The sequence below is a fragment of the Globicephala melas genome, chromosome 1 (assembly GCF_963455315.2).
Source record: "Globicephala melas chromosome 1, mGloMel1.2, whole genome shotgun sequence".
Lineage (NCBI taxonomy): Eukaryota > Metazoa > Chordata > Mammalia > Artiodactyla > Delphinidae > Globicephala > Globicephala melas.
Genome location: NC_083314.1, coordinates 183,170,851 through 183,295,503, shown reverse-complemented (window position 1 = coordinate 183,295,503; position 124,653 = coordinate 183,170,851). Strand labels below are relative to the sequence as shown.

At 48.8% G+C, this 124,653-nt stretch overlaps 4 protein-coding genes and 1 pseudogene across 7 annotated transcripts; 3 read left to right on the top strand and 2 right to left on the bottom strand.

Annotated features, from left to right (window-relative positions):
- Positions 1 to 1,084: 1,084 nt before the first annotated feature.
- KLHL21 (kelch like family member 21) lies at positions 1,085 to 13,819 on the bottom strand. The gene is made up of 4 exons (XM_030879964.2): positions 12,695 to 13,819; positions 9,763 to 10,168; positions 6,360 to 6,432; positions 1,085 to 4,376 (listed from the first exon to the last, which is right to left on the bottom strand). The coding sequence occupies exons 1-4, from the start codon at positions 13,713 to 13,715 to the stop codon at positions 4,083 to 4,085; spliced, it is 1,794 nt and encodes a 597-aa protein (XP_030735824.1). The 5' UTR covers positions 13,716 to 13,819; the 3' UTR covers positions 1,085 to 4,082.
- A 6,565-nt stretch (positions 13,820 to 20,384) lies between these two features.
- On the top strand, positions 20,385 to 27,417 carry PHF13 (PHD finger protein 13). The gene is made up of 4 exons (XM_030879974.3): positions 20,385 to 20,537; positions 22,926 to 23,027; positions 24,442 to 24,976; positions 25,402 to 27,417. Exons 1-4 carry the CDS (start codon positions 20,499 to 20,501, stop codon positions 25,626 to 25,628), a joined length of 903 nt encoding a protein of 300 aa, XP_030735834.1. The 5' UTR covers positions 20,385 to 20,498; the 3' UTR covers positions 25,629 to 27,417.
- A 1,573-nt stretch (positions 27,418 to 28,990) lies between these two features.
- Positions 28,991 to 36,596, top strand: THAP3 (THAP domain containing 3). 4 transcript variants are annotated; one of them, XM_060283677.1, is made up of 6 exons: positions 28,991 to 29,117; positions 29,527 to 29,592; positions 31,671 to 31,863; positions 33,979 to 34,041; positions 34,388 to 34,492; positions 34,727 to 36,596. In XM_060283677.1, the coding sequence occupies exons 2-6, from the start codon at positions 29,576 to 29,578 to the stop codon at positions 34,985 to 34,987; spliced, it is 639 nt and encodes a 212-aa protein (XP_060139660.1). In that variant the 5' UTR covers positions 28,991 to 29,117; positions 29,527 to 29,575; the 3' UTR covers positions 34,988 to 36,596. The 4 variants fall into 4 exon arrangements, with proteins under 4 accessions (XP_060139660.1, XP_030735751.1, XP_030735722.1 ...); XM_030879891.2 differs by lacking the exon at positions 29,527 to 29,592; XM_060283686.2 differs by lacking the exon at positions 28,991 to 29,117 and having other exon boundaries at positions 29,319 to 29,592.
- On the bottom strand, positions 35,785 to 106,931 carry DNAJC11 (DnaJ heat shock protein family (Hsp40) member C11). The gene is made up of 16 exons (XM_030879849.2): positions 106,802 to 106,931; positions 82,134 to 82,263; positions 79,805 to 79,878; positions 71,497 to 71,598; positions 51,791 to 51,919; positions 50,750 to 50,872; positions 49,811 to 49,884; positions 46,731 to 46,920; positions 46,122 to 46,207; positions 45,700 to 45,816; positions 40,593 to 40,748; positions 39,444 to 39,513; positions 38,630 to 38,687; positions 38,357 to 38,499; positions 37,526 to 37,655; positions 35,785 to 37,112 (listed from the first exon to the last, which is right to left on the bottom strand). The coding sequence occupies exons 1-16, from the start codon at positions 106,871 to 106,873 to the stop codon at positions 37,087 to 37,089; spliced, it is 1,680 nt and encodes a 559-aa protein (XP_030735709.1). The 5' UTR covers positions 106,874 to 106,931; the 3' UTR covers positions 35,785 to 37,086.
- Positions 76,120 to 76,639, top strand: LOC115865282 (protein tyrosine phosphatase type IVA 1 pseudogene; annotated as a pseudogene).
- Positions 106,932 to 124,653: the final 17,722 nt, after the last annotated feature.

Genomic DNA, 124,653 nt, shown 5'->3' with positions numbered 1-124,653 from the left:
TGGCTGGGTGCCGGGAGGAACGTCGCAGCAGGCCGAAGCTGCAAGGCCTTTCTGTGACCTGGCCCTGGAGGTCAACAGTGCCACCCCTGCCGCGTTGTATTGGTCCAGGCAGTCACCAAAACGTCATTCCTTAGGTTCAAGGGGAGGAGTGTCAAAGAATCCGCACACGTTTATGGCTGCCCCCCGCCCCAGACAGTAAGTGCTTATGCTTCTGCTCAGCGCTTGGCACGGGGTGAGCACAGAATCAGGGATGGTGACAGTTGTGACCCCAAGAGCTCACGTCAGCCATCACTTAACGCCTCATCACTGGAGGATTCCAGAGGCACCGGCCCCACGCTATGCTAAATACTTCCCAGGGTTTGAGGAGGAAAACTCCACTTTAGACCCAGAAGCCCTCCAACCATCTTTCCTTTTACTCCTTGCCCGCTAGGGAGCTCAGACGTAAAGACAGTTAAGTATCCTAGTGTGGTAACTGCCAGCCAGGTCATGAGCCACCTCAGATCTGGTAAGGCGACCAAGGTAAACCATGGCCTCCCGATGCCCCCTTCCCGGCATTGGCCGCTTCCTCGGGTTCTGTGGGCTCGCAGATGTGAGGAATGTTCTGCACTTCACGACCTCTTCCGGGAGGGACGCTGCTCTATTTTAAGGGTTCAGCCCCTCCTGCCAGGTCCAAGAGACGGGGATCTCATCACCTTTTAGCACCACACCTTCAGGAGGTGGGGGGGGGGAGCAAGGTATTGGGCACAGTGCCCAGGGGTGGAGTCTCAGGAGGTTGAAGCAGCTTTTGGGCAGGTGAGCCATGGCCTCAGCCACCCACGTTTCTCCCACCTCCCACCTCCGGCCTCCTCTTTCCACTACCTCATGCCTTGTAATGACTGAGACAAGAAAGGGCCTCAAAGGGTTTGCCCCCAAAGCCATTTAGCGTGAGCCCTGGACGCTCTGAACCCCGCCCCTTTCCCCATTAGTTAAGCGACATCAAGTACGCTCCTCAATACTACTTTGCCTCCCTTGGCCCACGCGCTTGGCCTCAGCCCAAAGGTTCCAAGACCCGGCAGCAGCAGGACAGAGGCAATGACACCAAATATATAGGAAATATTTTTATTTCAAAAAGTGTACTGAAGGCATCCTAAAACCTTAAAGAGGATCCTGGACACGTAAGCCTACCGAACGGACAAATAAATACACAAATCTGCCCCACGCTCTGGGGCTGGCACTGGATGTCGGACGCTGGAGGGAGACTGTCCTAGTCCAGAAGAGTCTCTGAGGTCATATAAATATAGAATACTTTATAGCAGTAGGTCAGCATTAAATACAAGTCACTGAACTTTCATAACTCGTCTCATAGGCTGAAAAAGTTGTGTACATCTGACGTGTAGAGACAGTCCCTCCCAGGCTGGCCCAGGCCGTCAGTGCACAGACCTGTGTGCGTGATGGGAACCCGTGCCTACAGGAGCGGGCAGGGCAGGGAAGGGAGGAGACGTTTCTCAAGGGTCATCCCCAATCCCGGACCCCCAGCAGGAGCCTGCTGTTGCCTAGGCTGCTGCGTCCCCTTCCCGTCTTTGGTCTTTTAACCCAAAGACCGGGTCTGGGGGGTGGGGACCTGGGTAGTTCTAGAGTGAACATCACTGGCCCCCTGCCCCCCCAAACCATCATCTGAGCAGCCGCCAGAGAGTGGGGTGGTCGGTCACACAGTGAAGTACCAAAAATGCAGGAAAGACCAGACAAAGGCCCGGGCCCAGGCACCGGCCCTCACTGCTGACCAGAAGTGCTGCGGCGGGTGACAAAGGCTGGTTTCTATGAGAACATGAGCGTCTGCAGCCCCGCGGTCCCAGCAAAAGCCTGCCCCCCACTGCCTGCCCTGCCTTCTGGGGCTGCCAGGGCCCTTTACAGAGCCAGCCCCAGGAAAGGCACCAGGAGGGAGTCTCCCGTGAGATCGAGCTCCCCCCACCCCTGCCCATGACCTGCCACAGAAGTTGTCACCACATCTCTCTGCGTGGCCTGTCACACCCACTGGGCAGGGCACAGTCTGACACCGAGCTTGGTGACTGGCATATAATCGGGGCTCCATCAGTCCTGTGCAGCCCTGCCTTGTCGTCCCCCTACCACGGACAGGAGACAAGCCGTCACGCCTGGGCAGCACCTGGCTGCAGGGAACCCGAGTCGGCCACCCCATGGAGCCTGGCGCCTCTGCGTGGGCTCAGCTCGCCAGGCAGGCACCTGGGCTAGAAAAAAGGTCTCAGTAACCCCTGGGAAGTGAAGTGAGGGCTGTGGAGAGGGAGCAACTAGGGCTGCGACCACCCTGGGGGGAGGGGCAGGCGAGCCCCAACTCACCAAGGGAGGACACTCAGACCAGGATGGGTGACCTGGGGGAGGGTCCCCAAGGGAGCAGAGGGCCAAGCATCCACCCTGGCTAAGGCCTGAGGCAGGAAGTACCAACCAAGCCCACATCCCCTGCCTTCCCACCGTGCCTGCCACACCGGGGGCTTGGAGCGGCCAGCTGAGCCACAGCGCAAGGCGAATGGAAGGGCTGGCTGGGAGCCGTGGCCACTCCAGCAGGGGTTCCAGAGCAAGACGGCTGACCTGACAGCGGTGGCCCCCCACCAGGGCTCCTCGAGGGACGAGGGACGCAGGAGGGAAGGCAGGGTCCCGCCCGACAGCCCCAAAGCTTCTGGCCAACAAAAGGGCTTTAAGTGTCACTTGTGAAGCGATGGTGAGAAAACTTTTTTTTCTTGTTAAGAACACACTGTTGAACATTTACCTAACGAGGAAAACGTAACCGCCCTCCCCTCTGGAAGAGAAGGAGGACAGATTCAAGCAAAGGCTACTTCGGAAACCATGAGAGTACAAGACCACCAATCCACCGTTCGCACTCCTCAGAAAACCAGGGACGTGACACCAGCTACGGGGGTTCCCAGGAGCTGCTTCTGCCACCCTCCTGGAGAAGCCTGGGCTTCTGAGGGGCTTAAGGCACCCTCCCACCCTGCAGAAAGCTTCGGCAATGGGAAGGGGAGAGGTTAAAGATCAAACCAACCGGACCCCGTTTCTAGCTGCCTGCCCCCCTTCTAAGGAAGGGCCAACTGTGTTTGAAAGCTTGTGACCACCTGCTGAGGCTGCCCCACCCCGGGCTTCCTTGAGAAGCAACAGGATCCTCCGCTCACAGGCCGCAAGGGCAAGGGCGCCTGCAGCTGTCTGCCTGGCTGGGCTTCAGCGACAAAGTCCCAGGGCCTCCCAGTGAGGAGCTATGACCTTGCACTTTCGTCCTCTGCCGAACTGGCCTGGGACGAAGGGCCCGGAGGCCCCCAAGCCAGGTGGGGCTACACCAACTGGTGGGTGTGTGGACAGGGACCCCCAGCACCTGCGTCGGCCCAGGTCCACTGGAGACAGAAACTCAGCAGGTCTCTCTGGGCCCCCTTCAAGGCCACACGCCAGTCCATTCCCACTGCCCTGTGCCCCTAGGTCTGAGCTCACCTCCAGGAGGCGCACCCACGAGGGATGTTTTGGTGCAAGACCCCAGCAGGGCCGAGGAGCTGGTCAGGCAGACCCCCTGCATCTGGGGAGCTGGCTCGCTGGGTGTCCAGCACTGGCCATGGAGGGTGGGACCCCACTGCAGCCATCGTCTGCCTGATTCTCGATGCTCTGGGACAGCAGGGCCTGCAGGGAGGCCACTCTCACACTCTCCTGGAAGGACCCCTGCCCCTCCACTCATACCCAGAAGTGGCCCTCCTCTCCCAAGGGGGGAGCAAGTAGGCACAGGTGGTGGCTGCAGGAGGTGCACGTGCCTTCATTGGTGAGGTGGGCCTGCAGCGGGGGTGACTTACTGGAACCAGAGATGTGGTGGCGGAGGCAGCTCTTCCTGGACCAAGGGAGCGGCATTCACAACGGGCCTTGGCCCCAGCAGCTGTGACTCGCACGCACGGAGACTCTCCAGCTGTCAGATCCTGAGGCTTGCTCGCTCGCTCGCTCGCTCGGCAGCCCCTGAGCCCACGCTCCAGCCAACCTGTCCCGGTGCACGAAGGATGGGGGTGCTACCCCCTGAGGTGCTGGGTTACCTGCACCAAGGCCCTCCCCGGGCCGGGCCGGGGCTAGTGCAGCTCGGCAGGGTTCTGTGGCGGCCGGGGCCGGCCCACACCCATGTCACTGCTGCCACTGTCCAGCTCAAAGCCACGGCCCCCCAAGGGCGTCTGGGGCATGAACTGTCGGAAAATGCTGACGCTGCCGTGCCAGAAAGTGGGCTCTGGGAGCCGTCCCACCACGCTCCATGCCCGGGTCTCTGGGTCGTAGGCCTCCACCACGTCGGAGAGTTCAAAGGTATTGTCGTAGCCCCCAGAGACGTAGAGCTTCCCTCCAAGGACGGCCAGGCTGCCCCCTACATGCACCTGTGGGCCAAGGGGGGCGGTGAGTGGAGGCTGGCAGTCAGGGCAGGGGCGAGCCCCAGAGCGCCTCTCCATGGGGAAGGTGCCTGGGGCCCTTGGGAGGGGCAGCCTTGGCACTTCCTACACCCCAGCTAGGCCACAGGGGCTCCATGCCACAGCGGGTCCCTATGGTGGTCAAGGGGCCATGGAGGCACTGTCCCCGTGAGCAGCATCAGCCCTGCAAAGCAGGCGTGACTGTTCTCCCCACCTCCCCCCACCACAATTATTGATCTGTTTATTTATGGCTGCGCTGGGTCTTTGTTGCTGCACATGGGCTTTCTTTAGTTGCGGCGAGCGGGGGCTACTCTTCCTTGCGGTGCGCCGGCTTCTCATTGCGGTGGCTTCTCTCATTGCGGAGCACGGGCTCTAGGCCTGCGGGCTTCAGTAGTTGTGGCTTGCGGGCTCTAGAGCGCAGGCTCAGTAGTTGTGGCGCACGGGCTTAGTTGTTCCACGGCATGTGAGATCTTCCCGGACCAGGGATCGAACCCGTTTCCCCTGCCAATGCAGGCGGATTCTTAACCACTGCACCAGCAGGGAAGCCCTGTTCTCCCCCATCTTACAGATGGGAAAACTGAGCCTCATACAGCCGACAGCAGCAGAGCTGGGACTTGATCCAAAGTCTGAGCTTTGAACCACGAGGCTGGACTATCCCATCTTGCCCAAGACCTGCTATAATGAGTACGTGTAGCTCACTATGGGGAAAACCAAAGTTATATTTCCTAACTGTAAAGATGTTATTTATTTATTTATTTAAAAAAAAATATATATATATATTTTTGGTGGCTGTGCTGCATGGCTTGTGGGATCTTAGTCCCCTGACTAGGAATTGAACCTGGGCCCTCGGCAGTGAAAGTGAGGAGTCCTAACCACTGGACTGCCAGGGAATTCCCCTAAAGATGTTAAATAAGCTGTAGAGGTATCAGGAGAGCAAGTCTGGAAATTTTTTTTTTTTTTTTGGTCACGCTGCACAGCTTGCTTGCAGGATCTTAGTTCCCCGACCAGAGGTCAAACCCATGCCCCCTGCGGTGGACGTGCTAACCACTGGACCGCCAGAGAACTCCCAGGTTTGGAAATTTTAAGGAAGACAGAAAATAAAGATATAGGTGGGGGCTTCCCTGGTGGCGCAGTGGTTGAGGGTCTGCCTGCCGATGCAGGGGACACGGGTTCGTGCCCCGGTCCGGGAAGATCCCACATGCCGCGGAGCGGCTGGGCCCGTGAGCCATGGCCACTGAGCCTGCGTGTCCAGAGCCTGTGCTCCGCAACGGGAGAGGCCACAACAGTGAGAGGCCCGCGTACTGCAAAAAAAAAAGTAAAAGATATAGGTGGGTGTAGATGTGTATCTGAGACTAAGGAGATTGCTCGTGTAGCCAAAAGCCACCCAGCCTTCCTGGCTCTATCACATTGTGAAACTCAGCACCCTCTTCTCAATAAGCAAAGAGAGGTGAGACCCCATTAGGCAGCAAAAGTGTGGGTACACAGCAGGTGCTCAATAAGTGCACTCCCAAGGTCAATCCCCAAAGACCTCCTTGTTTGACCTCACCCCCCTGTTGCCCCCTTGTTCACTCTTCTCCAGCCACACCAGGCTGAGGGCTTGTTCCATGAACACATCAGGCATGCTCTACCCCAGGGCCTTTGCACTTGCTGTCCCTCTGTGGAACACTTCCCCAGCGTGCTCTCTGGCTCATGGCAGGTACTCAATGAACACTGGTCCGAATGGATGAACTCACTAAGCTGTGTGACCATGGCATCTTATTTAAGGTCTCTGTTTCAGTGACCCTCGAGTACAAGTCGAGGACAACGGCAGCCCTCTGTTCATGAAGGTAACACCAGGAAAGGGCCCAACACAGGGCCCTGCCCACCAGGACTGCATCCCAAACTTACGTTGACACTTCGGTTGGAAACCAGAACCAGCTTGTGCTCCCACTGCTGGCGTGTCTGCAAACCTACCTGGTTCATCGATGGGATCTTATCCCATTCGTTCTTGGTGGGGTTATATACGTCCACCTCAGCAGAGTCGTCCCTGGGGAGTGGAGGGGGGAAGGAGGAGGAAGAACGGGTCAGAGTGACTAGGCAGCGCCTGAGTGTGAAGGGCTGGAGAGGAGGGTCCTCCGGGCCCATCTCCTTTGGGGACCTCTGTGATGCTATTTGGCAGCCCACCGGCCAGTGGGACCCTATCCCTGGTTCGCAGGGGCTGACTTCACCTATCTGGCCTGGGCTCTGAGGCCGGAACCCAGCCACACTCCACAAACCCAAAGATCGTGCTCTCGGGTGCTACAACGCTTCCCCGCAGCCCAGCACCAACACAGCTGCCCCTCCCCTTCGCTGCGGTCACCCAGCCTGGCCTCAGATCTTGAACTGGTAGTGGCCCTTCCCGCCAGTCTCCACTCACCCTTCCTCAGCTCACTTGGGCCACCTCTCAGGACAGCCTTCCGTGGCTGACCAGTCTAGGCCAGGCCTCCCGGCCCACTGCACAGCCCCCGTGCCCTGGACCACTGCTCGGCCACTGCCCTCCCACCGCTGTCAGTCCCTCGATCCCACCCCTTTCACTGCTGCATCCTAAGTGCCCGGCAGGGTGACCAGAGTCCCAGGAATAAGGACACCGGCACTGCCCTCCCCTTTGGGCGCAGGCTCCTTCAATCCTGTCTGACAGGCTCCTGACGCCTGCAATACAAGGCTCAAAGGCATAGCCTCGAAAAACAGACACTGCCCCCCAGATAGGAGTATTGACGGCAAGGACGGCCGCAGGTCAGGGGTCAGCAGAGGCCAGAGAGTCAATACTTCAGGGCTTGCCAAGCAGACAGTCTCTGTAGCAGGCCCCCAGCGCTGCAGCTGAGAACACATGCAGCCACGGTCGTATAAACAAAGGGGCTGGCTGCATTCCCATAAAACCTTATTTATGGACACAAATTTGAATTTCACATAACTTTTCACACGTCACGAAGTATTACTCACAAAGTATTACTCACTTTGATTTTTTTCCTCCAGCCACAGAATGTAAAAACCACCCTTAGTTTGTGGCACATAAGATGATGATAATTGATATGGGAACCCGCTGGGCTGCCCCCCGATCCCTGCAGAGACACAGGAGCTGCAGCCAGAAGGTGCCAGGCTGGACAACGCTCTCGGCTTCTGCCTCTGTGGGCGCTGGGACAGCCCAGCCCGGGAGCCACGTTAAGTGGGGACTGAGGCAGAGCACTGCTGGAGGCGCGGGAGGGGGCCACCGGCCACTGCTCAGAGCCCAGGGCAGCAGCAGCCCACAGGCTGCGGCCTCCACGCAGCGTGGACCCTTCCTGTGGACCGGAGCTACCCCGACAGGTGGCATTCTGAGCAGTGAGATGCGGCTGAGGCACCGAAGTGCGTGGACACAGCGCAGGAACACTCGAGCACACGAGACCCTGGCCCCTGGCCTCGCCCACACTCTCAGGTGAGGCCAGGCCCGCACTACTCGACAGGCTGCCCTTCTAGACCACTCACCCTCTTGGCCGGTTTGGCGGTGGCAGTGTGCAGTGAGCAGAGTTGAGCCCACCTCCCGGGCCCCCCATGGCTCAGTCAACCCCGTACAAAGGCTAACAGAGGACCTGGGGGGCACCCTAATGCTCACACGTGGGGCAGTTTAGCAGCTGACCAGTGACCCCGACCAGGAGGAGGCAGGCACAGGGGCCTTCCCTCCGAAGACCGGTCCTTGGGCACCTCTCGTTCTAGGACCACGGCGGAGGGGGTGGGGGATGAGGGGAGGACATTCTCAAAGTTGCGCAGCCTGGAACTGCCACGAGGGGCTGAAGCCAAGGTTCTGGCACCCTCATGAGTTGTATTTATAGCCATCTCCACCCCCATCTTTGAAGACATGACTTGGGGGAGGGAGAGCTGGGCGAAGGGTCAGATGATGTTTTGTAACAGGACCGGGAGCTGGCTGGGATTCTGGGGCTTTCTCAGAGCAGATCTTCACTTCCTAGGATACGGGGAGGCCTGGCCCCTTGGCCACCTGCGTGACAAGCAACACCACCTCGGTTCCAGATGTGTTCTCCCTGAAAGCCTGGGAAGGCACCTGGAGTCTGGGGGAGGGGCAGCTCAGACCGTGAGGGGGTGTGGGCCGAGAAGCACAGTGTCCCTGTCCCCAGAGGCTCCCAATTCAAAGTCGCAGGCAGAAAGGGGACAGAGGGGATGGCCGTTCACACCTTACCCTTTCCTTCTGGTCTCGTACCTTCAGGCAGGCTCTAGGCCAGGGAGGGGAGCGGCAGGTACACACACCTGCAGCACGTATGTACGTGCACATGTACGCAGAAGCTGTGAGCTCCTAGTTCCTTGGACGCCTACTGGCCCATCAGGAGGGGGCATGTCGCTGTGCCAAGTCATCAAGACTCACAGATGCATGGTGACCCACCGGCTGCCCAGCTCCGCTGCAGGCTGCCGAGGCCACAGCCTGGCCCAGGGAGGCTGTGATGTGGTGACGGTACACGGGACCTGCGCTGGATGTCCTTGGTCCTAACCCTGTGCCACCACGTAAAGCCTGTGGTTGTAAGCAAGTCCCTTACCCCTCTAAGCCTCTGTTTTGCCACCTGTGAAATGGGGATGACAGTGGTGCCCATCTCAGCAGACAGTCATGGGGATCAGCTGTGAAAATGCCCATGAAACAGGCAACCAGAGCTTGGACCCCAACATGCTAACTACTGTCATCGTTCCCACAGGCAGCTCTGGGCCTGGTCAGTATCAGGCTCCTCCCTGGTCCTGGGTGGCTGCGGGATCTTTGGAGAACAGCATTCTTTCAGCAAGACTCACCAGCCCTCCCTGTGCCAGGCCAGGCGGGAAGGGATAGACAGAACGTGCGGAAACGCACTGAACACACAAGTGCTGCTTTCCGCAGAGGGGGCAGGGCTGATCTCTCCGCCTGGCACCAGCCCGCTGGTGAGCAAAGGGTCCCTCTATCAAGGCCACCCCACCCCAAAGACTCAAGTGTCCAGAAAGCTCTCCTCTGGTCTTTTTAAGATGCAAAGTCCCTCTCAGGTAGGACAGGTGGTTCCTTTTAGTAAAGGCCACATGAGACCAACAAGGGCTTTTAGTGGGACCCACCAGGCGAAGTCCAGCCAAAGAGACACAACTGATTTAGCTTCTATGAATCTCAAAAAGTTCTCTGCGAGGACCTAGCTCCATCCCACTTGGGATCCTCAGAGGCCACAGAAACCGTTCTAAAGAATGGGGGCAGAACAAAGGCGCCAGGTCAGAAAGACCCAGCCCCAGAGCCCAGTGTGGCCTCAGTTTCCTCATCTGTGAAATGGGGAGAACAGTAAAGATGAGCTTAGCATAGGACCTGGTAAAAAAGATCACGCAGTGGCCTTGGCCCCTAGGGACTCACCTGATGAAGTACATGAGTCCATTCAGAGTCACTGTCTTGGGGGCAAAGGACCAGGGTGGGAGCTGGCCGCAGTCCACCAGTGACCATAGGTCCATGTCTGGATTGTAGCACTGCATCACCATGGTCTCTTTGCCGGCCAGGGAGCCGATGGCGTAGAGCCGGCCTCGGCAGGCCGTGGTGGAACAATTGTCCATGGGGTAGGTCATGGGCTGCAAGGCCTCCCAGGAGTCAGTGGTGTGGTCGTAGCGCTCCGTGCTGTCTGCGGCCACCACGTACAGCAGCCCATCCAGCACAGAGGAGCTGTGGTACTCCCGGGCCTTCAGCATGGGCGCCACCTCCGTCCACTCGTTCACGCTTGAGTTGTACCTCCACACGCAGTCGTAGAGCCGGGAGCCATCGGACCCGCCTGCCGGGGCAGACAACGTGCAGATGGTCAGCCCACACTGACTCAGGGTGATTCACCCACCCGCGACTCCCTGAATTTCTCAGAGGGGGAAGGACAACCCTCTCATCTTGGGGGAGGGATAACCCTCACCTGCCTCCAGGTAAACACACATCCTCTCTCACCAAGGCCGGGCCAGGGGCCCCGGCAATGCGTAGGCTGACCGCTGCCCAGGAGGATGGCCGTGAAGTCGCCACCAGGGCCTCCCTGGTGGCGCAGGGGTTGGGGGTCCGCCTGCCGATGCAGCGGACACGGGTTCGTGCCCCGGTCCGGGAGGATCCCACATGCCGCGGAGCGGCTGGGCCCGTGAGCCACGGCCGCTGAGCCTGCGCGTCCGGAGCCTGGGCTCCGCAACGGGAGAGGCCACAGCAGTGAGAGGCCCGCGTACCGCGAAAAACAAACAAACAAAAAACACCACCAAATCTCTGCGGGCCAAGCCAAGGCTCAGGGGCCGCAATTCTAAGTAAACAGCAATCTCAGTCTGGACTCCCCGCACAAGCAGTCAAACACCTCAGCGGACTGGGGCTCAGGCCGTGGAGTCCACGCTCCTGGGGAGCCACAAAGCATGTGGGTGGGGGGCCCAGGGTCTTGTCCACCAAATTCTAGGCTTCCCGGGCGGCCCCTAACCAGGGCTGTGCCAGGATGAGTTGAGCGGAAATCTACAGAAACCTAACACAGAAAGTGATGCCACGCGGACCTCCCTGGCGGCCCAGCGGTCAAGACCCGCACTGCCACTGCAGGGGGCCCAGGTTCAATCCCTGGTTGGGAACTAAGACCCTGCATGCTGAGGCCAAGAAAAAAAGAAAGTGATGCTATGAGTGGACTTCTGGAGTTGTATTTCTTGATTTATATGCAAGTTACTGACATGTTTCGTTTGGAAAAAACTCATCGAGCTGTACAAGTATGATGTATACTTTTCCGTCTATATTTAAAAAAAAAAAGGCTTAAAACCAACCAACCAAAGTCCAGTGGTACTGGCTATAGCCACAAATTAAACCAGGTTCACCTAAGACATCAGAATTCCCACAGTATGAAGGGACCCCAAGAAGCCTGGGGGTTGCGTTCCTCTATTGCCCCAAGGCTGGGGCCACAGGGCAGAGCAGAGCCGGCCTGACATTCTATCCGGCTCATAGCCCTGAGCTTTCAGAAGGAGAAGGCAGGGTCCTTGTAAAGTCCTCTCTACCTCCTTCCTTCTAAAGGAGAACTGTGTCAAAGGCAGCTGAAGCCTTTTTCCTTCCAAAGGAGAACCGTGTCAAAGGCAGCTGAAGTCGCTTTCTCATCCCCCCGCCCCGTGAAATTCCCTAGAGGCAGCTGTAGGGACCCACTCAGCCACCTGTCTAAACCCAAAGGATTAGCTGCTCAGCTGAGACATTTATGGAAGGTGTGCAAAGTTGGGGCGAGTCTCACCAGTTCTGAGAATTCACCGGCCAGACTTCTGTGGTGGGGGAGTGGGAATGGTGGTCCCCAAACAACACAGGGCCAACCTCAGGTTGGAAAGGGACTGATTCTGGCAGATTCCCGCAGAGGCTGGACCTGGAGCTGCAGGCCAAGGAAGCTGTGGCCACAGGGCCGAGCCGGTCCTTACGCCGGGATGCGCCCCACTTGTCAGCTCAGGGCCGGCTTTCTCCGGACCGTGCCAGGCTGGACACAGCGCCGTGATGGCACAGCCGGGGCCTCCCAGCCTGATCCAGCCCTCTGCTGGCCCCAAGTGCAGGCCTGGTCGGTTCTTTCCTTATATAGCCGTCACACAGACCGCCCCTCCTCACCCCACTCAAGGAGGTAGACTCATGTTTGAACTGGGATTTATCTTTAACGAAAAATGTGGGAGATGCCCAGGACGAGGGCGGGCTGGGACACGCCCAGCATGACTCGGCAGTGTTTTGGGGTTTGAGCCAAGTAACTGGAAGAAAACCTCTTAGCATGTGACTCTGTTTACAGTCGCTGGGCAGGGAGCAGCCTAAACACCACGTGACCCAAGCGCAGGGCCTAGGTCCAAGCCCTGTCACTGGTGACCAAGTGTGCTGCTCAGCCATGAGGGAGAAATCCCCCGTGGGAGGGTGGGGGGGGGAGAATGGATGTATCACAGGGCGTCAGTCCCTGGCCCGTCCCCAGATTCCTTAGGGAGAAAAAGAAAGCACTGATTGTGCGGGGTGACTGCCCCAGTATCTTGCAACCTAATGGGGGCATCACCCGGGCAAGGAGGAGGCTGCCCAGGCAGGTCCTGCGTGCTGGGAAGAGACCCACAAACAGCTACTTGTCCCACTCACACAAGGGATTCTTCTTCTAGATCTTAAGTATCAACCCTAGAAACGTACGTGCGTGCCAGCCTGGGGGAGAAGGAGGGGAAAGGGAAGTGGCCACTTGCACCCAGGGGCGGTCCCGGCATTCCAGGTATTGCGGGTTCTCCTGCAGGTGGATGTATTCCCCCAGCGGGGCGGGGGTCCAGGCGGCCCAGGGTCCTCCTGACCAGCCCCCAGCCCACTCACTCACCCGTCACGTAGATGTCGTTGCCCAGCGCCACGATGCTGTAGCCCCCGCCCAGGTGGTCGGGGAACTCGGCCAAGTAGCGCCACTGGCCCGTCTGTGGATTGTAGCAGTCGACGGTGACCAGCTCGTCGCAGTCCTGGTCGCAACCGCCCACCAGCACGAGGATCTCCGCGAGGCCGGTTGAGGGGCGCGGGCGCATCCGGGGACAGGGCCCGCGGTCGTGGCGGTCGTAACGCGCTGCCTGGAAGTCGCGCGCCTCGCGCAGTAGGCGCAGGCAGGGCGGGCAGCGGGCCACCAGCGGCTCGGCCTCGACGTGCGCCAGCAGGTAGAAGCGGCGCACGAAAGGCAGGCGCACGGCCTCGAGCAGCTGCGGCCAGTGCGCGGCGCGCCGCGGCGGGTCGGCGCGCACCCAGCGCAGCGCCAGCTGGTAGGCGGCCTCCTCCTTGGGCACGCACAGCCCGTCGTCGCGCAGGTAGCGCAGCAGCCGCGCCAGGGGCAGCCGCTCCAGCTGCTCGGCGCCCAGCTCGCCCACGTGGCGCAGGATGAAGCGCTGCGCCGCGCTCGCCAGCCCCGCGCAGCTGAAGGCCTCGGCGAAGTCCTGCATGTCCAGGCAGTTGGTCAGGTCGAGCTGCTGCTGTAGGAAGGCGCCGCACGCCTCCTTCACGGCCGGGAACTGCAGCAGGTCGGCGGCGCGCAGCAGCGGCTCGGCGTTGTCGCCGCTCACCGCCACGCGGCCCGTGTAGCTGAAGTCGAGCAGCAGCTGCAGCATGTCGGGCGGCACGCCATGCAGGCGCACCCGCTCGGCGCGGCTCTCGCGCAGCTGCCCGGCGAACATGGCGCGGAAGTAGGGGCTGGCGGCCGCCAGCACGGCGCGGTGCGCCGGGAAGTCGCGCCCTCCCGCTGCCTCCAGGGTCACGTCCAGGAACTTGCGCTCGGCGCGGAGCTGGCTCAGGCCGCGCAGCAGGCTTAGCGCGTGCGCAGGGTCCGAGAAGGGTAGCACGGCTAGGGGCGCCGGCCGCTCCATGGCGCCTTGGCTGGGGGCGCGGGGCCGCTGCGCGCGCGCGCTACTCGGAAAATCCGCCGCCAGGGCCAGCGGGAGAGACACTAGGAGCTGGTCGCCCCGGCTATAAATAGGGCCGGGCGCCTCGGCCTCCGGGGGGGCGGGGGCCGGGCGGGGGCGGGGCGTCACCGGCACCGCCCACTTAACCCCTCCGGGCCCGGCGCCGCCGCCCGTCCTGCCACCCGGCTGAGCTCGCTGACTCGCCTCCCCTCGCGTGCTCCCGCCCCCGCGCTCCAGGCTGAGTCACCGCCGCCCGCGCCCGTTCCCTCTCTCCGCCCTTCCGGGGCTTCCTGCAGCCTCCCGCCGACGCCCGAGACGGGGACACCGGGTGACAAGGGTCCTCTCCGAGGGGCGGCCCTGCCGTGCGCTGGGATCGGGGGCCTCCAGGGCCTGCCCACCACCTACTCGGGCCCGGCTGCTGAACAAAACCCGGTGGTGGCGGAGGAAGCCACCCCTTTCGCGCCAGACTTCCCAACTGCTCCCGGGCGACTCGGTACAATGGCTTTTTTTTTTTTTTTTTTGAATTCCACTAGTTCCAAGGGTTGCTAGTTAACCCTATCTCGGGACAGGTTTCAAACGACAGAATTTCTTTCTTTTCTTTTTTTCTTTTTTTACAATTCAGGAACAGAGCAGGAACAATTATAAGTTTTTTAGGTGACTTTTTTTCTTGGCGCATCCGTAAGGGACACGGGGCCAGATGCCAGGAATCTGCTCCACTGTGTTCCTGCAGGAGTTTCAAACTTGACTAACGCGGTCGTTAACTTTCGTCAGCGCAGAAGGCGCAATTTTAGTTTCCGAGTCATAGAGACTCTTTCAGGCTCCTGAGCTACCCTCTGAAGGGGTCATCCTGGCCTCCTCGCCCTTCCTCTCCTGGAAATGGAAGTGGGAAAGGCAGAAATCAGGGTAGGAAAAATCCATGAGAATTCGTAAGAATATACTGTTAAGCTGAACAAAAAGCTGAAGCATCAGAAAATAATTCCAGGGAAAAAATAGTTTTTCCTATTCCATGAGAGGGGCACTAGGTACCTGGGGGTCAGGGCCCTCAGCTCAAGGTCAGACAGGGGACTGCCTTAAAAACCAGGGGATGTGGCTGTTCAGAGATGTCACAGTCAGGTGTGGGGTGACCGTGAAGAAAGAAATCTTCCTTACTTTGGTTCCAATAGATACAATGCCAGGACTGTGTTTTCACTGAAACCATATGAAAAAGTTCCCTCACTTGAAAGCCATTTTTTTCTTTAGTTTAATGTATGTTTTGCTCAGTTTTAGAAAAGACCCTTAAATGTATTGTTTGTAATGATAAAAATAAAGTTATATCTAACTGTCTAAAAAAAAAAAGAAAGAAAGAAAAGACCTTTATTCCACTTCTTGTGTTGCAGATGAAACCTGAGTTTCTGTTATTGGATAGCAACCCCCATGCCCCGTGGGCTTGGCAAAGACATTCCAGACAGCAGCCTCATTCCGCCCACGTGTGTCCCAGGGCAGGCCAGGCGCACCAGGAGTTGCTGTCATTTCTTGGTTCCAGCTCAGTCGGCACAGCCTTTGGAGAAGACATCTTGGTTTTATTCCATCTCTGACATGCAAACTGTAGGCTTTCTCTTCTACTTGTGAATCTCTCATCATCTTGCCGTGAAAAGGTATCTACTCTAAATGTCAGTATGGGAAGCACAGGCCTAATTCAGAAAGCATTCAGGTACCCAGGCGGGCTGCCTGTTGCCCATAGATGGACTGTTCACACAGCTATTAACGGCAGCAGCAGCATTCCTGGGCCCAGGAGCCCGGCCAATAAGCTTACTTGCTCAGGCTTTGTGACAAGAAAGTCTAAGTAGCCAGGAAGTGGGATGTTTGTAGGGAAAAGTACTACAGTCCCTCTGGGTCAGAACTCATCCACCTGGTATAAATCAAATCTTTTAAATCAAATCTTTTAAATGTTTCTGTAGTTAAGAACCGAGTCCAGTTTTATGTATTCCTAACAACAGGGGGTTATTTAACTCATGTTTCAGCCTTACTCTGAAGAATAATGATGCAATATTGATTGAAATGGAAAGATGTTCATGTTATAATGTCCAGCAAACAATCTGATTACCCATAGTATGACCCCATTTGTTAATTAATTTGTTTTTATTTTGGCCACGCGGTGCATGCAGGATCTTAGCATGCGGGATCTTAGTTTCCTGACCAGGGATCGAACCCGTGCCCCATTTGTTATACGTGTTCGTATGCCTACCAAAAAACTGTGAAGGTAACATTTTCTCTAGGTGGCTAGGTTTGTTTTGTTGTTTTTTCTTGCTTGCATTTTCTGTCTTTCTGTACTAAACATATATACCCTGTGTATTAAAGAAATATTAAAAGTTCAAAATAAAAAGTTCAGTTCTTGAGGGAAAAAAGCACATTATTAATAGCCCAGACCTAACAGATTATTTGAAGCCATGTGTATATATCTAAGTCAATAAAGGGATGTGGTTAGAAAAGAACAGATTTAGACTTACCAGCTGTGTTTGGAATTTTGAATAACCTGCTAACCCAAGCATGCTATTTAGTTCCCCCTTTTTTTTTTTGCTCATTAATCTCATGTGTTCAAAATGGGAATGTGCGAAATTCATTCACTGCGGTATGACAATGTGATGGATACAGTCAGCAAACTGTATTAACTAAGGGGATTTAAACTTCTCAAATATCATCCAACACCCTGGCATGGTGGAAACACCATTGTTTGGTGAGGAAGGTGTTAACTCTGGCCAACAAGCAAGTTTGTGAGAAAATGGATTTAAAGACTAAGCTTGAGCCATGAGAGTTTTAGAAGTGTACCTCTTCTAAAATCATGAAAATGGTCTTTGTCTAAGTAACTTTATGATAATGTAATACAACGTGAATTAACAAATAATGGTACTGTTTCATTAAAAAAATGAAGACTACTTAATTTTGATATTTGAATTCTGATTTTAGGCAGACAGGACAAGAGGTAACTGAGATAATTTTAAAAGCTGCTGTTACATCCTTTTTCCTTTCTTTGAGAGCATATAGGAACACATACCATAGCATTTATAGAGTCAAAAAGAGATTGCATCTTTTTCATATTACACACTGATTTTTTCTGATTCTGGGCTGCCTAAGGTGTGGTTTGTAATGCGCTTACTACATATAAACTTCTTCCTTTAAGGAATGTTACAGTATTCTCTATTAAGAGCATTATTATATGTAAATGATATATTGCAAGTAAACACATTTAAATAGTTTGGCGCATAGGGTTAGCTATTAATCTTTATATTTTACCTGTATAAACCATAACACGAGAAATTCATTTGACTCTTCTATGCACAGGTAATTTTCCTCACTATATGAAAAGTTGACAATACTTAGTTTAGAAATTTATTAATGATTTAAAATTATTCACACATATATTCTTTTTTTTGTTATTTTTTATTAAAAAATTTTTTATTCACACATATGTATATTCATACAGCAGTCAAGGTACTAAAAATTAAAAACAATACAGTTTTGAGGAATTTTCACTTATTTTCCTCTCCTGGAAATGGGAGTGAGAAAGGCAGAAACCTGAAGATAGGAAAAATCCATAAGAATATCCTATTAAGCCGAACAAAAAGCTGAAGCACTAAAAAATAATCCCAGGAGAAGTAAACCTTTGGTTATGTTTATAACTACACTCGAGCACAGAGAGTTAAAACGGAGGCAGAAGGCATTCCTGAATTTTCCCCAAGTGACTGCAGTGTAGCTGGTGAGATTTAGGAAGGTGAAACTATATTTGGTAACCCAATTAAAAGAACTACATTCTCAAGCTACTTACTGGGAAACCATTCTTAGTATTTTGAAACTTGTCATAACCTGTGCTAATGTTGGCTTTTGTCTTCCTCTTTCCTGAGTAACTATAATCATCTGACAGTTAGCATTCAGCAGCAGGTGTTTTTTGTTTTTTGCTTTTTAAAGCAGAAAACAAGGATCTGGCTACTGCGGCTAATGCTCTTGCATTGGTCTTGGGATTCTAGATTTGCCCCCTGGAGCCCAGGAGTGGTACAGTATACCTGAGAAATAAACTAGGTATGTTGAAGAAACCTAAGCCTGTCATACAGAGAAAACTAGCTTTATTATCCCCACAGCTACACATTATGCTGTTGAATTTGGTTCAATTATTGGTGTTACAGTCCTTTCTCAGGCTAGGGAAGGGATGATAGATATTAACATCTAAACCAAAGGGCCAAATTTCTAAGGGAAATCAAAGGAAGGAGAGACAAAGGGCTTCCTCCGTGAAGTTTTCTATTTCACCTGAGTGGCAGGCAGGGAGACAAGCAGAGTACACCGGGTGTATTGGTCGCCTCTGTGTACTAAGAACTTATTCAAGAGATAACTATTGGATACCTATTCTGAGCAAGAGTTATCACTGTCACATGACAGAATCCAAGTTTGGTATTTTCTTAGTGTGACTGAGTGGTCCAATATAGGTCCCTGAATTCTAGGCTCTTTTGTCATCAAGCCCATTATGACTATGAACAAGTTCTTTATTTCAGTTTCTTAATTGGGTGGGTGGGTGGGGGAATTTAATGTTTACTACATGCAAAATTATACCAGAGGGAATAATGATCAATTTAAAAAAATTCCTCTTTATTCATTTGGACTTTGCCTCCAATAATTATTGTTTTTTTTGGTATTTACACCTTTAAACTACCAATAGGATAATGTCCTTCTTGGCCCTTTCGGTATTCAGGCAAAACAAGCTGCCCTGGGTGAGTCTGACCCTGGGCAGCATTGGCTTACCTCAGGACATTTGCTCTGGCCTCACCGATCAGATAACATCCCAAATCTGACTAAAGCATCTGAATGTGACAAGTCTGCAAGAAGATGTTAATGATGTTTCCACAGGCTAAATCCAATGTCTGTTTTTATCTTACCAGCTTTGTAAAGCACCTCAATTTGCTGTCACCTCTGGGGAGCCCTCCAATCTTTGAAGATCTTGCTAAAATAATATTTTGAAAAAAGTGGCAACAGTCATAACAGTAAACTACTACTTATTGAGGCAAGTTACACATTTTATAGCTAAGGTAACTGAGGCTTAGAGAAGTATTTCTAAGATAAGTCAGTCTCGTAACCACTAAGTGTTTCCATCAGAATTATCTTAACCGCAGAAATAGCAAGAGCCAACCAATGTAGCACTCACTACCTCTGAAAGAATCTCATCTTTTAGGGGTTCTTCCGGTCATCGCTCTGATGTATATGCAGATGAGTCACTTTTCTGATTTGAATTTAAAATTTTATGTCACTCCTCTTTAACAGTTTCTTTGTCTTCGAAGCTACCAAATATGTGATTGAATCATTTGCATTTCGTATACAGAATTTTTTTTCCTTTCAAATGGTTATTAAAAATAATTTAAGTACGTGAGGCCTCCTCATGGGAAGTTTATCAGAACAGTTAATTTTCAACTAAGTGTTCAGAGTCAATCAACCTTCAACATATAAAGTTGTAAAATACTCTGCGGCGCAGCATTTCAACACTGCCAACTCCTCAATTAAATATCAGTAAACAAAGTCAATGTCAACACCAAATATCTCTATCAGGTTTTCGCCTCACCCACTGTTGTAATCCTGTGAGGAATATATTCAGGAAATAATTCAAGGCAAAGTGAGAAAACAGGAGTGGTCTCAAGGTCAGGCGAAGAGGGGAAAAACGTATTTAAAAGCAAACATCTTCTCAAACACCAGCAACACTGGTGTAGTTTTTAAAAATGCGGTGGTAACCCGACACCTCGCAGTGTTTCCTACTGGGGAGACTAGGGCGGTCCCACCCCGCCTGGTCTCGGACCGCCGTCCCGGACCCCCAGGGCAAGGAGGAGCCGGCCAGAAAAGCCACAGCCGCGAAAACAAGTTCGCTCCGCCCGGTCCAGGGCGCGGGGATTCAGCCGTGGGGCGGCTGCGACGTCAGCGCCCAGCGCCCCGGCATGGGCCGTGGGGACCCCAGCCCCACAAAGGTGCACAGACCTCAAATCCCGAAGGCGAAAGAGGAGGCGCCAGCCGCCGCCTCCCGTCGCTACCAAGGCCGTCAGCCCCTCCCCCATTCGCCGGGGCGACCCCTGACCTCCCCCGCCCCCGCGGAGACCGAGGCGCTACCGCTCGCGCCGCCCCTCCCCCATCGCCGAGCCGGCCCGAGCCCCCGCACCTCCCCCGCTCCGGAGGTCTCAGGTCCCGGAGCCACCGCCTCCGTAGACCGGGCAGCCGCCGCGGGGCTCCCTGGGGGTTGGAGTCCTCGAGGGGACCTTTGTGCGCCTCAGCCGCGGAACGGGGGACTACGACTCCCACAATGCCCTGCTCCCACTCCCGCGCCACGCCCCCTCACCGTCGGTTTCACGTCACCCTAGACTACATTTCCCGACAGCCCTCGCGGCTCTCCCGCCCTCCCTCCGGAGACACGAGCCGAACTGGGCGTCAGGTCGGGGAGCCGGTCGGGTTCCCGCTCGCCGCCGCCGCCGCCGCCCCCTCCGCAGCGACTCTCCCGCCTCTCCAGTCGCGCTGGTCGCGGGAGCTGCAGCGACAACTCTGCTCGGCTGTGGAGCCGCCGGCCCGAGAGTACAGTGCCCGGGACGCGACACACCGAGCCCCTCATCATCTCCAGTCGGGGCGACCCCTCCCGGGTCCGCCCTCGCCCTACGCGGCCGCCGGAGCCCCCGGCCCCGAGCGGCCCCGCGGCCCGGCGCCCGCAGCTCGGCCCCAGCACTCCCGCTGTCGCCGCCCCCCACCCTGAACATGGACTCCGACTCCTGCGCCGCTGCTTTCCACCCGGAGGTGAGTGAGAGCTGCGTCCCGATAGCCCCTAACCGCCTCCACCCCGATCCTATGCTTCCGGAGCCGGACCCCCGCCGGCCGAGCGCCGCCCTCCCCTCCCCCAGCTATCCTTCGTCGCCCCCCGGGTGCCCAACCCCGCCCCCCACTCGGGCCCGCGCCCGGTCTTCCCCGCCCTCTCTCTCCTTGGTGTCCCTTCCGCGGGTGTCCGCGTCCTCCCGGCGCCGCTTCTCTCGGGTTGCCGCGATCACCCCTCCCGGCCTCGCGTAGCCCGGGGACCTGTCTGCGCCCCCGGCCCCTCCCCGCCGGCCTGGCTTACCCTTTCCCCGCCCCCGGGGAGTCAGTCCGAGCTGCCTCCGCCCCGCGCTTCCGCTTCTCGGAGGAATCCCCCACCCCCTCCCGGAGGGGCTCGCGGCCCCCTCGGACGGGGACTCCGTTCCTCGCGCCCCCGCCTTCTCCCCTAATCCCCCGGGCCCGGTGGCCCGCGCCCCGCCCCCTAATTCCCGCTCGGCCCCCGCCCCCTCCGGCTGGGGTGGGGGAGGCTCGTCCTTCGGGGTCCCCACCCCCGCGGCGGCCCGAGCCTTGCTCCCACCCCGGGCACGCTCGAGTCCCCCTCCGGGGCCCCCTCCCCCGAGCTTGACTCGCCCCGCCCCAGCTCCCCCTCCTTCCGGGGATCGGCCCTCGGTTCTCCCGGCCGACCCCCGCCCCGCCGCGGTCCCCTCCCCTTCCCCCTCCCGAGGCCCGCCGAGTCCGGGGTGCGGGTCTGGCCGCGGGCGGGTGGGGGAGGGGAGGCGGCGCCGGTCGGGCTCGTCTGCCGCGCTGCCGCCTCGGGGGCTCGCGGAGCCTGCCAGTACCGGAGCCCGAATCGTGCTCGGCTACTCGCGCCCCCTCCCCCGAGGGATGGGCCCCGCACTTTCCGGGGCCGAGTGTCGGCGGGGGGCGGCTTCCGCGGGAGGGCGGGGAGGGGGCCGCACCGCCATCTGCTTTTCCTACAGGCGGCGGGGCCAGGGCGGCGGGCGCGGTAAGGGGCGGCGCGGCTTCCCCGCCCCGGGCCCGAGGCCCCCGCCGCCTCCCACTCTGCGTCCGTCCCGGCTGCTGACCCACTTCTGCACGTTCCCCGCCGAAATAAAACTTCTCCCCGAGAGTTTGAGGGCCGCGGCCCTCCCACCCGGCCGGAGGGAGGGCGGTCAGTTCTTCCCGGGGAGGGGGCAGGCTCTCCCCCTCGCAGGAAGGGCTGGGCACCGCGCGGACTCCGGCGCTCCGCTGACCTGCGCGGCCCTCAGGGTCTGGGCGGCCGAGGGGTGGGGTCAGAAGCGGTTTGCTAGCACCGAGTTGAGAAAATCAAAAGAAGTGTAGCCCTTGGAAGGAGACCTGCGGGTGGCAGGCCTGGGCCGCGCAGTTTTCCGGGCGCGCTGGGCTGGGGCGGGTCCAGGAGCCCACCGCCTCGTTTCCTCCCCCACTTTCACTCTATCGTGGAGCGGGCCCTTAGGCTCTGGAGGTGTTAGCCGAGCTCCTAAGGATGGGCTTGGGGTGGGTGATGAAATGCTTGCAGAAAACCTAAGTGCGCTAGTCGAATGAACCTAAGTGAAACACAGTTGCTTTGCTTAGGAGCAAATAAGAGCTTTTTCATCTGGAGCTCCTCTCTTCCTCTGGAGGAAATCTGTTCTTGTCGAGGGCGTTTCTTGATTGAATGGGGATGGGACACACAAGCCAAAACTTCTAGTATTTCATCTTTAGCGTGCAAATGGTAGTAGCAGGATTGTTTCTGGTTTATCCTCTGAGTTGGGGAATATTTATTTGGGTGCCTGGCCCCCGGATGTTGAAGCAGTGGAGGGACCATCCGGGGAAGTGTCTCATCTGGAGGAGAGAGCCTGGTAGGAGGAAGGGGTCCTCACGCAGCCCTGGCTCGGTGGGGGGGGGGGGGTCAGGCGAGATTCAGGTCCAGGGTCCCAGGTCTGAGTTCTGAATGTTACGGAGTAGTTGACTTTTGAAGTCACTTAAAAGACTTTAGTTACAGCTGCAGCAGGAGCTTATTTTCAAAGTGGAAAATTTGTGGCAAAAAAGGCTCTTGATAGGCCTGTAGAAACTAACAGATAATGTCAAAAAAAGAGCCACATGACTGCTAAGAAATAGACTTTTGTGCAAGCTTTTATCTCCTAACCAGTTTCCCAGTATTCTTGGCATAACATCATAATACCCCCCCTTTCAACTTCTGAACACAGTGTTATTTCTTGACCCAAACTTCCCTTATTTTGTTCTAGAGTGTCTGTAAATCTAGGGTGTATTTGTGACTGGCAGCTCCTAAAAGCCCCAGCTTGCCTAGTTTTGTTTCTGCGACCCCCCCGTACGTGTCTGCTTTCAAACGCCCTCCCTTTCCTCGCTTGTTAACAGGAGTACTCCCCCAGTTCCAAGAGGCGCAGGACCGTGGAGGATTTCAACAAGTTCTGCACCTTTGTCTTGGCCTACGCAGGCTACATCCCTTATCCAAAGGAGGTAATTTTCAGCACTTTTGACTTCTTGCCGGCAGCAAAACCAGAGTGTTTGACACGGTGGTGGCTCTGGAAGGGGTTCCCTGGGACGACTTGAGTCAATAGTCGGGCAGAACTCTATCTTACAAAGTTGGACCAGCCTGGGAAGTGGTGCAGGCTTGTCTCGAAACAGTTTGATAAACTTTCAAAGTTTGCTTACAAATAATGTTTTTGATATCTGCTTGCTCTTAACGGCCCATACTTATCAGGGGCTTCCTACGGCCAGGCGCTCATTTTTGGCCGTTACAGTGATACGCGGTGGGAGCTATTATTTATCTCCATTTTATTTTATTTGTTGTTTGTTTATTTTGGCTGCACTGTGCTGTGTGGCTTGCGGGATCATAGTTCCCCCGACCCAGGATCGAACCTGGGCCCCGGCAATGAAAGTGCCGAGTGCTAACCACTGGACCGCCAGGGAATTCTCTATGTATCTCCATTTTAAAGATGAGGACAGTGGGGCACAGAGAGGGAACTCCTTATCCTGGGTCACAGGCTAATCGGTGGTGGAGCCTGGGGTTCAAGCTGATCAGATGGTCAGGCCCAGTCCACCCTGCCCTGCCTGGTGGGTGGCTTCCTGGTTGCTATGCACACCACATTGCAGAATCTTCAGGGACTCGTGGCCAAAATCCCATGTAAATGAAGGCATTTTTCTTTTCTTGCTGAGAAATGGGCAGAACTGTGGACCAGCGCTGCCATGGTGCGCAAACTTCAGGGGCTTCGTCATATTATGTAAGGCTAAAGAGAAAGGAATCCAGTATTTCTAGGAGGCCAGATCCAGCACTGGCTTATTGTTTCTGCCACCAGCTAGGTGGATAATGCTTGCATCGTGCCATGCAGAACGTTGCCACTATTTGCAAATAAAAGTGCTTGACTGATCTGAAGGAACCATAGAGTTGAACTCACTGCTTTGGGGCAGTAATTACCTACTTTGACTTTGCAATATTTTGAGACGTCAGAAAATCCTCACAATTATTTTACATTCACTTAATTTAAAACGTACATCCTTTGGGAGGACAGATTGAGGGGAGATTGTACAATCAGGAAAGATAAGAGTGTGAGGGCATCTTCAGCACTCCTTTCACAGATACGTATTGAGTATCAACTAAGTTCCTGACTCGGGCAGGGGGGAGGGTTGAGCAAGGGCTGGAGGGCCCTCTGTGTGGGTTCATGTTCTAGCTGGAAGGTCACACTAAAGAACTAATGACACTGTTCCTAAAGAATAATGCTGGTGAGAGCCGGGAAGCTCCAGCTTGTGCATCTCCCACGTTTGCAGCCCGACCTGGCCGGGGGCCCTGGGGAGCTCTGCTCTGGGCCAGCTCTTGGTGCTGGGGGCTGTTTGGGATAATCAGAACCCGCCACCTTTGTCTCTGTCCTTTCAGGAACTCCCTTTGAGGAGCAGCCCCAGCCCTGCTAATAGCACTGCTGGTACCATTGACAGTGATGGCTGGGAGGCTGGTTTCAGCGACATCTCGTCCACCGTGCCCTTGCCAGTCTCTGACCGCTGCTTTGGCCACCTGCAGCCCACCCTCCTGCAGCGAGCCAAGCCCAGTAATTTCCTGCTGGACAGAAAGAAGACCGACAAGCTGAAGAAGAAGAAGAAGAGGAAGCGAAGGGACAGTGACGTGCCCGGGAAGGAGGGCTACATGGGGGGTTTGCTGCAGCTGGAAGCCGCTGACCCATATTCAGAGACCCCCACGAGCCCTACCCTGCAGGATATCCCCCAGGCCCCCGGTGACCCTTGTTCGGGCTGGGACTCTGACACTCCTTCCAGTGGGTCTTGTGCCACGGTGTCACCGGATCAGGTCAAAGAGATAAAAACTGAAGGCAAACGGACAATCGTCCGGCAGGGCAAGCAGGTGGTGTTCCGGGACGAGGACAGCACCGGCAACGATGAGGACATCATGGTGGATTCAGGTGAGTGGCCCCTGAAGGACGGCGTGCCACGGGCGGGTGGTCAGACGAGGGGATGGTAAGAGGGGTCTCAGCGCGGTCCCTTCCTTGGAGTGTGACAGTGGAGCGTGCCCTACCACCTCCAGGGGAAAAGGTGCAAGAAAGTGGTTGCCGAGATGTTTAGGAAGGGGTGATCGCAGCTGAGGACAGCTGAGATTCCAGAACAGACCTCGAAATGTAAAAATAACGCAGCTCGTAAGTAAACACCTCGCAGGTAATTCCTGGTGCCACGTGTTTCAGTGCGCTTTTTGTGCATTTGCTGCATTTTAAGAGGGAAGTATCGGTTTCACCGCAGCTCAGCTGCTCTGTCCTATTGGAGAGCGGCTTTCCTGACGGAGAGGGGTTGTGAGAAGTTTTCTCCCTCCTCTTATGTGGTTCTCTCCTTTCAGACGACGACTCCTGGGACCTCGTCACCTGCTTCTGCATGAAGCCATTTGCTGGCCGCCCCATGATAGAGTGTAATGAGTGCCATACCTGGATTCACCTGTCCTGTGCGAAAATCCGGAAGTCCAACGTTCCGGAAGTGTTCGTCTGCCAAAAGTGCCGGGACTCCAAGTTTGACATCCGCCGTTCCAACCGGTCCCGAATGGGCTCCCGGAAGCTGTTTCTGGACTGACTGCTGGAGAGCAAGCAGACTGTGGGCGAGGAATCGGAAGGGACGATGGGCCTGCTGGCCCTGGTCTTAGTTGAGCACAGAACTCTCAGCTCTGGTGCGGGCAGACCCCTGCCATTCAGGTGCCTAAGCGAAAGGACCAGCTGTCCAAGGTATAAACTGTACATAGCCAGTGACTGAATAAAATCCTCGTTGGCCAAAGCTGCTGCTAGAGCTGTGTTCTCTGCAGTGGAGGTGGACTACACACCCAAGCGCAGTGGGTTTGGTCCAGCTGAAGATGAGGGTACGTGGTAGTTGTGAATTCTTACTCTCATTGTTAACAAACTCCCGCCAATTGGAACAAGTGCTAGCTGTTACTCCTGCTTCCGCTGTGTTGGCGAGAGGAAATGTTCAGTTTCCCTGGCCTGTTTATGAACAGCCATACCTGTAAGCTTCTTCTCGAGTGTAAGTCTTTTATCATAGGCGTCTGTACAGCAACCATCAAAGCTGCCCCTCCCATAGTGGTCCGCCCTCTCCCCTGCCTTGGGCGCTGCCCGCTATAGTCCTCTGGTCTCACCCTGAGAGGAGCCGGGGGGTGGGCTAGCTAGTGACCCCCAGGTTTCCTTCTGTTTATTAAAAGGGACAGTATGCAGCTGCTTCTCTGTGGAAAGGGGGGTCGGTTCGGGGGGCGGTCAAGGTGGCCCGTGTTCATAACTCAGTTTCCTGTTTTGCACGATGTAAAAAAAACCTGTCTTTTTGCACGAAATAGCCAAAAGTATTGGTATACTTCTGCCTGGGTTCCCTTTCTCTCCAGTTGGCTTCTGAGGGCCTTGGGGGTGCCCAGCAAGCTGTTTTCAAGAGAGGGGGCACTCGGATTCTCTCCTTGTCTCTCTCCCTCACTTTTTTCTAGTAGCAGCATTAAAGGTTAGGCAGTCACTGGGGAACCATGTTCCTCTACGTAGAGGGGTAAGGGAAAATTGGGAGGAAGCCCTCTCCCACGGGTTTTTCTTAGTATGCCCCTCATACAGGCTGGCCTGTTGGTTGCATGGGGCAAGGTTTGGACTTCGAAGCCTTTCTTTTGGTTTGAAGTGGTGAGTGAGTGATATGGTAACATCAGTCTCCAGGAATGTACCACTGAACTGTGCAGAGTTCCTTAGGTCTAAACTAGGACCCTGGACTGGGGAGACCCCTGTGCAGGCCAGCTCTGGAGAAGCCTGGGAGTTTGGAGCCCCTGCAGGCCTTTGCTTGAGGGCAGTGTGGTCCGGGACACTGGTGGTTCTGGGGCTCGAGGGAGAGGGAGGGCTTCAGCTTTCTCTGAAGTTGACATTGCTCTTTAGCAGTTCAAATACTTGTTCTCAAAAATGTTTTTTTGTTAAAAAAAAAAAGTTTTTTTATAAATCGATCGGTATGTTTTCATAAACATTGTTTCCTATAAAGCGTGAAAAGGGAAGGATGCCCAAGTCAGTCATATTTATTTACATCTAGATGGACTCTCAAAAAAAGGAAGTAGGAAAAAAAAAAAAAGAAAAAAAAAAAAAGATGGACCCTCAGCCTCTCTGCTGGGGGCTTCTCCACGTGGTCCCCTTGTGCAGGGCCACCAGGTGAACTTGGTCCACATTCTCACACTGAAGCACCAGGGGGGTTGAACTGTAACTGGCTAATCAGAGCCTATATTTTGTCCTAGTATCTTTCATGGTTGACCAGCCAACTGCCTTTTTGTTTTATTTTTAATTCTGTTGCTTCTATTAACACAAAAATAGAGAGAGATAGTTTCTGAAACCCATTTTATTGTGTAGATCCCCAAGGGAGAAGTTCTGCTGTAGAGAAAAATAGTAAGAAGGTGGCTTAGAAACATCCTTCTCCTCAGACAAACTGTCTGGCTCTGACTAGGGCAAACGTCCAGGAAAAGCTGGAGAGGAATTTGCCAAAGATCTGCCCCATGACATTGCCTGTCCCGTGTCTTCACCATGAGAGTAGCCAAAGTTTCAAAGTGTTTCTCTTTAAAGAAAAAAACAAAACTCCGCAAAGTTTTGAAAGTGTGTTTAAGAATAGGTGTGATTTTAGAGTGGAACTGCCAACCCTGGCAATTGCTGTATTGCTCTTAGAAGATTCAATTCCTGGTGACGCCTCTGGAAGGCATTTAATATTCATCTCCATTTCTGTTTCCTTCATTTCCTTTTTGTTCTTTTGACATGTTTATCCCTGTGGCTGGTGTCTAAGAAGTCAAGACACCTTGGTTTTTCTGTTAGAGTGAGCTGGGCAGCTGCAATCAGCATTATGCAAATTAGATACGGCCCATCTAGGGGCTCCTGGTTGGAGGCTAATGGAGTAGGGGGAGGGAAAGTTGTCACCCCAAAAGTAGGCCCCTCCCGTTGGCTTTGGCCAGGCCAGACACTTAACATCGTTTACATGGTTCTGCGTAATTATAAAGCTTATGTGTATAAAGCGAAGCTGTTTCTGTGAAACTGTATATTTTGTAAATAAATATATTGCTACTTTGAGGTTCATGTCTAGCTTCAGGTGTTTCTGTTGAAAGACTGCTCATCACCACCCCCAAACCATGATTAGTGAAGTGAAGACTTGGGAAGTCAGAGTCTGAGTTTGGTTTAGCTAATAGGATGGAAAATGCTCACAGCCCTTAATATACTTTTCTAGTAAATTCTCCAGAAACAAACCGCAGTAGGAATGACAGGAATAGCTTTCACAGTTTCTTCATCCCATTGTGCATTAGCTTAAATCCCAGCGAGTGGTTACCCTGCATTGTAAAAGCTGCCGCCTCCTCAGGTTCTGCAAGCGGGATTAGCGTGTCCCCCGCCCCCCGCCCCGGGTGCTCCTCCTGCCCTTTACATTTGGGGGTCCCAAGTGGCTGAGCCTGTTCTGTCAGTCAGCTGTGTCTGCCTAACTGATATGGTGCCAGCTAGTGGTCAGCCAGTACTTCCTCCTGTGGCGTTGGAGCTGCCAAAATGTGTGAATCAACCTCTTAAAATCTTGAAAATAGTGGCCCAAGTGGGTGGTGAGCCTTGTCCAAGACTGTGGGTGGGTGTGAGGCTCCAAAGCAAGGAGGTGAAGGTGACGGGCTTCAGCGAACCGGGGTGAAACCTGCAGCGGCCAGCCCAGTTGGGGGTGTTGGGCCTGAGTTGGGCTCAGAAGCACCCCTTGATGCGGGTCGCGGACACTGCGCGAGATGCTGGCCGCGGAGCAGAGCCCGGCTCGCCTTCACTTGCCAACCTCCTTGCTGGCCCCGCCCCTCCCCGCCCCTCCCGCAGGCCCCTCCTCTCCTACTGGCCGCGCCCCATTCGCTCCTCCTCCACCCGCCAGTCCCGCCCCGTCCCATGACCCCGCCCCGTCCCATGACCCCGCCCCTCCTGGTGTCCCTGCCCCGCCCTCAAGCCCCGCCGCCGCCATCTTTATTAGGGGCAGCCGGGCCTGGTGTCTGGAGATGCCAAAGTCGTGCGCGGCCCGGCAGTGCTGCAACCGCTACAGCAATCGCAGGAAGCAGCTCACCTTCCACCGGTGAGGGGTGGGGGCGCCGGGGGGCGCGAGGGCTCGCCTCGCCCGGGCCGGCGGCCGCGGCCCCCGCCGGAGCCCCAGGCCTGGCGCGCGGTGGGTGGGGACGCCGGGGCCGCTGCCCGGTCCCTGGGAGGCCCGAGGGCGTGCGGCCAAGCCCTTCGCGGAGGGGCGGCGGCCCGGGGACCGGCGAGGTCCCAGCCCGGGAAGCCCGGCGCCGCCTCGGCCGCCTGGGCGCGCGGGGAGACGGTCGGAGAGGCTGAGTAACCTGCCCTCCGGCGCACAGCCTCCCGCCGGTCCGGGGAGCCGCGCGCGGGGGAGGCCGTGGCGGGCCTGGGGCGCGCTCAGCGCTGCGCCCTTGCGGTTACTTGGTGTGCGTCCCCTCCGCGGCCCGGGGACTGTATCTCGTTCTCAGATGCTGCCCGGAACGTAGTAGGTGTTCAGTATCTGCTGCGTGATGAGCGATGCTGACGTCTCTCAGGTGTGCGGAGCTCACATCTCCGGGCCTCATGCCGGGAAGGAAGGGTGGGGAGGAGGAATGAGTACGTTCCGGCGGGTGGGCGCGCGGGGCCGGGACCTAGGGCTCTGCGGGAGCCCCGGGAGGACGGCGAAGCTTTTGGAGTCAGTCCCTGCGCGCCCCGCATGCCGGACCGGCCGAGTGAACGGCCGCCTGCCCATCGGTCGAGTGTCGCACGCTTTCTTTTAGGTTCCAGCCAGGGCGCCTTCCTCTGCCCTGTTCAGAGCGGGACTCCAAAGGGCTGCCGCTCTCCTGTCTCCACTTCCTCTCCTCCTATTAAGGGTTTTCTTTTCCGAAGTGAATGTGTCTCTTGAGATGTAACACACAGACAGAAAAGTGCACAAATCATGAGCACACAGCCCAACCAGTTTAACAAAGCGAACAGCCCGTGTGACTGCCGTGAACTTAGAACATCACAGCCCCCAGGAGACCCCGACCGCTCCCCCTTCCAGCCCCTCATCCTCCCAGTGCCCAAGGGTAAGGCGGACTGCTTTGGCCTGTCTGGAACCTCACTGAATGGAACCACAGGCGGTACTTTTTCCTGTGCTTTGCTTACATTGTGCCTGTGAGCCCTCCATGTTGCTGGCAGCAGCAGCTCATCCTTTTCATTGCTGCATAGTGTTTTAGGAAGGTGTTTACCAGAATTGACTTGTTCTACAGTTGAAGGGCATTTGGGTGCCTCTCTTCTTTGGCCATTACGGGCACATGGCTCTGCGCATTGTTGCTGGGTCTTGCCTTGCAGCACCTGTATCCATAGGTGTCAGTCGGGTATGTACCTGGGGGTGGCGTTGCCTCTGGTTTTCTCCCGTTCCAGTCAGACTCTCACCCCCACCATTCCCACAAATGAGCTCTGTCATGTCCCCAGTGGCCCTTATGATGCCACGTGCAGTGGTGCATCCTCATCTGAACTGATCTCTCTGCAGCCTGTGACACAACTGACTGCTGACGCCTTGAGACCTCCTCCCACCTGGCTTCTAGGACACCTCTCGGCCTCTTCCTTTGTCACAGTGTCCCTTCTGAGTCCCCTTGGCTGTATCCTGCTCATTTCCAACACCAGACAGACGCTGGAGCACTTCAGGGCTCGGGCCATGCCCCTGCCTTGTCCCTGTCCATGCTCGCTTCCCAGGGTGCCCATCTCAGTCAGGCTCATGGCTCTGCCACCCTTACCTGGGCACGGGCCCACAGTGACATCTCCAGACACGCATGTCCACCTGCCACTCGTTCAGCACTCAGACATGTAAAATGCACCTCAAATTTAACATCTGACATAGAAAACCAAGCTGCTGACCCCCCAGAGCTGCCCCTCGCACTCCCCCGCAGTCTTAGTACATGAAACTCCCTCCTCTGCTGCACGGCCCACAGGCAAACCTTACTGCCTGGTTTTCACAGTACATCCCAGATCTGCCCGCTCATCACCCCCTCCTGCTGACACCCTGATCCCAGCCACCAGGGGCCCTCCTACAACAGCCAAGGCGGACTCACCAGCCACCCTCTGCCAGAGCCTCTGGGAAAGCCCTCCTGCCCAAGGCGAGGCCCGCAACCCCCTCGCGCCTGCGGGGCCTTCGTGCTTGCTCCTCCTCCTCATACCGCACGGCTCTCTGTCCCACTTCCTGCAGCCTCTGCCCCGATGTCACCTCTCAGGTGGCCTTCCCCACGTCCTACTCTTTCTTCTTGCACGGTCCGTGTCTGTCTGGTGGACCGGCTGTCTCCCTGTTCTAGAATGTAGGCTCCGTGAGGGCGGGGCTGTCTCTCCCACTCCTGCTTCCCCAGCACCGGAGCCGGAATGGAGGCCCACCTGGTGGCCTACCTGGCAGATGTGGCTCGGGGAGCAGGTTGCTTGGGCTCTTTGGCCACGTTAACGGTCTCAGGATGCCGTCTACAGCCACGACTGCGAAGTAGATGTGGTTTAACAGAACGAGGCTACTGAAGTTTCCAGGCTGTCCAGTAAAATGCCGTGTGGGGATGTGAAAGGCCCCTGGGACCCTGAAATGCTGCTGCGTTCAGTGCCGCGAATCCCTCGCGCCTCCTTGCTGTGCCCCCAGGTTCCCGTTCAGCCGCCCAGAGCTGCTGAAGGAATGGGTGCTGAACATCGGCCGGGGCGACTTCGAGCCCAAGCAGCACACGGTCATCTGCTCCGAGCACTTCCGGCCCGAGTGCTTCAGCGCCTTTGGGAACCGCAAGAACCTGAAGCACAACGCGGTGCCCACGGTGTTCGCCTTCCAGGGCCCCCCACAGGTGCGCGCGGCCGCGGGGCCCCGGCGGTGGGTTGGGCGCAGGGCACAGGTGGCGTTTGCGGGGACAGCAGAGGCCGAGGACTGCAGCCAGGGCAGCGCTGGCAGGCCTCGGCGTCTGGAGCCCAGCAGGCCCTGCCCTGCGCTTTAGGGAATTCGCAATTTAAAGCTGCTTTAAAAATAAGTCACGCTTCACGACAGATGCCGTGGAAGCAGCTGATGGGCGAGGGTGCCGAGAGCTCCGTCCTTCCGTGGGCTTGAGGGCGGCGGAGACCTTCCTGGCCGCACCACACTCAGACCTCGTCCGCCTCTTGCTCGTTGCCAGCCCGGGCTCGGGGGCCTGTGGCCGAGGACCTGCCACCTGCCAGGTCCCCGTTAAGGTCCTCCTGTGGCTGCTCCGCGCCGGCTCGGAGCCCTGTCCGGGGCGCAGGAGGACGATGCAGGCAGAGCGCTGGTGGGGACGGGGACAGCGGGGCAGAGGCTTGGCGGTGGCGGGGATTTGGGTGCACGCAGCAGCAGCAGCAGCGGCTCAGGCTGGTTGGAGGGCGCTGGGGCCAGTTGGTGACGGGCGCGGACAGGTGGTAGGTTTTTGGGCGAGGCCCGTGGGCAGGGACATGGCTTTGGAAGGTCCCTCTGGCTGGCAGCTGGTTCGGAGTTCACTGTGGCCTCGCAGGTGAGGGCAGTCACAGTGGCCTGAGCCAAAGGTGGGTGCTGCGATGAGAGGGGGATGGAGCGGGGACCGGGGGTCCCAGATTCCCTGAGGAAACGGTCCTGTGCACGTTGAGTTTGGCTTCCCGATGGGACGCCGAGGAGGACATGTCTGGTGGGGCAGGATGTGCGGGTTTGGCTCAGGAGGGCTCACGGCAGGACAGTTGGGGCTCGAAGCTGTGAGGGGATCATAGCGAATCATAGTAAACCCTTGCCGTGCACCCAGTCTCAGAGGGAGGGCCCGAGCCGGGCGCCCACTGGAGCCGGGGAGGCAGAGTAGCAGTAGAACACACACGCACCCGTGCTGGTTTGTTTTTATTGGGAACGAGAGGGAGGGGGCTGATGGGAACCCTGAGTTCTAGGGTGCAGGGAAGGGCAGGCGCGGCCGTCTGCCACTTGCCAGCAAACACGCCCGGAGCGCCCTGCCCTCGATCTTCCCTTTGCCCGGTCTCTCGGCCTCCCCCTCCCCAAGTCCAGGCTCCCAGTGCCTGCAGGAGCCCCCGCTGCCGTCCTTCCTGTCGTGCCCCTCGCTCTCTCTGGCCCCTGTGAGCACCTGCCCCAGTGGAGGCTCCGTGCGGGCCGGGCTCTGCTCCGCTGCTTTTATTGCCAACGTCCAGAACGTTGCCTGGCACCGACTAGGTGCTTAATGCAGGAGTTTTTGTTTTTTTCTTTTAAACATGGAAGGCCTTTCATTTTATACACACATTTCATTGTGGTAAGAACACTTAACATGAGATCTGTTCTCTTAACACACTTTGAAGTGCACAACACAGTGCACTACAGTATCGTTGACTGTAGGCACAGATGTCGTACCACGGGGCTCTAGGACTTACTCATTTTGCTGACCTGAAACTTATGTCCGCTGTTTAGGAACCCCACACCCCATCCCATTCAATCAGTGTGGTTACTGTCACGCATCTGTGGTAAACTGCTCGCCCTGAAGTCAGCCATTACAGGTTAACAGCTGGGGGGGCGTCGGTGGCCCTGCTCCTTGGCGCCTCCGGTGCCTAGGGGTGGGGAGAGTTGTTTCTGGCGCCCGCGGCCCCAGCTCAGCTCTGATGAGGTCTGGGGGCTGCAGGCTCTGAGCTGGATGTTTCCCACTATGTGGCTGCCACTCTGAGTCACCTACTGTGCACCTTGAAGAGTGCCAGGCCCTGGGGCAACACGTACAAATCAGACAGGTCCCTGGCTTCACCGGGCCTCTGACCCGAGATTGGGAACACCTTCGGAGAAGGAAGGGAGCCGGGGATGGTGAGAGGAGAGCTGGGCTGGGTTCTGGGTGCAGTTTACTTGAGCCTCAGCCGGCGGAGCGTGAGGACAAAGACGCACGAGGCCTGGCGCGGGCTCTCGGGGCGCGGACCTCCTGCCCGTACCCCGGGGCCCGTCTGCAGCAGCTCCGTGTCTTTTGCAGCTGGTGAGGGAGAACACAGACCCTGCCGGCCCGAGTGGAGATGCTGCCTCTGAGAAGGGAAAGGTGAGTCTGCCCTGCTGGTCACCGAGCGCTCGGACTGAGCCGCTGCAGCTGCCCTCCAGGCTGGCCTGCTGGGTTTGGATTCTCTCGTTTCCTAGAAGAGGGAAAGCCAAAGCCTTCCGTGCCGCCTTCCTCCTGTTCAGTATCAAGCAGTGGCAGCTGGTCACGTCTGGCTTCTGCTCCGTGTCTAAGGGTCTGACCCCAGGCCGTGGAGGAGGCTGGCTGTTCTGCAGGCGCCCCGGCTGCCCCCGGGTGGTGTGCGGGGACCACTGGCGGGACAGACAAGTAACAGCTGGGGAGGATCCGCTTCTGTGTCAGTCAGTGGCCTCCTCTGCCCTGTCATTCCCAGGTCCTCCCTGAGACGGGGGCCGGGGAGGGTGGCCCAGGGAGGAAGGTGGACACGACGCTCGAAGCGCCGCAGCTGCCCCCGGACGCTGGAGGCCCCGGAGCACAGGTGAGGCCGGGCCAGGTGCGAAGGCAGCGCGTGGCTGGTCTCAGCTCGAGGGGATTTGCTTCAAACAGAAGGAAGAAAACGTGCCTGAACCAGAGCACCACGACGTGTAGCCTGGATTCAGACCTCACCCGTGAACTTAGCTGCGACTGGGCAGCTCTGGGCTTCGGGAGGGCTTGGGGAAGTGCGTCCTGCCGCCCTGGCCGCTGCTTGTCTCTCACTGACCTCTGTCCTCAGGTCCCGCTACACAGACCGGAAGCCACTGGGGTCCCTGGTCAGCCAGCCAGCCCCACGCAGCCGTCCGATCACAGCTACGCCCTTTTGGACTTAGACGCTCTGAAAAAAAAACTCTTCCTGACGCTAAAGGAAAATGAAAAGCTCCGCAGGCGCCTGAAGGCCCAGAGGCTGGTGATGAGGAAGATGTCCAGTCGCCTGCGTGCCTGCGGCGTGGGGCAGCCGGGACTCCAGGCCAGGCTGTGGCCGGGGCAGCAGAGCTGAGCCCGCCAGATGGGCCTTCTCCGCGGAGCCGCCGGGAGGAGGGGCAGTGGTCTCGGGGCTCTGGCCGTGGGCGGACCTTTCAGTCCTGCCCTGACATTCGCTGGGCTCCACCTATTGTGAACTGTAGTGGCCTCAGGCTGGGAGGGGCGGGGCCGTGAGCACAAGCTGGGCGAGCATCCCTGGAACCAACAGCCCGAGGAGCCATCTGGGCCAGTGTGGCTGATCCTCCCCGAAGGGGAGGAAACACGTTTCCTTGAGGGGCAGCTGGGCCCAGGGGGGCCGTAGGGCGCTGGCACTCTGCAAGGCAGCGAGTGGCCCCCTGTCGCCTGGACGGCGGCTCTCTAAGTGGCTGAGGCTGGCTTCTGTCCTGGGAGCGCCTCCCTGCCCGGCCAGGTGTGAGTGAGCAACGTAATAAAGTGTCTTCCTACACCGCGCGGCGCGTTTCCTCCTTTATTTAAAAACAAGGGAGCGCTGGCTTGAGGTTCCCTCTCCTGCCACGCCTGGCTGCTTCTGACACTGCCTGCCCGTTTCCTGTTGAAGAGCCAGCAGGGCGTGACCAGCTCTGACTAAAAAAAAGGTGCCTTTAAAGAAAACAGGAATCCTGGCCTATGTGATCTCCTAACTTGGACTCTGTTTCTCAGGCAAATGTGTGACACAGACAACTGATCCCCGTGGTTCAAACCATGGTTTGAACGTAGGCATAAAGGGCGGCACGAGGCTCGTGAGGAGGGGGCACATCCCTCATTTCGCTCACTCCTGAAGCGAACACAGATGCACCGAAACACTGCCCCTGGCTTTCAGGAAAGGTTTATTGTGGTAAGAGTGTGTCCCCTGTACAGTGACCCGCCCGCCGGGCAGGGACACAGGCTGCGGCCGAGGTCGCACTCCGCTAACGCGACGGTTATTGCATGATGTACATTCAGAGCGGCAGCTCGCAGGAAACCTTTTTAAAGTGGAGATAAATAGTACAGAACTGGACAACCTGAACTGAGTTTTAAAAGTGGAGGAAGGGGGTTATGAGTGATTTCTCCGGTACCAACGTCAGGAATGAAGCCTGATTTTGACAGTAGCTGCGGAGAGGCTGTCAGAACCACCAGCCAGGCCTCTGCTCCTCCGGTAACTGTTCACAGGCCAGGCTGTGCAGGAGGCTCCTGGTCCTGAAATATTATGCATCCACAAAAGAGGCAAGTGAAGGAGGGGGGTCCTGGGAGCAGACACCCAAAAAGGGGTCCCGGTGAGGAAGAGCTGGACTGGCCAGGCGTGGGAGCAGCTGCGCCGCCTGGTGGCGGCGAGCGGGAGCGGCGCCCGCCGGAGCCCTGCGTCCCCTTCTCCTGAACCCCGCGCTCTAGTGGGGCTGAGCTGTGTGGGGCGGGGCGGGAGGCATCGCGTTTTCCCGCGAGGACACGGGTGGCTCCTGGGACCCGGAGTTCCACCCTCTGTCCCAAGCCAGGTGCCAGTGGAATGGCTTGAGTTCTGGGAGGGGAAAAAAGAGACTAATTTCCAAAACCATTTGTTCTCAGATAAAAAGCCGATTTATAAACCCACACAATCCTCTCCAGATTCACTTAGTGATATTTCAGCAGGAAAAGGTGGTTTTCAGGAAGTTGACCGAACAGATGCTCACTTGATTTGGAGATTCTGCTCGTGGGGACTCCTTCCTTCCATTTCATTTTCCACGTTCAGTGTGGATTTCAGGAAGAGTAGTTCACAGTCCTATGCGTGAGGGCAAGGTGTTCATAAGTACCTCACGGCAGACCAAGAGCTACTGGGGGGTTGCAGCCGGCACACGTGCTGAGGAACCTGGGGAGGGACCTGGAGGCTCCAGGGGCCCAGGGCCCTTCCTGGCAGGACATGATCCTTGGGAACAGACACGGGCCGTGCTGTGGTTCCGGTCCAGGTGGGGCTGCCTCAGTCCTACCTACAGCACCCGGAAAGCGGGGTGCCTGCGGGTCCCTTCACATAATTGATACAGTGCCACCTTCTACAGAAATATAAAATAAACACATCTGACGTCTGGAGTTTTTTCCTGTTTCCAAATTTGTAGACTCCCAGGGAAAGGTTTTTTTGTAGCCTCGTTTAAATCTGGTTTCTCAAGCAGTTTATCCATCGGTATCAATTCTGTGAGCTGTAAAAGAAAAGACAAACTCAGGGCGTCCAAAGGCAACTGCTTCCACGCCTTCTTTCCACTTCGGGGGTTTGGCCATCACCAGACCAGAGGCTGCCGGCCTGCAGCTGAGCAGAGCACAAGCTGCTGACAATCGTCTGGTTCAGCACACAAACGAGCAGCTGCGTCTGCTTCCCACGCAGCCGCCCGAGCTGCAGTTTCCAAGCACAGAGCTCACTCTAATTCCACCTGGGAGAGGGCTGACCCCTCCCTCGGGGCGTCGCTTCCCGGCTCCGAGCAGGTCGCGAGGCCCAAGTCTGCTGCTCCCCGGCAGAGGACGGGGGAAGGCGCTTGTCGCCCCTCACTCGGAGCTCCCCGAGGGCCTCCCGAGGCCCGGGCACAGGGCGGGGTGACGGCCAGGGGCAGCTACTCACACTGCTTTGGTATCCGGAGCGTCTCGCTGTCGAGCGCCATCACCTGATGCAGGACACCTCGGAACTGGTAAAGCACTTTCAGGTTCTTCTCTTCGCCCACACACGGGTCATAGAACCCAGGCAGCCCGGCCTGTAACAAGCAGACAGAGCAGACAGATTCTCACTCGAGGCGGTGGTTTAAAGCCCAGCAGCACTGCCGTCTGCCGCCACCTGGAGGAGCAGCGTGGAAGGGCCTGGACTTGCCCTAGGGAGCGGCCCACAGAAGATGCAAACTTGGGAGCTTGAGGAAAAGAAACGAGAATTTCAAAAAGCTGGCTGTTGAGTCCTAGACGTTGCCCTCCCTATAGGCCCCTTCTGCCACACTAACAGCACCTCTGTCTTCACAGAAGCCATGCCGAGGTGGGGGGCTAGCAGCCTGTTCAGGGAATGAGGGCTCTTTGGCCTGAGCTCCTCTGCGCTGTAACTCGCCTCCATCACCCACGCCCCGGGCCCCACCGCGAGCCTCAAACGTGCTACGGGCGACCTCATGCTCCTTCTGGAACGAGGCAAGGCATAAGCAGAGTGTGTGCTCCTGGGGGCAGGAGGTATGCTTTGCTTGCTGGTGTACCTGGCCCACGGTAGGGGCTCAGTGATACCTGGCAACGAACAGATGAACAGATGAAGTCAACGGCTCCAGTGTGGCTGTAACCTGGGTGCTGGGCAGCAACCGGCAGTGAGTGTGGCAGCACGCGAGGTTCCGCTGCAGTGAAACGGCCCCTTCGAGGGGCCGCCGTCCGTCCCTCTTCCCCAGACGCCCTTCCTGTCTGAACCCCGGGGCTCCCGAGCGCCCACCTTGGAGGCCTCCGTGAGGATGAGCTTGGAGTCCTTCACCAGGCACTGCAGGGGCACAGTCACATCAATCACCTTCACCTTCTCGCTCTTCTTGCTCTTGTCGTTGACAAATTTCCCGTACCAGGCGTTGACGATGATGAGCCCTGAGGATGGGCCCGGTCAGGGTGGGGCGGCCGTGGCGGGCGGCCCCCTGTGCAGCCGGGCTGCAGGGACCACACGCTCCTGTGAGACCCCAGCACCCACCCCGTCCCCAAAGAGGCCAGGCCTCCTTACCCATTCTGGACTCTTCGGCCTCAATTATTCTTCGGACAGATTCCTGCATCAGCTGAACCTGCAAAGAACAAGGATGCCACCCTCAGGGCCTCCCTGGGCTCCACCTCTGTGGAGAGCCACGGCTGCGTGCCCAGTGCCTGTCAGCCCTGCCCCATCCACTGTCCGTTTCTCCTGGACATCACTGCTATCATTGGTCATGGAAAAACAATTCACTCAAAGGGAAGGAAGAGGACAATCCCCACCACTTAAAAAAACCCTCTTATGGGACTTCCCTGGTGGGGCAGTGGTGAAGAACCCGCCTGCCAATGCAGGGGACACGGGTTCCAGCCCTGGTCCGGGAAGATCCCACACGCCATGGAGCAACTAAGCCCGTGCACCACAACTACTGAGCCCGCGAGCCACAACTACTGAAGCCCATGCACCACAACTGCTGAGCCCGCGAGCCACAACTACTGAAGCCTGCGTGCCTAGAGCCCGTGCTCTGCAACAAGAGAAGCCACGGCAATGAGAAGCTCGTGCACCACAAGGAAGAGCAGCCCTCGCTCTCTGCAACTAGAGAAAGCCGGCGCGCAGCAACCAAGACCCAATGCAGCCAAAAAAAAAGATGAAATGACCAAGGAAGTTGTTGGGGAAGAAAAGCCTGAGACCTGAGGCCCCTGAGACCAGCATACAGGGTGTGAAGCACTTCCCCCCACAGCCCTGGCTTAAGAAGCATGGGCTTGAAAAGAGCGGCCTGTGCCCTGCACGACAGGCAGAACAGTCCCAGAAGCCACGGAGCAAAGGACCTGCAGGGTGACGGTGATGCAGCACTTACAGCAGCTTCTGCCTCTTGTTTCTTCTGCAGGATGTCGGTGGCTGTGCTTTCCCTTTGCTTCTCCAGCTCCCTAATGCGAGAAAAAGAAGCTGCACGTGAGGAGCGCGGCGTTAGCGGCAGGGAGACAACAGGGCCCCTGGCTGGGCCTGCGCCTGCAAACAGCCTGTGATCTTACTGAGCTCCCCGTTCTAGAACTTTAAACAGTATTTCCAAGGCGAGCTCAAGTAAATCTGTTCATCCCAGACCTGTGTGGCTTCCCTGTTGTCCCCAGATGGCTCTCCCCGACCTCTTCCGCAGAGCACATGGGAAACCCAGCACTGTGGGAGGAGGGCTCCACACGGCAAGAATCGCAGGAAAGGGGTCAGCGGAGAAGGTGAGAATCACAGGAGATGCCACCAACCTGGCATCATCACATGACCCTTTTGACAGGGACACTGCATACTACCTTAGACACATCCATGTACTTTGCCAGGGAAGCACACGCCTGTCCCATCAGACTTGACCCAGCACATTCTCTGCTCCAAGCCTGAAGTCTCCTGAGGCATTAGGACCCTGAGCTCTAATGAGTCAAAGGCTAGAGGGGCCCCAAGAGGAGAGTCATGCCTTTCTCCCAGATTCTCTAAGCTCAACGAGTTATTAAATTAGATGATTATAAAGTAACAAATCTAAACCACCTCTCAGATTTAATGTTATGCTAATGGCTTATCTATAAGAAACTGCAAAATAAATTATAGCTCGATGACTTCTAAGACTATAGTTAACGCATGCCTTGTATGTAAGAACTCAGAACCCAATCCTCCTGAATTCAGTGCCAGGAAAAGAAATGGTTAGAATGAGAAAAAGGAAAACTTGTCATTTCTGTGGTCATGGTTTATAGTCCCAACAGTTTTGTAAACTAACTCCAATTCTTTCTGAAAGTAGGAAATGTGGGTTAACAGTAGTACTACTATGAACTAACGACAAGAACTAGTTAACATTTATCGAGGACGTGTTGTGGACCAGACACCGTGGTAATAAGCACTGTACACGGACCAACGCGTGTAGTTTCCCTAACAGCCCTGCGGGGTAGCTTCCGTCACCTCCAGTTACAGATGAGGAAGCTGAGCACAGTGCGGTTCAGTGGTGCCCCGCCCCGTGCTGTGAACTCACTTCTCCTTCTGAGCCCTGAGGTAGGGTCTGATGACCAGGCGGTGCAGAGCGAAGTAGAGCACGAGGGGCCCCACGGTGGCATAGAACACGGCGCTGGGGAGCAGCTGGTCCGTCAGGTGGATGGGGAAGAAGTAGGTCTGACTGGCCCTGTTTAACCTGAAAACAGAACAAAGCCGAGCGCCCACATGAGCCAGGTTCCCAGGGAAGGGGAGGGGTCTCAGCCCCAGGAAGAGAACCTCTCCATACACGGGACTCCAGGAGCAGGAGAGCCTGAGGCTTCGAAGTCCACTCCCGGGTGGTCCCCTGTCCCAAGGTTTAGCCGCTGGATCTGTGTAAGTGACGGAAGAAAGGTGTCACGACTTGCTGACCACAAGCAACAGACTAACGCCCGACCAAAGTAACCGTGGCCTGAGGAGACAGGAGTGGCCGCTCCTCCAGGGGTCCTCTCTGCTTTCAGTGATGGCTGAGTAGTTCCTACTGGACCAATCATCCCACAGACATCAACCGTAAACTCTGGATCACACATAACAAACACCTTCAGGGACTGGATAGCAACCAAGGGCAGAAGAACGGAACGGCACTGGGGAATTTCCTGATATTTTTTTAAAAACAGCTTTTAGCCTGAGGGCAATTCTCAGTCTGTACCATATGGATGATTAAAACTGGAAAGAAATCTGCAGTCCTATTGGACTGAAGAACCAGACCTCAGAGTTTGGGGCAACCATTGCAGCTGGGAAGAGGGGGCCCCCAAAAGGAAAGTCCCAGGTGGGGAGTCCCAGGTTCTGTGTATAAATGTGCCACAGGTCTCCAGCTGACCCCTGGTCTACCAGTGGCCGCCACACAGGTGAGTCCGAGTTTGCAGTCTGACTTCAGTCAAGTTAACGACCTTCTAAAAGGAAAAAAAGATAATGCTTTTTGGGAAAACATAACAGAAAATAGAATTTCTACAATATATTGTTTGCAATACCCAGAATACAATACCAACTACTCTACGTACCCAGATACAACGAGAGAAAAAGAAAACGAACAGAGACCGACCCCAGATGACCCAGATGTTGGAACCAGCAGATAGGATTTTAAAGCAACTATTTTAACTCTGCTCGAAGACATAAAGTATTCACTGATGATTTAACAGCAGACTGGATATGAGAGAAGAGTCAGTGAATTTATAGATTAATATAAACGATCCAATATGAAGAACAAAGAGAAAAAGGACTGACAGCAAATGGGCAGAGCCTCAGAAACGTGTGAGACGACATCCAGAGGTTTAGCACACGAGTAATTAGGGCCCCAGAGAGAAGAGGATGGGGCAGATATTTAATATTAAATATTTAAAGAATTAAATGGCCTAAAAGGTACAAATTTGATAATTTTACAAAAATACATACATAGATTTACAGATGCAAGAAATTTAGCAAACCCCAAGCAGCATAAATACAACAAAACCACATGTAGGTCAGCAGTCAAAGTGCTGAGAAACAGAAGTGCAAAAGTTGAGTAGCCAGGAAAAAACCAAAAAAACCACACACATTACATGCAGGGTATGTTTCAAATGACCAACAACTTGTAAGGAACAAAGGGAACCAGAAGACAGCAGAACACCTTGAGAGTACTGAGAGAGAACTCTGTTAACCCTGAATTCTATACCCAGGGATGGGACACTTCAATAATAATGAAAGCAACTCCAGAACTGATAGACACTCAAAACTAAAACAAGAAATCAAACAACCCAATAATAAAACAGACAAAAGATGTGAAAAGAGATGTCACTAAAAAAAAGATATGGATGTCAAATAAGCACATGAAAAGATGCTCAGTATCTTAGACATGAGGGAAATACAAATCAAGACCACAATGATCTGCTAAAACAGCCGACACTAAAAAAAACGACCCTACCAAGGGCTGGGGAGGATGTGAAGCAACGAATTCTCGGAGCTGCTGGTGGGAAAGGGAGATGAAGCTGCTACTCTGGAACACAGCTTGGTGCTTTCTTATAAAGATCATGAATCAATGAAATAGAAAACAGATAAACAGGGGCTTCCCTGGCGGCACAGTGGTGGAGAATCCACATGCCAATGCAGGTGACACGGGTTCGAGCCCTGGTCTGGGAAGATCCCACACGCCACGGAGCAACTAAGCCCGTGTGCCACAGCTACGGAGCCTGCGCGCCACAACTACTGAGCCCACGTGCCACAACTACTGAAGCCTACGAACCTAGAGCCCGTGTTCTGCAACAAGAGAAGCCACCGCAATGAGAAGCCTGCACACCGCAATGAAGAGAAGCCCCCGCTCGCCGTGACTAGGGAAAGCCTGCACAGCAACGAAGACCCAAATAAATAAATCATTTATTTATTTAAAAAAAGAAAACAGAGAAAATGAAAGAAACCAAAAGCTGGTTCTTTGACACGGGAAGTGCCTTAGCTAGACTGATTAAGAAAAACGTAGAAAGAACACAAATTAGCAACGTTAGGAAGGAATGAAGAGACATCATCTATAAATAACTACTGACATCAAAAGGATAAGGGGGTATAAGAGCAACTTCATGCTAACAAATTTGACACAGATGAAATGGACAAATCCCTTGAAAAACACAAATTAACAACACTGACATAGGATGAAACAGAGAGAGTAAATCCTAAGAGTTCTCATCACAAGGAAAAATAATTGTTTTTTCTATTTAATTCTGTATCTATATGAGATGGTAAATGTTCACTAAACGTACTGTGATAATCATTTCATGACGTATGTAAGTCAAATCATTATACTGTGCACCTTAAATTTATATAATGCTGTATTGTCAGTTATATCTCAATAAACTGGAAGAAAAAAGATGAAACAGAAAATTAGAAGAGCCCTATATTTATAAAATAAATTGAATTCATTATCAAAAATACTCCTACAAAGAAAATTCAGGCTCAGTTGATTTCATTGGTAAATTCTATGAAACATAGGGAAAAAAAAACCATTCTTAAACAAATTCTTTCAGAAAGTAGAGGAGGGAACAATTCCTAACTCATTTTATCAGGCTGGCATAATTCAGTCCAAAACCTGACAAATATACGATAAAAAGAAAATTATAATCAGCATCCCTTAAAAATATAGATTCAAAAATTCTTAGTAAGAGAACAGCAAATCAAATCAAGCAACATATAAAAAGTATTATATGTCACGATCCAGTGGAATTTTCCTCCACAATTTTCCTGTAAGGTTGGTTGAACGTTCAGCAATTACCGTGATTCATCAAATAAACAGAACATAAAAGTTAGCAATTGCTGACCTGAGGTGCCTTCTAGTAAAACTTTCATTTATTTACCAATACAATTTGGACAATTCAGCCTGTTGATAACAGGAAACTTGGCTGAAGTGAAAATGTTTCTTTCCAAAGAGGCAGGGTGGCATCCTTGGGATAAGAATTCAATTCAGATCATGTCACGTAACATCTGCAGTGGAGGAGTGTTTAAGGCAGATACAGAGTCGCAGAGAACTGTGCCTCGTCGGTGGTCCCGATGTGGGGGTGGGGAGGAGAAGGGACTGGGACGCAGGGGACCAGACGGCTCCCTGCACCCTTCATTAAATCTCGGGCGTCCTCAAATCTCATCTGAGAGGAGAGGTGCCTGATGCCAGCTCTGGCCTCGGCTCCACGGTTGAGACATGGTCTGCTTCCTCTCGCTCACCGAGTCCCTCTTCAGTGCCAGGTTGTGTTCCAGGTGGCAGGAGTACAGAGAATAACTAAACAGACTAAGTTAAAGCGCTTCTGATGAGGGGCAGCGGGGGATGGATGGCCTGTCTGGGGTGAGGTGAGGGCCGCTAAGTTTTCACAGGGCAATGAGGGCAATCGGGTGACACGCGCAGAGACCGGAGGGCACTGAAGGAACCAGCCACGTGGTTACCGGGGACTGAGGAACGGCACATGTTAAGCCCAGAAGCAGAAGCAGGCTCGGTGTGGTCCCAGGGCAGCCAGTGTGGCTGGAGTGGGGCGACCAGGGGGCAGAGAGGACAGTGAGAGGCCAGGTCGCAGAGGGTCCTGAGGACTCTGGCTTTTGCCCTGAGTCGAGGGAGTCGCTGAGGGCTTTAAGCAGAAGGCTGACATACACTGGCTTAGATTTTAAAAGACTGTCTGTGTGGAGAAAAGTGTCCCAAGGGTGAAGGAGATCGGTCAGGAGGACACTAGTAATTCCATGAGACGGTGGCCGCAGAGGTTGTGAGAAATGGTCAGATTGAGGATGTGCTTTCAGACGAGAGCCAAGAGGATTCCGAGATACACTCAGTTCAGAGTGTGCGGGGGGATAGGGTGGTGAAGGTGAGCTCCAGGGTTCTGGACAGAACCCACGGAAAGATGGAGCACTGAGCACTGAGATGGGGAGACTCCAGACACGGCAGGCTTTGAAGGGCACATGTGACCGAGGGCAGGGGGAGGACCGGGGCTGCAGATGTGACATGGGGATGCTGTGAGGTATCTGAGGAGAGATTCGGGAAAGGACGAGGGATCTATGAGCTGGAGGCCTGTGGGGAGCGCCAAGCTGGAGCTAGAACTGTGAGCGTCCCCGGAGCCCGTTGCTACTGAAGCCAGGATGCCGGATCAGACCGCCGGGGGGTAAGTCTAGGCCGACCAGGGCCCGACAGTGGGGCCTCCGCTTAGAGGCAACCAGCCAGTCAGGTGAAGCCAGAGGCAGCTCGGTGAGGCCGGCAGGCGGGGGAGACAGGGTCCGTGTGCAGGCGGGAAGGATCTGGTAGAGAGAACCCGAAGCTGCTGCGCCGATGACCACGCAGTACACGTCACACTGTGAGGGCCGCAGCCGGGTGGGAGAGCGGGCGTGCGGGGCCTGCACCCGGGCCAGCGGGGAGGCAGAGGGTGGTAAGAGACAGGCGGGGCGGAAGACGGGCCGGGGGGCACAGGGAGGTTCTCTGAGGCAGAGACTCAGACCTCACTGAGTGAACGTCGGGCTTCTGGACTCCTTGACATTTGCTTACACACCCAGACAGAAGCAACCGCATCTCTAAGAACAGAATCACAAAGCAAAGTCTCCTCCTTCCTTAACGTAGGTAAAGCCCAGGTGAGTTACAAGGTACCAGATAATCCCTGGCCAGAAGGACGAGTTCAACATACTTGACTTTGAGAGAAACTCCCTGCGGGACTCCAACGCTGACAGCTGCACCCAAAACGCTGTGCCTGGAGATCTTCCTCTCTGCTCCGTACTCCACCACCGTCCCGAAGAAGCCTGCCCTGCAGGAGCAGACCCCAGTGAGCGAGCAAGGGCCCCTCCGCTTCTGATCCCTCCTGGGTCCCTCCCAGTCACCACGGGCAACTGTCACTCGGGCCAGAGGCCGGGGCCCCTACCCCCAATTCTCTCTTGCCCTGCCAACCACCCACAGGGAGGACCGTTCACCACTGACCCCTGGTCAATGAAAGGAAGAGTCAGGACACCGGACCCTGGGCGCGACCGCAGGCAGCTTACTGCAACCAGCGCCACTGCCAGAAACCCCTACACAGATCAAGCGTGCTCCCGCGTCAGCCCGGCCAGGACTCACTTGAGGGATCCTTTCACGCGAGTCTGATCGTCATCCTGGAATTTGTGCTGATAGCTGATCAGCGCGAAGGAGTGAGGGATTCCAAGCTGGGGAGACACAGAGGGAAGAAGGAAGGCAGTTGAGACTGAAGTAAGCAGGGTCGCCCTGTCCCACAAAGTGTGTGAAAATTTGCCAGGAGCCAATATTTAAAAACTGGGAGATTTCAAATACTTCCCATGAAAAACAGAAACTCCTGCACACCGAGCCTGTGCTCTCACAAGGGTAGTGGCTGCCCGCCAAAGGGTGGCTGCTGACTCCCCGCGCTCCTGCCCGGCCACCGTGGCCCCTGCGCGCACGACTCTGCTGGGGCGCCACTTACTGACCACGGCTCTCTCCCACCCCGATTCTGTGGGCTTCTCTCACCAGAAAGGTGAAAAAGGCCTTTTGCTTTAGGGCAGTTGGAACACAGCTCCCATGGGGGCCTGAGAACAACAGCGTTCAACTCCTGAGTGTGGGTGGACAGAACTCGCCCTTCGGCCATGTGGGCGCTGGATTTGGGGGTGAGCAGGGGGAGGGTGGTCAGGGGCCCACAGAGGGGCTGGAGGAGGGTCCCCCTGGAGGTGTCCTCACCTGCAGGGCCACGGTGAAGTGGCTGGTCTTGGTGTCCCGGACGATGCTGGTGTTCATGGCCGACTGGATGCCCCAGCGCCACTGCAGGTAGCCCACCGTGTTCTTGTCCAGGTTCCGGGCCAGGACAGTGGTGAGGCCAGGCCGGATGCCACGGGATGAAAACTGTAGAGCACAGTTTGTCGTCACAAAGCTGGGGGGACACACAGAAAGAAAGGGTCCTGGATGACAGTGGCCACAGCCGTGCTAGGCCCCGTCCTCTCCGCCAGCCCACACCCTGCTCGCCATCACTCCCACGGCTCCCCGCCCGCGATCCAGGGAATCTCTCCAGTTACCCACCCGCCAAATGGCACTCCCCACCTCCATCCCATTCCAACTTCAGCTACAGCCAAAGAGGCACCTGCATGTCTGCGCTCCTAAACCAGCAGATCCAATCCTGTCGCAAGTCAGAGCCACCTGCGGAGGTTCCCAAGCTTGGCTGCACGCTGGACTCACCTGGTGACTCTGAAAACACCGATGGTCGGCTCCTGCCCCCAGGTGTGCTGATTTATAGACCTGGTGTGGGAAAAGCTAGCCAGGTGACGCAAACGTGCAGCCAGTCTTGAGAAGCCCTTATCCAGGGCCCACCCCAGACCAATGAAGTCATTCTTTTTGGGTGGGGGCCCAGGCATCAGTGCAGTTTTCAAAGCTGCCCTTCCATCCTGATGTGCACCCAGGGCTGCAAAGTATTGACCAAAAGCTACTTGAGAAGCTAGCAAACCATCCCCCGAAAGGTCTCTGAAGTTGATTTCCGAGGGAGTCAGCCCCATCTTCTGGATAAAAAGGGGTATTTCACTTCAACAGCAAAGGAACTCACAGCACTTCACTCAAGCCGCTCAAAGACGAGCAAGCAGCTTGCCTCCAGCGAACAGCCGTCATACACTAGATGCCTGTTTCCTTCCTATGCTCTGGAGGCCTCGCTTGTGCCCCTAAAATAATAATACACGTGGTAACTCTGATGACATTTGCTCCTGTGCTCACAGACCTCTTCCCAAGGCCACACGAATGAGGAATCAACTCCTTGCTCTGCAAAGGCCCCCAACCCAACCTTGCCCCCTTTATCTGACACTCCAGCCACACCGGACAGCAGCCACATTCTTCCCCTCTAGCCACACTTGGGTCATTCAGGGGAGGCAAGCAGGGAGAGGAGAGATAAAAGTCACCCTGTGACTTTTAAAGCAATCAAAACATAAACAATGAGATCTCTGTTTAATCAAAGTAATACGATTTCGTATTTTTCTGGAGCGTGTCTAGAGAGAGAGAGAGAGAGAGACAGACAGACAGACAGACAGACAGACAGACAGACTCTGGGGCCAGAGCAGCAAGTCAGGCACTGCCCTGGGAGACGGAGAACTTCCCACCGGCCGCCTGCCTTTCTCCAGGCTCACCCACACCCACCAACTAATATCCTTCTCGTCACCAGTTTGGACTTGAAAGTAACTTGACCCAGGGACTAGGGCACCTGGAGGAGGAGACACTGCACATTACCAAGCTGGCGCCCTTCTATAATCTGCATTCTCAAGTCTGATAAGCCGGGTACTACGAAGAAATTCAACCTCCAGACCTGCGAAAGCTGAGGACCAGCCGCACCCAGACTCGGGCGACCGCTTAACGGACAGACACTTGGAGGCCCGACCAGAACGAACAGCCCACAGATCTTCCTCAGTGAGTGCCTCCTAAATGTGTCTAGTCTTCAGAATGACCTGGGGCGCTTGATAAAACTACGGATTCCGGCCCCCGTCTCAGAGGACCTGCGAGAGGTCTGGGGTGGGGGCAGGAACCTGTGCTTTCCGTCGGCAGCATCGGAGGGGACGATCCCAAGCAGACAAGCTTAGGACAATGCTGACACGTACATGTACTGCCCACCTCGAGTTCTGGTTAAAAGCCTTACCCCTTGCCCCTCTCCCAGAACTGTCGGGTCCGAGTCCCAGAGCAGAGGCCCGAGAAGCCGTGTTCTAACCACGTGGGTGACCCCCGTGCTGGGGTGTCTAGTCTACCCCTCGCTCTCTGCCTGGAAGCCCCGCTCTCGGAGTTCTGCTCGGGCTGTGCTCATCTGCACCCGTCGAGAAGCCACAGCTTCTTCTCTCTCTCACGGCACTTCTTACTCTGCGTGGGACAGCCCTGCACACTGGCCTTTACCAGTCTTGCCCTGCAGGCATGCAGACGCACATCGAGCTGGAGGCGAAACACCTTTCTTTGCAAACGTGTGCTCCGTTCCAGAATTCCTTTAGCTGTATTTTATCCCCCAGAGGAAAGAGTTGTTTACCTTCCACCCAATTCTTTTATCTGAGCTCAGTGGGGAATAAGGACACCTCTGTTTTCTATATATATATATATATTTTGCAGTACGCGGACCTCTCACTGTTGTGGCCTCTCCCGTTGCGGAGCACAGGCTCCAGACGCGCAGGCTCAGCGGCCACGGCTCACGGGCCCAGCCGCTCCGCGGCATGTGGGATCTTCCCGGACCGGGGCACGAACCCATGATCCCTGCATTGGCAGGCGGACTCTCAACCACTGCGCCACCAGGGAAGCCCTCACCTCTGTTTTCTAGAAGGGACAGTCCTTCAGCACTGCCAAAGCAAAGACGAAGGAGAGCAGAGGGGGTGGGGTTTACAGCTCTGGCATAACACGAATATGCCCAATAATCAGGCTGCCTCACTGCTTACTAAAGCCCCTCTCGAACCTAAAACGCATTCTCTGTGACAAAGAAATGAGCCGCAACCCGTAAGTATTTCAGACCCTGACCCACTTCCCTATGAAGTGCTTCCCCTCCCGTGTATCATGGTCTTCACAGCCCACGGTGACCAGGCAGGGCAGGAGCCTGGCCCTGGGCTGGGACGAGAAGCAGACCTCCCTCACCCCCGATCCAGTGCTCTCTGCAACGAGCACAGGGCCTAGGCCCCACGCCAGCTGCAGGGTCTGCCCTCAGTGACCTTGCAGGACAGATGACGTAACTGCAGATGATTCTGACAAAAAGAATACACAGGTTCTGGTCTCCTAAATCCACAAGGACCACCAAAGGGCATTTATCTCTTTATATTTACCATCTTGGTGTGAGATTACGGAACAACTTTAGGCCAAATAAAGGCCCCTGCAGGTCCCCAGCTCCAAATTCTAACTGTTCAAAAAAGAAAAAGAAAAAGAATTAATGGTGTTTTATCTCACAGCACAGTAAGCTCCTCTGGTTATAATTCCCTCATTTAATTCAATGCCATCGGCCCTCAGGGCTCTAAAAGTAGGGGTGGAAGAGTCTTAATATCTCATCTTAACATTTGCGAAAGGGAGATTACTGTCTCCACGACCCAAGGAGGCCTGAGCCCCTCCAAAGAGAGCGCTGCTGGCCCCGGGTCCCTGTCTCCCTAGCTCAGGCCATCCACACGGTGCCCGCTGCAGTCAGGGGTGGCCGCCCTCGTGCTGCACAGGCGCACTTCCACCTGCTCCGCTGCACCGCCTGCAGGTCCCACAGGTGAGCGGCGATGGCTCTCAGGGGGCTGATGTTAAACCCACCAGCAGTTCTGCACTCGCAGTCGTGAAGCCCAGCCGCTCTGGCTGCCTCATTACTATTTTGGGTGACTTTCAAGGCAACTCTTCAATGTTAATTTGATGCAGTTCAATTTGCTCGGCAGAGCTGGCTGCTTAATGACTGCCAAGCAGTGGACCGGAGCGCTGAGACGGAGGCGCCGGCCTTCTGCACTGTGCAGGAGGAGCGAACAGCCTACAGGTGTTTGCTTAAGGGAACAGAGATGCTGAGTTTCTAGACGTGGGATTTCCGGAGGCTGGCATCAGGGGGATATCTTCTTGTTCTATCCTAACTTTGAGCTGCCCGGCAGACTGAGAGCAATCCTCAGATATGAGACACAGTTTTCTCTTGGGGACAGCCAACTTATGCAAGTGTGACAGCTGGCACTCTTACACAGTGATGTGGCCAACTGAGGTCATTCTGTTGCAGTGGACAACACGATCTCCCCCGTTGGCATTCTTACCTCTCCCCAGCCCTTCGCAGAAGTGACTCGTCTGAGCGCGAAGTTAATGGAACCCCCTCCGTTCCCATTCTGGGTTGAGAGGCTTCCAGAGAGGATGGCTGTGTCTGAAGCTGTCAAGGGTGCCTAGGAAATGACACCTGCTGGTAATAAATTAATCAAAGCAACAGGAAGCGCCAAGGACAGAGCCTGACGAATACACCCCAAGTGCAAGGCCACAAGTATAGGTGAGTCCATGGTTCAAGCATGCAGGGATGCAGAACTGCCTCACCTGCCTCACTTCTCTCTCACCCTGGCATCTGAACTGCACGTGGCCACCAAGGTCAGGTTTTGCAAAAGCTTTAATGGGCAAATTTCAAAAATCCAGGGGAGACGCAGGGCTAGATGCTGGTTCTCGGTGTCCCAGTGCCATCAGACCGCACGGTAACTTCACCCCGTGCCTCCCCACGCAGGACATCTGGGACTTCCCAGTCCTTGCCATGGCTGCAGTGACTGACTCTGGAAGCCCCAGGAGGGGGCAGGTTTCCCTGAGTTAGGACTTCACGCTCTAGGCTGATGCACTGGAGAATAAGTGCATGAGTCTGGGGGGCAGAGACCCACCCTGTCAGCAGGATGGCCTCACACTGCCACACCCGAACAGTGGGCAGAAAGATGACATTTAGTGACCCCAGGGCTCAGCACACAGGAGAGTGTGCCTTAAAACTAAGGCCGGTTCTTGGAATTTCCCACGGAGGGCTGCTTTCTCTCCTAAAATCGTCACGACCTTGGCTCCCCCTTCTAGAGCATGAGCAAAAGTTTCCTGCTGGTGAGCCCTGAGACTCTGAAGCTACGCACCCCTGGCACTCTTGCTGCTGACATGCTGGCAAAGCAGTATGAACAAGGTTGTGACTGGAGCTCTTCTTTTTTTAAGCGGCTAACTGCATCCTTTCATAAATAAAGATGAGAAAACCCTGAGCAGACTCTCTCATCCCAGCTGCACATCTCGTGAATCCGAGTGCCCTCGCTGAGCCCCCTTGCCCTGGGGGAGGCATCTGTGTGCTTTACCTCAATGGACTGGGATATGTGCATCTTGTTAATTTCAATCTGCGGAAAGCCACTTCCAGACACATCTTCGTACTCCTCCTCGTAGCGATCAAAAAGGTCAGTGGCGTCGATGCCAACGCTGATGGTCCCCTGGGGCAGAAAAACAAGCAGTCAGCACCAGGCTTGGGATTTGTGGGATGAAAGACAACACTCTGTATTTCAGCAGCCGCGTGGTTCACTGGGTGCGCGGGACTCCACGAGCCCACGGAGCACAAATGTCACGGTTCAAACCCGAACAATGGTCGAGCACCACTGACTCGTAGCGTCAGAAAGCCAGGCATGTCCACAGGCGGATGACTCCCCAAGGACAAGTGGTAGGAAAAGAAGATTGACCTCTATCATGGCTCTGAATTGCTCCTCTCCGGATGTAACCCACAAACGCAGAAAACCAGCTAGAAACTAGCTACATGGATTAAAAACTTTTAACGTTCAATTCTAAACACTCTATGTCACCAAAGTACCTTAAGAGTCTTTAAAATATAGAAATACCTTCAAAGACAAAGAAGTGCAAACCAAATAAAGAATGGCAGATTTAAAAATTGTTCTACATCCTAAAATTAATTTGAGACTTATATTATGAGAAACAGAACCCCATTCTCTCAAGAAATAATAAGCTAAAATTTTGCTGATAAAAATGCTCTTTACTCAGAAAATCAATGTTTATTATTTTTTTTTTTACCATCGTAAGACCTTACAAATGGGCAGATACCTTAATCTAACATATAAAGGCATGACCCCACACACATTTTTATTAAATTCTCTGCAGCCCATTAAAAAAAAAAACTTCATTGAGGTTTAATTTACATGTAACAATATAAACCACTCCCGTTTGAAGCGTACAATTTAATGAGTTTTGACAGGTGTGTCCACTTGTGAAACCACATCCAAAATCACGATACAGGACACTTCTATCACCCCAAAAGGAGCTTGGGAGAACGTGTTCCCTCCCCGAGAAGGGGACAGGTGAGCTGGGTATGAGAGGGAAACAAGGGATGAGCCTGCGGGACTCCCGTGGAGGAGCGTGGAGGCCACTGGGGCTGGAGCGGAGGGAGGGAGGCGGGACTGGGGGGTGCTGGGTGTGGCTGTTCACATAGCAGAACATTACGGGTGGGGTTCATCTGGGATAATACCGGTTTAACCTTGATGTTTTGGTTAGTTTAGCAGTTATCCCAGATGTTCATTTTTAAACAAAGTGACATCACCACCAATAGTATTTTCATCACCAACAGTATTATCATCATCAATAGTTGTCCGAATCTACGCAGCCAGAGTGGGTTTGGTGGCAGCCTTCACTCGGTGCTTCTAGCATTGGCCACCGTCTCAGCTAGGTGTGTGGGATGCAGGGAGAATCTAGGAGGTGACAAGGCTAACCCATCACTCTGCTCCTGTCTCCTTCCAGGAGGCGTGAACAGCACCTCCCACTCCAGGACTGCACGCACGTGCTCGCTGAGACGGTGGCTAGACACAGCCCTCGCGGCCGCAGCTGGCGGCGGCAGAACTATTAGAAGCTGCTGCCCGTTTGGCACATCAGGCAGGTGGCCAGTGCCTGGGCCTGTGACATGTGTGAAGCTGTCAAGCCCCCGGTCGGCTATGTCCAGGGGCAACTCCAGGTGTACGTGAACGCGTGGGAAACAGAGGTGGGCCAGTCCTGCAAGAGAAGGTGCCAGAGAGCAGTGTCAGCACTGCTGCTGGTGCTTCTCCCCATCTCCTGAACGGTGTAAACCAGAAGCCGGCACGCTGGCTGTGAAGGGCCACAGGACATACTTCAGGCGTCGTGGGCCACACGGTCTCTGCCGCAATTCACGTCTGCTGTGGGGAAAGCAGTCAGACTATCCAGCAAAGCACTGGGCCTGACTGTGTTCCAGTAAAACTTTGTTTATTGACACTGACATCTGAATTTCAGATAATTTTCACATCTCAAAACACTATTCTTCTTTTGATTTTTTTTCCCCGACCATTTAAAAATATAAAAACCATTCTTATCTCATAGGTCACACAAAAAGAAGCAGTGGGCCAAACTTGGCAACTTCTGATATAAATCTGCAAGGTTTCTTTCTTTTCTTTTTTTTTTTCTGGGGGTGGGACAGGGGTAATGCTTTCATTTTTGATAAACGCTTCAAGCAGGAATGAGATTAAACATAGTGTATGTTCAATGAAAAAAAAATTAGGACTAAATTTCCACTTTCTCAGAAAGTTAATGAACACTGACCATCCACACCAACCATATGAAAATCAAGCCTTAGCATCTTCTTCAACAGTGAGTCATTCTTTAAAGACTGTGACCCAAAGTGAGGCTGTAGCGGCAGGTGTACTTACATATAGCTGTGAAAAATGACTTTTCATTTAGATCAAATGGTAGTTCCTCTATGTTAATTTTACTCATTTTTCCATTCTAAGGTTTGTAACGCACGCACGAAGGCAAAGCAATAGCCATTTATAAGTTAGTTCTATTAGCAGAAGAACCTCACAACTAATGATACCACTTTTTTTTTTTTTTTTTGGCGCGGTACACGGGCCTCTCACTGTCGTGGCCTCTCCCGTTGCGGAGCACAGGCTCCGGACGCGCAGGCTCAGCGGCCATGGCTCACGGGCCCAGCCGCTCTGCGGCATGTGGGATCCTCCCGGACCGGGGCACGAACCCGCGTCCCCTGCATCGGCAGGCGGACTCTCAACCACTGCGTCACCAGGGAAGCCCTGTCATTTTTAATTGGTTAAATTTATATCCTCTCCTGGAATGGAATGAAATTGACAAGGTCTTCCTATAGTTTTGTGACATCTAAACTTGAAGCATTCAGAAGATCATAAATGGATGTGGAGAAAAGGGAACCCTGGTACACTGTTGGTGGGAATGTAAACTGGTGCAGCCACTGTGGAGAACAGTATGGAGGCTCCTCAAAAAACTAAAAATAGAGCTACCATATGATCCAGCAATCCCACTCTTGGTTATATATCCAAAGAAAACGAAAACACTAATTCAAAAAGATACATGCACCCCAATGTTCATAGCAGCATTCAGGTGGCCCAGGTTCGATACCTGGTCAGAGAACTAGATCCCACATGCTGCAACTAAGACCTGGCACAGCCAAATAAATAAATAAATGTTAAAAAAAAAATAAGAATGAAAGTTTGCCATTTGCAACAACACAGATAGACCTGGAGGGTATTATCCCTAGTGAAATAATTCAGAGAAAGAGAAATACAGTATGTTATCACTTATATGTGGGATAAAAAAATCAAACAATCTAGCGAATATAACAAAAAAGAAACAGACTCATAGAGAACAAACTAGTGGTTAGCAGTAGGGAGGGGGAAGGAGGAAGGGGAATGATAAGGGTAGGGGATTAAGAGTTACAAACTACTATGTATAAAATAAATAAGCTACAAGGACACACAGGAAACATAGCCAATATTTTATACTAACTATAAATAGAGCAGTCTATAAAAATTTTGAATCATTAAGTTGTACACCTGAAGCTCATATAATATTGTAAATTAATTATACCTCAAATTAAAAAAAGGATGCTAAGTGAAATAAGTCAAAGAAAGACAAAAAAAGAATACTACAGTATAAAGAGAAGAATCAAATATGCCAAAAATTTCAAATTTACTAAATAAATTTTCTCCTTGTACGAATATGGTAGGCAATGTTATGAAGGAATAAAAAACAGAGACACTGAAAGGACATTCTTCAGAAAAACAGCGGTGGGGGACTTCCCTGGTGGCGCAGAGGTTGAGAATCCGCCTGCCAAAGCAGGGGACACAGGTTCAAGTCCTGGGCTGGGAAGATCCCACATGCTGCGGGGCAACTAAGCCTTTGCGCCACAACTACCGAGCCTGCGCTCTAGAGCCCATGAGCCACAACTACTGAGTCCACGCGCCTAGAGCCCGTGCTCCGCAATGAGAAGCCACCGCAATGAGAAGCCCGCACACTGCAATGAAGAGTAGCCCCCGCTCGCTGCAACTAGAGAAAGCCCGTGTGCAGCAGCAAAGACCCAACACAGCCAAAAATAAATAAATTTATTAAAAAAAAAAGAAAAACAGCAGTGACAGAGCGTGGACTCGAGAATCCCAGGAAGGCCTCCCACAAAGGCATGCCTACTGGGATCGCAGCCTGCACAGAGCCCCCTCCTCGATTTGCAGTGACCCAGGACTTGCTTTTGCCCAAGAGGATGCAGGGGATGGGATGGCGCAGACTCCAAGGCTAGGTCACAAGGAACCTTGCAGCTTCGTCTAGGCCCCGGGGAAAGCTAGCTACCGTGAAACAACCCAACTACCCTGAGATGGCCAGGCTGGGATTCAAGGTAGCCGGGGTAGAGGCCGCCTGCGAGAGATGGCAGGCCACCCTTGGCCACCACAGCTGCAGTGTAGGAGAGGCACAGGCGTGCAGATGCCATCTTCAACATGACCCAGCTACCACTGGGCTGCATGGGGAGACCCCAGGCAAGAACCATCCGCCGAGTCCAGTCACTCCACAGGAGCGAGAAAATCAAATCGTCTCGCAAGCCGCTAAGCTTTGGAGAGGTTCGTCATGCAGCAGCATGTAACCAGACACAAAATATCAGAGAAGGATATAAACCAATTAAAGTATGTAAGTGTATGCCAAAAATAAGGATTCCACTTCTGCGACTTTCTTCTGAACACCCCTTTTCACTCTCAGAAATGTCCTGATTTGGATGTTGAATGACACGGTCTCCCCGCCTACAGGTCACCATAAGGATGCTGGCTGACCATGAATGACGTAAGCCACCAGAGAGCAGAGCAGAGCCACCCGGTCTGACCTGCAGGCTCCCCCTGGCTCTGTGCTTGGGTGAGGAGGGAAGCAGGGTCACGATGGCAGCAGTATCACGAGCCACTGACTTACGTGTGTGGGTTTCGTCCTCAGCCACCTCATTCAACTCACAAGCCCCGACAGTTTTCAGTTGGTTCTTTAAAAGACAGGCAATGATACCATATGCAAACAATGAAAACCCTTTCAATATTTTTCTCTCTCTTGTTATTTGTCTAATTGTATTGGCTAAAACTTCCAGAATAACGTTAAATACGGTTTTCTTTCCTTTCCCAAATAAAACCTTTGAAATGATAAACATTTGTGTTAACTCCACACTGACAATCAATCGATTCACCAGAGGGTAGAGTAGACTTTAGAGGTTTAAAAATAGTGCTGAAGGCACTATTTCTCAGCTATTTTGTTGTTTCTTTAAACAAGGCCAAAACAGTGGAAAACTTCAATGAGTCAGTGACTTCTGTGACTCAGTGGCCTTTGGTGTTGATCCAAGTCTATGGAAAATGACCCCCCCCCCAAAAAGAAAGAGAATGACCCAGAGAATGTAAGGCTCAAACGCCAGCCACACCTGAAGAGCCACCCAGAGAGGGACTGATTGTCATCTACTATTTCCGAGAGTGGTTCAGATGCCTGCCATCTGCTCTTCTACCAATTCCAGGAAACGACCTTTTGAAAATGGACTGGTCACAGCACCAGAACTAGATAGACTTCTTCTCTATGAGCCAAACAGGGGTTTGGCTGCAACTTACAATTCATTTTCAGTTTCAGCATAATATGCTTTTCATACAATGAGATGTCATGACTTAGGAATGAGAGTTGGATCTGAATTTTAACAGAGGATCAAAAAGGATCGAGAAAAAGAAAAAAGAGAAAAGATAAACTCTAACTCTGGATAAATTAATGGGTTAGACTTCTTCCAACAGCTTCTAGCTCAATATATGCAAGTTTATGTCTTTTTTTTTTTTTTTTTTGCGGTACGCGGGCCTCTCACTGCCATGGCCTCTCCTGTTGCGGAGCACAGTCTCCAGATGCGCAGGCTCAGCGGCCATGGCTCACGGGCCCAGCCGCTCCGCGGCACGCGGGATCTTCCCAGACCGGGGCACGAACCTGCGTCCCCTGCATCGGCAGGCGGACTCTCAACCACTGCGCCACCTGGGAAGCCCTTTATGTCCTTTTATTATTAAATCGTTATTAAATCACATTTTTTCATATAAAGAGTTTACAGAGGAAAATACTTTTAGATAATCTTTGCTATTAAGTGCAAATCACAAAACTTTTAAAGCATTTTGTTTATTTTTTTCCCCTGCTACAAGCACATCTCACCTTATTTTTCTAGAGCAGGGTAGTCGAACTTTTTCTGTAAAGAGCCAGGTAGTACTTAAGGCTTTGTGGGCAACTGCCGTGGAAACTGCTCAACTCTGCTGCTGTAGTGCAAAACAGCCACAGGTAATCTGTAAATGAATAAGCTTTGCTATGTTCTGATAAAACTTTATTTATGGACACTGAAATTTGAGTTTCATATCATCTAGCTCCACACAACGATGATACTGCTGAAAAACTGTCAGTGGGACAGCCGGCAGCTGCAGATTTTCAACTGAGACCTTTGAGACTTTTTTTGGAGCTCAAAGATTCAATCTATAGCATGGGACAGTCACCCCTCCCACCAATTAGCAGAGCTAACAGACTCCACGGGGAACACACCCCACAGTTTCATACTATCTTCAATCAGGTCACAGTCATTCGAGTATAACACAGGTTGTAAAAAGAATCTACTAGTTTCTCAAGTTTTCAGCTACTCAATGAAAATCACAAACTGATAAGATTCAAAGGTTTAAGGAGCTAAACACAAGAGGAAGTAGCTGAATGCTACCTGTAAGAGCCCATTGTAACCTGTAAACTACAACCCCACTGGATCACCATCTTCCCGGACTACCAAATACTCCATTCATAAGTCAACCCTTTTTTTCTTTAACTGATAACAAAACAATGTAAAAAAGATACCTGTTTGTTCTCTCATCTGCAGACTACTGCAATACTTCTCAAATTCAGCCACGCATCTGAATTCCTGGGGTGGGGACTTGTATAAATGCAGATTCCCAGGTAGCAGACTGATAGACTCCTATTTATTTGCTCTGAGGCAGAGCCTGAGAATCTGAATTTTTAGTAGGTGAACATATTGGGATGTAGCTGAGTTAACTTACTAGCTTTGGGGTCTTTATTTATGACTGAATATTTTATTTAGATCATTGTAGATTCACATGCAGTTATAAGAAATAATAAGAGACCCTGAGTACTGCCTTCCACAGCGGTAAACTTGCAAAACTACAGCAAACTATCACCAATCGGAGAGTCACATTGATACAGTCCACCAACCTAATTCGGAGCGCCTCAGTTTTATTTATTTTTATTTTTTCATCTGTGGTTGTATATTTAATTCTATACCACTTAATTGCCTATGTGGGTTCATGTATCCAGCACTACAGTCAAGACACAGAACACTACCATTGCCACAAGGATCCCTCTGGTGGCCCTTCTGCAATGGCTCCTACCTCCTCCCCACCCCCCTCCCCTTACCCCAACCTCTGGCTACCGGATCATTTTTTTAAATAAAGAAGCTGCAGCTGACAGAATTTTTGTTCCTCTATTTCATTCATGATTATGGATAAATAACAAAGTCTTTTCTAATGAAATTATCTCCAATACATAAATTTGGATGGGTTAGATCAACGGGATTAAAAACACATACACGTTTATCTCAGTGTCCTCCTGAAACCCTCCTCCCTCCCAAAATAACGATAAAGGAATGACAAAGCCAAAGACAAAAAGAATAGGATAACTAAAGGAGACAGGTAAGAGGTGTTAACCAAATTTTAGAAACTGGAAAAGGATGAAGAGATGGTAACTGATTCTGCAGAGAAAACTGAAAACTAAGTGTTGCTGGTCAGGAGGTGGAGGGACCATGCACCCCAGGAGTCGCGGAAACGTGGACCCCTGCCCACTCCCCCAAGGAGCCAAGTGACAGAGGCTTGTTCTTTGGAGAAGTCACATGAAGGGATTCCAGGCACAGCAGTGGGGGAGTGGCCCGTACTGGATATAGGCTGAGGTGGACTACACGCTGAATGGTCCCAGCCTCCACTTCCTACCCCACTCAGCTATGAGACTGCTGGCAGCCAGGCGGGAGACTGGAGGTTTCTTCTCAAGAGAAAAACCACCTGCTAATGAGAGGAAGCCTTTGGACGCTAACCTTTGGCGGGGTTGGGTGGGGTGTGTGTGCGTGGGTGCTCCACCCAAACACCCCAGAGTTAAGCCCATCGGGGACGAGCCCGGCCAAGTAACATGCAGTGTCTACTCAGCCTCACCGCCTCACTCTTCATGGCAGACAGCCAAGGACTACCAGACATTTGAGGGAAACCTCCAACACCAAAGTCTGAAACCAAGTAAAGATCAGAAAGAACCAGAAAGAAGCACGGAATACAAATGCCAAAGAAAATGGCGAGAAATCTGTAGGTAATATCCTTAGAAAAATAAGAGGTATTGCACTGATAATAAAAAACATTTATGAACGCTTACTATGTGCCAGGAACTCTTCCATTTAACCTTCTTATCAACAGTGAGTAGGCACCATTTTCTCCATGAGTAGGCACCATTTTCTCCATTTCAGATAAAGAAACTGAGGAGCACAGAACTGCAGTCTCTTGCGCAAGGTCACAGGTGATAAGTGTCAGAGACAGGATTTGAACCTGGGGCACCTTCAAATGCCAAATTCCTACCCCGTTACTTCCCATGAAAAGAACAAATCTGAGAATAAGAAAGTCTAAGATATTAAAAACATTATAGACAAATTAAAAAATTTTCTACATTCCTTAAATAGAAAGGCTGGAAAATAATCTAGGAAAAAAAATCTCCAAAAAAGTAGAACTAAATGAAAAATATGCAAAATGGAGACGGAGAAAAAAGAAGATGAAATTATTAGTCCAAAGGATCCAATATGTGAATAAAAGGAATCTGGAAAGAGAGAAAGGAGGGGAAAAAAATACTAGAAAATGTCTCCGAACTGAAGACCACTCAATTTTCCAGGTGGGAGGGTCTGCTATAACTATCAGCACAAGTGAGAAAGTCACCCCGAGATTCTCCGTCGTGAAAACCCAGAGAGAAAGACCCTAAGGGTTATCAAAGGGGGAAAAGAACATCACACACAAGAATAAGGAATTAGAACTAGTCTTCTCAACAGCAACCCTGTAAGCTAGAAGCCTTGGAACAAGGTCTTCTGAGGCCTCGGAGGAAAAATGATTTCCAAACCGGAATTTAATATCCAGTCAAATTATATAAAACTGCCAATTTTTAGGACTAAATAGACAAAAATAAGCAATACCTATTATTAAATATAGAGAAATAACCAAATATTAAGTTACAGATACACACACTTTACAAGTGTATCTATCTACACACACATATATATCACAAAGAGTATAAAGATATATGCTTTATAGTACTTAGCATCAAGTATAAACTTGATTTTGAGTTACGCAAAGTCAATGTTTTACCTCTGAGAAATAATATGGCAACATCTGCATATATTATGACCCATAAATTTCACATCTAGGTATGTGTGGTATATGGGTGTACGTGCATATGTGCAAACACATGCACACACACACACTTAAGAGACAGCCTTGCACATGTGCACCAGGAAACATGCACAGGAATGTTCACAGCAGCAACGTTCATAACAGCAAAAACCTGGAAACAACTGAAATCTCCACCAGCAGGAGAACGGATAAGCCGTGGTACCCAGCAATGAAAACGAGTAAGCCACAGCTTCATGAAACATACACAATTTTGGAAGAGTATGAGTGGTGGGGAGAAAGCAAGTCCCAAAAGAATGCCTATAGCATGGTACCATTTTTACAAAGCTCAAAAACAATAAAAATGAAACACTATATTGCTTAAGCATACTTCCAATCTGTAACGAAATTTAAAAAGCAACAGAATGAGGACCGTGTGGGTTTCTTGCTTGTGCTGGGAGCGGAGTGGACCCTTCCCACCTGGAAAGTTGAGTCGTTCAATTCTGGGAAATTTCTCATATTATTTCTTTTATATTCGTCCTCCCTTTCTTTCTATTGATACATTCCTTTTATTCACATATTGGACCCTTTCGGATCGTGTTTCCTTCTGGCAGGGAGATGGAAAAGGAGAGAAATGTGGAAGTGAATGCAAGTTATGGGCAATATTCTTGTTTTTGGGTCAGGCAGTGGGTACTAGGCGTTTATTACTATGTTATAGTTTATAATATTACACATATCTTTTCTATGTATGTATGTATATATAATTACATACATAAATACGGTTATATATAAATTATCTTTTTTTTTAAAAGACACTCGAATGGGAATGAAACGGAAAAGAAATTCGACTTTTAGGCATCTTGTGTAAAGGAGCAACTGGAGAATGTGCTTCCTCCACAAAGAGATAAACCAAAAAGGGGAAGGTGTGGGAGCCGACCAAGGAAAGGGTTGGAGGGAATCCAAACTCCACGAGGGAAGGGGCTGCTCTGCCGAGTGTCTAACAGTGCCTCTCTCGGCCGGCACTCAAGGCCAATTTGTTGAACGAATGAACACAAAGGCAGTCCTAGGAAGTTGGCGAGGAAAGTCCTGAGGTCACAGCTGGACAGAAGGCCTAGAAAGCAGAGTCTAGTCTGGACTGGGATGAGGGATGATGGAGGAGAGCTACAGAGGGATGCTACCAGGAGCAAAAGGAGAGAGACAGAACACACAAGGTGTCTGACAGATTTATAGGAAACTAATCAAAGGAACCAAATGGGACAACTACCAACACCATGGAGTAAAAAGCATATTAAGAGAAGTCAGGTAATCATAGTATACTATCAGGCTCAACTGAGTATTCGTACAGTGAATATTCATTTAACCCTAAAGGGTATTATAATTACACTGGATGAACTGAAACAAATGTGTTGTTTGGGAGAACTATATCCTTATCTTTTCCGGCAAGAGGTCAACAGATAATTACTGAAATTGAAAAAAACAGAACAGAGTAAACATGCAACTTAGAAGTAGTAGGAAATGTCAGAGAAACGAGCTCAGAAGGGAGGAGCGAAGAACAGGAGTCAGGAACCCACAAGGTGGGGGCAACATTAAAAAAAAAATAAGCCTAGTAACTATCTGACTTTCTAACCTACTTACACATATTATTTAGATACACACACACACACGAAAAAAAAACTGCCACACTTTAGACTTCGAAACCAGGGGCTACTTAAAAATGATTAGTATCTCACAAAGGTCTGATATGCATATTTAAAAACTAGTAGAGGACTTCCCTGGTGGTGCAGTGGTTAAGAATCCGCCTGCCAATGCAGGGGACACGGATTTGACCCCTGGTCCGGGAAGATCCCACATGCCGCGGAGCAACTAAGCCCGCATGCCACAACTACTGAAGCCTGAGCGCCTAGAGCCTGTGCTCTGCCACAAGAGAAGCCACGGCAATGAGAAGCCCGCGCATCTCAAGGAAGAGTAGCCCCCAACTGCCGCAACTGGAGAAAGCGTGCGCGCACCAATGAAGCCCCAACGCAGCCAAAAAAAAAAAAAGTTTAAAAAAATTTAAAAAATTATTTTAAAAAACCCCCCAAAACCTAATAGACCTCTTGTGCCCATAAGTCTTAGATGTTCCTTGATCAGGAGGGCCCAACATAACCAAATGACACCATTGCCCACAGGCTGGGCCTGGAGTTGGAGAGATGGGGCCCAGCCCTTTCCCAGAGGCCATCAGATGGCATCAGCATCAAAGGCTCAGCCACTTCTGACCCAGAGGAACTCATGCCGAGACGGGAGCACTACCTGCCGGCTCGGGATCCACTCCCACGCCAGCTCTGTGAACAGCCTGGATAACTTACTGGGTTGACCAAAAAGTTCCTTCGGTTTTCAAGTAAAAATAAGACACATTTTTCATTTTCACCAAGAACGTTATTGAACAATGTATTCACCGTTCTGTTCCACCACCTTCTGCCATTTTTCAGGCAACTTCATAATTCCATCTCCCCAAAACTTTTTATCTTTTTGAACAAAGAAGTGTTCCAGGTGCCTTTTACAGTCTTCTAGGGAATTTTGTAAAGACCAAAATAAATGGAAATCCGAAAATAAATGGAAATCTGAAGTTGCAATGTCTGGTGAATATGACAGAGAAATCGGAACCTCCCAGCCAAGCTTTTCTGCCTGGTCATCAAAGAAACATGCAGTCTTGCATTATCCTGATGGAAGATTATACATTTTCTGTTGACTAATTCCGGACGCTTTTTGTCAAGTGCTGCTTTCAGTTGGTCTAATTGGGAGCAGTGCTTGTCGGAATTAATCGTTTGGCTTTCCAGAAGGAGTTCATAATAAGAGGACTCCCTTCCAGTCCCACCATATACACGACATCACCTTCTCTGGATGAAGACCAACCTTTGGTGTGGTTGGTGGTGGTCCATTTCGCTTGCCCCATGATCTCTTCTGTTCCACATTATTGCACAGTATCCACTTTTCACCACCTGTCACAATTTGTTTTAAAAATGCAATGTTTTCGTTACGTTTTAGTAGAGAATCACATGCGGAAATACAATCAAGGTTTTTTTTTTTTTTTTTGCGGTACGCGGGCCTCTCACTGTTGTGGCCTCTCCCCTTGCGGAGCACAGGCTCCGGACGCGCAGGCTCAGTGGCCATGGCTCACGGGCCCAGCCGCTCCACGGCATGCGGGATCTTCCCGGACCGGGGCACGAACCCGTCTCCCCTGCATCGGCAGGCGGACTCTCCACCACTGCGCCACCAGGGAAGCCCAATCAAGGGTTTTTTTTGCTTAACTTACATGGAACCCAAACATCAAAACAATTAACGTAACCAAGCTGGTGCCAATGATTCTCAGCGCTTGATTGGGATATTTTGAGTATGTCGGCTATTTCTCACGTGGTGTGACATTGATTCTTCTCAATTAATGTCTCGATTTGATCGCTATCAACTTCAACTGGTCTAGCGACTGTGGAGCACTGTCCAGCGAGAAATCTCCAGCACAAAACTTCGCAAACCACTTATGACACATTTGATCAGTCACAGCACCTTCTCCATACACTGCACGAATCTTTTTTTTTGCATTTCAGTTGTGTTTTTACCTTTCTTGAAATAATAAAGCATAATATGCTGAAAACGTTACTTTTTTAAATATTAAAATGGCTCCATAAAAATTCATCAATTTTGATACGTTTTTTAAAAAATGCATGCTGATATGACAGCTGTCACAATACAATCTAACAAAATTGTTTTGAATGAAGTTAAAGACAACTAAGCGCTACTAGAGCCATCTTACAGAACACCAAACGAACTTTTTGGCCAACCCAATATTTTTATCTTCATTATATACCCCACCCAGCCCACTGGCACACTGTGTGGATAAAAGTGCAGTCTCCATTAATCCCCAGCAGGCTGCCTTGTTCAATGTTCCTTATACCAAGCCCAAATCATCTTCCCGCTGTCAGCTCTGTTCCTTGTTGCTGATCTTAAGCCAGGGAGTCAATTAAAGACCATCATTTCCCTGTCTCCCCTTCTCTCAGCCAGCACATTTATCCCTTCCACTCTAGTTTACTGGGATCTTTTAGAATCTTGGCTTTGTCCTTCCACCTTGGGTCACCTGTGAATGTGACACACACATCCTCACTGACATCATTCCCAGAAATTCTGAGTGTGTCAAGTTAGAGCCTTTCTCCCACAATGAGATGCTTGTCACCAGGTTGGAAACGATATCTTAATCAACCCTCTGAGTAGAATCAGTTGTTCATTCAGCCAGGAATGTTCCATCCTGAATATTTTTATTTATTTTAATTAAAAAAAAAGTTTTTATTGGAGTATACTTGCTTTACAATGTTGTGTTAGTTTCTGCTGTACAGCAAAGTGAATCAGCTCTAGGTATACATATCTCCTCTCCTTTTTGGATTTCCTTCCCATCTAGGTCACCACAGACCAACAAGGAGAGTTCCCTGTGCTATACAATTGGTTCTCATTAGTTATCTATTTTATACATAGTATCAACAGTGTATATATGTCAATCCCAATCTCCCAATTCATCCCATCCCCCCATCCCCCCTTGATGTCCATATGTTTGTTCTCTACGTCTATGCCTCTATTTTTAAAAATTGATTAATTTATTTATTTATATTTCTTTTTGGCTACGCTGGGTCTTCGTTGCTGCACGCGGGCTATCTCTAGTTGTGGCGAGTGGGGGCTACTCTTCTTGTGGTGTGCGGGTTTCTCACTGTGGTGGTTTTGTTATTGCAGAGCACGGGCACTAGGCACACGGGTTTCAGTAGCTGTGGCACACGGGCTCAGTAGTTGTGGCTCACGGGCTCTAGAGTGCATATGCCTCTGTTTCTGCTTTGTAAATAGATTCATCTGTACCATTTTTCTAGATCTCACATATATGCGTTACTATATGATATTTTTCTCTTTCTGACTTGCTTCACTCTGTATGACAGTCTCTACGTCCATCCACATCTCTGCAAATGGCACAATTTCATTCCTTCTTATGGCTGAGTAATATTCCATTGTATATATGTACCACATCTTCTTTATCCATTCCTCTATTGATGGACATTCAGGTTGTTTCCATGCCCTGGCTATTGTAAATAGTGCTGCAATGAACATTGGAGTGCATGTATCTTTTTGAATTATGGTTTTCTCTGGGTATATGCCCAGGAGTGGGATTGCTGGGTCATATGGTAGTTCATTCTGAATATTTCTGTGTTTATATTTCTTTATCTGGCCACAAGGATAATGTGAGAAATTTCTGTCAAATGCAGTCTCGATAGTAACTATGTACTAATTGAAAATTCCACCAGAAGAGGCTATCACAGTAAGAGGCGAGGTGAAATTTGCCCTTTTTATTGCCGATGAACCCGTGGTGGCTCTTGTGAGACTGTCTCCACGGGACCGTTTTGTCTGAGATAGAAGTTGGAGCCTGTACTCTCCACTGTTACGGAGAAGCCAACTCAAATTTACCAGGGCTTCTAAGAGCGATTCGGTCCCAGCCACTCCCCCTGCCCCAGACCTCTGCCCCATGGACTTTATCCTGACACCCTGCTTATGTAAGTGGTCATGCTGGCAGGATGCGGGTGCAGCCGCGACCCACTCAAGTAGCTTCCTCTATGCCTCGCCACAGTCGGCCGCCTCCCTCCTCTCCTCCAAAGACCTGCTTTCTAGCTCAGCGCTTTCCCAGACTTGGTCCCTCCTCCTTAAAAGGGACAACGTCCAACTTCTTCAATTTCAATAGCAGCCCCTTTCTGCCACCGAGCATGACAAACATATGGGTTCCAACAGCTTTTCTTCTGCACGATTATCCTGTCAGCCCAGCCGATTCAGTTTATGACATCAGAATCACCTCCACGGAACAGACTGAAGCCGTAACCACGGGCTCATTCCGACGGCTATGATCATAGCCATGGCAACCAAAACAAACCTTTTAAAAAAATCCTTTAATAATAATTGAGTAATGTACTCATACATCTTTTTTTAAAAAAATAAATTTACCTATCTATCTTTCTATTTATTTACGGCTGTGTTGGGTCTTCATTGCTGTACGTGCGCTTTCTCTAGTTGCGCCGAGTGGGGGCTACTCTTCGTTGAGGTGCGTGGGCTTCTCATCGCGGTGGCTTCTCTTGTTGCGGAGCACAGGCTCTAGGTGTGTGGGCTTCAGTAGCTGTGGCTCGCGGGCTCTAGAGCGCAGGTTCAGTAGTTGTGGCGCATGGGCTTAGTTGCTCCGCAGCATGTGGGATCTTCCCGGACCAGGGCTTGAACCTGTGTCCCCTGCACTGGCAGGTGGATTCTTAACCACTACACCACCAGGGAAGCCCTGTACTCATACATCTTCATGTAAAGATGTACTCCTATATCTTTACATCTTTTTGGGATTAAGGTTACATGTCTTCCTTGATATATTATTTAACATTTTTTTCCTGATAAAGCTAAATTTTGTTTTTCAGCTATTATAGGAACCACTGATAAGATGGCCTTTCTAAAACCAGAAAGAAGGTCTTACCAGGGAGTTTATGTCAACCTCTGTAATAGCAGAAGGAGAAAGGAAAATGAATGGTCCAGGGAATACAGTAACAATCTCCACGAAACTCTTATGTAACAGCGTTCAAAAGAAACGAGTTGATACTCTCAGAGTCGGACAATGAAGCCCCCTAAGCAATCCCTGACTTAATGCCCTTGCTTCCTATGGGGTCTGGACAAGCTCATTAGGAAGGCAGTGAAAAGTCCGATTCCCAAACTGGCTGCTGTCCACAGAGAGAGAAGATTTATGGGTATTAAAAGAAAGGAATGACAATAATCAATATGATGTGAACATGGCACAGAACGAGCCTATCGTATGATCTTAAGTCTCTAAAAGGCAAAGAAATAGAGGTGGATTATGCAAGTAAAACAGGGGTCTTCAAGACGCAGGGAGGAAGGCCAGGGGCGTCCAGTCAAGACTCCAGTCACACACAGCCCTTGAGATGCAGACGAACCTCATCGTCTGTCTGGTCATAAACTCCCCTCACCCCGGCTCAATGTGCAGGGCCCTGGAGGCCCCAGGGCCCCAGCAACCTGAGCTTGGTGTTTTCCAGCAGGAAATACAGACAGAGGAATTTATTCCCACGTGGCCCTAAAGACAGAAAACAGAAGCAATTAAGCTAAGGACTCTGGGGTCTGAGGATTTGACCCCAAGCACTGGGCCTCATGGCAAACCTCTCATTTCACACAGGGAGAAACTGAGCTAAGACTGGAGAAGTGGCTGGACCCGGGGTGCAGAACTAGGGCTGGGGGTGGAATCCGAAGCCAGAGCTCTTGACGCCAAGTGCAAGGTTCTCCCACGCTGCCCCCAGCATACGTGGAGCCCGCGTGCCCTGTTGGCTGGAGGGTGGGGAGGGAAAGGGGATACGCACTGGAGCTGGGCACGGCACTCACTCCTTCCGGCCCCGCAGTGCTGTCCAGGGCACCTTCACGCAAGCCAAGACTCACAGGTGACTGGCCACACTGAAGCCACTGGGCCTCGGCCACAGGAGCAGGTGGATGGTATCAGCAGAGGGCCATTTCCAGAACCCAACTAACAGACCCCACCCAAACCCAGCCAGCCACCAGAGGCAATGAACTACCCGACCAAGCCAACAAACAAGCCGTGTTTCCCACACGGTGCCGAATGAGGTGCTGAAGCAAAATTTAGTCCTTAAGCTCACCTTGGTACACGTGCCTCACCTTGGTACACGTGCCTCACCTTGGTACACGTGCCTCACCTTGGTACACGTGCCTCACCCTGGTACACGTGCCACTTTGCACTTACATAGCAGGCTTGTCTTTCCCTAATAAATTAACATCTATTTCATATTTTTTCAATCATTTAACAACTTGGCGTGGTGGTTAGGGGACGTATCCTCATTTTCCAAATGAGAAAACTGCACATAGGTCAAAGGGTGAGCTCTGCGTCCTGTATCACTGTGTCAGAGCCAGTATTTCCAACCTACGGGTTTCCCCACTTGACCTTTTTGTCTGTTCTTGGTACACACTCCTCCTGGAAAATTCCTACCCAATGAACCCTTATTGGTGAAAATGGAAAAATACCCATGCAAGTTTCAGACAGCAGCACCACGAACGTCACCCAGTCTGTCCATGCCCTACAAGCTGTGATCCTCAGTGCAGGTCTGGGTGACAGGCCGTACCAAGCCCCAAGGTCATCAAAGGTGTCCTTCTCCTGTGGTCTTCTTCTTTTTTAAAAAATTAATTAATTAACTTATTTATTTATTTATTTATGGCCGCGTTGGGTCTTCGTTGCTGCGCGCGGGCTTTCTCTAGTTGCGGCGAGTGGGGGCTACTCTTCGTTGTGGTGTGCGGGCTTCTCACTGCGATGGCTTCTCTTGTTGCACAGCACAGGCTCTAGGCACGTGGGCTCAGTAGTTGTGGCCCACGAGCTCTAGAGCGCAGGCTCAGTAGTTGTGGCACACGGGCTTCGTTGCTCCACAGACTGTGGGATCTTCCTGGACCAGGGCTCGAACCCATGTCTGCTGCATTGGCAGGTGGATTCTTAACCACTGCGCCACCAGGGAAGACCTCCCTGTGGTCTTCTTAAAAGAGATCACCCCTTTCGTCTTAGGATGAGAACATTCTAAATCTTTCTGCTCATCTTGCAAAGCAACAACACTCAGAAGTGGAATAAAAGATCCAGCTAAACCTCTCCCCAGAATGCCAGAGCCGGCATCTGGTTTCCGCTCAGTATTTCCGGTTAGAAAATCTTATTTCTTTGGCAGCACTTTCTAGAAGCAGCAAAGTATTGGGAATCATACAATATCTTGCAGGCATGTGTGAAATGGTCACAGCTGTGCTCCCTCATTTCACAGAAACATGGCCTGGAGACACATTTCCGTACGATCCCAGTGAGCAATCACCGCGCACACCCAGGTGGCCCATTTTATCACGGGACACAGAGGCTCGGGCTACTGTGATGCCGTCTTTCCCCCTCATTGTTCCGAATGCAGCAAAACTTCAGCCAGCAAATCAAAGCCAGCACAGCATCAGACTGCCCCTGCCAGGCTCCACCCCGGCTCCCGACCCTGAGCCCCACATGCCAAGGCTGACCTGTACGCAGACCTCCTCCAGTGCACTGGCTGGGATACCTGAGAAGGGAACCCGTTAGCACACTTCAGGGCACCTCGAAGATTTTCAGCTCTCTCAGCATCTCACACCCCGACTTGGTTCAACCGGTGTTTCAAGTCTCTACCTCCACTGACCCAAAGTTAACTACATTCCTGAAGCTGTCCTCCACTAAAGGGGACGGCAGGAGGGAAGGAGAGGCGCTGGCGTTTACAAGTATACTTTGAAATGTAGGATTCAAAGAGATGGGAGTCTTCTGAGTATCTGGACCTTTAAATGCGGTAGGGGTCTTAGAAAACTCCATTTTCTAGAACATATTTGATCGGAAGCTCGTAACATCACGCTTCCCAGTTGTAAGCTAGCATTGGTTCTTTTTCCTTAGAAGATTTTCAGCTGCCTGCCGGGCTATCCCGGCTGCAAAGACAGCGTCTGGATGCTGCGCCCCTCGTTAAACACTGTGGAACAGGAACACCGGGCCACGTGCAGTTAGCCCTTCAGCGTAACAGGCACCTCAAACTGACCGAGCTCTCCTTTTGCCACAGGACCGTGGCATGCACGCAGAACAATTTGCCTCCCCACCACATCCAAGCAAAAGGAGATCACACAGGACTGAAAAGTAACCTTCAGACTCAGGTGTGTCCCGGGGGTACACGACTCCAACTTCATCGGGGGCTTGACTGATGGTTAAAGGTGGTCACCCTGTTGCTGTGGAAACAGCCTGGTGACTGCTATTCACGGCACCGTCGCCCTGGGGTGGTGAAAGCACGCCCCTCACTTCACGCAGTCTGGAAACACCCCCAGCCCTCTGCGTTCTCTGGCTCTCTGTCTCGTAACTGGTCTGCAAGGAATCCTGTTGCCTCAGTGCGTGGGTAGGTGGCTGTCCTTTCCTGACACAGACCTCTGATTCATTTTCACGTGTCAAGGGCTTGGGCAGCAGGATTACAGGGAAAGGTCTCAGACAGCTAGCCTGCGTTTCCGCTCAAGAAGTCTCCTGGCTTCCGGGGAAACCAGGGGATTGGTTTTGCCTTCACTCTGGCTCATCACCAGCAGCTCTGCTGAGCGCTTTCCAGGCAGATCCTACTCTTGAGACGCAGTAAGCAAAATGCTGTCCCACCCGATTCTGTACGTTATTACGATAAAAGGCCACCAGCACTGACTATTTTAGATATGCTGTCTGGTAATCGAGCCTTGCAACCCTTCCCTCCAGAACTGGCCCGGCTCACCTTGGGGTTGGTTCGCTGCTGCAGCCGCCTCTCTTCCCTTTCTCTCTGCAGCCGCTCAAACTCTTCTCTGATTTCGGCTGGTGTCCTCCTCCTTTCCACAACCTGCAGGCAGAATGGGGGGGAGAGTCAGCAAAGGGCCCAGAAAGCGAGGAAAACACACAAGAGACGGCGTCATTAACCGTGTCCCGCCGTTCCTTTCCCTCAGGATGGTTAAGAGCCGCCAGTGAGACTGTGGGGATTTTCCCTTCCGACGGCCCGGTCCCTGGTGAAGCCAGGTTCACCGTCACACCCGCTCAGTCCCAAGGTTGTGCTTTCCCTCAGCTCTTCAGAGACTGAAGCATTATTGTCTTCATTTTAGTCACTTATCTCCAAGGCTGCAGGAATCTTACAAAGAAAACATCACCTTAAGTGTCACAGTTTAGATTTCCTAATGAGCCCCAGGTAACACATGCTGAAAAGTGTCAAGATGGAGGCGAGGCCATCCACAACGGCACTGGCACGTCTCCCTCATGTGCTGGGGCCACCACCAGAGGTGCCCCTTGAGCATCCTGGACCAAGGGACCTTAAGCCATGAGGTCTGGGTGTTTCAGAATCAGGGGACTCTTCCAGTACTCAGGTGCAAATCGGCAGACCATGCTAGCCCTCGGGGATGCACAGGGATGTCAGATCTGTGAGGAGGTAAGGCATCCCACATCAGCCTTTCTGAGCTCATCACGAAAGCAAGACAGCCCAGCTGAGGTTTCAAACAGGCAGGGAAGCGCCACGGGGGCCTCGGGTACCATGCCCGTGAGAGAGGAAAGCAGACCACGTCATTTCCAAGGGTCCCGAACGCTATGGCCTGTGAGAAACAGAGAGCGGGAGCGGGACAAACATGACCGAAGTCACTGCACGCATGACGGGGGGAAAAGGCCCAACAGCACTGACCCTGTATTAGTGGCAGAAATACCGTGGAGTCCTGAGGCTGCTCAGAGAACACCTACAAAGGTAGGTGAGGTGAGAAAAAGCTATCTTGGAAATCAGAAGTTTTAAAAATTATTCAAAAAAAAAGCATGCTTATAGCAAAAAGTCAAAATAGTACAGAAAGATATGAAGCAAAAAGTACAATTCCCCCTCACCCACACTCCTCCTCCTCACAGGCTAACATTTAATTTTTTATGTGTCTTCCTAAAAGCATATGTATGTATGTATATATATTACAATAAATGGGGTTTTGTGCAACTTGATTTTATTATTCAGCAATACAGAAAAATAAATACAAGAACTGGCCTACCCAAAAGAACTGAGAAATTTGTTCACTATCACTTTTAGCAAGTACGCAGAAAAAAATAACAAAAACATTTTCTCCTCTCCCATATAAATTGTTAATTACCAAAAAGGGGGAGGTGTTTCTTTTAAAGGAAGTTTTAAAATAAAAACACTTAAAATAATTCAAGAACAAACTGAAAATCCAAATGGCACGACAATGATTGCTCTGTGACCTCACAAAAACATTCTCAGTTATATTTAACCAATGTGGCATGCTCACTCTCCTAGTTCTTATTTCGCTTCCCCAAAGTTACCCCATCTTGGGCTGATGGCGTGCTTCCTCCATGGGGCCCAGAGCAGAACAAGATTTGCTTTCAGGAATTCTAGTTGTTGGACCTTTGCAAATGACTTTCTCTCTGCCACGCTCTGTGACAGACGAAGAGGCAAATATTCCAAAGGTGTTAAGTCATCCCATTTCTAGTCGTATTTTACAGAAGTTCTGCAAACAGCTGGTACATAATCAGAGCTAACTGTAAAGTCAAAATGGCTGGTCCCTCTGAAGCCGTGAAGAACTTGGCCAGGCATCTCATTCTAGCTCCCACAGGCCCTGATGGCCTTTACTATTTATACTTCCTTTACACAGGGTACATCACGGTGGAGAATGGAAGAAAGCTAAGCCAGCTGCAAGTCACTTTTTCTCCCTTCGGTAACCCTCAGACATTTGCACCCCAAAACTGCATCATTACAGTTGGAAAGTACTAGACATTTTCTTTTTTTTTAATTTTTTTATACAGTAGGTTCTTATTAGTTATCCATTTTATACACATCAGTGTATGTATGTCAATCCCAATCTCCCAATTCATCACACCCCCACCCCCATCCCCCTGCCACTTTCCCCCCTTGGTGTCCATGTTTTTTCTCTACTTCTGTGTCTCAATTTCTGCTCTGCAAACCGGTTCATCTGTACCATTTTCTAGGTTCCACATATATGCGTTAATATACGATATTTATTTTTCTCTTTCTGACTTACTTCACTCTGTATGACAGTCTCTAGATTCATCCACGTCTCTACAAATGACCCAATTTCATTCCTTTTTATGGCTGAGTAATATTCCATTGTATATATGTACCACAACTTCTTTATCCATTCATCTGCTGATGGGCATTTAGGTGTCTTCTATGACCTGGCTATTGTAAATAGTGCTGCAGTGAACATTGGGGTGCATGTGTCTTTTTGAATTATGGTTTTCTCTGGGTATATGCCCAGTAGTGGGATTGCTGGGTCATATGTTAATTCTATTTTTAGTTTTTTAAGTAACCTCCATACTGTTCTCCATTGTGGCTGTATCAATTTACATTCCCACCAACAGTGCAAGAGGGTTCCCTTTTCTCCACACCCTCTCCAGCATTTATTGTTTGTAGATTTTCTGATGATGCCCATTCTAACTGGTGTGAGGGGATACCTCATTGTAGTTTTGATTTGCATTTCTCTAATAATTAGTGATGTTGAGCAGCTTTTCATGTGCCTCTTGGCCATCTGTATGTCTTCTTTGGAGAAATGTCTATTTAGGTCTTCTGCCCATTTTTGGATTGGGTTGTTTGTTTTCTTAATATTGAGCTGCATGAGATGTTTATATATTTTGGACATTAATCCTTTGTCCGTTGATTCGTTTGCAAATATTTTCTCCCATTCTGAGGGTTGTCTTTTCGTCTTGTTTATGGTTTCCTTTGCTGTGCAAAAGCTTTTAAGTTTCATGAGGTCCCATTTGTTTGTTTTTATTTCCATTACTCTAGGAGATGGATCAAAAAATATCTTGCTGTGATTTATGTCAAAGAGTGTTCTTCCTATGTTTCCCTCTAAGAGTTTTATAGTGCCTGGTCTTACATTTAGGTCTCTAATCCATTTGGAGTTTATTTCTGTGTATGGTGTTAGGGAGTGTTCTAATTTCATTCTTTTACATGTAGCTGTCCAGCTTTCCCAGCACCACTTATTGAAGAGACCGTCTTTTCTCCATTGTATATCCTTGCCTCCTTTGTCATAGATTAGTTGACCATAGACATTTTCAATGTTTTCCGTCAACAGAGTGTATCATATGCCACCCATGTATCCATATACCTGTACTGTGCACCTTGATCATTTACCAACTAGGTCTACCCTGTGCTAGTCAGGGTGACTTATTCTGTAGATGAGGCCTCTGTAGAGAGACCTGTAAAACCAGGTGGCACAGTGGGAAGAGGACAGAGACCTAGGCTCTCCAATACCACCTGAAACTCCTGGGAGACCTCAGGTGAGTCACTTCACTCTCTAAGCTTCAGTTTCCTCCTATAAATGAGGGGGATTAAAACTACACGATTCCTGAGGTGCTGTCTGGTTTGAAAATTCTATGATTCTAGTGAGTCAATTTTTTATTTTGGAATAATTTTAGAAAATTATTTAGAACTTTAGAGAAGTTACAAAGATAGTACAGAAAGTTCTCGACTACCCTTCACCAAGCCTCCCTCAAATGTTAACGTCTAACAGAACCATGGAACAAACATCCGTCAAATCTAGTAAACCAAGATTAGTACATTACCACTAACTAAACCCAGACTTCTGGGATTCCACGAGTCTTTCCGCGAACGTCGCTGTTATGCCCTAGGAGCTGATCCAGGACCCAGGACCCAGGATTGTATTTAGTCACATGTCTTGTTAGTCTCCTCCCAGCTGTGGGAGTTTCTGTCTTCGTTTTCATGACCTTGACCATATTACAGCTCTTAATGCAGGGTGACTTTCCTAGACACTATAAGAATGATGTCAGGCAGATAGAGTCCGGTTCCCCCGCCGCGGCCCGCAAAGTTGCCGCCCCTGCCCTGCCGCCGCTGCCCATGTCACCGCCGCCTCGGGACCAGCTGTATGATTAGGCCACAATCTTCAATGAGCAGACATATTCCTCAGTTCTGTGATGTTCTTGGTCATACATTTATGGAGTTTCTGAAGGGCGGTGGAGATTACTGCCAGGCACAGCACGACCTCTATGCAGACAAGTGAACTGTAGAACTTCATTACTACTCCACCAAGAAGCCCCCATAAGAGTGGTGAACTTGGACACAGAAGTGTTGAATTGAAATCCACAGAGCATTTTTTACAAGAGTTCTGACCTAGATGGGGTAAACCTCAGTGCACTTCCTTTCTCTTGCCTCAGTATTACTGCATTGAAGAATTGCTGCTTCTTGTCAGGAGGTTCATTTCATTTCCCATTACTCCCAACTTCATATTCAAAACCACTGAGAATTTCAAGTGGAGTATATTGAAGTAGACTCAGTTTCTTTGCACCATTTCTGTATTCAATTTTAAAAATTCTTTCATAACCCTACTGAGTGTTTTTTAACTAAATTAACATGGATCAAATGAACCGCCCAGCTCCTGTGGAAATCACTTACGAGAACATGAGATTTCTTATGACACACAATCCAACTAATGCGACCTTAAACAAATTTATAGAGGAACTTAAGAAGTATGGAGTTATCACAATAGTAAGAGTATGTGAAGCAACTTATGACACTACTCTTGTGGAGAAAGAAGGCATCCATGTTCTCGACTGGCCTTTTGATGACGGCGCACCACCATCTAACCAGATTGTTGATGATTGGTTAAGTCTTGTGAAAATTAAGTTTTGTGAAGACCCTGCTTGTTGCAATTGCTGTTCATTGTGTTGCAGGCCTTGGGAGACCTCCAGTGCTTATCGCCCTAGCGTTAATTGAAGGTGGAATAAAATATGAAGATGCAGTACAGTTCATAAGACAAAAGCGGCATAGAGCTTTTAACAGCAAGCTTTTGTATTTGGAGAAGTATTGTCCTAAAATGCGGCTGCACTCTAAAGATTCCAATGGTCATAGAAACAGCTGTTGCATTCTGTAAAACTGGGGTGCCTGATGCCAGCGCTTGGAAGTGGAACCTAGACAGGACAGAATTTGTTGTACATGTCAGCCAGCACGTTGGCTTGGTGAAGTCTGATGAAGCTTCCACAGGAGTGATGAAAAGCAGTTTTACCAGGCCACAAAGCTGGCAGAATTGCAACCTCTAGTTTGGGTTATGATCAACCTACTTGGACACTTAGCAAAGGATTCTTGCTGTGCAGCATTTAAAATGTGCTTATCGTTTGTACCGACTGACCTTTCCTGGGGGAAAAAAAAAAAAAAAAGAATGATGTCAAAGAGGCAGGGAAAAGTGAGATATGGATAAAGGTAAAGGACTGCAGACAAAAACTAAAGTGTGGATGATCCGGGCCAAAGGCTGCTCCTCTAAATGTAATCTGCCGTCTGCAAGGCCCCTCCGACTTGTATGGTTTTCCACTCCACTTGCCAGCTGTTACCAGACTCAATACTGTCTGAACATTCACAACTCAAAGCTGGATTTTTGCCATTCTGAAGAGGCCAACTTCATTTGAAATATGGGTATCTGCACAAACACTGCGACTTTAAGAACTCAAAATGGCTGGTGTTACGAGCTGGGAATGGTTGCATCTCACTCCTTTGGAATCCTGCCACAGCATGACGAAGTCCCTTGAAGGTTAAAAAGAAGAGAATAGGCAAAGACTAAAAACCTACCTAGTGCCTGAAAACAGGGTAAACATTTGATGCAACCTATAAACGCTCAATTTCATCCCCAGCCTCCACCAGCAGAAAGCGGATGATGCCAGAGCTGGGACAGGAGTGACTGCCACATCTGTGGCTGCTTTGGCATTTTGGGCTTAAAGGCGTCCCAAACACTACGGGCTTTGCCCGTGTCCTCCATCCCTCCCTGACTACCCGTGGGTTTAGACTGACAGACACATGGCAGACGGACACCGGTCAGTAGTCTAAAAATACTAGCAACAGCGTGAAGGGAACACAGCCTCCTCCCTGGGGTGGAGGCTGTGACTGAAATGGGAGAACCCTCATACTGAGAAAGCCACCAGCTGCAGAATTCCTCAAGGGAACGGTGATGCCAGCTCCATAAAGCGCTCGAGTTCAGCGAGACTCTTCCTTCACAGTATGAACAGTGGGCTCAGTTTTCCTACTATACGTTAGGCACCCATACATCTCTTCTCAGTAAGTATCTGAGGAGGTACCTTCCTGTAGTTTTCCTTCAAGGCATTTTTATCATCAGTGAAGGCTTAGTATTGAGGCAAAAAAAAAAAAAAGCCAATTCTGATCGATGAGAACTTGATTCCCTTAAAGTTATCTACTAAAACATATGAATATAAAAGCGTATCCAGTCACTGTCTATGACTGCCTGCATACTTTTATAATCACGACAGTGTGTATGGTTTTTCTCTGTTTCTAATGGGGAGATAATTTGGTTTGGTGATAGGAAACCACGCGATATTCTGCCAGGAAGACGTCACCCCACTGCTCCACTGAGTGGGAATAATGCTGCTGGGAATGAACCCTAGACTCTGAGGAGGAGATACACAAGAGAGGCCTGCAGCTTTTCAGTGGCCCTGACTGCTGCCGTGAAGAACTGCAACCAACCCACGGCTTCAAAACACAAGGGCGCTTTAACCTGGGGCATGAGGAGAAACTTAGTAAATTCAACAGGATTCTACTTTCTTTTTTTAATGAAAAAAATTCTAAGCCACTAGACCCAACACTTTGCTACCATGAACTAATGTGACATGACGCACTGCTATTTCCACTGAGCCAAAGGCCAGAAGCCAAACGCCCGCTGGGAGCCAGGCGGGGCGTGGGACGGGTGGAGGGAGCGGCAGGGGCTGGGGCAAACTGTGCAGCACGGTCCAGTCCCACGGCAGGGGCTCCTCAGACCTGGGTGACTGTTGCCTCAGAGGGGAATTTAGGCACAGCGTTACCAGGTCTTCTGATTTTTCCAAAGAAGATAAGAGACTGGATTTTCCTGCAAAGCCTCCTAAGTTTCAAATGTCAGCAACTACAATTCACTCTGTGGGCAACCAGAACATGGCTATAGGTTGGAAATGGCCCATAAGTCACCAATATCAAGCAGTGGTGAAAACGGCAACAGAATCCCATTTCACTTCTCTTCCAGTCCGTATCCAAAGGCCTTTAGAAGGTTTTCACCCTAAAATTAGAATAGACAGTCATGCACGCGTGAGAGCAAATACCAAAAGAACTTCAAGGGAAAGCTTACATGACGATGAAAAAATAACTCAATGATAGTTAATTTAACGTTAACAGCCTACCAGAATTTCTTGGGCATCAGAACCGAGTTTCTGTAATGAAATTAAGTAATAACACCTATATGTTCTTACAGCAATACAGAAGTTTACAACAAATTTTCATATTAATTTTTCTACTTGATCCGCATATCACTATTTTTTAGGTTATAACACGGAAGTACAAAGCAGTCAAACGACTTGCCCAAGGCTCTAAGACTACTCAGTGGCAGAGTGAAAGAAAACGGAACGTTCCCAATTTTAGTGATAGTTCCCACATGGTATGGCTGTCCAGGTAACCTATTTCATAGATACTTGCTATTTATTTTGTTTTACTCACTATATTTATAACATTCTAATAGTACAGCCCATTAGAGCTGGAAGGGTCATTATAGACAATTTAATCCAGTAGTTCTCAACTTTTCCGTGCTTCCGTTTTGTTCACACGCACAACACAGCACCAACAAACACTTCCTAGATTCAGTTGTAACCTCGGGTAGAAAGAGGGGCTCAGGGCCGTGGAGGGTGGAAGGAAGTATATGTGTGAAAGGAGGGTAAGTGTAGGAACTGTGCCCTTTCAGAAACCATCTACCATCACCCCCTGAGCGGCCTGCTCCCTCCCCTGGGTTAAAACTTACTGGCCTAGACCATCCCTCTTACTATTCACCTGATGGGTTAGGAAACAGAGGACAAGTTGGATGACTAACTGTCCCAAGTTCACAGAGTTACAAAGTGGCAAAGCCAAGTGTAGAACCCAATTCCTTAAACCAAGATATAAAGGCGAGAAGAGGACTCTGATGTCTTCATATATTCTCAAAGGCATCACTGCAGGGTCAGGGTGCGGGATTTGGGGGTTGTTGTTCTGTAGCTGTTGAGTGACGTTCCTGGGACACCAGACACAAAGCTTCTCTTACCTCCCATCCTTCCATTTCCAGTCCTCTCTTGCCATAGATATCGTAGATGGCCCTGGTTTGGGGGTCACTGAGCACTGCAAGTTAAAAAGCAAACATGTTTACAAAGCACAAAATTCACCTTTCAGTCCTGACCACAATACCACCAGGCAAGGCCACCTCTTTTTGTTCTTCTCTTTCCAGCCACAATCTTCCCAGAGACCCCATCATTCCCAATGTGTCTTTCCTCCTAATTGCTCCCTAGATCCAAGCGAGGACATGTTTAAAGGTGGCTACAACGAGAAACACTGGATTTTTCATGTCCAAGCTACTCTTCGCTTCGTTGTGAGGTGCACTGACCCTGCATCTCTAAAGGACAATTTTTTTGTTTTGTTTTGTTTTTGTTTTTATTTTCTTTTTGCGGTACGCGGGCCTCTCACTGCTGTGGCCTTTCCCGTTGCGGAGCACAGGCTCCGGACGCACAGGCTCAGCGGCCATGGCTCACGGGCCCAGACGCTCCGCGGCACGTGGGATCTTCCCGGACCGGGGCACGAACCCGTGTCCCCTGCATCGGCAGGCGGACTCCCAACCACTGCGCCACCAGGGAAGCCCAAGGACAGTTGTTTTTTAAAAGCACCTAGTGAGCTTCTGCCACAATCTATAAAGTATTTTGGCTTGAGAGAGTGAATTCCAGTTTCTAACAGAGCCTAATGTAAAACTAGGGACAGGCTCTGACCAGAAAAATCTGACTTATTATTATGTTGGGGTTTGTTTCTTTGCTTTTGGATGCCTCTCTTCTTTATTTGTAAATCATTTTTAAAAGACACAAACACCTCTCACTATGGTGTCGGCCATGGCACCTAAAGTACATCAGAAAAAGACTGTTCAGTGAGGGTGAGAGCTGTTCAAAGGACCTCCAAACCGAACCTGAACATCCGTACAGCAAACAGTCGTTACCTCCCTCCCCTGCTGGGCCAACTTCTGTTCAAGACCTTTGAATCTTTCCCCGCCTGAGATTTCCCATATATTTTTAGGTCTAATTAAAAAATGATGTAAATGACTCTATCCATACTCAAATCTAATGAGGAAGAAAGAAATGCGGACCACCGGAAAACTTGGGAGCCAAACTTCTTGAGCTGATCTCTAGGATTTAATAAGGAATTATTTATTCACCATCTCAGTCTCCCTTTAGGCCAAACACTGGGGCCAGGTCTGCTGCTGCAGCATTTTCACAAGCACTGGTAGGGATTTTCTGTTAACTCTTCCCCTAATCTCCAAAACAATACAATCCAGTATGTGGGTAATTCAGACAACCAAATACAATAAAAGGAACGAGTTTTTGGTCAAGCTTTATTCAGACCAGGTAAGTAGCCTGAAAAGTTACATTTGGTGAAGACACAGGCTGACCGTATACACATATGTGCCACAGTCTCAGTTTTACTGGTCATTTGAAATCTAACTTTCTGGTAAAACTATAGTGAATACAGCAATACGCTTTTATGTCCACAATGAGAAGTCTTTATTTTGTAAAGAAAATCTAATTAAGGAGCAAATCACCAAATGGCTCTGGAATGAATAACTTACTTTACTTGGCATAGATCCTAAGAGTGATTTCATATTTTTTTAATTTTAATTTTAAAAATCATGGTATAATACACACAACATAAAATTGATCATTTTAACCATGTTTAAGTGTACAATTCAGTGGTGTTAAATAAATTTGCAATGTTGTGTAACCATCACAATCTATTTCTAGAACTTTTGCATCATCTCAAACAGAAACTGTACCTATTAGTGATTTTAGTATTTTATAAACAAATATATTACAAAACTTTTTCTGAAATACATAAGATATAAATATAAAAATCTGAATTACTTGATTCTATTTCCTGTTAGGCTCCTTAACACCATCTTCTTGCTTTTGTTAGTACCTTTCCTTAACTGAATGCTACAGAACCAATAAAATCACTTTCAGATGGAAAAAATGTTCTTTGCATCTTCTCACAAAAAAAAGAGAACAAAGAGAGCTTGTCTGTAGTGATCAGCCTTTTACCTCTAAGAGTTCCCTTTAGAAGAAAACTAGTAAATGATTTAAAGCTGGAGTATTCCCTTGCAATTCAGACTATGGGCTATTACTTCACCTGCAGCCTCATTTTCTACTTACTGGACACGTATTGATTTCCAAAGCAAAATACTACTCTTTCAAAGGTCCCCGTCAGTAAAAAGCACTAAACTAACCACCTCTTTTATACACCTCTAAGGACTCTCTTTTTCTATCCTCTACAAATCAAGCCTCTTAAAAATTGAGTGTCTGCTACCAGGGTGTTTCTATAGAGCCAAGCCCCGCTCTGACCTTCATAAGCCTGGTGAACGAGGTTAAACAGTCGCTCCGCCTGCAATTTGAGCTCCGGGTCTCTGTGCTTGTCAGGATGGTAAAGCATACACAGCCTGCGGTAGGCCGCTTTCAGCTCTTCGGAAGAGGCCTACAGAAGGAAAAATCCAATTAGAGAGCAATCAATGCTACTTAAATATTATCATGATCAGAATCAGCCTTGAAATGGGAAGCTGTCAGCCACTTTCCAACATGCTTGCTCTCTACATATAGGACATAATGAAGTTATGCTTTATTACTTCAATAAGGCCCCTTTTTTCCACAGTTAATAAAGTGATCAATTATGTACATCGATAGCAACTGTGTTTTGCTGGGAAATGCTGCTATCAGATGAAATGAAAGCTTGTGTCCCTACCCTGGTTCTCTGTGCTCTGAGCGGAAATGAGAAACGTCACAGAGACCTGCTTGCTCTTTAAACTGAGTTATTTAAAGTCAATCCTGCCAAGGTACTCTCAACACAGAATTTGTTCAGAAAGGAAAAAAGCTATACACCATTAGACAGAGATGCCATGCATTTAGTCCATTTTCTGACAAAGGAAACTCAATGAATATTCACCCTTAAAAAATCAAAGACATGGGCTTCCCTGCTGGCGCAGTGGTTGAGAACCTGCCTGCTAATGCAGGGGACACGGGTTCGAGCCCTGGTCTGGGAGGATCCCACATGCTGCGGAGCAACTAGGCCCGTGAGCCACAACTACTGAGCCTGCGCGTCTGGAGCCCGTGCTCCGCAACGAGAGGCCACGATAGTGAGAGGCCTGCGCACCGCGATGAAGAGTGGCCCCCGCTTGCCACAACTAGAGAAAGCCCTCGCACAGAAACGAAGACCCAACACAGCAAAAATAAATAAATAAACTCCTACCCCCAACATCTTCTTACAAAAAAAAAAATCAAAGACATAAAATTGTCAAATCAACACACATTTCTATTCAACCTCTAATACTAAAAGGTAGCACATAAAGAGGCAAAAATGCTTTACTATCCTACAGTAAAAAGCCTTCCCACCCCCAGCACCCAAAGGGTCACTACCCAACACATACACCTCTCCAATTCTTGTAAGTAATCAATTTGAGGGGAAAATGCACCATAAGAAGAGCACAGATGACACAAAGAGTGAAATGGGCTCTGGGTGTGTTTTAACTGCACAGAAGGGAGGAAGGAAGAGGGATGACAGAAATCCACTTTCTACTTTGCCTGCCTCTCAGCGGCCAAGTTCTCAGAAGCAGACTTCGTCAGAGGCTCTAGGAACACTGTGCCATCTCTCTGCAGGGCCCTCAGGTGTGTTTTGGGGAAGTACTATGTCTGATATTATACCAACCCCAGGGACCATTTTGGTCTGTCAGAGGTGATGCCAAATGGACAGCTCTGTCCAGATGATCTGTCAAGTAAATAACATTTTATTTTCCGAGGCAACCCCACCGTTTTGACAACAGAAGCAAATTCTGGGTCACTGACAACATGCTAGAGGGGCCTGAAAAGCCAGCTCCCTGGGTAGAGGAATGGGACCAGGTCCCCACTGAGGAAGCTGAGGATGGATGGTGCTCTGGGATCAGGTCCGGGAACACGGGTACACAGGAGAGCGGTCACAGGGACACGATTACTCAAGACATCAAGGTTACGAGGGAAGACGTTAAACTGTATTTTTCTGTAATGTCCACAGTTTTTCAATATCTTCCAATTCCAGGAGTAATGAATGCTTTTACCAATGAAAAAAGGCAAAACCTTACTTCAGTGACAATTTTTGGTTTGAAATTTAGATATTTTCTATAGGGCTAAGTTATTCTGATGCCAGGGAATCTGTGCAAGTTTACCAGAGATCTTAAACAAGGAATTCTGCAGAACTCCCGACAGGAAGACAATAACCGTTACTGGAACGGTACGTGTGTCAGTCCCACATGCCCGGGAGGACAGGCTGTGAGGACCCAGGTGCCACTCTTGGGCCACTTTCTCCGTCCGAGGAGTGGGTGGTTGGGTGGATGACCTCTGTGGGCCATCCCAGCTCTAACTGGACGTGGTTCTGTCATGAGAAAAGCTCTGCTAGACCCGGGCCACTCAGCTGTCCTTTAATGCAGACAGGACCCTCACTATTCGACTATAGGCACAGGCACATCAGTGTTTTTAATCAGCAGCTTCTTGACGGTTTCCATTAACTACTTCACTGGAAAATGGTCAAGGACCTTGCTGACTGAGCATCCTTTTGCCTCCAAGGATTAGGCAGACGTCTGCCCCGTGCCAGCACTATTCTCTTTCTCCATCTCCTCTTTGGTGTAGCCTTTGGGAATCACACTCCTGAACGATTTGTAGATGGCCGTCCTCCCCCTTTCTCTGCCTCTGCCGTCCGTGGGATTTCCTCTGGGGTCACACACCAGCCTTCCAGGGGCGAAGAACGCAGGCTTCGGGCTAACGAGCTTTCTGACCCTCAGCTTTCTCAGCTGTTAAAGGGGGTGACAAGTATGCTCAGGGGCGGCGTGGAAATGAAATGAGACAGTGACCACACAGTGCTTCATACAGCGCCCAGCACACAGCAAAAACCTACTCATTGTTGCTCTTCTAAAACCTTTTCTTTGTTTTCTCATCTTGAAACTGTAGACAACAGTACCCCTATCACACTTACTTTGAGGAGTAAATGAGCTAATACGCATACAATCGCTTAACAATGCCTTGCACACATGAGGAATTTAATCACTGTAGCTATCATTACTGTCACAATTCAATTTTGATATCCTTCTGGCAGCATGAATACTGACACTGGGACAATTCAGAGAGAAGGCACAGGCCTGGTGTGAGGATGACAGGAACATTCATTCATGCAGGGGCCCACATTTGTGAAAATTCACTGACCTGCATGCTTATGACGTGCACTTTTCTATACATGTATGCTATTTCAATAAAAACACGAGACCGAACGTTCCCATCTCTGTGGTCTCTGTGGTTCCCTTTTCCTTCTCCTACCGCAGGCTTCGTCCCACGTCCACGTCAATTATGCAACGCATTCCCTGCCACACTTACCAATATGCCGCCTGTGCCAAACCCCATTGGTTTAAGCAAATAAAGAATAGTTAACTAATGGCAAATTAAATGTGTCTTCTCCAGATAGGTTTACTTATGTAACCATGTAAAAGGGGGTTGTTCCTTCCTGAGTAGCCATTACAAATTATTCCCTTTCTGCAAATTTTAATTGCTCTTTCCAGCATCTCATAAAAATTACAAGTGAAGGATTAGATAGACTTGACTGACTTTAGGTTAGACTGCTATTTCCTGGTTGTTAAAAGTAAACCAGATGACAAGGGAGTACAGTGCCTAGTCTGCAATACCTTCTTTAATCATATTAATAAATGGCTTAACGTGCTACTGATTAAGTAACAGAAACAAGAAGTTTCATTTTTAATAAATATCACATTCAATAAAAGGTTAGATTGGGCCTTTTATCGTAACTGAATAGCTAAGGTCACTGGTTCGATATTTCATAAATGATAAACTCTTTCACTATCGTAAAAACACTGGTATCATTTCAAAATAGGTGATATCATTAAAAACAATGCCTAAAGTTACGTATTTATTTCTAAAATTCATTATAAAATTAAGAGATGTATTGTGCTTTAAGTGTGAAAAGTTTCATCATCTCAATCATCTGGTTATAATTTCAATGGAAAGTAAATCTATTATAAATTCAACCTTTATGTATCATAAGATTCATAGTGAAAAGGTCCCTAGAGACCTGTAGAGTTTAGTGGTCTGTTAAAGCTGTTGGATTAGATGCTATACAATACAAAAGTACAATAAAGCACAAAAAAGAAATTCAACGCAAACATTTTAAAAAATAAAAATATCTGTATATGCAGATGTTGTCTATGTAGAAAATCATAAAGAATCTACAAAAAAAACGTACTAAGTGATTTTAGCAAGGTCATGGGATACAGGATCAACAGGCAAACATCAATTTATTTCTATATACTAAAAACTGAAACTTAAAACGACAATACCATTTAAACTATCATTAACAAACATGAACTACTTAGGGATAAATTTAACAACTGCAAGACCCATACACTGAAAACTACAATGCACTGCTGAAAGAAATTAAAGAAGACCAAAAATAATGGACAGAGAAGCTGCCTTCATGCATCAGCAGACTCAGTATTGTTCAGATGTCAGATTGCCCCAAAGCACCCTCAGATTCAATGCAATCCAGTGAAAATCCTAGTTTTTTTTTGGTAGAAACTGACAAGCTAATTCTAAAATTTATATGGAAAAATGATATGGAGCAAAAATAAATTTTACTTTCTTAGTTATTTTACTAACCAAAATAACTTCAAAGAACTGGAGGACTCACATTACTGGACTTTAAGATTTATCATACGGGGGCCTCCCTGGTGGTGCAGTGGTTAAGAATTTGCCTGCCAATGCAAGGGACAGGGCTTTGAGTCCTGGTCCAGGAAGATCCCACATGCTGCAGAGCAACTAAGCCCGTGCACCACAACTACTGAGCCTGTGCTCTAGAGCCCACAAGTCACAACTACTGAGCCCGCGTGCCACAAGTACTGAAGCCCACATGCGAAGAGCCCGTGCTCCTCAACAAAGAGAAGCCACTACAATGAGAAGCCCACGCACTGCAACGAAGACTAGCTCCTGCTCGCTGCAACTAGAGAAAGCCTGAGTGCAGCAACAAAGACCCAATGCAGCCAAAATAAATAAATAAATTTTAAAAAGGTTATAAGACACAAAGAAAGACATTACATGTTAATAAAAGGTTCATACAGCAAGAAGATAGAATAACTATAAACTTATATACCTAATGACAGACCATCAAATACATAAAGCAAAAATTGACAGAACTGAAGGGGGAGAAATAGTTTCACAGTAATAGGTGGAGACTTCAACATCCTATGAATAACCAGACAAAAGATACGTAAGGCAATAGAGGACTTGAACAACACAATGAACCAACTAGATCTAACAGACACATACAGAATATTCTACACAACAACAGAAACACATTCTTCTCAAGTGTACATGGGACATTTTCCAGGACTGACCATTTGGTAGGCCACAATTTAAGTCTCAATAGAATTTAAGATAGATATCATACAAAGGGGCTTCCCTGGTAGCACAGTGGTTAAGAATTCGCCTGCCAATGCAGGGGACACAGGTTTGAGCCCTGGTCCGGGAAGATCCCACATGCCACGGAGCAACTAAGCCTGTGTGCCACAACTACTGAGCCTCCGCTCTAGAGCCCGTGTGCCACAACTACTGAAGCCCGCATGCCTAGAGCCCGTGCTCCACAACAAGAGAAGCCAGTGCAATGAGAAGCCCGCGCACCGCAACGAAGAGTAGCCCCCGCTTACCTCAACTAGAGAAAGCCTGCGTGCAGCAACGAAGACCCAACGCAGCCAAATATAAATAAATAAAATAAATAAATTTATTTTAAAAAAAAGATATCATATGAAGTATCCTCTCCAACCACAAAGGGATGAGATTAGAAATCAATTACATAAGGAAAACTGGAAAAGACACAAATTTGTGACAAACAATACACTCTTAAACGACCAATAGATCAAAGAAAAAAATCACAAGGGAAATTAGAAAATACTTAGAGATGAATGAAAACGAAACACAACATACCAAAACTTATGGGATGCAGTGCTAAGGGGGAAATTTATAGCTATAAACGTTTACATTAAAAAATGGGAAATCTCAATTCCCTGGCAGTCCAGTGGTTAGGACTCTACACTCTCACTGCCAAGGGCCCGGTTTCAACCCCTGGTCGGGGAACTAAAATCCCACAAGCTGCGTGGCATGGAAAAAGGAGATAACAAATCAACAACTAACTTTCCAACTTTTTTTTTTTTTTTGCCACGTTGGGTCTTTGTTGCTGCGTGCGGGCTTTCGCTAGTTGTGGCGAGCGGAGGCTACTCTTCATTGTGGTGGCTTCTCTTGTTGCGAAGCATGGGCTCTAGGTGCACAGGCTTCAGTAGTTGTGGCACGTGGGCTCAGCAGTTGTGGCTCGCGGGCTCTAGAACGCAGGCTCAGTAGCTGTGGTGCAGGGGCTTAGCTGCTCTGTGGCATGTGGGATCTTTCTGGACCAGGGCTTGAACCCGTATCCCCTGAACTGGCAGGTGGATTCTTAACCACTGCACCACCAGGGAAGTCCCTAACTTTACAACTTTTAAGAAACTAGAAAAGAACGAAATAATGTCATTTGCAGCGACATGGATGGACCTAGAGATTGTCATACCGAGTGAAGTAAGTCAGACAGAGAAAGACAAATATATTTTGTTTATATGTGGAATCTAAAAAAAATGGTACAAATGAACCTATTTACAAAACAGAAATAGAGCCACGGATGTAGAGAACAAAATTATGGTTACCAAGAGGCAAAGGGGTGAGGGGGAGGGATAAATTGGGAGATTGGGATTGACATATACACACTACTATATATAAAATAGATAGTCAACAAGAACCTACTGTATATCACAGGGAACTCTTCAATATTCTGTAATGAGTTATATGAGAATAGAATCTACAGAAGTGTGGATATATGTAAATGCATGACTGATTCACTTTGCTGTACAGCAGAAACTAATCCAACATTGTAAATCAACTATAATAAAAATTAGTTTAAAAATAAATAAAAGAAAAAAAAAGAAACTAGAAAAAGAAGAAAAACTAAACTTGAAGCTGGCAGGAGAAGGAAATCATAAAGATTAGAGCAGAGATAAATAGAGAACAGATAAACAATAGAAGGAATTATTGAAAAAAAGGTTGACTCTTCAAAAAGACAACACAATCGACAAACCTTTGGCTAGACTAACTATGGAAAAAAAAGAAAGAAGACTCAAATTACTAAAATCAGAAATAAGGGCTTCCCTGGTGGCACAGTGGTTGAGAGTCTGCCTGCCGATGCAGGGGACATGGGTTCGTACCCTGGTCCAGGAAGATCCCACATGCCGCGGAGCGGCTGCGCCCGTGAGCCATGGCCGCTGAGCCTGCGCATCCGGAGCCTGTGCTCCGCAATGGGAGAGGCCACAACAGTGAGAGGCCCGCGTACCGCAAAAAAAAAAAAAAAAAAAAAAAAGAAATGGAAGTGGAGATATTACTACTGATTCTACAGAAATAAAAAATTGGAAAACTTAGATGAAATGGACAAATTACTAGAAAGACAAAATCTACCAAGACTGAATCATGATCTAATAGGAAATCTGAATAGACCTATAACTAGTAAAGAGATTGAATTAGTAATCAAAAACCTCTTGACAAAGAAATGCCCTGGACCTGATGGATTCACTGGTGAATTCTTCCAGACATTTAAAGAAGAACTAATATCAATCCTCAAACTTCTCCAAAATATTGAAGAGGGAACATTTCCAAACTCATCCTATGAGACCACTATTACCCTGATGCCAAAGCCAGACAAAGACACCACACAAAAAAGAAAACTATAGACCAATATCCCTTATGAACATGGATGCAAAAATCCTCAACAAAATATCAGCAGAGTTCAGAAGCATATTAAAAGGATACACATTACGACCAAGCGGGATTTATTCTTGGAATGCAACGATAGTTCCATGTATGAAAATTGATCAATATAATATACCATGTTCATAGAAACCATGATCATCTCAACTGTTGCAGAAAAAGCACTGACAAAGTTCAACACACTTTCATCATAAAAACACTCAGCAAACTAGCAACAGAAGGAGACTAAAAGAAACTAAAAGCCATAAAGAGCTCTTACAACTGAAGAAGACAAATTCAGAGCAAACATCATACTCAGGGGTGAAAGACTGAAAGCTTCTCCTCTAAGATCAGGAACAAGGCAAGAATGTCTGTTCTCACCACTTCTATTCAACATAGCACTGGAAGTCCTAGCCAGAGCAATTAGGTAAAAAAAGAAATAAAAGGTATCCAAACTGGAAAAGAAATAAAATTATCTCTGTTTGCAGATGATACTATCTTATATGTAGAAAACTCTATAAAAATTCCACACGTACACAAAACCTTGTTAGGACTAACAAATGAGTTCAGCAAAGTTGCAAGATACAAAGTCAACACACAAAAATTAGCTGCATTTCTATACATGAACAATAAACAATCTGAAAAGGAAATGAAGAAAACAGTTCCATTTCCAATAGCATCAAAAACAAAGAAACAAAAAACTTAAGAATTAACTTAAACTTAAAAGACTAACATAAAGAAATTAAGATGACAAAAATAAACAGAAAGATACTTTATATCAATGGATTGGAAGATTTAATATTATTAAAATGTCACTACTATGCAAAGCAACTAACAGAATCAATTCAATCCCTATTAAAATCCCAATGACATTTTTCACAGAAATAGAAAAGTCCCTTCTAAAATTCACATGGAATCTCAAGGGATCCCAAAAGCCAAAACAATCTTGAAAAAGGACAAAGATGGAGGACTCACACTTCTGTATTTTAAAATTTACAACAAAGCTACAGTAATCAAAACAGATTGATATCGGCATACAGACATATAGACCAATGGAATAGAATAGAGAGCCCAGAATTAAACCCTCACACAAACTGTCAAATTATTTTGACAAGCATGCCAAGACTATTCAATAGGGAAGGGATAGTCTTTTCAACAAATGGTACTGGGATAACTGAATATCCCCATGAAAAGAATGAAGACCCTTACCTAACACCATATACAAAAAGTAATGCGACCGATTTTTGTGTGTTGACTTTGTATCCTGCAACTTTTGCTGAATCCGTTTATTAGTTTATCCACCCAAAATGGATCAAAGACCTAAACATAAGAGCTAAAACTATAAAACTCTTAGAAGAAAATATAGAGCAAAAGCTTTATGACATTGGATTTGGCAATGATTTCTTGGATACACCACCAAAGGCACATACAACAAAAGAAAAAATGGACAAATTGGACTTCACCAAAATCAAGAACTTTTATGAATCAAAGGATACCATCAAGAAAGTGAAAAAACAACCTACAGAATGGGAGAAGATATTTGCAAATAGTATATCTGACAAGAGATTAATATCTAGAATATATAAAGAATTCCTAAAACTCAACAAAAACAATCTGATTCAAATATGGCAAAGGACTTAAACAGACATTCATATATCAAAGAACATATACGAATGGCCAAAAGCACATGGAAAGATGCTCCATATCACTAACCATTAGGGAAATACAAGTCAAAGCCACAGTGAGATACCACTCCACACCCATTAGGCTGGCTACTATAAACAAAAAAACAAGCAAGTGTTGGCAAAGATGTGGAGAAACGGGAACTCATGTGCATTGTTGGTAGGAATGTAAAATGGTAGAACTTTTATGGGAAATAGTATGGCAGTTCCTCAAAAAAATTAAAAACAGATTTACCATACAATCCAGCAATTCCACTTCTGGGTAAATACCCAAAAGAATTGAAAGCAGGGTTTTGAACAGATATTTGTACACTCATATTCAGAGCAGCATTATTCACAACAGCTAAAATGTGGAAGCAGCCCGAGTACCCATCAACAGATGAATGGATAAGCAAAATATGGTATATAAATACAACTGAATATTATTCAGCCTTAAAAAGGCAGGGAATTCTGACATGTGCTGCAACATGGATGAACCTTGAGAACATTATATTAAGTGAAACAAGCCAGTCATAAAAAGAGAAATACCGTATAATTTTACTTACTGTTTAACAGGTATACACTGTTTAACAGGTATAGAGTTTGGGTTTTACAAAATGAAACGAGTTCAGGAGATATAAATGGTGGTGGCAGAGGCACAACAATATGTAAGCAGCATTTAATATCACTGAACGGTATACTTTAAAATGGCTAAGATGGCAAATTTTATGTTATATGTATCTTACAAGTTAAAAATTTGAAAAAACCAAAAACCCAACAAAACCTGAGAATGGAAAAAAAGATACAAATGTGAAAGCTAAAACCGTAAAGCTTCTAAAAGACAACACAGGAGATAATCTTTGTAACTTCGAGTTAAAGATTTCCTATATAGGATAATAAAAGAAAAATATTTGCAAAATATCTGTCTCATAGATTTGTATTTGGAATATACAATGAGCTCTCACAACTGAAGAAGATAAACAACCTGATAAGATAACGACTAAAAGATGTAAACAGAAACGTCAACAAAAGATGATACAGGAATGGTGCACAAGTACACGAAAAGACATTCAACATTGTTAGTCATTAGGGAAATGCAAATTAAAAACACTTAACAACCACTAGAATGACTAAAATGAAAAAGACTGAGAATATTAAGTGTGGGTGAGGATGTGGAGCAAAAATAAACTTCATTTTCAAAAATATGAAGAGCAACTTTGTCGTAAGCATAGATTATAAAAATGGCATCAGGGGCTTCCCTGGTGGCGCAGTGGTTGAGAGTCCGCCTGCCGTTGCAGGGGACACGGGTTCGTGCCCCGGTCCGGGAGGATCCCACATGCCGCGGGGCGGCTGGGCCCGTGAGCCATGGCCGCTGAGCCTGCGCGTCCGGAGCCTATTGCTCTGCAACAGGAGAGGCTACGATAGTGAGAGGCCCGCGCACCGCGATGAAGAGTGGCCCCCGCTTGCCGCAACTAGAGAAAGCCCTTGCACAGAAACGAAGACCCAACACAGCCAAAAATAAATAAATAAAAAATAAAAATAAAGGAATTCCCTTAAAAAAATTTTAAAAATAAATAAATAAATAAAATTGGGGCTTTCCTGGTGGCGCAGTGGTTGAGAGTCCGCCTGCCGATGCAGGGCACACGGGTTTGTGCCCTGGTCTGGGAAGATCCCACATGCCGCAGAGCGGCTGGGCCTGTGAGCCATGGCCACTGAGCCTGCGCGTCTGGAGCCTGTGCTCCGCAACGGGAGAGGCCACAACAGTGAGAGGCCAGTGTACCGCAAAAAAAAAAAAAAAAGTATTTCTTCTACAATATAATTGTATAACTTGTTTTTTCAGTTAAAGGTCTTGTGGAGTTTTGGTTTTTCGGGTATTATTGGTCATTAAGTGTTTTCTACACCATTTTAAATGCCGTTATTACAGTTTATATAACAATCTTCTATTAATAACTTTCATTTGTTTTAAAAAGGCTGCAGTGGACATCCCTATAGCTAAAACTTTGTGTGTATGCATGATTATCTTTTTGAAAATAAGTTTCTAAAATTGTTGGGTATAAGACTTCCATTTTAGTCTTCTGAACTGATCTCCAGAAAGTATTTACCATTTAATTATTTTAAATTTAAAAATTTAATTTTATCCAAGGACTACATAAACAGTTTATAAATAAAACTACTAGACTTATAACCCCAAACAGCATTCACTCCCACTCCTCAGATGCAAGCACTTTTAAATCTTTTAGCATTTTTCTCATTTTATTTCTAAATATACTCATATCCTTAATTGTAAAATTTTAGACTTAAGAGAATTTAGTTCTTTTCCACTTCCTTGTGCTTATCTTTCCCCTCCTTTCTATGTAATTATCACAACTTTCGTTCAAATCAATGCAGTTTTTCTTTTTAATTAGTTTAGTTTTAATTATGACTGTAAATATAGTTCAAAGCTGAATCAAACAGTATACTATGATTACATTTCTTTTCTTGAACTACTTTTTATTTTTCCTGGAGTTAACAATTGCCTCATCTTTTTCATTTGCTTTAGCTTTCTATGGCTCTATTACGATTCTTCTCCAACTCTTCACAGTATACTTCTTATAGTAAAGACTTCTAATATTCCTCTCAATATCAAACAGCACATCACTTTCATCTTTTTTTTCCCTCTAAGAGGCACTCCTCCAAGAGCTCTCTGCCCTGTTCTTGTTGTTGGGCTTGCTAAACAAACTTCATCTTAGGATTTCCTGTCACCATCTTCCTGGGTATCTTTCCTGGGTTGGTATCTCTTTTCTGTATCCTATGCCTTTCTCTTTCTTGGTTTTCTTCTTCATTTTGATGGAGCTCAATCCCCAGTAGTTTCCTTTACAGATATTCTCAAAAGAAGGAGGAGCTCTCGGAAATCAAAAATTAGATAACAGAAGTATAAGACTGGTTGGGAGGAAAAATTTTTTAGGCTTTGTATATCTCAAAATGTTCTTATAATCTGCCTTTATACTTAATGAATAGTTGGCTGGGTATAGAATTCTAGCTTGGAAATAACTTTCCCTCAGGATTTTTATTACATTGCTCCACTGTCTTCTAGTTTACAGTACTACTGGTGAGATACCTAATGTCTTTCCAATTCCAGCCCTCTGCTTGTGACCTGTTTGGAAACTTTTAGGACTCTCTCTTTAATCTATGATTTCCTTTAGTATGGGGGTCCTTTTCTCCCCCATCCACTATGCTAGTTATCTGAATGGCCCTTTTTAACCTATAGTCTCCTATCTTTTGAGAAATATTCTCATATTAATTGCTTCATAATGTCTTCCCCTCATTTTACTTTACTTCATGGCTAAGAACTGATCTTCTCGTTTTTCAGTTTTACTTTTGTGCATATTTCCTCATCTTTATCTTCCAACCCTTCCACAGAATTTCTGTTATCTTATTTTTAATTTCCAAGAGCTCCTCCTCTTTTTATACAGTATTGCTCTTTGATATATCACCTTGTTCTTATTTCTTACATGTAGTATCTTATCTATCTGAAGATGATCTAGCTTCCAAACTCCCTGCATTGTCTGCTTCCTTCTAGTTTCTCCTTGCTGTCTGCATGATATCAGAGTTTCACGTTGGAGCCTTCCCTCAAACATCTGACATTCTTTGGCAATTGACTTACACTTCATAGTAAGATACTAAGAAGCTATTTGGAAGCTCTGTATGTGTGAACAGGTCTTGTCAACTGATGAGCTTCTCTGTGAAATGCCTGGGAGGGAACCTAGAAGTTTCATTTGGCAGTCTTTTCTTTCTGATGGGCTAGCTCCTTCAGGGGAGAGACCAGAGAATAAAGGAAGAAAAGCCAGAAGTCTCGCCATGCAAACACTAACGCACCCCCCTGCCTTTGTTAGCGTGCCACTCTCACCCTTTACTGTCTATGTCCAGGCTCCAGAGTCCCTCTGGCTCAACTTCTCCAGAGGAGAATCCTCCTGCCTCCTGGCTGGGTTGGCTAACAGATTTTCATCTTATCAGAGCTCAATACTATCATTAAAAAGAAAAAAAAAAAACTTTGTCAGTCTGGTAGAGAAAAAACAAAACAAAACAAACAAAAAAAGCCTTGTTTTAACTTGCATTTGTTTTTTTACTAGTGAGGGTGACATTTTTTCCATACACTTATTTGCATTTTATTTTTTTAGATTTTTTTTTTCTGATGTGGACCATTTTTAAAGCCTTTATTGAATTTGTTACAATATTGCTTCTGCTTTGGTTTTTTGGCCACGAGGCATGTGGGATCTTAGCTCCCTGACCAGGGATCAAACCCTCACCCCCTGTATTGGAAGGCGAAGTCTTAACCACTGGACCACCAGGGAAGTCCCTTATTTGCATTTTAGATTTCTTCTATTTGTTTCCTTTGTATTGTTTTCTATTAGGGTATTAATCTTTTTCTTTTTGATTCCAAGAGTTCCTTATATATATTAAAAATATGAATTTTTATCAAATATATTAGATTCCTTTTGAGTCTTTGGGTTTATAATTGTTTTTAGGCTTTATTTTCCTTTAATAAACACAGATATTTCTCATTTTTACAAAATCAAACCTATCAATTCTCTCTGATTTCTGCTCTGGTATCATGCTTAGAAAAGTCTCCTGACGACAATTTCATTGTGTTTGCTCCCCTTAGATAATTAGGCAATTGAAGACACTGCTACATTTTCACTTACTTAATTTCTAGTTGATGGAGACCATCTCTGCAATCAATGTGCACATATTCAGAGTATACAGCCACTCTGCCTTTATTTTCTACCTTCGTTTAGCAAAGTAAGCTACAGCATGTGAGGAACATCAGTATGTCTGAACCATGACTGTATCCGTCAGGATGGGCTGGGTCAATGGTTCTTAAGTGTGGTGTGGGGCCCCCTGGGAGTCCCTGAGACCCTTTCGGGGGTCCACAGGTCAAAACTATTTTCATAATAATACTAAGATTTTATTTGCCTTTTTCTCATTCTCTCATGAGAGTATAGTGGGATTTTCTTGAGGCTACATGATGTATATCATTGTTCTGATGGTTAATGAATTGTGTACTTGTATACTTTCCTGTTTTCTAGAAATTTCTAAGGTGGTAACTTTATGGTATAAACACGTGAGTTTTCAGAGATTAACTCAACTGATTTTAAGTTCTTTTGCTGCACACTTACTATCTTTCGTTATATCTGCTATGCTATCTGTGTATCCGTAACCTCATTGTTGTGGAATACATAGTTATTTTGAAATCCTTAAGTCTTCCTTGTGCCTGTACTGAAATACAAGAAGTAAGTACACTCTGTGTCTTATTATTAAATATTGATAGTTATAACCCACATAAACAAAAGCTCTTTGGGAACCTCAATAATTTAAGAAGGTAAAGAGGCCCTGACAGCGAAAAGTTTGAGAACTGCTGGGTTGGTGATACCGTGGTAACAAACCATCCAAAAATTCCAAAGGTTTACTTCTCCCTCACATTACATGTCCATCTCAGGTCAGCTAGTTCTCTGCTTGGAAATGTCCTCAGGTCCCAGGTGGACTAAACAGACACCCTTTGGAACCCTGCCAGTCATGGAGGCAGAGGGAAGAGCATGAGACTCTCCGGCTGGCCTGGCCTTGAAGTACCTCAGCCTGAGCAGGACACACATCACTTCCACTTACACCACTGGTTAGAAAGGGTCATGTGATCCCACCCAACCGCTAGGGGACTAGGAAGTGCAGCCCCCTCGCTAGTTAAGAGCCAATAATGTTTGGTGTAGAGCACATCTAACTACTACAATGGTATTTATTTATTTATTTATTTATTTAAAATTTATTTATTTGGCTGCGCCGGGGTCTTAGTTGTGGCATGCGGAATCTTTAGTTGTGGCATGCGGGATCTAGTTCCCTGAGCAGGGATCGAACCTGGGCCCCCTGCATTGGGAGCACAGAGTCTTAGCCACTGGACCACCAGGGAAGTCCCTACAATGATATTTAATTCAGTATTTTGAAGACCTAATAAGAGTATGCAAATAACAGCTAAATTATAACATACCTTCACTTTAAGAAAAGTAAAGCCACAGGCTTTTTATTGCTGAAGCCTGTAAGTTTCAAGTTCAAACTTCCAGGCTGTATCTATATATTGGTGCATCTCAGCAACAAAGTCTCAACAAACTATATTCTACTGGATTTTGGGGGGTTTGCCTAATTACCACAATTGAAGATTCATGACTGTCCATATGTTCCACGACAATCTGATTGAAATAAACTGCATTAGCTAATAAAAGGCTGTAATTTTTTATGATACTTGGTGCTCATACGATTTAAAGGAAAAAGCAGATTTCAGAGCTAATTAACACCAAGACAGCATGGGTACTTAGTGCTGAGCAAGAGCTGCTTCATGAAGAGAAAGGGTGTCACAGATTACTCGGTGTCACTGAGTAGATACTGATTATACTAAGAGACCAGTTTTTGTAAAGGTTCCTGCTACACAGTCTGAAGCTTCAGACAATAAAGCTGCTCTCATACACAGCCCTACCCTCTTCTGATGCCATTTTCCCTGCTCAACACAGTCTTCTATTCTTTTCATTTACGTGTGGAAAAATCTTTGGAGGATGTGGAAATAAGTTCCTGCACATGGGGTTCATGCACAAACATAACAGACCCCCACAACGTGTGTGGACTCACCCTCAACGTCAAGTATGCTGCAGACTGTACTAAATCATCCTGCCTGACTCATCTTTGTAAGGTGCTTCACAAATGGAACAGGATTTCAACGGAAACTAACCTGTGCCAACTGTAAAAATTCAGCTCCATTTAACTGACAAAAGGAAAAAGAACTGTACCAAAATAAATCTAATCCATCTGAAGCTACTTACTTTTACAAATATTATTGGTGCTAGTATAAAACATGATAAACAAGTAAGCTTTTCTCACTGCAAAAAAGAAACATAAGAGGAAGATAATCAATATCTGCCAGATGAGAAAGGACAAGGGAAGGGCGTTCTTTCCTCTTCTCACGTGGTAGTCAGCCTGGAACTTAGTCTGCACGGGCCTTGGCTTACGCTGGGGCCCGAGCGTACAGGCATGCGTCTGAATTTGCCCTCATCTTCTGGTACCTGACTTTAAACAATTTTCATAAGTGACAATTTAGATTTACCAAACTGATAGTTGATAAACTCCTTTCAGTAAATTCCTCTAGAATGATTTATTGCCAAAAGTGCAATGTGTTCCTCAATACAGGTATTCCACAAAGTAAAATGCACCTGGACCAGGTGAGTATGGTGTTAGCAAATATTCATCATTTCAAGCCAGAATGTCAACCCTACTCTAAGTACCACAGGAGGTACAAAAGAAATATGTCATCCCAGCCCTCAAGGAGATTATAAACTAGAGGGAGGTGTGTGTGTGTGTGTGTGTGTGTGTGTTCCCTAAAACCCCAGACACATGGATTTAACTAAACAATATATAACAAAAATGCTAATATTAATGATAAAGACATAAGTTCAGGGCTGTCAGAATGCAGAGAAAACTTCGTGGAGGCAGTGGGGTCTGAATGGGAATGCAAAAGGTGGATTCAATTTGCTTTGGTACCAACAACAGGCTGGGGCATTTCAGGGGAAGAGAATGCCCTGAGGAACCAGGAGAGACAGAACACTGACAAACTGGCCAGAGTAGAGGCCAGAAGAAGGCAGGAAGTAGGTAACAAATCAATGTGGACATCCACCCACCTGCTCATTCATGCAGCAAACATCTGGTAAGTACCTGTCATGTGCCCACACTGTTAGGGACCTGATGGCGAACCAGACAACAATGGTCCCTGACCACATGGAGCTTGCTTTGCAGTGGAAGAAAGCAGAACATCACCACAAAGGAGGCAGAAAATAGAGAAAACATCTAATTTGTAAGGGGCTTTAAAAAGGGAGCCAAGAGTTTGACCCTTCCTTACCCAATAAACCATAGGAAGCCAAAAGGTTTCTGGCTAGAGAAATGTGATCAGTGCCGTGCGTTAATATTAACTTGTACGGCTTGACTAAAGCTGACAGAAGGCAAACCAGAGAGACCTGAAGAAAACTACAGCAGAAATGTAAGGCTGAGCTTATGAGGGCTGGTTGGCTGGCTGGCAGCCTAGAAGTTGAAACAGAAATGAAGGGGTCAAAGTCGGCTGGAGTCGAGGGGGTTCATGGACTGAGTGGCTTACAGGACAGTCGAGAAGGGGCTCAATACTATGCGGCGAAGAAAAGCCAAAGCGCATCCGGGGCTTTGACTGGGACGCATGGGTCAGGAGAACCTGGGAGGCAGACAGGCTTGAGAGGCAGGTAAAACACGTAAGCAATAATGGGCAGAAGGCAGAGATGCGGGGCCCAAGCAGAGCACTTTAAACCAGCCGAGCTGGTGAGGACTGAACCTGGGGAAATTCTAAGGAAGACAGGAAATGAGCAACTGGCAACGTGAGAAAGGGGGGCAAGGAGAGCATCGCAAAAGCTGAAGGGGATTTCGAGGCTGTCAGTGGTGTCACAAACGCATCTGTACAGACTTAAAGCTAATAAAGTACTTTCACCAATATTTCCTCATTTAACACTTGAAGACTCATAAAATGTCTTGAGATTGGTATTAGAACCCCCATTTTACAGATGAAAACAGTGAAGATCAAAAAGGTTAACTAAATGACTTGTCTGAGATGGAGAAGTTTATCTGGTTACGTACCCCTGACCCAAAAGCTGGCTAGAAATTGTAACTTGTGTGGCCTGGCTCAAACCAATCTTCAGTTCATGAACATTTACGAGAGTGAAAGGCAAACTACAGAGAGGGGACGGATATTTATACTAATCTATCAGACAAAGGACTCACCCAAATTCTATAAAGAACTCCTACAAATCAGTAAGAGCATTCCTTATTAACTTTTATGCTCATGATACTAATAAAAATATACTGGCATTTACTTTACATAATAATATGCCCATTACTGTGCTAAGCACTTACGTGCATTCTCGCTTAATTCTCCCAACAGCCCTATGACAGTAAAATTACTGTCTGGATTTTATGAATGAAGAAAGTCTCAGAGAGGTTAAGTAACTTGCCCCGTATCAGGGGCTAGAGAGTCAAACTTGGACTTGACTTCAAAGGCTTTGCTCTTTAAGCCACTGACCTCTTCTGAAGCTCCACTTCCATCTTTGGCCTTTTTACGCCATCATCAACACGCTCATAGGTGCCCAAAATGCCAGGTACTGGGCTAAGTGATCTCAGCTGTCCTTCCTGAAAACCCGCCTGTGTTAAGTATAGAGGTCAGATGCACACACCATATTTCTCATGATTTTGGAGGTTGGACTTTTACCACCACTTTAGGACTCTTCATTTTGAAAAGGTGGGCTTAAGAGAGAAACAATCAAATCGTGAATATGTCAGAAAAGCTAAACAGGAGATTGATCAAACAATTCCAAGTTTCTACAGCTAGGAATAACCTTAGAACACTTAAGTTCTACTTAACATAGAAGGAAAAAAACTTACAAAATTTATAGAACGCATTATCCCCAAGATGGCATTATAAGTTCAAGAAAGAACTAGGTGGGACTTCCCTGGTGGTCCAGTGGTTAGGACTCTGCGCTCCCAATGCAGGGGGCCTGGGTTCGATCCCTGGTCAGGGTGCTGGATCCTGCAGGCCGCAACTAAAGATACCGCATGCCACAGCTAAGACCAGGCGCAGCCAAATAAATAAATAAATACCAAAAAAAAAAAAAAAAGGACTAGGCAATCGGTAAGGACAGAACTCTATAAATACTAAAAAAGAAAAAAAGCAGGGCCCACATCACCTTTAAGGTTTGCGGGGCCGATGGGGAGTCCCATCCTCCAGGCACACCCCTTGCTGACAACAACACACGAGAACAAACGGGCCAAAGGAGCAGAAATTCTGATTCCTGATTAGAGGTCATTCCAAGGGCTTAGAAAAGACTTTCCTACCATTGTACAACTTTTTCATTTCTCTTCCTAGTCATGTCCATGTTTATTTGGGGCCTTTGAGACAGGACAGTAAATAAAAAGGCCAGCATCTGAGTGACATGAACTCAAGTTCCTTTCTGGGTCAAAAATGATGGTTCGGATCCTCTCTTTACATCCAGAGTTTGGCTTATTTTTTCCTTCTCGTCCGTCTGCATCTGTTACATCCTGCCCACTCGTGCAGGATTCTTGTGGTTTGATGTCTGTTGGCATTTTACTGCTGAAGAATGTTCTGGCTCCAGCAAACCCAGGAGGGAACACTGTGCACTCACTGCAAGCAGAAGTGGTTCCAAATGTCCAAGAGCCAAGCAGGATGCAGCCATCAGGCCACGAGTTTCTCCAAGGGAGTGCGATCTGTATAACCCATGGGCCACGATGGTGGCAATAAAGCAGCAATATTCCCAATGGCCTTTTTGTTTGTTTGTGTTTGGTGCCCCTTTAAACACTTATGCTATTTTATTTTTTCATCTCTGTTAGCTGTCTTAAATCCTCTCTTGAACAAAGTAGGGTATAAATAAAACACATAAGTAAAATTAAAATGAAAGTTTAATAGAAGTGAACACTAAAATTCCACAGCCAAGCAAAACGTGCGGCTTGCGTATCCCATATTCTCTTCTCCAGGGTTTTATTACTGAACTCACAGCAAATATAAAAGCTTTCAATTGAATTCTCTTTAAGAAAGAAAGAAAAAAGAAGAAGAAAGAGGTATTTTGGTAGATAATGCAGAACTGGAGTATTAAAATTTCAAGATGCAATTGTTTGAAACGTCCAAAGCAGAAAGGTAATAACTAGCTTACGGTTTACTGAAGAAAACAATTTGAAAATTCAACCTCCTGGTGTTTGCTAATCCCATTATGAGATGACACTGGAACTAGCGGGACACCATGACGGCCCCCTCCCCACCCACAGGGAGACCCCCAGAAGCCTCTCTGAGCTCCACCCAGGAACCCTCCTGACCGCCAGTGCTGTCTTGCTGTCGCTGGAGCAGAACCTCTGCCTCTGCCAGGTCCTCCCCTCTCTGCCTGGCCTCTTCAAAGCTGATAGCTCACAACAAGTTTATCTGTGGGTCCCACTCCGCCTCTACTCCAGACACTGTCTTTCTGGATCATCCCTTGGCTCTGCACTCCACTCCCATGCTTAACCCCAGCTTCCGGGAACCACCGCGCCCGCCACCCAAGTCACACTCATGACCCTGCAGGAAGAGTTCAGAGGGAAGATCGTCTTTTGAAGAGAATAAACTCAGAATTTTGAACAGAAAGAACGAAGAAAGCTTTGGGAATTCATAACCTAATTCATAAATTCTGGCACTATGTTTTTTTATTATTACAGTAGCAGATTTAGCCAGGATGAGGCATACCAAAGCCTTCCATGTACATGTATGTCTTTTTAAAATTAGCGAAACCTCATGTTTATCAAAATCCAAGAAGTAGCAACAATAAATATTATTAACCGAATACCTGCTTTCGCCAGGTACTCTATACATACCCTCATGCTCCACTATCCAACATCTTGGCTCAGAGTGAGTACGTAATACATTTTCACCTGTTACCTACATTTCAACATCCAGGGAAACAGGGAGCAAAAAGGTTCAGCTCCTAGCCTAGAGGCACAAACCTCCCAGGGGTAAAACTGGGCTTTGAACACGGGCCTTCTGGCTGCAGAGCCCCACAGTGAGCCTCCTCCGTGACTTCGCTGCAGGTCAGCACAGGAGACTCTGAGGCTGAATGACGTGCTCAAGCTCACCTGGGTGGCAGGGCGGCCTGAGGTCCTGCTCCTAAGGCATGCTCGCTGACAGGACGAGGCAGGTTTTGGGACAACCAAGGCTCACACTACTTGCCCAGCACCTCGTTTTAAGCAGGGTCACTGTTGTGAACATCCAACCTAATGCAGCAGATGGGAAACTCATTGAAGGAATGACCTTCTTAGACCCACCTTTACATCCCTCATTAAGACTAAATTACCTGCCCATAAGGTTAGATAGCAACGAAAGAACAAACACACAGCACCTCACTGCCTTAGGCACCTAAGTGTGCACCTGGCTTAGCCAACGCTTTTACATTCAGTTCCTGCGGATGGCCCCGCCATCCTGGTTGGGGGGCTGGGTGACTGTCCCCCAGGTCAATCCTGGCTGTGACCAGCAGACCTTCCTCTAGTGCTCTAGCCTTTTCCTCCCATCTGCAGTCCAAACTTGAAGTTTTAGCCCCACTGTGTGACTGTAACCTACAGCCAGAGAAACCCAGGCAACCAAAAACTGTGGAAAGAACAACAGACCCTATACCAGGGAAGGAATGAAAATGCATTTTTTATTTAGGTTTTGATTTTACGCTTCTAGTTTCACAGCTGTCATGGAAGGATAAAGATCCCAGAACACTGACCTCCATATGTGGACTACAAGAAAATACATTTTTACTTAAGTTCATTTTTTATTTAACGACTGTTTTATTTCAAAAGTGTTTAAAAGCTGAAAAGGAGATTGGCTCCTTTAAGGCTCAATCCACTGGGACCGGAGATCTTAAAACAGGTTATAAACATTGCAGACATGCATAAAAATGAAACTCTTTCAACTACAACAATGGTTAAGTAGGAATTAAACTCAAGTATTTAGGAATAAATCAGGTTTAAAATGTGTCAATCATAATGTCTACAAAGAGCATAGAGATCACGAAAATTTCACTCTTACTCTTCAGGAATCCTTTCTCCAAATAAATTTTGGCAAATCACCTCAGAAATCTCAAATCAGTTAGATTTCAGGCCCCTGATGATGCATCTGACTACCTAAACCAGAGATGACAATCTGGTTTCAATGTGCCCAGTTAATGATAAACTATTCCTTCCCCTCAGTGTGTGGCAGGCAGGCAACGGCTCCATTCCGCAAACAGGAAATCCAGAACGCTAGAGAAAGGGAATTTTTTTTTTTTCTCTTTTAAGAGAAAGGGAATTATTAAAGGTCATGGAACTCCTGTCTAGCTGCCTGCTTCACTCCCTGGGATACAATTTAAGGGGATATTTTAAAGTTTGAAACATGGGCATGGGAGATTCTTAACCTGATTTTTGACATTTCTGTATCACTCCATTGTTATTATCATGTATTATGCCTGTAAATCTGAACCTTTTAAACAGAGTTCCCTGGTTTTGTGTCAGCTTGCTTCCATCTGAGACTCCTGGTGGAAAGTCTCTGAACTTTCTAACACGAGAGTTCTGAAGGAGCTCTGGAGCGCTGGTGGGAAGAGGACCTCGCCTCCTAGTTACGCTTCAGTGTCATCAAGCCGCAGACCCGAATGCGAACACATCAACAGGGGTTATTACCTCCTTTTGACCACACAGGTAAAAATAAAGATTACTTCTATTTTTTCTCTCATTCTTCAGCTAAATCATGGTATTTCAACTTCAGGCTGATTTCTAATTTCACAAAAAATCCTAGTAAATATCAAGTCCAGAGATCACCTTCAGAGCTTCTCTTCTAGTGGAACCCTGAGAGAGGAAATCTCCACACCAGAGGGGATTGTGTTTTACACTGTTTGTTGACAACGGCAACACAAGATGATGAGCAAGAGGAGTGTTTCATAGGGATTTCACCTACAGTCATAAATGTGGAGGTGCCTTCACTCATCTCGAGAAGTAAAAATTTTTTTTTTTTTAAAGAAATATTTCTTTGGCTTCCACCCATCAGTCCAATAACAATGACGGGTCCTAACACTCTGGTAGTTTTATACCTCTGACAAATGTTTACCTAGGACTCTGGCCAAGCCTATTATTTTATATCATTTGCAGCGGCCTAAGACTCAGTAAGCCTGGTAAACAGGTGAATAAATGGCTGCTCAGTTACTGATAACCAGACTAACTATAAATGCGTGGAAAAAAAGGCTGGTTTCAGAAAAGCCGGTGTTATTTACCGCTTTGCTTCTAAGAACTGGAGAAAGAGAACAGCCCAGGGGATTCCCTGGCAGTCCAGTGGTTGGGACTCTGTGCTTCCACCGCAGGGGGCACGAGTTTGATCCCTGGTATGGGAACTAAGATCCCAGAAGCCGCACGGCACGGCCAAACAAAACAAAACAAAACAAAACACAAAACAAAAAGAATAACTAGCCCAATAGCTCCATTCAAAGGGGAAAAAATGAAGGCCAAAGGTTACCGTTGATTAGTTACAAGAATCTCCAGGTGGCCCTATGGCAGCCTAACAAGATCTGCAATTCCCCAAAATATTTCTTTGGGCGTTTCCATAGTAAGTAGTGACTAACACACTTAAGGGATTCTTATGAGGGGTGCCCAAGGAGTCCGGCAGCTCTGTAGTCTGAGAACTGGTAAGCTAGGGTGACAGTACAGCACAGAGATCAAGAACTGGGATTCCAGAATCAGACTGCCCAGGGCTGAATCCAGACTCTCTTGATTTCTAGTGGTGTGGCTTTGGGCAAGTTACTTAATCCCTCTATGCTTCATTTCCTCGGTTTTAAATCAAGAATTATCTGAATGCCTACTTTAAGGTCTGATACCAGAATTAAGTGCAAAAACATAAAGTGTCCATTCAGCACCCTGCCCCTGCACAAAGTAAGCCCTCACAAAACGTTAGCTATTATTAACATCACGCAGACCTACTGACAACACAGACTTGACCAGCCCTAGTCTAGTCAACACAAGCTTGACTAGACCAGACTTGGCTACTTCGGATCACTGGAAAATCTAAGCCCAAATTAGAGGTTCTCTGGCAGGGCTGGGAAGACCCAACCCAGCAGTTTAGAAAGAAATAATCCACCTTGTGACCTGACCTTGGAAGCCTCCCTGACCTTCACGCTGACCTCAAATGTAGAATCAACAAGAAAGGAAAGTTACTGGGCCCCTACTAAGTGCCAGACACAGTGTGAGACTCTCTCGTGTTATCTTTCATCCGGTGAGGAAACGGGCGCACATGTCGAGGACGTGCTTGGGGCATCACTTGTTTCCTAGCTTATTCCTAACCTGGGCCTCCGAAATGAGGCTATTTGTCCGGGAGACTCTTCCTTGAATTTCTGGACAGCTGCACAAAAGGAGGACACAAGACACCTGCCTCTGAGCCTGGACTCATTTCAGAGGCGGGATGTCCCCATGGAAGACGCAGGGACCGGACAGAGTCCTGGGGAGGTTCCCGGGTAGCCTTGACCTTGGTGCCTAAGACTCGGTTTCCCACCCTGCGGGCTGGGGGCGATGACACAGCCCCTGGGCGGGTGTGGGAGCCGAGCGTGGCACCGGGTCCCGGAGGACTTGGACCCCCACTCCACCTCCACCTCGGGGGCCCTGTTCCCTCCTGGGGGCGCGGGGGCCTCTGGCCTTGCCCTGACACAGCGCACGCGGCGCACCGGCCGCGGAGAGTTGGGGCAGAGGCCGGCCAGGACATCCCCGGCGCAAGGGTCGGGGCGGTGGGGACAGTCCGGCCGGCCGGCGATCGCGCACGTCAGCCGGGGTCACGCGGCCTCCCCGCCAGGCTCCGGCCCCGAGGCGGGAACGGGGCGGTCGCCGCCAGCTCGGTCCCCCCTGAGCGACCCCGGCCTAGCCTCAGCCCCGACAGCGGCCCATCGCAGGCCTCACCTCCCTGCGCACGTTCAGCAACGAGTAATAGTCTTCATTGTCCAGCTCCTCCTCGCTCAAGGCCGTCGCCATCTTCGCAACCTTTCACCCCGCCAAACCGGCAAGGCCGTGCTCAAGAGGGACGGCCGTTCGCGGTCCAGACGGCGTGGGCCCGTGAGGTCGCTCCACAGCGGCCCCTGGCGGCCCGGAGTCGCGCCGCCGCCGCCCAGCCCTGAAGAAGCGCGCCTGCGCCCTGCTTCCCCGCGCGGCCGGGGGCGGGACGCGGCGCTTCCGGCCCTTCCACGTGCTGCGCGCGGACCTAAAGCCCAGCCAGGGCGCCCAGGGGCTGTGCCCGGGCTGGGGAGGACGACTTTGCGGTCACACCCGGGGGTCGTCACTGTCTGGGCACTGGGGAGATAGGCCCCTGCTACACCCCCTGTATCCCCCGCCGGTCACCAGGGCGGGGCGCATCCGGATCCCAAATATAGCCCCACCTGGGCCGCTTCGCCAGCACCGACCCCCAACCCCCCGCGGGAGGCTACTCCAGGCCCCACTTGCTGACTTGTCACAGGAAACTTCCAGAATGTCATGTGTTCCTGCCTCAGTGGTCTTCGCCTTTTCTTTTGACCACCCGCAACCCTGCCCGGAGTACGGGCCTCCTCATTTTCATTTTTTATTATTGCCCTATATTTAGGGGCACCTGGCCATTTTTCTGCTGCCTAAATGAGGAGGCAGTAGCCATTGGGTTCCCGCTATAATTGTCTCTGGCCTGCTTGTATACCTACCGGCCCTATCACAGAGCTGTTCTCTTGGAAATTTGTATCATAATTTAGCGTCGGAGCCTGATTGGTTTCAGTCTGGTGCCTGCTGCTCGGTGCGTTGTTAAAGATGTCTTGGTTACATGATGCAGTTATCAAGAGGAGGTGGACAGGAGAGCTCCCATGATCTTGTCACCGGTTTGGTTCCTGCTGCCCTGTACCGATTCTTCATTAATTCTCAGTAAGGTTTGTAAACCATCGATTTAGAACCATCCATTGCTGCCCTTCCTAAGCAGGCCTCCTGGGAAGCCCCAAACACCTGTCTGTGGATTTGAGAAGTTGATTTCTTTCTCTTGCTAATTTTTGACCAGATGTGCACCATCTGGGCCTGTGTATGGTCCCTTCCAAGTTGCCCAGCCCTGTTAAGAATCTTCTGGCATGAGACCCTTAGGTGTGCTGAGACTGGTTATTCAAGACTGTTGAGTCAGTGTGGAACAGACTGTCAGCCCAGGTTGTAAATTAAGAGCTTTTTCTTTAACTGCATGAGGTTTCCTCACAACAGCTTTCTTTCACAGACACTCATATTCCATCAGCTATTCCAGCAATTTTTTATGGTTTTTCCTTTTTTCTCCGTTGCAGAGCAGTGATGAGGGCTGAACTGCACGCTGACATTTGCTGGTTTTTAAGAATTTCTTACCGAGAGGCTGGGGTGAAAGCTACAACGTTATGATATTCCTTTTTTCCTCAGGTTTGTAGACATTAATTGGGCCATAATGCTCAGCTGGGTAGAGAAGTCCTTTGCCATCTTCCCTCTGCTTTGGAAAACACTGCCTCTAGGAATTACGTGAACGGAACGTAACATATGTCTCAGAACGCCCAGGTCTGTGTTGCTATGATTGAGAATGACCTGGTTTTCATCACCACTCTAACAAAATAAATAGTGACTCAGGGATGCTCTGCGTTTTTGTCCTCTCTTGGGCCCACAGTATTTTGTATTATGGTTACTTGGAAAGTGGTTGTGAAAAATGGGAAATAAACTTAGATACACCACAGGCTTGAGAATATATTTACTTTGGAGGTTGGCTCTCTTGTTTCTCCCTTCCAAAACCCTAATCTATGGTGGGCAAGATAATGAAAACCAGGAGCAGTACAAATTTCGAAGTTAACACACACGTCCAACAAACTACTCACACCAGAGCAAGTGACAAAACTCAGCCACGTTCACTCACTTCCTTGCACTTTTGTTTTCTTTTTATTGGGTAAAGCCGCAAAGCAATTTGTCACTTAGCTGCAAAGCCTAATATGGAATACATTCATATAAGTACATGTACGTGTGTATGTATTATATATGTATATATAATTGAAACAGGAGGGAAGGGGGCAGGGCACAACCTTTAAAAGAATAACACAGTCGTTGAGGATATCACAAAAATTGGTTGGAACCGATTAGGTCCAAGATGGCGGAAGATTCAACTTCCAGTGGACCTGGAGCCTCATTATCTGCTCATTATAATACCTTAGCATATGCTAAATGACACACCCACAGGTGCCATGACAGTTCCGAGGCCAAGCATAAAAGGCCAAAAGTGGGCAATACCCAATTCCTGGAAATCCCCACCCCTTCCCCAAAATAGTTGGAATAATCCTTCCACTCATTAGCCTGTGAAATTACCCAGCTCATAAAAACTAACTACCCCGTATTTGGGGGACTCTCGCCTTCTGAGATGGCTCAGACTCTGTAGAGCGTGTTTCTCTCAGGGCTGCTCTTGCCTTTTGAGATGGACTGCATTGTTTCTGGAATGTGTATGTCTCTAAATAAATCCACTTCTTACCGACCACTTTACCTTTCACTGAATTCCTTCTGCTCTGAGACATAAAGAACCTGAGCTTCATTAAGTCCTGACACCAGGTGTGTGATCTTACTTGAAAGACAGTGGGTTCAAGTCCCAAATCTGAGTTTTGCCTGGGTTCAAGTCCCAACCCGAGTTGTGCAGTTTCATAATTGTTATTGAATTCTCTCATTGTTAAACAGTAAATGTAAGGACGTTCACCTCTACCGTCATCATGTTCAGAATGACCCCAGAACATCTGGCCTCTCAGCATAGCCACTCAAGAAGTTTCCTTCGTTTAAGGACTCGACCCTGGGCCCTCCCGTCTAGCATGTAGGGTTAGGGTTCCCAGATTAAATACAGGATGCCCATTAAATTTGAATTCCAGATAAACAATGAGTAATTGCTAGTAATATTGCATGGGGCGTACACATATACTAAAAAAAATTCATTGTTTATCTGAAGTTCAAGTTGAACTGAGTGTCCTGCATTTTTATATGTCCTGCGTCTGGCAGCCTCAACTAGAAACCCTACAATCCTTCCCCTTTTCTGGAGTGATGCTACGGAGAGATGAGGTGAGCAGCCTGAATCCAAACCCCCTTCTCTGTAATTCAGGAGGAAAAGTCACCTATAATCTTTTTCTTATTCTCTTGTCACTGAGCCCAGATTGGACTGTCATGCTTGCCTGCCAGCCATTCATAGCCTTGCTCTCCCTCTCCCCTCGTGAACTCCGATAACCCTGTTAAGAGGAGTTAAGAAAAAAAAAAAAACAAACCTTAGCTAAAGAAAAGAAGGGAGAATCCGCAGGCACTCAAGAATTAAATTTTCTTGATGTTATCTCTTCCCTTAGCATTTCAGTGACTCGTCATAGTACTCTTTAGCCAAGATGATAATTGCAGGAGGGTCGAGTCACCCAGAGGAAGAGCCACACCTGCTTGAGTGACATAGGGCAGCCTTGGCAGCGGTGGCAGGAGGCGCAGGCAGCAGTTCAGGGATGGACTGGAGGCCTCGGGACTCACCCGTTTTAGACCTTGCCATTCTGTCGAAGTATGCGCCTCCAAAATCTTCAGGTCACACCTTCTGCCTTTGGAGCTCAGCATTCCACCTACGACGTCAATGTCATCCATCTGTTGTGCCCGTGGTACTTACTGGTTTTCCCTGCTGTTTGCAACTTCACGTCCGTGGTCCCTCTGTGTTCATCTATCCTAATCCATCAGCTCCCAGCTGGGGTCCCATTCCAATCTGCTTTCTCGGCAGTTCAGTGATGTCATAATCCTTTGGCCTTTGGCTCTGTCCATCACATCCATTCCCAGTTTGGTTTGTCTCTCTTATCTACCTTTCCACACTCCTCCCAGGCTGTGGAGAGTAGCTGAGGAAAGTCTTGGAAGGTGCAAAGTTGATGCTTATTGATGCCGAAAGCTTGACCTCTGTGCACCGGTGTCGAATCAAATCTTGGAGACAGAGTTTTGGGTGAAGTAGCAAAGAACAGCTTTATTGCTTTGCCAGGCAAAGGGGGACACAGCGGGCTTGTGCCTCTCAAAACTGTGTGTCCCAACCTGGGAGGATTTGGTGAGGAGTTTTTTTTTTTTTAAAGAATTTACTAAATCTTTATTTCCCTAATTGCGGTATTAACAAAAATTTCTCACAAAATGTATAAAACAGCATAAACATTTGATAGATACACTAGTATTAGTCATACTTATTCTTTCACTTGATTAGCATTTGTTAAGAAAACAAATGGCCAAAGTGCTTAATTTTCATTTAGAATGGAATAGTCTGGCCTAACTCTGACCAATAATTAAAGAAAATAGTAGAGGATACAACTATTCACAATTTTACATGAATAAGGAGGGTTTGCTATTTTGTCTGCTAAAGATTTTTACCTCAACTTTAGATCTTCCTAAAATGCCAACATCCCAAAATAAAATTTAGTATCACCTGACTGTAGACCGAATAAACCTTCAACATCAATCCTTAGCACCACAAAGTCAAAACACGTTTTTTTTCATGTAAGGACCAAGCAGTTTTAAAAACAATCTAAATGACCTCAAAGCATTCTTGGTGTGAAGTTTTATAGCAATGGTTCAAGGCTGGGGTTACTGATAAGGATTAGGGTGTGTGCAGGACCTGTACTCCTTTAATCTGGCCTCAGGGAATCTCTTGATAAACTTCTCTGGTTCCTTTAATCTGGCCTCAGGTGGTCTACTCTGGAATGAAGAATTGCAGACATCTTCCATTTGTTGGGGGTTTTAGTTCTATAAAGTGTTCAAAGAGGGCTTCCCTGGTGGCACAGTGGTTGAGAGTCCGCCTGCTGATGCAGGGGACACGGGTTCGTGCCCTGGTCCGGGAAGATCCCACATGCCGCGGAGCAGCTGGGCCCGTGAGCCAGTGCTCCGCAACGGGAGAGGCCACAACAGTGAGAGGCCCTCGTACCACAAAAACAAACAAACAAACAAAAAAAGGGTTCAAAGATATTGTCTTGTGCATCCCTTGAGGTGGAACCAGGACCTGCCCCAAGGCTGCACCATTGTTTCTTGGCTGCCTCTCCCTTGTCTCTGCATCCCCTCCCTTCCCTGATTAGCAACTGTCTGAATTTGCCTTTTGGACCTCAGGGAAGGTCATCGAGGCTGAACAGAAAGGCTCCCGTGCCCAGGAGCCCCGCGGGGTCCTGCTCGGTTTCATTATCTGACTTTAACTGGCCCCCAGTGTTACTTGGCAGTCCTATTATACTCGTCTCTTATACCCTGTACATTCCCCCACAGTGTCTATTCAGCTTATCTTTTTTTTTTTTTTTTCCCCCCCGGTACGGGCCTCTCACTGTTGTGGCCTCTCCCGTTGCAGAGTACAGGCTCCGGACGCACTGGCTCAGCGGCCATGGCTCACGGGGCCAGCCACTCTGCGGCATGTGGGATCCTCCCGGACCGGGGCACGAACCCGTGTCCCCTGCATCGGCAGGCAGACTCTCAACCCCTGCGCCACCAGGGAAGCCCTCAGCTTATCTTTAAGTTTGAGATAATATGCAGGAATGGGCATTGGCCTTTCAGCAATTTGCAAGAGGGAAGTGATTTCTGTTCTAGTGGAATTAACACTCCAATGTGTGGGGGAGGGGCGCAGACAATAAACAAGTTAGTTAATAAGCAAGATAACTACAGATGCTAAGTACTATGAGTAAAATAAAACACAGTGATGTGATACCGGAACGTCTCAGATGGAGGGAGGTCATGTGAAGTGGGCTGGTTATGGAAGATTTATCTGGGGAGGTAATTTTGAACCAAATGACAAGGAGGATCTGGCTTTGCAATATCCAGAGGAAGAAACTTCCAGTGCAAAGGCCTGGAGACAAGAACAAGTTTGGTGTGCTCCAGGGATGGGAGAGAGAGCCAGCGAGCACGAAGCTGGTGCAGGTGGGGGAGGACAGTTGGAAGAGATGGAGAGGCTCAGTCGGGCGGCGTTGGGGGGGGCTCATTGAGGGGAGGGCGGTGGTCAGGAATTTAAGTTTTATTCTGACCACAGTGGGGGGCATTGAAGGATTTTAAGCAGGGAAGAGACATGGTCTGATTTTTCCTCCCAAAGGGTCACTTCAGGGAGGCTGGGTTAGAGGGGGCAGGAATGGAAGCATCCCCTCACCCCTATCCTGTTCAAGGTTATTCCGGGAAGAGAGGACGGTAGACTCGGACTTGGACTAAGCAATGGGATGGTCAGGTATAGAATGCAGGTTGGACTTCAGTCAGTAGGAATTGCTGATTGGTTGGGTCTGGGGTATGGAGAAAAGAGAGGAGTGTACGTTTATGCCTGCATTTTGGCTTGAGCTACTGGGTAGTAAGGCCATGTATGGAAGACTATGGAAGAGGCAGGCTTGGGAGGGGAGTAACCAGGCGTTCTATGTTGGAGAAGTAGGTCTTTGTTAGGTCTCCCCGTGGAAGTGGCGCCTGCCGTTTCTGCTTCCTTTACTGCTCACTCTTTCATTTATGCCGTCAGGCTCTCATCCCCATCATTTCCTTAAAATTCTCTTCTCAGAGATTCCTATGGCTTCTTGAACCCCAAACCCAATGGCTTTTGTTGAATCACCGTCTGTCTGGACTCTAGCTAGTATTTCAATGTTACTCACCTCCTTCGTTGTAACTTTTCCATCCGTCCTTGAAGGCTTGCCTTTTCCTCTCGCTTAACTTCCATATTTCTGTGTTGATCTCCCTTCTTCCTCCCGCCTGGGATTCAGGACCTTTGTGTTCTGGGTTCATGGATCTTTCAGCCTCTCACCTCCTGACTTTCCTTCATGGATCCTTGGTTCTAGCCAGAAAAAAAAAAAAAAAATTGAACTTCTTTGCGCTTTGTCTTTTGCTGCATCTCTGAGCTTCCATGTAGGGTCAATGACCCTCAGTCTAAAAAACACCCTGTGGAATAGCTTTTTTTTTTTTTAATTTTAAAATTTATTTATTTATTTAAAATTTATTTTTGGCTGTGTTGGGTCTTCGTTGCTGCACGCGGGCTTTCTCTAGTTGTGGCAAGCGGGGGCTACTCTTCATTGCGGTGCGCCGGCTTCTCATTGTTGTGGCTTCTCTTGTTGTGGAGCATGTGGGCTCTAGGCGTGTGGGCTTCAGTAGTTGTGGCTCGTGGGCTAAGTAGTTGTGGCACACAGGCTTAGTTGCTCCGCGACATGTGGGACCCTCCCAGACCAGGGCTCGAACCTGTGTCTCCTGCATTGGCAGGCAGATGCTTAACCACTGCGCCACCAGGGAAGTCCCTGCGGAATTGCTTTTAGTGTGGGTTTGTTGTTGAGAACTCTCTTGGCGTTTGTTTTTCTGAAAATCTCTATCTGACGTCATTAATATTGAAGGATATTTTCTCAGGGTAGAGGAGTTTCGTTTGGTAGTTATTTTGATTTCCAGCACTTTGGCAATACCACTTCACTTCCTTTAGGCTTTCGCTAGTGCTGTTGTGAAGTGTTTCTCTTTTCTCTTTTGGGGACTCCAATCACACCGTCTCAGTGTATTCCTTCTTTTCTGTCTTCCTTCTTTTTTTTTTTTTTTTGCATTACGCGGACCTCTCACTGTTGTGGCCTCTCCCATTGCGGAGCACAGGCTCCGGACGCACAGGCTCAGTGGCCATGGCTCACGGGCCCAGCCGCTCCGCGGCATGTGGGATCTTCCCGGACCGGGACACGAACCCGTGTCCCCTGCATCGGCAGGCGGACTCTCAACCGCTGCGCCACCAGGGAAGCTCTGTCTTCCTTCTTTTTATCGCTATGGTTTCTTTGTGGATAGCTCCCTCTGACCAATCTTCCACTTCACTAATTCTCTCATTTTCTTAAATTTTTTTCCTAAATTTTTAAAACTACTTTATTGAGTATAGTTTAGGTCCAGTATAATGTATATACTTATTCTTTTTAAATTAAAGTATAGTTGATTTACAATGTTGTGTTAGTTTCAAGTGTTCAGCAAAGTGATTCAGTTATATATCTATTCTTTTTCAGATTCTTTTCCCTTATAGGTTATTACAAAATATTGAGTACAGTTCCTTGTGCTATACAGTAGGTCCTTGTTGGTTATATATTTTATGTATAGTAGTGTGTATCTGTTAATCCCAAACTCCTAATTTATCCCTTCCCCTCCTTTCCCCTTTGGTAACCATAAGTTTGTTTTCTATGTCTCTGGGTCTACTTCTGTTTCATATATAAGTTCATTTGTATCACGTTTTGTGTTTTTTTTTTTTAGATTCCACATATAAATGATATCATATGATATTTGTCTTTCTTTGTCTGGCTTACTTCCCTTAGTATGATAATCTCTAGGTTCATCCATGTTGTTGCAGATGTAATGCATATATTTAAAATGAATAATTTAATGAGTTTTTACACATATATACACAGATAAATCCATTACTATAATTAAAATACTGAATATTTTCATCACCTCCAAAGTTTCCTCATACCCTTTTATAATCTATCCCTCTCTTTACTCCTATCTCCAGGCAAACACAAATCCACTATCTATCATTATAGATTAGTTTGCATTTTCTAGAATTTTATATGTGGAATCATACAGTCTGCTCCGAAGCTATCATCCTATATCTTCCCTATACTATCACTGCAGGAAGACCCTTTTCCTCTCTTCAGTGTTGTTACCCCTGTTTCCCAATGCCCTCTTTCCTATTTTTGTTTTATTCCATTGTTTTGATGCAGCAAATCTTGCTCCCACAGTTTTTTTTGAGAACTTGGATGCCCTTATCCTACCTTTATATTTGATGGCTAATTTGATAGGCAGATAGCATGGCTGGGTATAAAAATCTATGTTGTAAAAATGTTTCCTCAGAATTTTGAAGGCATTGTTATACCATCTTCAGTTCCCAGTATTGCTGGCAACAGGACTGATTCTTTTTAATTCCTGAGGCTTTGTAACTCTCTTTTTTTTCCTTTGGATATATTGTTTTTATTCCTGGTCTTCTGAAATTCCATGATGATATACCTTGTCTGGGTCTTTAAAAAATTATTGTGCCACACACTCAGTGGGCTGTTTTAACCAGGAAACGTCTATCCATCACTTCTGGAAATTTTTATTTGATTATTTGATAACTTAATTCCATTGATTTTCTTGGCTTGTTCTTATTGGAACTCAGTTTATTGTGATGTTGGACCTCTTGGACTGATTTCCTAATGTACTTTTCTTTTTCTAATCTCCATTCTTTCCCTTTTTAGTCTTTATTGGAGATCTCAATAATACCATTCCTTTCATTGATTTTTTTAAAATGTCTGTAATAACATTTTTTGATTTTCTAGAGTTCTTTCTTGTTCTCTGATTTTTTTCTTTACAATAGTTTCATGGATAGGATACAATAGTTGTCTCCTCCTATCTCTGAGGATGTACCTAGTTTTATTCCATTCCCTCACTGTTTCTATCTCCTCCCAGTTATTTTTTTCCTGTTTTTTGGGGGGAGTGGGGTGGGGAGGGGGTGTTTCCCTCATAGCTCTGATGATCCTTGCTTGTCTATTGATGGGAGCTCCATTTACATGTTCAAGGCTAGTCTTCTGGTGGGCCTATTGGAGAGTTGTCAGGTAAGGTCCCCCAGATGTCAGATCTGTAGGCTTTCTGTCTTAGGTGGATTGGTTTTCCCAGAGAGGAGTCCTCCTTTCTCCTACCTGGGGTAGGTAAAAGCCCTGCAGAGGAAGGGGCCAGGAATAGCATTTCAATACCTAGACATTCACAAAATTTCCATTTTTTAGTATAAAATCTGGTGTCTACTTGTGCTCCGGTATCTAGACTCCAAAGCCTTTTCTTACCAGATAATAAACCTCCAATAGGGGTGGGGGTGCTGTCGTTGCCTGGCTGGGTAGATTGGGGAGGGGGATCTGGAGTTATTAACTATTCTTTACGTACACTATCAACAGCCCCGTCCAGTCTCCAATTCCTGAACCACTTCTGGATCCTTTCCAGCACAAACCAGCCCACTTTCCCGTTGTCTTCCCATACCCCATGGGCATTTAGCAGAGTGGAGACAGCTGTAGCCGAAGTCATTTCCAAGGGTCCCTCCAGGTTCCATTTTCCAAAATTTTGTTGACATCTTTTGTCTGATGTCACCTTCTCTCCCATTCATTTTTTTTTTTTTGCTGTACGCTGGCCTCTCACTGTTGTGGCCTCTCCCGTTGTGGAGCACAGGCTCCACACGCGCAGGCTCAGCAGCCATGGCTCACAGGCCCAGCCGCTCTGCGGCATGTGGGATCTTCCCGGACCGGGGCACAAACCCGTGTACCCTAGCATCGGCAGGCGGACTCTCAACCACTGCGCCACCAGGGAAGCCCCTCTCCCATTCATTTTGTCCATATGTACCTGTTAAATTCCTTTATTATCATTTTACTGGGATTTCTGGAGGGAGCAAAGACAGACTTCTATATGTGTTCTGTCAGTTTTCATCTAAGTCCCCTTGTACGAAAAAATGTTATGGTACTTCCCCATGTGTACCACTTATATTCCACTGACAAATTTCCATTATTTACACATTTATTTCCTCTATAGACTCTAAGCTCCTCAAGGCAAGTGTATTTTGTGTCTGCATCTCCAACAGTATTCTGTGCTTGGCATATAAGAAGTGCTTCAGGGGCTTCCCTGCTGGCGCAGTGGTTGAGAGTCCGCCTGACGATTCAGGGGACATGGGTTCATGCCCTGGTCGAGGAAGATCCCACATGTTGCGGAGCGGCTGGGCCTGTGAGCCATGGCCGCTGAGCCTGCGCTTCCGGAGCCTGTGCTCCGCAACGGGAGAGGCCACAACAGTGAAAGACCCGCATACTGCAAAAAAAAAAGTGCTTCAGGCACATGCATGTATTTAAGGTTTGCTAAAACTAGGAGGAGTGGGGGCTTCCCTGGTGGCGCAGTGGTTGAGAGTCCGCCTGCCGATGTAGCGGAGACAGGTTCATGCCCCGGCCCAGGAAGATCGCACGTGCCACGGAGCGGCTGGGCCAGTGAGCCATGGCTGCTGAGCCTGCACGTCCGGAGCCTGTGCTCGGCAACGGAAGAGGCCACAACAGTGAGAGGCCCGTGAACCACCCCCACCCCCCCCAAAAAAACAAAAAAAAACTAGGAGGAGTGGAGGAGCTGGAAACAAAAGGTGATGGAGATGGAGAAGCAGAGCAATGTTTTCATCCACTGAGAGGCAGAGGAACAGAGTTCATGCGGGAGTGCCAAGGACCCCCGGGAGCAGAACTATGCCAAGGAAAGCCCTCAGTCCCTCTCAGTTGGGGTAGACCAGCCCTCTCCCCAGCATCCCTGATCTCAGGAAGTGCATGGCTCTGCAATTCGGTCGCTGTCCATCTCCCTTCCCATCCAGTGGGAATCCTAAGAAGAGACAGGCCAGAGCGGCTTTGTCACCGAGGGTGGTTAAGTGGGCACCGGCCTTGACCGCAGGGTCAGGTCAGGATTGAAGAAATGGCTCCTTTTTGTTTTTTGCGGTACGCGGGCCTCTCACTGCTGTGGCCTCTCCCGTTGTGGAGCACAGGCTCCAGACGCGCAGGCTCAGCGGCCATGGCTCATGGGTCCAGCCGCTCCGCGGCATGTGGGATCTTCCTGGACCGGGGCACGAACCCGTGTCCCCTGCATCGGCAGGCGGGCTCTCAACCGCTGCGCCACCAGGGAAGCCCAGAAATCGCTCCTTTTAAATGAAGTGCCAACTTCAAAGCAAAACCTCTGGGGTTTTTTGTCAGTTTTTTGTTTTGTTTTCATTTGTTTTTACATTCCCCCCCCCCCACAGTGGTAAGGAGTTTATTATCCTACATAACAGGCAGCCCAAAGCCAGGCAGTTCAAGAAGGAGATGGGCCAGCCACTCCACTACATCATCAAGGAGGGAGGTTGTTTCCTCGTTGCCTCTCCGTTCTTGGGAAATGTGTCTGCTTAGACTGGATGCCCTTATGGTACCTAGATGGCTGCCAAAGGTCAGTTTAAAAAAATGAGTATTTTGTCTTACAAAAATACTGGAAGTCCTTGGAGGGAGGGGAATGAGGAATTGTTTATTGAAGAGAGAGTTTCAGGGTCACTAGATGGAAAGAGTTCTCAAGATGGGTCGCACACCATGTGAATATACTTAACACTACAGAACAATACACTTAAACGTGGTTAAGGTGGTAAATTGTATGTTATGTATATTTATCACAACTTTTTTTTTATGTTGGGGGTAAGAGTTTATTAATTAATTAATTTATTTTTGCTGTGTTGGGTCTTCGTTTCTGTGCGTGGGCTTTCTCTAGTTGTGGCAAGCAGGGGCCACTCTTCATCGCGGTGCACGGGCCTCTCACTATCACGGCCTCTCTTGTTGCAGAGCACAGGCTCCAGACGCGCAGGCTCAGTAGTTGTGGCACACGGGCCCAGTTGCTCCGCGGCATGTGGGATACTCCCAACCCAGGGCTCGAACCCGTGTCCCCTGCATTAGCAGGCAGATTCTCAACCACTGCACCACCAGGGAAGCCCAATTTATCACAATTTTTTAAAGTAAAAAAAATATGTATATATTGGGAGTCTTGACCTCTTGACTTTGGGTGGCTTTTGAATCCAGAGGCCTTGCTCCTGATCTCAGTGTCATCCAGGAAGCTGAGCGGTAAGCAGAAATACTACCCATCCATTAGGTATTGAAAGTTCCAGAACTCAGCAGAGTCACCTCTGCTTGAGCACACCTGACACATAGTGAGGGCTTGTAGCTGACATCTCTGAATGAGTTTTCAACTTGAGCTTCAGTTGTAGACAGTGGCTGGCTGAGGCCTTAGTTCTTCCGTGTTAAAGCTAAGGACACTTCTAGAAAGGCTGGCGCAGCTTCCAACCTCAGTGCTAATAACATTTGCTTCTGGCTAAGTGTTTGCTGTGGGTCTGTCCTGTGCACTGTGGGAGGCTTAGCAGCCTCCTGGCCTCCACCCACCAGATGCCAGTGGTACCTATTCCCCAGTTGGGACAACCAAAAACATCTCCAGACATTGCCGAAAATCCCCTGGGGAACACGACCACCCAGGTGGAGAACTATTAGGCCGGAGGTGACGATGTTATTCACAAACCACAAGGATCTCAATGCCCACTTTTCTTCTCTGACATTGGCTTCTACTGCAGAGAAAAGAAAAATATTTACGTTACCATTTATGGAATAGTGACTGTGTTCCAGACGCTATGGCAACCAATTCATTATCTCATTGAATCTTTTGGAAAACTCTCTGATGTAAGTATTAGTAGCCTCACTTTACAGATAAGGAAACTGGGTCTAGAGAAGTGAGGTGCTTTTTCCCAACTCATGGAGCAAGTAAATAGCGAAACCAGGGTTCCAACGAAGGTCTGACTCCTTTTATGACTGCCTTTATGTTTGTTTGTTTGTTTCTCTTTCAGATTAATTTATATAATGATGTTTCAGATATGTGGTGTGTAAAGATGTTATCAGTCACCCACAAAGGCGGGGAATATTCAATTGCCCACTCAATAGCTCTGACCCCGAGATAAAGTCTCTATGAATTTGAGGGGGAGGGGTAAATTGGGAGATTGGGATTGACATAAACACGCTACTATATACAAAATAAATGTTAAGAACCTGCTGTAAAGCACAGGGGACTCTACTCAATACTCTGTAATGGCCTATATGGGAAAAGAATCTAAAAGAGTGGATATATGTGTATATATAATTGATTCATTTTGCTGTACACCTGAAACTAACACAGCACTGTAAATCAACTATTCTGCAATAAAAATTATATTTTAAAAAGTCTCTATGAATTAGGACATTAAGTACATTTCTGCATCCGTGGCAAGGCAGCTGGTGAAGGGACCCAACATCCATCCCCTTCCCGGTTGTAATAATGCTCAAATGTCCCTTAGCCAGCAGAGGGCAGACCTGTGGTCCCAATCGACAGAAGTGGGCAAAGCAAATTGTTCTTGAAGGTTTGGAACAGAGAGGCGAAAAGGTTTCGGGAAAATGGTACCTGCATCACTTCCTTGTCCAGAGGTGGGGTCTTTTTTATATTTTTGTAGATAATATAGTTAATTGTCCTATTCTTTTAAAAATGCACAACCTCCTTCCATAAAGAGAACCTGAAGTTTGAAGACCACCTTAGCTTCGTTTTCCTATTCCTGACGTTTCATTTTAAAGCTGATCTCAGTCTGTAAGGTGATAGGAGCAAAAACTGTTTCTGCTGTGAAATACTATTAAGAAGGAGGGGGTTTCCTCTTCATCTTCCTTTTGGGTAGGTTCTCGGGGGCTACGTGCCATGACTGCCATGTAGGGCCATGTGTTCAGGCCCCAGCACGCTACCAAGGCAGGGCGCTGAATCCACAAGGTGATGGATGTGTCGAAAGAGAGCAGTCACAGCTGTCTTTATTCATGGAGCAGGAAATCACCCACAGAACCTTTAGCCAAGATTCTGTTTAGGCTGAAACTCTGATGCATTTACTAAAATCTTCCCCTTTACATGCTTATCTGCATGAAAATCCCAGGAAGGTGAACGAAAGCCAGGCTTTCTCCAAGTTTGTTAAGTATCCTGGAGAACTAGGCTTTCACCTGCTGCCTGGCCCTTCTGCCAGCTCCTTGTAACGAGTTCTGTGCCTGGCAGAGCCGTATCCATCATGATAAGCTATTTATACAGAGGCTTTTCCTTTCCTGTCTGTGTTACCACCAGCATTTCTGTAGGGACCAGCATTTTCAAAATCTCTTCTGAATCGGAGTGGTGGAGGGAGGTGAGTATTGGAAGCACTTCTTTCCCCTTCTACCAAATGTGTCTGATCACGTTTGAGTTTAAGGTTGTTGCTAAGTCTAGGACAATGGTCATTTGGGAAAAAAATCCAAAGAATGTCACAGATTCTGTTTGTTCGATGAAGACGAAATTTCCCACTCTGAGCAACGATTTTCCTCCAGAAACAGCCCACTTATTTGATTCATGAGTGCCATGTGATGTTAGAGCAATTAGTTCCTTGCAAACAATACAAAAGGACAAAAGTTTCAAGGTTTGGAATCACCATGGCAACACTTCAGGTTCCCTGCCGTGCCCCCATCTCAGAATGAGAGGAACTGGTCTTGCCATTCCTCTGAAACTGGCCAAAGCCTCAAGACTCACAGCGTCACCCAGCTGGCGCACAGAATGCATTTTTGCAGCACCCCGGGCAAAGTTTCCTGGGATGTGGGCGTAGTGGGTAGAATAGTGGTCCCCCAAAAAGGTGCGCTCAAGTCCTAATCTCTGGAACCTGTGCACGTGACCTTATCTGGGAAAAGGGTCTTTGCGTATATAATTAAGGATCTCATGGTGATATTATCCTGGATCTTGGTTGGGGCCTAAGTCCAGTGAGAAGAAGGCAGAGGGAGATTTGAGATTTGAGACACAGACACAGAGGGAAGGCATCCATGTGAACACAGAGGCAGAGGTTGGAGTGATGCTGCCATAAGCCAATGGATGCCAGGAGACAACCAGAAGTTGGCAGAGCCCAGGGAGGATCCTTCCCTAGACCTTCAGAGGGAGTGTGGTTCTGCTGACGCTCAGATTTCAGACTTCTGGCTTCCAGAACTGTGAGAGAATAAATGTCTGCTTTTTAAACCACCCTGTTTGTGACACTTTGTACGGCAGTCACAGGAAAGTAATACCATGGGTGACTTCTGTTCTCCCATCCTATGACTTTCCATGCTGGAGTTATAGCAGAGAGCTCCTTGCCATTGAATGAAGAACATATTTTTTTCTTAAGAAAAGGAAACAAAAATATAAAGCAGTTTTGGAAGAACCACCAAACCACCTAGATCATCAGAATCAATTCTGGGGTCTGCGGGCTCTGCTTGGGCTACAAGTTCTCATCCTGGGTGTCTTGAGACCATCATTCTCCCTAACAATAGCTTTAGGTACAGCTCCTTGGTTTTTTCCTGTCCTTCCCTTTACCAGAAGCTTATCTGAAAGCTAGTTTCATTGCTACTGCTCCTTTCTCACTCTGGTCAGAATCCTCTTTTTGTAGCATCATAAATGGTTTCCATGGAAATGAAAGGTTGAGATAGAATGGTGCCAATGTGCGTGTAAACTTCAGAATTAAACAAGGGCTATTGTTTTTTTTTTTTTTTTTTTTTGCGGTATGCAGGCCCCTCACCACTGTGGCCTCTCCCGCCGCGGAGCCGCGCAGGCCCAGCAGCCACGGCCCATGGGCCCGGCCGCTCCGAGGCATGCGGGATCCCCCTGGACCAGGGCACGAACCCGCGTCCCCTGCATCGGCAGGCGGACTCCCAACCACTGCACCACCAGGGAAGCCCAGGCTGTTGTTTTGGCCTACCATGGAGTTTCATTCATTCTGAAGATGTCTTAGGGGGTTTTGGAATGCATACCCCTAACTTCCTGCTTTTCTACCATATTCCAGCCCATGTAGCTAAGGAAGCATGGAGTGGCATGGAAACACCTCAGATCTTCATTGCCCTCATTCTTCAGGCTTTCTTTTAGTTTTGGTGTGTGTGTGTGTGTAAATGTCAACAGGTGAGGTGAGATTTGCTGTAAATAAGCAGATGATCCCCCCAGGGTAGGCTGTGGGTGAGATGAAAATTCTAGCAGGAGATATTAGAGGCAAAGCCTTTACCAGTCTAAACTCATCCTGTGTCAGTGCATCAGAACCAGTGAGCAGAAGAGGAAAGTGGACCCAAGGCTATGGGCTTGCCCTCGTAACCCTGAGGACAGGGGCCCAGAGTTCACACCCACTTCTTGCAGCACCAAAGGCACAGCCTTTTTTTTTTTTATATAAATTTATTTTATTTATTTACTTTTGGCTGCACTGGGTCTTCGTTGCTGCTCGCGGGCTTTCTCTGGTTGCGGCGAGCGGGGGGCTACTCTTTGTTGTGGTGCGTGGGCTTCTCACTGTGGTGGCTTTTCTTGTTGAAGAGCACAGGCTCTAGGCGTGCGAACTTCAGTAGTTGCGGCGCGTGGGCTCAGTAGTTGTGGCGCACGGACTTAGTTGCTCTGCGGCATGTGAGATCTTCCCAGACCAGGGCTCGAACCCGTGTCTCCTGCATTGGCAGGCAAACTCTCAATCTCTGCGCCACCAGGGAAGCCTTCCACAGACTTTTCACATCACTCGGAGTGACAGCATGTGTTTACTATGAACCGCAAACACTGCATCATCTGTCCCCCACCGTTACCTCCCTGAAGTTATCTCCCACCACTCTCTCTGTTGTCCACGGGCCTCCTGTTGTCCAGACACCTCAGGAACGTCCCTGCCTCAGGGCCTTTGCCCCTGCTGTTCCCTCTGCCTGCAATGATCCTCATGCAGATCTGCATGGCTGGCCCCCCATTTCTAAGGCTCGCATCCATGTCTCAGTGAGCCCTTCCCAGGCCATTCTGGAAATTTCAGCATCCTCCCAACACTTCCTATCTTCCTTGTCAGCTTTCGTTTTTTTTTGCACTCACATGAATCACTATCTACGATACTACATTTGACCCTTGAAAAGTGTAGGGGTTGGGGGGTGCCAGCCCTCCTCGCAAATTCCACATGTAACTTATGGTTGGCCCTCTGGTACACACCGTCCCTCTGTATCCCCACTTGGGCATCCACAGATTCAACTGACTGGGACTCGTGTAGTGCTGTAGTATTTACTATTGAAGAAATCTGCGTGTAGTTGGATGCAGTTCAAACCTGTGTTGCTCAAGGGTCAACTGTGTATATTTTATTTACCTTGTTTATTTTCGGTCTTCCCCACTGAAATAGACCGATAGCTTGTGAGATCTCAGTTCTCCTACCAGGAATCAAACCCGTGCCCCCTGCCGTGGAAGCAAGCATGGAGTCCTAACCACTGGACCACCAGGGAATTCCCTGAAATACATGA

Excerpts from the sequence above, each read along its gene's own strand:
- KLHL21 (XM_030879964.2), bottom strand. The coding sequence starts at position 13,715 with ATGGAGCGGCCGGCGCCCCTAGCCGTGCTACCCTTCTCGGACCCTGCG. Across the intron at positions 10,169-12,694 it reads CAACGACATCTACGTGACGG|GCGGGTCCGATGGCTCCCGG; the intron begins GTGAGTGAGTGG and ends CTGCCCCGGCAG. Across the intron at positions 4,377-6,359 it reads AGATCCCATCGATGAACCAG|GTGCATGTAGGGGGCAGCCT; the intron begins GTAGGTTTGCAG and ends CTTGGCCCACAG.
- PHF13 (XM_030879974.3), top strand. The coding sequence starts at position 20,499 with ATGGACTCCGACTCCTGCGCCGCTGCTTTCCACCCGGAG. Across the intron at positions 20,538-22,925 it reads CCGCTGCTTTCCACCCGGAG|GAGTACTCCCCCAGTTCCAA; the intron begins GTGAGTGAGAGC and ends GCTTGTTAACAG. Across the intron at positions 23,028-24,441 it reads ACATCCCTTATCCAAAGGAG|GAACTCCCTTTGAGGAGCAG; the intron begins GTAATTTTCAGC and ends CTGTCCTTTCAG.
- THAP3 (XM_030879862.2), top strand. The coding sequence starts at position 29,044 with ATGCCAAAGTCGTGCGCGGCCCGGCAGTGCTGCAACCGCTACAGCAAT. Across the intron at positions 29,118-31,670 it reads AAGCAGCTCACCTTCCACCG|GTTCCCGTTCAGCCGCCCAG; the intron begins GTGAGGGGTGGG and ends CTGTGCCCCCAG. Across the intron at positions 31,864-33,978 it reads CCTTCCAGGGCCCCCCACAG|CTGGTGAGGGAGAACACAGA; the intron begins GTGCGCGCGGCC and ends TGTCTTTTGCAG.
- DNAJC11 (XM_030879849.2), bottom strand. The coding sequence starts at position 106,873 with ATGGCGACGGCCTTGAGCGAGGAGGAGCTGGACAATGAAGACTATTAC. Across the intron at positions 46,921-49,810 it reads CGTAATCTCACACCAAGATG|CTTTGTGACGACAAACTGTG; the intron begins GTAAATATAAAG and ends GTGTCCCCCCAG. Across the intron at positions 38,688-39,443 it reads AACAAGAGGCAGAAGCTGCT|GTTCAGCTGATGCAGGAATC; the intron begins GTAAGTGCTGCA and ends TGTTCTTTGCAG.